Consider the following 116,485-nt stretch of genomic DNA (forward strand, 5'->3'; position numbering starts at 1 on the left):
TCGGTTAATTCTCCGTTGTTAATCCCTAAGCTTTCCGTATTAAAGAATTAATATCGTTGAAACGCATTTCCCTGTACGTAGGTAATCATCAGCCAGCAGCGTTGATTTATCGTCGGCGTTTCATCGATACTTCGTCGACATATCAAAATTATCCAGGTCGCGCGCTGTTAGCTCGGACGTAGACACGCGGAACCTGTTTCACGCGTGTTAATTCCGTTTTATCGGAGCCATCACGTTGACGTTTCGAAATTTCGTTTTAACAGGCAAACAAATTGGGTCGTCTGTACCTCGCTGTCCATTCACGCATTCTTATACGTTCGCAAACTCGAAAATTCCATTAATAAAAAAAGAAAAAAAACGTAAAAACGAACAAAAAGAAAAAACGTGTCTCGTTGGAAGCTCATAAATGAAAAGAAACTCAGTTCCATTCACTGAGAATTTAAAAGATAGAAGATGCGATGAAAGAACAGGACCGATAAAAAATTCCAAGACAAGGTAATTTAATCATAATGATACCAGCGGAGAGTTAGAAATTTTTCTTTTTATTTATTTATTAAAATTACGATCAATTCTCGCGTTGAGAATTTTCAGTAATTTTTCTGGCGTGGCGCAGTGACATGGCTGATTATTTATAATAAGTTAATACTTATTATAGATAAGTATAATTTATAAGTAAGTATTATGAATAAGTAAATATCACTTAATTTAGATAACTAACTGAATCTAGCGTGAGTTAGAAATTGAGAAAATAAAATCGACGAAATGATCGCGTGTTGGAAATCAGCGTGTCGAGGGTAGAGATTTTACAGTAGTTTAAAGGTGCTCGAAACGCCGGTAATTGGAAGGGCGCGTAAACGAGGTGCGAAGTGACCATAAATCTGTCCATTAGCCTCGTTACAATGGACACATCGGCCGTGTTTTATCGCGTTCGACGAAAGCCCCTTGTCGCAAAATAGATTTTTCGTCGATACGTGACGAATCGTGGCTACGCGTATCGCGATAAACCTGGATTTCCTCGTGACGCGCTGCTCTATCGCTGTTCCTCCGGTAATTTTATCGTATTTCCTCCCACATGTGGCATCTATCGATACGTCCTGCAACGCCACCGGCCGAATCATGGAACCATGGAACTCGTGCAACATCGATACTGCCTCTAATTCAATCATTTATATACACAGACTCGCTGTTCATTATCGTGATTAATATTATTTCCTTTGTACCGTTGTATGTCTGCTGAATCGGCTGCGCAGCTTTAATTCATTTAATATTCCGCCAGTAGTATCACAATAGTCTGTTAATATTATTTCAATACTGCAAATACGAATAGGTTCAACGGATTTGATGCTAAATCCACGTTGTGTTTAAGTTCTACATCTGATTAAATATAACGTATTTGCTAGTTAAATGGTATTTTTCATCGATTTAGTAAAACAGAGTTTAATAAAATTGGAAAAACAATTTCTTAGACGTTTATAACAAAATTTGACAGATTGAAAGACTTTCCTTTCTTTTTTTTCTTCTTGCTGCTTATATTCCTTTTCTTCGTAGTTTTATCGAACGAGAATTTACGCGAAAATTGCAATTCTGTGTCAGAAAGGTACAGTGTCATTGGTCCATCTAACGTCTTTACGTCGACTAACTCAAAATTGTAATATCGCAAGAAACCAAGATAATTCGATGTCCGTTTTACTTTTACCGTTATTCGTCCGTTGCCCTTACGCCTTTTAATGTCCTGTACTTTTGCACATCGATGAACGTAGAAGCTCATAGTTTCGTAAATCGATAATTTTATCCGAAACGTCTTGTGCAGATCTTCTGGTACAAGTTTCGTTCGCGACGTGAAATGGCACGTGTCTCAGGTGCGCGACGCGCAGCCCACGTTTCGCGTAATGAAATACGACCGCGTGCATATGCATTCGCAGGCAGACTACTGTTTACAGAAATAATTTATGCTCGCACTCACGTCCAAGAGATAGATATTTGACAGATATTTCACGGGGCCGTGGTTGTATCTCAGCGAACGTTCCGATTTTTCGATCCGCCGCGTTTGTCAAATCAGCCGTGATAATAAATTGAATTATCGCTCCTATTCATCGGCAACACGCGTCCAAATAAACCATTCTTTAGACAATCAGAATTAATAGTTAAACGCGTACAAGAGTTTCTCTTACAATTGTTAACGAGCCACAATTGTTTACAATTTATAATCTTCGACTGTCAAGAAATCACAAGACAAATAAAATTACCCGTCTGTCTGACGTAAAAACGTATTTTGCAAATACTTTTACCGTGTAAAGCGACAGACGTGTCTTTTCATGGCCGAAAGCCACTCAAACTTTCGATACTCATCAACGACAACCTAAACTCACCTCCTCGTCTACAGTGGTACGAATATTTAAAATACAATATTCCTTCTGTAAATTTCAATTTTATAGATCGCTCGCCTGTCGCCATAGAATACTATATCGTAAATAAGAATATCTGAGAAAAGAAAAAGGACATAAAAAGAAAACGTGAAGAATCCCGATATTTACAAACTAGCCGGCCCCTGCATGCAAAAACGTTCCGTTGCATTTTTCAATCGCGCCATAAAATCAGCAATCCGTCGAATCGAGCGTGGCATCGAATCGGCAAACAAAAGGTTAAAGGGATTGCGGTTACGTGTTCTGGGAAGGTGCGCGCTGCAAAATGCAGCCGCGGTGTCGATGGATATTGGATATGGACGATGGGGTGGCTACGCATCGTGCACGAGCTACGGGGTAGCAAAGCTAAGCCAGTAATGCAATAACTTGAATAGATGGCTATGCAGGCGGAAAGAACATAACCTATCCCTCCCTATCCCATACTCCTCCTGATTCACCCTGCCCCCTCCTCCTCCACCTACCCCCAAACATCCATTTTGGTTCTTCCTCTATCCTTCATCCCCCTACGTGGTGCTTCTCTATTCCCTAAACACGTAGGTACATACGAATCGGCGCACGTAGAGCTTGGACTGTGCCAGGAGGGTGAATCCGACTGGGGTGGTTTCAACCCTGCCTCCAAAGTACCTTGAATACAGTCGGTTACGTTAAAAGGCTTTTAATATGCGCGCTCGTTCACCTATTCGATATCGAGCTGAATCGAAATGGTCCTTTTCTCTTCTTTCTTTTAATTACCAGTCACTTTTGTCACGAGCTTGATGATCGATGAAATTGGATTTGAAGGCTTTTTACAGCGATTACGATCAGGATCTTCCTTTCGGTTTTATACGAACCGTTCGTTTGCCATTGATCGATTGACTCTGCGAAACAGCAAGCAGACGTTAAGTAAAATTTGCAAAAGTCGAATTAATCGTTTTGGTCTGTGAATGGATTATACGGTTTGTTAGGTGGATGGATTTTCGGTGTTGTCTTTCCTGTTTCTTAATTTCGTGATTTTCTAGACTCGTGATCGATGAAATCGAATATCAATTTGTTTTTCCCTTCGGTGGTCACGGCTACGATTTTTCTTCCCGTTTCACAACGTTTGCGTAAACGAGTAGATTTGCTCGCGTGTATTTATTTCTTGGACAGATCAGAAACTCCCCTATTGCGTGTAATAGTAGAACGAAGATCGTAGAATTATAGGAGCGGAGATTGAATTACTGTGGCGATTGTAATTTCTAATTACCTTAACTTCTAAGATCGTAGAATCGTACGATAAGTGAAATTCTTGCGGTGGCTGGCGACTGCATACTTCCTTTTCTCACGTGCCGCGACAGACAGAACGGAAATTGTAGAACGAGCCGATAAGTTGAAGTTAAATTCTTGCGACGGTTGCAATCTAACTTGACCGTTTCGATGTCTCGTATATTTTTCCATCCCACCTACGTTCTGCGCAATTTCCCGTACTTTCAAATTCCCCGGAAACGCGAAATATAGAAACCCGAAGTATAGTCTGCGAATTAAGTGGACCGCGATCCACGATCAAAATACCACCGAGCGAACGAAAGAAACCTCATCGACGAGGGATTAAAACAGAAGAGAAGAAGGAAACCACGAAGGATAAAATCCGATAATCAATGATCACGGTACAGGCAAAAGTCATATTCCGACACACATTCGACCGTTTACGGTCACGTGAAATCGAAGGCGAGTCGAATGAACGAAGGAAAAAGGGGGATGGTTGGCGACGTGACTGGGGGGTTACATGGCCCAACGAGAGGGTGAAACTCGCATACAATTGCATACACGTGTATACGTATATACAGGAGACAGGCAGACAAACTGGGCATGCTCAGACGCACATATTACGGCGCACGTCAGTATTTAAACACGCTTGATGGGAAGGTGGTGCACGAGGGTGAAATCGGGATCCCATTGTGCTCAGGTGTGAGGCGTGTGCTCGCAAGAGGGGCAGGGTGGACAGAGAAGACTATGCACGAGCAAGAGAAAAGGAATGTCTGTGTGAGAAAGAGAAGGAGAGAAAATGGGGAGAAGGGTAGATTTGCACACGCGGCACGAGCCGCTTCAACAAAGGGATGGAACAGATTGGAAGCCATTCATTCATTCGGTTGCCCTGTATTTTTTCCCCGTGTTTGACTGAGAGAGCATCGTCGACCACCCTCCTGCCGCTTTTCCTCTCCCCCTTTGCCTACCCTCTCTGTCGCGTTCTCTTCGCCTACAGGTACGCTCAATTACTATTCCTTTCCCTTTCTTTCTTTCTTTCTTTCGCTTTGTCCCTTTTCTTTAACCCTTTAAGACTCGAATCACGTTACGATAGTTCTTTCTGCTCTAAGTTTTAGCAATATCGCTAGCAATCGTTGAATGCATATGTAATTTGGATCTATCGTAGAAGATATGAAATTTGAATAATTTACATTATTTCTGTTTCCGCTGTTTATTTCGCCTATTGATACGTTCAAATATGAAGTGTCGGACAGCTTGCGAGGTTGAAGAGGAAAAGTCGTCTAATTAAAAATTCGAGGTCGGCTTAAGGAGGATTCGGCTTAAGATTCTGTTAACCTGGAAAGTTCATTCGCCGAAAATGCTTCTGAAAGGAAGAAAACGCTCTTTATACTCGTAGCATTAATTTTCGACGAATAAGAAAACCGGCAGAACGTTAAAATCGTAGTAAAATCGCAGCGTAAAATCGACGTAGCTGGGATCTAAGCGTATTACGATTGGCGACGCTATTTTAATATAAATTTCAGAAAAACGATGGAGCTGGAATTACGAAGATGATGGATGCGATTTGCAAATAGATTTCTCAGATAAATCACGTGGTAGAATTTGTGGAGAGTGAAATTTTGAGTTGAAAGTCAATGAGGTGTTTGAGAACGAGGATCTGCAAGATGGACCTCTGGCAAGAGAAGATGGGATGCGATTTAGGAGGATCGTTGGTAAATGTTTGATATATGGCATGGTTATACATCTCATGGAGTTTTGCGAAAAAATATGGAATTTCCAAAGAAGAATTCTTTTATACTTATATAAATACTCTTTTCTCAATCAAAACTATTTTGTTTCGAATAAAATGAATGTTCTCCCTGAATAAAAATGATACAAGTAAATAAGATATTTAAAAGAGAGACATTCCATTCCAACAAACTTTTTTCTTACTTTCAGCAATGTTGTAAGAAATTTCATAATATATTATAAAAATCATCGAGTCTTTGAATTTACTTCGACGTACGAATTACTCTGCTACTCGAACCTCATTTACGAGTTACTCTAAATAAACTCTTCGTAGTTACAGTTTCGTAAAACTGGAACGAGAATAGTCGAGCGAAGTTATTCACTCTGATTCGCGAAATAATGGATTTCCGCAATGCCATTCGCGCACCACGATAAATACGCACGACAATGAGTCCTGTGCAAGTCGTCGGTCGCGGTGGATTCGGACTCACCATTGGCTCGTGTTTGACCTCACGAAAATCAATATCTGTCGGCAAACTTAAGTGCGTTCGAGGGGGCTGTACCTTTTGATATTTTGTATCCAAAGCGAATAAACCAACTCCTCGAACGTTCATATACGTTTCTCGATTACTAATGCACGCTTTTCATCGAAGAGTCATCGATCGATTTATCAGTCCACTTCATCTTCGTTTTGTCGAAGAATTTTTGAAGGAGAAGGCCGAGAAGAGTCACGGACAATATGGAAAAAATATCGGTAGAACTTTATCAGCAACGTACGAGCGTGTATTAAATAAGAAAATTTCGTACTTTCACGTTTCTTCGGAATGTTACGATGTTCGATTTTTTAACTTTATTAAGTATCGGAGTCTTCTATTCTGCCTTCGAATATTTATTAAATATCGAGAGAGATCAAGGAATTTGTTGCTTTTACATTTATTAGCAACGTTAAAATATTCAAATTTCCTGCCTTATTGCGTATTGGTATTCCAAAACGTAAAATTTGTTATTATAGAAGGGAAGATTATATTGGAAGAATATAGGAAGAATTTTACAAAGAGCGTACAGACGATAAATCACTTAAAAATTCTTCGTATTTTCACGTTTCTTCCAAGTATTACACAGTTCAAGTTTTTTAATTTGACAATCCCTTTACCGATCGAGATTACAAAAACGTACAAAGATTGAGATAAAAACGCAATCGTTAATTACGTTCGGCAACGCGGATAAATTAGGATCTTGACGAGAGGAGATCTGAAAGCATCTTTATGCTCGTAAATGCGATAAAAACGGAACGTGGACGTAAGATCGAGTTGCCCGGTTAAAATAAGAGAACTGATGAAAGGATGTTGTGGCCGGCGAAGGAAATCAAGTAAAAAGCGATAGTGCTATCGGTAAACCGAAACTCCACTAAGGTGAGACCACTCGCATAAATAAAAATTATCAAATCGACTATCGAATGACGATATGTAACGTCCATTGATATATTAACAATTTTGTTTAAAAGTGCACGATCGATGTTCACGCAATTTCATACTTTTACAAACATGATTAAACAAATGGAATTTAATAGAAATTTCTTTGATCCGTAAAATATCCTGATAAATATCCCACTTTAAACGCTTCATATATTTCTGCATATTACATTTTGTAATATGACATTTTTTTTTTTAAATATACAAACATCCGCGCTCCATCGACGATATATAAAATTCGCATGGTAGCGGACGTGTCAACGAAAGAGAACGCTATTTATCGTGGCAGACGTGTAATCTTCCGGTTTCCTTTTCTGAAGGATCGTTCGAGGTACGAGGAATGGTTGGTTGGCCGCTGATTGAACGCGTCAGTTCACGTTGAAAGTAGAGAATGGCCTTAGAAGAATTAACCGGCGGCAGTCTCTGATAGAATCCTTCTTTATCGCGGATCTAAATTCGGCCTCTTGTCGTGACTCACAATTCCCTGGATTGAAATATGTGGGTCCACGTGGTACCTGATCAAAGGTTGCACGCGCTGCTTACTTCTCACAGAGCCACCTTCAGCGGTAGGTAGAACACACGTATCGTTCTTTAACGAGCATGCGGGTTCAACGTTGGAAATTCCGCTCGATTTAACCGTAATTGTTTAATTAAAGATCCTCCTCGCCGGAGACGCTTGCAACGGTTAATTGCTGACGCGAACCGCGCGCCGCTACTTCCACCGCGTTTGAGCCACAAAAATTCATCAGATACCAGTTCTCGTTTGAACCTAACAGATCTGAAACGTTTGTTCAACGTTTGTTGAAACGAGAAACTTGAAACGAGATTTTTGTTGCGGATCTAGAAAGTTTTCGAATTTTTATTTACATTGTAGATCACGAGGTGTTTGATGCGTTTCAAGCTATATTCTTCGATTTTTCTAAGGAAAACACTTCTTTTAATTTGACCCCATGTTGGTGGAAATCGTTTGGAATTAAATATGTATTTTGTTACTGAACAATTCGCGTAAATATGCTGTTCGTGCTGTTTGTTAGTGACTGCGTTGATTCGCAATTTTTGACGGTGGATGATGTCACTGGCGAGAACACCGAACAGGGATAATAACTTTATTCCAGCAGAAGCTCGAAACGCGTGTAAATTACAGCGAAACGCGTAGCAGAGGAGGATCGTAACGATGTTCTCAATTAATGAAACTTGCTATGGCACACGAACACACGGTACCTACGTAGTGTGAAAATACCGAGAATCTGTCGCTAGTAGATTCGAATGATTTTTCCAAAGCATAAGGGTACAAACTTATTCTACTCCCGGTATAGTTCACGATTTTTTCAAAGAATCTTTATAAATATACAAAGATACGTTCGAATCGACTTTTTTCCAAAATACAGGAAGATTTTCTTCCCGATACTGTTTATACTTTTTCATTACAAACTATAGATATAGAACGATATATCTGGGGAAGTTTTAATGACTTTTTCTAGAATCTATGGATAAAAGCTTGTCCTGCCATTCGTATTATATCTTCTACTTTTGTCACCGATAGTTCTAGCGTTAAAAGTGAACGAACACGGTCATTATACGGTTTTATCGAAGGAAATTCGTACCCTGCCGTGCGAAATCGTCTCGAACGAGCGATCCGAATCCGCTCGGACTGGCAATCGGTCGTACGGGGGTGAAAATCGTGGCACGTGACCCGCGGGTACTCGCTCACAGGGGGAAGCTGGCCCTGCACCACCGGCCCTCTTCTTTTCGAGTTACCTTTACTGCGTTTACTATTCTCCATTGTACATGACTACCATACGGGACCGTGCAAAGGAGGCTGCGAGAGAAATCGCGTGAGTCATCCGTGCCGAGCTGTTTCCATTGGCGTAGAACAATCCCGCAATACTTTCGTTGAAGTATCAACGAGATGGTCCTACATACAGTGAGATACACCGGCTCGCGAAAGTATTTTTCGCGCACTTGTCGTACGAAGCTTTTACGCGCACATCGTACGTGTCAAACGAAACGTTTTGAAATTTTCATTAGCGCCGCAACGAGACACGGTTATTGCGATTACATTGGTAAAATTTCGGATCAATCTAGTAACGCATGTAGAAGTTACAAAATATTAGTTACAAGCATATAAAGAATTAGTATGCGGTATAAATAGAGATGATTTCTTCAAATATCGCGAGTCATTCGTACACATAATGAATAATTAACTGTTTGGTGATGTGTATAAAGTGCACGCTTGCAATAAATATCTTTATCTCGTTTGCAATAAATAACTTCTATACATGCTTTCAGATTCATTTCCAATTCTATCGGTATAATCACCATAGACGATCATGATGAGTCTCATAATGGTGTTAATTTGTAGGACACACGATATACGGTTGCTTATAAATTTATCATTACATTGTTCATAATTTAATTATCAATTAAAATAAAAAGCTTACACCGAAAATACTTTGAAACGGTGGTATTTCTCGCTTCCAATACATCGATTCGATATTCCAGCAATTCCCAAATCTGTCCAAAAATAAAAGGTGTAAGAAGAACCTTATCGATAAAGTTCAGAGACAAACTATCCTCCTATCAAACTCTCAAAACGATATCGTTACTTTCGTACGCTTTCTCACATCCCATCCAAAACATGCACAGAAGAGATTCCTTGCTCCAGCGACGCTATCTGCGAAAGTAGTCTGCGACAAAAAAAAAAAGAAAGAAAAAAAGAAATGAAAAACGAAAAAGAAAGAAGTCTTTTATGAGATCCATTTTCTAGAAGGTCGATGGAATGTCGTGTCGCCGTTGGTACGCCGCTTCACGACGGTAAGAATTGTATTTCATTTTAAATGGCCGTTTCATCGCGCAGCTTCCTCGATATTACGACTCGCGGAGAATACCCGACGTTCTAGTAACGATTTCCTTTGTTCCATCGCGAGATAAAACGACCCTTGGTCACCGTTCACCATTCTTCGTGCGATCGTAACGCGATCGTTAAGGAACCAGCTTCGTTCGCTTGGTTTACACGTTAAATCAAATTATGTAATTCGTCGCTACTGGTACCGATCATAGCAGATATGCGGGCGCTCTATACGAATTTTAATAGTCCCATCATCGAGCGTGACTTTTAAATACAGTGGGGAAATTCTTTTTATACACGTATCTTTTTACGTATAGAAATTTCCTTGCGTAACGATCATTGTGGGAAAGCATAGGTGAAAACGATCTTTTCTCCTCCTTTCAATGGAATAATCGTTGCGTGTGATTTTTCTAGACAATGGTAGGATCTCTTCTTTTACACGCGTCCTTCTATTCCAATATACAAATTTTCTTTATACAACGATTATTGCGTAGATGAAGGATTTTTCCTCTTAATGAAATAATCGCAAAAGATGAAACTTTTGTTCATTCGTTACTAAAGCATATAAAAATTGCACTATTTTCATCTGAAAAAAGGAAATACATTACGTCTCGCGACTATAAAATCTATCAAATAATTGTCAATCTGAGTAAAATGGTAAAGACACTAATTTTTTTCTTACTTCGTAACTACAGAACCAACCTGACAGAATATTTTACAGAATATTTTGTTTCATATATTGTTTTCTGACCATGTCCTGCCTATAAGAAACTACAATTTTAGGATGGTGTTATATTCGCGGGACGCGGCGTATAATATGTATACATATCCATGTGGAAGGGAAAAGTTTGATGAAAATCCTCGGTTACCTACGTCACTGTACCCCGAGACTCGATGCATCAGTCCAGCTTGCATCTGTATGTATTTAAGCTGGGGGGAGCCCCTATGTGACATCATCCCCCTCCATACGTGCGGCCGATTCGTTTCGCTGGCTGACTTCTGTCGCCTAACTCGAAAACACCCCTGGACCCTGCCACCTCCCTTTACCTTTAATCTTTATCAATCCATCCAGCCGAGCCAGAATCGAACCAAGGAACGGACGGCGCCGCGCATTATTCACGCCCGATAGCTCCTCAACCCTCCGCTCTTCCGTCGAGCCTTACCTTCCACCACCGACGCCACCCCTTTTTCTCACCCCCTCTCTCAACCTAAATACTTTTCGCAGAGTTCACCAACGACTCACTCACTTTAACGACTCGATTCGCGATACTTGTCACGATCGGCTCCGCTAGGCGATTTTGTTTTTGAAGATTTCTTATTCGACAGAATCTGCGATAGGATCGACAGGGTTGATTAAAGGGAAGGACTTAGTGGAATTGAGAGTTGGGAAATCTCTTTTGCGCAGGGTAATTGTATCGCGTGTATCGATTGTACGGGTAATTATGAAAGTGATGTAACTGCACGATGTAACAATTTTTGTAAAGTAGTGGAAAATTGAATCTTTAGATAGATCTGGTAGTTGTGTCGTTAAACAGAATTTGGCTGAAGCGTAGAATGCAAAACTTGAAATATCTCGGAACGAAAAATATAAGTGTGATTTAATTGTCTTGCCACTTTCATAATCGTCAGCACAATTATCGATTATTAGATCTCGGAATTTTTATGGGGAATTTAAAAGCGCGGGGATATGCATAATATGAAAAAATATATGAGTAATAGCGCGTTACTCGAAAGTAATAGTATAAATATTCGCAATTTATTAATTGTTAAAAGTGTGTAAAAAGGTGGAAACAAATAAACTGTTTATTTGATACAGTTGTGTATCTTTCATAATACACATGTCACACAGTATAGTATAATAATAGAGAATTTGTAAAAAATATTTCTATACAATAAATAACAATATTTCTATAGTTTTCTCAATTATTTGTTATTGTACCCTTAAGAATTGTTTAATATAGCAATGCCACATTTTTCAAAAGTTCGCCAATTACTTTATAGTAGCAGTATTTCTTCAGTTTTATTAATTATTTACCATTGATATCTTAAGCATTTGGTATTTAAAAAAACAATTCGTAACTAATTTTTGTAGATATCCAAGTACGTTCTATCGTAAAAATTATATTAATATAATTATATAAAAAGAAAATAGTTAAATCAACAATATTGCTACCTTTAAATATTTTGCAATTCTCCTTTAAAAAATATATAATGTTCAATGAATACATATCATAAAATATACCATATGTTTTATTAAATATACTCCATTTTACGAATCGAATGACATATTTGTTTGATTTTTATACATTATCATAATGAAATACCTGTTCGTTTAGGGGAAATACTATCCCAGTTTACAACCGAAATAGGCGTACAGGTAGGTGGAGTCTTGTGTGCAGGGGCAACCAATAATCGCCACACCTCTCAGTCATCGTTCTCTTCTGTTACTTTTACCTGAAATAGAAACAGGTAGGTTACGAAAGGCAAAATAAAGATCTACGAGATATACATACACAGATCTAATAATACCATTACATATATCGTACACTAATCCTCAATGCCTTCTAACTTATTTGAAACTTATAATGTATCGAATAAAAAAACCGTGTTGACGATTGAAAACTAATTTATTATTCTGTTGAATTATTTATCTTTATATTATGAAATATTTGTAATAAATAAAAATTATAATAAATTGTACATTCTGTTTAAACAGGTTATCTGTATACTATATATATAATTTAAACTTACATCAAATTTTTATTATCTCTATCAATGTTGATGCTGTTTATAAATAAACGAAGCGTATAACACAATTTCTCTACATAATTCAAAATTCTTATTGTTCGAAGCAATAAGTGGAAAAAGAAGAAATAAGTGGACAGGTAGTGGAAATAGGTAAGTTTCGTTAAATACAGTTTATTTGCACAAAGATGTAAATATTAACTTCAACAATTTAGTAAATAATCTATATGTATTATAGGGATGTACAATAAATATAACTTAGATATATAACATTAGTGCTATTTCAACAATTAAACTTCATTGATGCTTACTTTCACTATCTGCCCACTTAATTTTATCTCTGATTACATATTATCATACTTGTTATTATAATATCATAGAATACTTTGTTATCTTCTTTATTCTTCTCGTCGTTCCCGCTAGAGACCTTCGTGAATTTCTATTTAAACTTATAAAAAATCCAATTTCCGGTTATTGCTTTGTTTTACGCAATCGTTCCGCGATTACGCGTTCCAGAAGACATCCACATCGCGTCTCATTTATGCCACCTTTTTCCTTTAACCAATAGAAGCCGAATCGGAGTTCGACCAATCAGAATCACGATCAGCGGTAAACATTTCTAGAACTTACTTGGAAACTACCAGTAGGAAAACTTTTGCAAATTTTATCATGGATCTTGTTCAATTTTGCATATTCACGAATTTTATTTCTCTTTAAAAAAAGCGACGGTATCTACAAAATTTATAAAAATCGTACATTCGAAAGATTTCGAGGACACTTTCAGCCGAGCCAAAATTAGCTCGCTAAAAATTGGAAAATAGTTAATAAATATGATTGTTCGAATGGACCTATCAGCGTTTCGCAAGCAAAACCCGTGATTCCTTGCGCGTTGGTGTTCAGATCAAGGATTTCTGATCGGTCGTCGTAGTTTGAGGAGGTGAAAAAAAGTGTGGAGGTGCTTTTATTCGATATTCTTTATGAAATCTTACATTTAACGGTTGGCTCCTGAATTTCTTTCGCAGCCGTAAGTAACGAGAACTTTATTATCCCACAAAAATTATTCGCGAGAGTGTGATACTGATTGCGACGTATCAGGAACGCAAGGAATCGAGGCGATTCCAGGCGAACGTCAGTCTTTCTGTTCCTTGTCGATGCCAAAATGTCTAATCTAGCGTGATCTGTTATAGAGGGTACAATACCTCGTAACTAAATACGTACATATTTAATACATCGTTCGAACCTACGATTTTTTATCGCGTATTCCTTTGGAAGTAATATTTTTCGAGGCTACACCCCACCCCCGAACATTGAATTAATACCTAACCCTCAATAGTCCATTGTCAAGCAGCTTCAAGGTATTCCCAAAGCCCACTGATAATTTCACTACTTCCTGCATAGCGAATGATTTTTACATGTTTTTTTCAGCTATGTTACATCTCGTTATTAAACAAGTATATTTTGGTCGGATTGGTCTGATCGCATTACTGTATCAGTATCATAATTGTTATTTTTATATAGCATATTTAATCTATCATAGTACATCTATCATACTGTGTACATATCTTATAGCACTATATACCGTAGTAACAATTGTTTTCTGTATCTAATATTACTGATATTGACAAGTAGGTCGAATATGTTTGCAACTGTAAATTATTATTTTTGTTCCAACAAGGGTAATTATATATGCGCGCGCGCGCGCGCACACACACACACACACAAACAAACAAACACACACACGTTAATTGCTTAATTTGGAAATTTGGTAAGGGAATTATTTTCAAATATATACGCTATTTTTGGAGTATATAGCAATTGATAAAAAGATTTAATAAAAAATTTCTATAATTTAATGTGTTAATTATACTTAATGGTTAGTCTTAATTTTATATATGTAAAATAATTAATTTTATTAATACATTTTATATTTCTTTCATATCTTTGATTATATAGGGAAACTGAAAGTGTTACATAATAAACATGAAACTTACACTAGATATATTAACTTTAATTGAGTTATAGTTTTAATATTGTGCTTATTGTGCTTAATATATTATGATTGAACTATAATATTAAGACAGTTTGCAAATATCTTTTTAGATGTCAGCCGCAACTACACATAAATATCGTTACAAAAATGTGGGCTTGGACTCCCAAGAACTAAGACGACGTAGAGAAGAGGAAGGCGTTCAATTAAGAAAACAGAAAAGAGAACAACAGTTATCGAAGAGGCGCAATGTTCCTAACATAGTTACTGTTGATGATGATAATGTTACAGCAAATGAATCTGCTTTTGCAGCACCACAATCAGTAAGTTCAAATTATGAATATAAAAATAACAAATTCTAAATACTCAAACATATTTTGTTTCTTTTACAGAAAACCGCCATTATGGTACTTGAAATGGTGCAAGAATTGTACAGTCCTAATCCGGAAGATCAATTGGCTGCTACACAAAAATTTAGAAAAATGTTGTCTAGGGAACCAAATCCACCGATAGATGAAGTTGTAAAAACTGGAATTGTACCTAAATTTGTTGAATTCTTGCAGAACAATGCAAACTGTACGCTACAGGTTAGTAGCTTGAAGGTCATTCTTGAAGCAATAAATATTTGGTATGACATTAGTTTGAAGTTACTTGACCTTCGAATTCTGTAGGAAGCAATAAATATTTGGTATCTCTTTAGTTTGAAGCTGCTTGGGCTCTAACAAATATAGCAAGTGGAACGTCTCAACAAACACGTGTAGTAGTGGATGCGGGAGCTGTACCTATCTTCATATCATTACTTGGTTCGGAATATGAAGATGTACAAGAACAAGCAGTTTGGGCATTGGGTAATATTGCAGGAGATAGTGCTGAGTGTAGAGATCACGTATTAGACAATGGAATCCTTACACCTCTTCTGCAGTAGGTTTCAAGCTTCAAGTTTCTTTGCTTTCGTTTATATATAAAATTATACATAAAATTAATTCGTTTTTCTTATTTCTCCATATTAGATTACTTTCTAAAGCAACGCGTTTATCGATGACACGTAATGCGGTGTGGGCATTATCGAATCTTTGTCGAGGCAAGAGTCCACCACCAGAATTCACGAAAGTCGCGCCGTGTTTACCAGTTTTAGCTCATTTTCTTAATCATACCGATGGTGATGTTCTAGCAGATGCTTGTTGGGCTCTTTCCTATTTAAGCGATGGACCGAATGAAAAAATTCAAGCAGTTATCGATGCAGGTGTTTGCAGACGTTTGGTAGAGTTACTCATGTAAGTATATGATTTGTATTTGATAATGTATCATTTTTTATTGAAATGTTAATAATGTAAGATATTGGTTTCAGGCATCAGCAGGAAAATGTAATCAGCGCGGCGCTTCGAGCAGTGGGTAATATAGTTACAGGGGACGATGTACAAACACAAATCGTTCTTAATTGTTCTGCGTTGCAATGTTTGTATCATCTATTGAATTTGTCACTAGAAAGTATTCGCAAAGAAGCTTGTTGGACTATCTCTAATATTACAGCAGGAAATCCTCAGCAAATTCAAGTTCGTATACACTTCTTAAGAATGTAACTTTTAACGGTAAAATTTTTTCTTATTAAAAAAACAGGCTGATTTCATTTGAACAGGCTGTCATCGATGCCGGTATATTTCCCGTCCTAATTGATATTTTAACGAAAGCTGAATTTAAGATTCGAAAAGAAGCAGCATGGGCAATCACCAACGCTACAAGCGGTGGTGCACCTGAACAAATACGTTATATCGTTGTTGAAGGATGTATTCCACCATTGTGCAATTTGTTAACAGTAATGGATCCTAAGATCGTTCAAGTTGCATTGAGTGGATTGGAAAATATCTTACGTGTAGGAGAACAAGATGCTGCCACGAATAATGGTATCAATCATTATGCGGTACAAGTTGAGGAATGTTTCGGTAAGCATGAAATTAAAAGACAACTAGCTTGATTGCAATTTCATAGAAAGATTCTACTATAAACGATTACGATGTTTCAGGCCTAAATAAAATAGAATTTTTGCAATCTCATCAAAATATAGACATCTATCAGAAGGCCTTCGACATAATTGAACGATATTTTGGATCTGAAGAAGAAGATACTCGAGTCGTACCGACTATTGACGCGCAAGGACAACAGTTCCAATTTAGAGCGCCCGATTCATCTCAGCTACCGGTCGAGGGTTTTGAATTTTAATCGACTAGTTTTAATGAGAGCTCCGATTGTACCAGCCGATTTAACCTTGTTTCGTTCGTTGTGTTTACAACTATTTTTCCTGAAAAGGACATTTCCAAAATGGAAGAAAAAAGTTCAGTCAGATACAAAACAGTGGTATAATTACTACGTATATTTTGAATTCGTTTGTATCGGTCAGAATATCAGTAAAAACAAATCTCGAAGTGATCAGTTTTTTGCTCGACGATAAAGATGAGTAAAATGTTTATACACAGTTATTTTAAGTGGTTTTCTCTTATTATTTTAGCTACACCATATGCATCGTTCTAAGTTTACTACAAAAATGCGATTGTGTTTATTACGAACCTATGTCGAATTGTGACAATTCTTTTAGCTGTTAAGCTTTGAAGCAATTCGGATAGATTCGTATGTTCGACCTCATAACATAAACCATATTTAGTATGAAACGTTTAGTTTATTGGAATTAACAAAGTAAACATCTTAGTGCTTAAGTAGAAACAAATAATTACGGAAACAATGATCAGGACAATTTACTACTGAAATAACATATTTCAAACGACGTACGACTGACTCAGAATTACGAAAAACTTGCACAACTAGCAAGACATTAATGACTGAAGTACGCGACTACGTAGCCAACACGGACAACTTTATGCAACGCGTTACTCACATCCTTACTATATTAGGTAGGAAACATGACCAATTAAACTTTTTTACTGTAAATACGTATCTTGTAATTTTAAGGCCATTTTATACAGAATGTCCTTAAGAAAAGAATTAACATTTATGTCAGATTAATGTGATTCTATTCTTTGAAAATATATTATATATAAATGCATATCTAATATTTTACTTAATCTTGACATAGACATATTATCAAAATACTTTGATTACTATAAATTATAGAATAATTTTAGTATATTTCTTCTAAATTTAGAAGCTTCGAAATTGTAAATGTACATAATTATGTTTAAACTTCTTATTATACTATTTAAGTTTTCCATATTTAAGAATTTAATTCTTTAATATTGAAATTATAGTGATAAATATTTTAAAAATATATTCATATTTTCTTATAACGAGAATAAATTTTCGTACATATCGTAAAAAAATCGTCCGTAGTCGCGATCTTGTTAAATTTTGGACATTCTGTACAAAAGGTCTGCGACTGTATAAAATGTATTTATTATTTAGGTTTGACGGTACCATGCTATATTATGCAAGATATATAAATATATATAAATATATATATATTAACTACTTTTAGTTACGGACTTATTACGACAGAGGAGGACTGTATTATAAGCAACTCGTAAATGATCATTTTGCTAACACGATGTTTTAGCAAGGTGCATTACGAGCATTTGTTGCCAATTTATAAAATGCATATTAAATAGGATATAAGCATATTGAGAAAAGAATTTTGCCATCTTACGTTACGCACGCTATTCTTAAATGAACAGTGATAAAAATGTTTTAAAATATTACTATTGAAGAAATTATATGCAAATGCTTGTTTCTACAGGTCATTCGATTTCTTTGATCTTCCTCGAATATATATATATATATAAACGTATCACTTATGTAAGCTATTAAATTTTGATACGAAGTAATTATTATAATTTTATAACTTATTTCAGCAATACATTCAATAAGGAAAAGTTCGTAGGGAAAAAATTTTTTGCATGAGTTTGCAAAGATATATTACATGTTTTTCCTATATAACTAAAAACAAAAAGAAAGATTGTTTTTCTACTGATGCGATTCCATTTGTGGTACAACATAGAAGAAACGCATTGTAAATTGGCAATTAAAGACGTTAACAATACGTGGACGAGGACCGACATGTTACACTATTAAGATACAATCACATGTACGAAGTAAATCTATTCATTGTACTTTACTTTAAAGCTGTATAAACATGTCATTCAAGAGCATAACTGAAATCATGCCAGAGGCATCGATTTTGTTGTTATATTTTTTGAAAATTTGTAGAAACCGCCAAATCCATTGGAAATCTTTATCTGAGAATGTTGATTTTCTGTACTGTCATTTGACGCAATAAAATAAAGTTGAATATTAATATACAAAACTTTTATTCACTCGCTTCAATACTATCCATAATACACTCTACAGTAGCAAAATTATATATTACATCTTTCTAATATTCTTATACTTTTTATTATCACAATTTTATATTAATTAATTATATCCCCTATGTTTATTAAAAGATTATAACTTGTTGTTTATAGAAAAAGAACAATCTGCATAATTGAAATTTGTATTTGTTTCTGGTAAAATGGGTACAATAATTCCATCTGTAAGTCTAGTTACTAGTGGATCTAGAATGTCTTTGTGCATATAATTTGATAATCTTTTAAATATTTGATTTTCAATAAATTCTAATTCTCTTTGAGACGATTTGTACCCATCAACAGTCACAGTTATTATATATATAACATTCTCAACTAAAGGCTTTTCTCTGTCACAAAAATTGTGAAAAGCTTTTAGTGCTTCAGTGTTTATGCTTAATAAATCTTGTATTATCTGAAAAAATATATTCTGATAGAAGTGCTTTTAAATGCAAATTTCACTTAAGAAATAAGAGTAAAGGACCATGTAGATACTCACTATTACTTTTTTTTGTGTAATTCGTTTTCTTAAATTATAAATGACTTGTCCAACATCATTTGGAAAGTCTTTCGGTGTCAATCTTAAATAATCATTATTACCTAAAATTTTGGCACTCAATTGTCCAAGTAATTGAGCTAAACAATTCAAGGTTTTAGTTTCATTTCCAAACAGAATAATAATTGAAGGTTTTGTAGGGGATAAGATTACATCGTATATTCCAGCTGATATATCATTCCAAATATTAGATCTTTGATTATGAAATCGTGTCTGAATTAGCTGTATTGATTTATGCAGTAAGTTATTTATATCAGTAAAATCTGTTTGTTTTGCTTCAGTAGCTCCCTTTAGATTTTCATGAGTTTTTGTTGAAGTATAAATAAGAAATAGAGTTAAACATAAAATAGTAACACAGAAAAAAAATGTGGTATATTTTGGAAAAGACCCATCTGCAGGTTGTTTTTGTGGTTTACATGAGAAAGAACTATTAATGTTAGAAGATTGATTTCCATGAGGGTTATGAGAGCTTCGTTTATGCATCTGCGATCCTATAGGAGAATTACATGGAGTATGAAAAGATTCTTGTAGTACGCTATCTCGTGAAGTATTTACGTTAAGACACCGTTTGGAAATGTTGTAATTACTATTATCTTCATCACTATCATCATCTTTTTCATCGTCATCTTCATCATCGGTATATTGGATATCAGAAATATTACAAATTTCTGAGCCTTGTTGGTTAGTTCTATATATGTTTTTCATTGCCAATGAATTTTTAGAGTCTTTGAAGGAATCGATTTCTTCAATTACTTGTACATCAGTGTTTCTTATGGAACGACGTGCTTTAGGAACAGGTGGTTTAGAAATTTCTATTTGATCATTTGGCTGAAAAGAACATTAACAATATTTCAAATACACATATAACCTTTTGTCATACACGCAAATGTTTATATTCGTTATTTAATCAATAATTATACAGATTATAATATTATAGATTTTTTCATATTTTATCGATCACAAAATATGTATATTATGAACGATAAAATTGAAGATCTTATATTTTCTTAAAAAATATTTGAGCTACCAAGTTTCACTTAATACCACTAATTTATAAATACACTTTATTTAAATATTATTTTTCAGAAGAGCCACTTGTTGAACTAATTTAGACTATACCATTGTGATTGTTTAAAGGTAAAAAATTTTATAATTCTAATTATTTATAATGCAGTTTTATACCACATAACCTATAAGAAAACATTTATATCATATAAAATCATAGAGGAAGTATTTTGATTTTGTTATAAATATACTGAATACTACATTAAACAGTTTTATAGGTTATATTGGTAACCCTGTTACTAGATACATTTATGAGAAAAAAAAATTACAGCACGTAATCTGTAATGGTGATGACTGTTATAGGAATAATTACTTAGATTTACAATGCATATATACTTCTACAGAAAATTATTATAATACTATTTAAACAGACTAATTATTACATATTTCTCTGTTATTACATTATCCTTAATTTCCTTACTAAAGAAATTGACTGTAAATTTTATTATCACAAAATAACTTAGTAGAATTACCTATGATACTAATTTTGTAAAATTATTTAAAATAATGGTAAATAAAACGACAAATACGTATTGAAACTTTGTATGTTCAAGCTCTGATTCAAGTTGGGGAAGATTAGTCGGTAACATTGTATTATACTATTATGTAAAATACTTTTTTACCCCGTTACTGGCACAAAATTTATTTACAACGATGAACACATACATATTCATTTAATGATTCATATTTTAATTATGTTCTATGTACCGGAATATATTGATTCATAATACATATATCAAAATTTATAACAGGTTTCTTGTATACCAAAAGACAAGAGTGCTACTTAAAAAGATTGAACATGTACGAATTTTCTATTAAGGTTTGATAAGTGTATCAATTACTTTATAAAATATATATATTTCTACCGATGAATTATTATACCGTACAAAAGTCATCAATCTTGAAAAATATTCGACATTGGTGCCACCACTGATATGCTGTGCCAACATATATGAATCGTTACGGGATGTGTCGCCGAGAAAAATCTATTCCTACTGATTTTATAAACGATCGCAAGCATTGTTCGTTCGCAGGCGTAACAAATACCTGGTTTTCAGGATTCGAGGAATATTTTAGGATAGTTTTATGGTGACGACATGTGTGTCGATCCGTTAAAGAGAATATGTCATTGGGGTCCACTCACTGCTCTTGGTAGGTCTTTTGTCGAATGCCAAACAATTGAACATTTTTGCTATTCTGAAGTATTAAAAGTGGTAACATACTGTTTCAAATATAATCAGTTTTAGACATGTTACCACTTATAAGAAGAAATTTATTGTAGAAATGTTGTGGGAATAAACTTGACAGATGATTGCTTCCATTTTGTTTTACGTACATCGCAATAAAGTACCGCGAAATTTGAATGCACTTTTGAGATTTTAATTACTTTTCATAATAATTTTTGTAATATACCGCTGTATATACTGTAATATACTACTGAATATATAAATATATTGTTTGAATTAGTTTATGATTTACATTTATTTATATTAATATCGTATTCTTTGACATATTTTTGTGTTTTAGGAATTATAAAGATAATTACTTTGATGACAATACATTGTAGTAGACAGTGGTGGCCACCGCAAGAAAGTTTCTTTGGAGCAGTTAATTTTATTCTTTTCTTTTGTCTTAGTGGCTCTACTCTCTTCCATTTTATTAGTGCTATTTACGAAGGACCTGGATTTCTTCCATTAAAATGGATGCCGGTACCATAATACATTTTTGGATACAGTACAATTTTTTCATACAGAATTTAAAGTGTTTCTTTTTTTAGGGGAAAGTAACAGATACCCAATATTTACAATATTGTTCTGTTTGCGAAGGGTACAAAGCACCAAGATCTCATCATTGCAGAAAGTGTAAGATTTTATATCATTAAATGAATCTGATAGTCTATGTAACATAATGAATTTATTTTTTATTTGTAGGTGGTCGTTGTGTTATGAAAATGGATCACCATTGCCCATGGATAAATAATTGTGTAGGACATTACAATCATTGTCATTTTACAGCATTTTTAGCAAGTGCGGTTGGTGGGTGTTGTGTTTCCACATTTACGCTAGTTTCTTGGGTGATGACTGTATTATCATTGAAACCATTATCATTTCCACCACCTTCTATATTTATTCTGATATTAGTTATCTTCAGTATCGGCTTGTCAATCGGTGTTATTCTTGCTGTTGGAACATTGCTTTATTTTCAAGTAAGATTATTATATTCTACGGTTAAATTGATATTTACATAAGATCATTTATGTCGTTATGATATTAATTATCTGTATTTTTTACAGCTACTATCTATAATAAAAAATAGAACGGAAATAGAAGCTTGGATTTCAGAGAAGGCTCATTATCGAAGATTTGGAACTAGAGACAAATTTGTTTATCCATACTCAAAAGGATGGCGTTTTAATTTACGGCAAGTTCTTACATGGGATTGTACACCAGTAGGTGATGGAATTCATTGGCCTGTTGTCGAAGGTTGTGACCAGTATACTTTAACGGTAATGTCATATACATTATTTTCTAAGTAAATATATTTTTTTATTGTATAGCTCATAAAAATCTAACACGCGATTGTTTCTATAATATTTCAGCGGGAACAATTAGCTCAGAAAAAAGATAAACGAAAGAGAGCTAAGACTTATAGAGTTATAGAAGAAGCATATGGATCGCGTTTACCATTAACACACGGTTGGGGTGTACTTTGTCATCCACCTTGCACCGATGAACCCCGTATTAAGCTCAAAGTTGGAGATATCGTAATCGTAACGCGGTGGAGAAAGTATGTTCACATAAAAAACTATTATTACTTATGAAAATGTTTAATCGATAAATCTTGTAGATACTGGTTATTTGGAGAGAAGAAGCAAAACGAGGAGAACGAGAAGCAAGTACGAACTCGTGGTTGGTTCCCACGGCCTTGTGCCATTGAAGTGATTGAGAACGAAGCATATTCCTCCGCCTTAACAAAATCAGATTAAAACATTCCTTCTCCGTGTAGAGATTTTATAGAGCATTTATGAATGTACCATTGAACAAACGGGAATATTTTTATCTAGTGTCTTGTATGTAAGTGTTTACGATGGATGAGTGTCTTTAAAAATTGTAATGATTTAATATGGAAGAAATTTTTTTTAGAACAACTAACATTTGAAGTACCAGTTACTATATTTATTACGTAAGCGAAGAGATTAAATTACGTTTAAAGTTAATTTGCACAAAGCAAGATTTTATTGTACTTTTTCATTTCTTTTTTTTCTTTTTATATGAATATATTTGTGATAATATGTATTTAAAATATATGCAGAATGTAAAATTTTACTACATTTTTGTATATGAACGTTTAGTAACGGGAACTGTGTTTAATATACAACTACGTGTAAATATTTTGCCACCGTTATTACTGTTGTAAATAACACTTTCGTTATTTGTGCAACAGTGACTTATCCATTTATCGAGTGGCATTTTTTAATTCATCTGGTACAAAAGATTTCAATAATATAGATTCGTAATTTGTCATTCGTAGTGATTAACTTATTCTTCGAATAATTATAAAATAATACATTTCATCGAATTACATTTTTATGAATTTTGTAATCAATGAATAAATGTTTCGCTGAAAACCGTGTTTGCGCGACTTTTATTTTAGCAAAACTAGTCGCGTATATTTTTATACTTTACATTGTGTCGACCTAAGGAGCTCGTGGAAAATCAATAACACTGTGAAAAGTAACACTGATCGACGGAGTACATCATAGCTTTGTACAAATACTACGTTAAGCTGCGTGATACATTTTTCCACGAATCAATTTAATAGGGTACAAAAATGACATGCGATGCAGGCACGTGCCCCTTGCACATTCTCCTATGTATTTTATTACTTTTAATCGATACAACTCGAAGCCCGTAATACGCAACGTTACAGTATGCAATATTTCTAAAGAGTTTAACTACGATTCAACGAAGTAGCCTTACTTCTACAAAATTAAAAATACTTCCAAACGAAAATATTTTCATTATTCACGAATAAAATTGGGTCACTGGAGATATTATCCAACGGGATAAAAACAGGACATTCTTACTTTGGCACAAAATTAAATATATATTCAAATAGAAATGTTTCTATCGCTAACGAACCGATTTTTATTCGATTAAAAAAATACATTTTCAAATATTTTTCATCTGCATCAAGAGATATTTTTCTAAAAGATATAGAGGCCAAGATATCGAATCGACGAACACGTGAATCTATAGGTTTTACATCTCCAGCATCATACTTTCGAAAATTTGTAACCCACTGAGCTGTTCCTTCGAAAGTGGGAAGGATTAAACGCGAAGGATATCGAAACACGATTCGCAGTCAGCTGCAGAGTCAACGAAGGGATCGAAGTGAAAGTGACAATTAGCAAAGGTGAATTGTGCCAGCCTTTTATGATTCCATGGTGGGATCTGGCCACGTTTGAGTTACTCGCAGGAGGTCGAGTGGTGCAGTTCCCTTCCAGTCATTCTACCTCCAACACGATCATTTTTAATTTTACGTTCTTTTCTTATTAATCTAATCGTAGTAAGTGTCTTTCAATTTCCTTACTATTTTCCTCAAATTATTAAGGACAAAAGGGATACTTAAATACCTAATGCTCCTTTTTTCTTCTTTTTTTTTTCTAAATTATATTGTCTAAATATTTTGTCAGACGTATCAAATCATACGTCTTAATATATCTGAAAATAATTTTAACTATTCCAAAATAATAATTTCAATTCACAAATTCTTTCCAAGCAGCCGAAAACTTCATTACTATCCTCGTTAATGCAAAAATCTAATACCGTCAGGAGCGCAAGAGGAGCGTCAAAAGACGAACATGAGCTTGATCAAGAGGAACGTGACGTTTGGTACATTGATCGCGCTTTCTTTGGTGTTCGTCGTGTACAGTTTCCCTGACGGTGCACCGGTGGATACTTGCGTGAAGCCATCGAAAGCCAACGAACCTAATCATGGCCAAGCGAAGTCGCAGTCCGTACAATCGAGTCCTTACGCTTTTACCGCCTCGTCGTCGCAATACGGTCCTGGATCTCAGATTACTGGTACGTTATCCGTCTCTTAACGAATCGTTCTTTACGTTTTTGCTCATTTAAAGTGCCCATAAGTGCGCACTCAACTAATTACCACGTAAATTGGAAAATAAGAAAAATAAGAAACAAGACTACAATCAAACAATTTTTCTCCCGTTTGTAAAAAGAATTCAGTCGCAGTACGCATTGTTCTTCACAAAAGCTGATAAACTACTTAGCGAAGAAGAAGAAAATCGTTTCTCCAAAAAGGAAACGAGAGAATCTTATTTCCTTCGAAAGGGGTGAAACGAGATAGTTGGACGTTTCGTCGCAAACAATTTCCCTTGTATTTTGTCGAAAAATTAGCGATACAGGGCGAGAACGATCGAATAGGAAAAGAATAACGGGACGAAGCCGATATAGGGAACAATCGATCCAATCAACGTGGATAACTCGAAACGCGTCTAAACGCTAACAATCGCGTATTTTGCGGTTCGGTCCGGTTCTGCATGTTCAATCATCGGAATAATAGCGTGAATCGTCTACGGGTGAAAAATACGTTTCTATGTAGACTTCGTCGAACACCAGCGAAATTACGTGCCTAAAATCCCTCTTATTCAGCCAACCTGTCGTGCGACGAAACGTTAGATCAAACTCACGTTCGAGTTTAACGTTTGCGTTAAACTTGCCTCACCTTCATAGTTTATCACGATTAAATGACAGTTTCCTGAGTCACAAAATCGGTCTTCGAATTTCCGATCTCCGATGGAAATTTTGTAGGAACGCGAGAGAAATTTTTAGCTACGGTACTGCATTTTTTACTGTTCAAAGTTTAATGTCTGCAAGATGAATATTGATAAAATTTTCGACGAACAACGGACGCAGGATTTGCAGTGAAAGTAAAGATTTTTGCGGCGCTTCATCGAAGATTTCCATCGACGATCAAAGGGAGACAAACAATTTGATAAGAATTTGTTATATCGATGAATATTAATCGTAAGAACTAAGATGTGGAGAAGCTTGGTGAAAGCTTATTGGAATATTTTAATGACAACGGCGTTTCTATAACGATATAGACGAATCGAATAAATTGAAAATCTAAAAAAGAATCGAAGAAACGGCTAGTGTCGTTTGATCGAACTAATCTTTAGGGTAGTCGGGTATGAAATTCGAATTTTTACTTTCTTATTATTCGTACTACTAGTAAAAAACGCGTGATAACAACGTACAATTTCATGAAATAGAAAGTAAAAATAAAAAGCACAATTTCTGAAAATGATTCATAACGAAGTTTACGAGTTGACAAGAATTTTTTACCCTCAGATCGAGAGTCTTGTTAGCAGGTTGATTAATTTGCCAAGTAATTTCGTGCACGTACATAGAAACCGGAAGTAACATATTTTGCAACCATGCAGCTCGATAAGTATGGAGCCAGGCTAAGGTTTGCGAGGTTCCCCAGCTGCAGTTTTCTCATTCGACTTAACACGCTTGCACGAAAAAAGAAATACGCGCTAGCCTGACCTGACTTTGCCTGGTTAAATCTAAAGCACGCATTCTAGAATGCAAGCAACTCGCCTACGTGTCCTTCTATTCGTAGAACCTATGTAGAATGCGAGACTGACTTGCCTCGCGTTTAAACAAAATACAATTATACGACGATTCTTCTCGTTTCTCATCTTCCATTTATGGTTGAACGATCGAACAGGAATTTTTACACAATTTACGATCATTTGTCGAGTAATTTCTGTTATTTTAATGCTCGTTGTTCACTTTGAATGTTCTAATTTACACGTTTTGAACGCACCTTATGTCACGTCGTTTTATTTGTTATACAACGACAGAGAAAAGATATCTCCTGTCTTCTGATAATCCAATTTGCTGTTAATTACTTTTTATAAAATTGAATATGGTATTTCAATTGTATAATTTTAAACTTTGTATAGCGTGTTGTAGTAAGTTGGTCCATCGTTGCTTCCACTTCTTTGAAAATAAAACACGCTTTTGAAATACATAGCTTCGATGATCTTTTTTTTTTCACTTTTTAATTCACTCTTGTTACACGCTGTCTATTGTAAATTGAAATTAAGTTCGAAACCTCGCTCAGTACCGAGCGACCAGCGTATCGTAGCAACTTCGTCTTTTTCTTTTTGGTCATCCTAATTGTGTTCTTTGTACAACGTCGCCTTTGTACACCGACTCTAATACCGTGTATCGATCAGAAGCGAAAGAAGAAAAAAGTTGTGTGTGGACAGAATAGAAGATTACCGTGTCGATGGAAAGGGAGTGGCACGAACACTACATTCTAATTTTGCCAATCAATAACGAAGTTATTTATCCGATTTAATATTACATAGTAGATACAGTTACTATAGGATATAGTTATTTATTATTCATCAAGCTTGATATACACGTGTGTTCGTAACTTTGTGATTTTACCTTCGGCGTGAAAATCACAAAATTTAACGAAAGATTAAACAATTATACAAAACGTACGAAAATTTCGTTCGTTCATTGCTCCAATAGAGTCCAAACGTTATTTCGTTTTCGTTCGAAAGACCGTAACTCACTTGACAGCAAAGATTTTGAATTTATTCTAAATTCCGTAAATAAATAGTATATTTCTGTAGAAAAAAGCACGATGTTGAAACGTTAAATAGAAAAATATCAAATGTAAATATTACTCTTTTATTTATCTCACTTTGCTGATATTAAATTTATATTTCAAAAATGAATATTGCATATTCTGTTGAGAAGGAGAGAAACGAGCTTTTCAGATTAAAATAAATATTAAATTTATTTAAATATTCAAGTTGTCGTTTAATCAACAATGTTTCATTTATATCAACATTTGTATGTTAGATTGAACGTCAGAGATCGTTCGATCGCAATTGATGAAACAGAGGGGAAAAGAACAAGGGAAGATAACGGGGTTCGACTATGAATATAATTGAGGTATTGACCTTTCTCTTTTATCACAAGCAGAGATATTAAGGCGAGATATTAAGGAACTGGTTCCTTTCGAATGTCTTAGAATATTCGAGGATGAGAAAGCCGGAATGAAATAGGGTGCCGTGAGGGAGGCGTAAACGAATAGTGGTCGAAACGAATCCCAAGGTCTACGTCCTGTTTACGTTCTCGGAGAAAATAAGCTTCCTGCTTCCTACTGCTGAAAGTTTCGTTCACGTTTTCCTGTTACTTCCTTAGCAATTTCCTCAAGTTGTTTTATAGTACATATTCTCTCTTTATTTTCTTCTTTTTTATCATTCAATCTTATCGATAAATGTAGAATAATATACGAATCACGGTTGCGATTGTGATTATTCTTCGTCATTCTAATATTCATACTATGCAGCTATTCTCTTATCTTCAAGAAATTTTTTCACACGGTGTAAAAATGTTAAAAGGTCTTGAATCGTAAATTGTCAACGAATTTCTTTTTTTTGGGGACTTTTATATTATATTTTTATATCGTTTCTATTTCCCTTACCTTCTATTCGCTATGAATGGCAAGCTAGCAACGAACGCAGTGTCTTAGAGGAAATAATCGATTTTTTCATTCTACAAGTAAAATTTATGAAACAGAATCTCCCCGATCTTGGCAAGAAGCATCTAAAAAATATCACCGCGTTAAACTACAATTTTTATTACATCGCATTTTCTTAGTATAATAATAACACAGCATGCCCCGTACATTCATTTTGTCCACTTCACATATACATACAGTTGGTATGCTAAGCTTCTAAAAATTCCGGAAAAATTTCTACCTACCTACCAACGTATCCGCTTTATCGTCCAACAAATTCCTACACAAGTTGTTAACAGATTTCCTTCATAACAACCAACCATTTACTCAAGCAGCAAAATTGAATGTTAAACTTCGTTGGTGTATCCAAATGGAACTATAAATGCTAAAAAAAAATCGTTTTACAAAAAATATGTGCGGATTAATTGGTCCACCTACGAGAAATCACATTCTCCAACATCCCTTCTTACATTCGTCGATCGTCCTTTCTATGTTTACTTCCCTCCTTTGTGTTCCTCGGCAACCCACACTCACGGACAATATCATCAAACTGTCCCTGGAGATTGAGTTCTCCAGTGAACCGAATGTTTTTCCAGTGACCATCAGCGGCTCGTCGTTCAAGGGATTCTTCCTGCAGGCACGTGACCCCGATACAGACAACTGGATCGGTTCCTGGGCGCAAACCGACAACACGAATACCCACCCCGAGTGCAGTGCCGTGACACACGCCGATCCTTACGTGAAACAGCACGCCACTCTTATCTGGAATGCGCCACCGAACGCCCGTGGACGCGTGTACTTCACGTGAGTGCCAATTTTCTTCGTACGGGCAAGATAAACCGCACTAACGCGGTTTGCCTTGCAAATCGATCACTCTGATAGAATTTTAGAGCCAGCCGCGGAGAGTCGCGTGGATGATGTTCGGAATTGCGGAGAATCGCATTGCGTACGTTTCGTATCGCTGTACTTGGAATTTCGGGAATATTCTCATACGTTGGATTAACAGTTGCAGGATGCTTTTACAGCAGAAGTTTTTGAAATCGAGTTCTGCGACATTTTGAACGAGGTGGAACCTTTTGAAACTAAGTTACTGTGTATTTTTACAGCGGAACTTTCTGTAGCCGTGCTTCGCGATATTTATTGCAGTGAAACTTTCTGATGGCCAGTTTCGGAAAGAAAAGAGTCATCGCTGTTTTACGAGTCGTTTTGTATTTAATTTGTAAAATTGATTTGCTCTGGTAGGAAATTTTGTTAGGGTTACGTAAAGGAATTTATTTATCCAGCATTGATTTGCAACCTGTAAAATTTCGTTAATCGTGGAGTTATTCGATTTTAGTATAATAGTATAATAATTTCTGATAGTCATTCTACGTTCGTTGATATACGAATAAGTCTCAATAATGCTTCATTCAAGCGTCACGTACTCTATCATAGATTAGCAGAAGAATCGACATAAATTTCCATTGCTGCCAAGCTTAATTTAGACACGTTTATTATAAACGACAAGCATGCGCCGAGTATAATTTATGGTAATTGGTTGCACTTTGGTGAAGGGAAATATTTGTAAATTCTTCCCCGTGGAATGCAATCTACTCGCAAGATTGCGTCACTCTTATCGTAAACGAAACGATATCATTTGTTGCGCTTAAAACGAGAACGGGTACAAGCTATTATAATGCAGTTACAAAATAACATGATCATTTATTCACCGTACTATGACTTCTGAATATTTCTTAATCCCCGTATCGTTCCTTTAAAAACTGTTTCTTTTATCAAAGAAATATAGTGAAATTATTATTAATATCTTTACTGTTTCTATTTCCTGCATTTATATTAAAAAGAAAATTAAATTGTTATTTAGAATTGATATAAAAAATTCTCACATACAGGGTGGTTGGTAACTGGTGGTACAAGCGGAAAGGGGTGATTCTACGCGAAAAAAGAAGTCGAAAATATAGAATAAAAATTTTTCGTTTGAGGCTTTGTTTTCGAGAAAATCGACTTTGGATTTTCTTGAGCGGATCTCACTGTAGATCGTTGTCTCGATGGAAAAATTAAAAAAAATTTTTATTCTATATTTTCGACTTCTTTTTTCGCGTAGAATCATCCCCTTTCCGCTTGTACCACCAGTTACCAACCACCCTGTATATAAAATCTTTGGATCCTTCTTCACTCACTGTGAACGAAAGATCGTCGAACGATAGAAATTAGTCGTAATCGAGTTTTGGAAAATACTGAAAAATAAATTGAGAAATAAATAATACGAACAACATGAAACAATCTTAACAACTTTACTGGTGCCAAAAAGTTCACGATATCGGATCACAAAATTAGGAGGATAATGAAAGAGAAACTAAAATCGGAGTGGTGATTATCAGCCACACCCTCTAGGGATAATAATACCTTGTGTTGTACTTAGTTTTTGATGTTTGTCAAAGAGTTCATCGTTGCAGTCCTCAAATTAAATGTAATTGTTCGCAAAGTCTTTACCAAAGCATTAGCCAATGTCAGACTACTAATTGGGCTTAACAGTATCTTCGTTCTTAATGGATAGTATCCGTTTTAATAGATCACAGACTTTTTAATAAATTTATTTATCCAAGTTATTTATAAAGTTATTTATCCAATTCCCGAATAATAAAAATGTTCGTATAAAATAATTAAGAAACAGGGGGGGAGATAATTTTTATCGTTAGTTTCTAATTATCGTTTAATGTTTCAAATTTCAAAATTGAGCTTACGCGTGTCTGTAAAATAGCTCACAGAAAAATGTTAATAATCTTCATTGCTTATGCGAATTTTACAAAAATTCTACTTGACGTAATGAGAAAAATATAGAAATTTAATTTCGTCATGTCATTTTTTAATATTCCAAAGTTTCATTTAATTGAATTTGTGCGCATCATTCATAGATCACTGGCATTTTAACAATCTCCATATATTGAGCGTTTCTTTCGTTAAATATTTTTAATATAAAGATTTCATTAGACATAATCAGAAAGATGTAAAAAAAAATAATATGCCTTGTGAAAGTCATATTGCCTTAAAATTTCTAATTACTTTTTAGAATCGTTTATTTTGTATTATTTCAACTTTGACGTTCCTCTTTTTCAACTCATCTGCATTTCGGTGGTTGGTAGATCCCGATAGCAACTGTTGCAAATTAAGCCATTCTATGTGAATATTTAATACAGCAAGCACCACGGGATTCTTAGCTTCAAAAGAAATTTCTTTTGCCTCGCAAATAATTAATCTACTGTGACAATAATTTACGACCAATGTCCCCATTAGTTACCAGAGGAACACGTTGGTAGGAAGCGTTAAACTTCCAAGCCAGGCTAATTAATTAATTTTAGCCACGGGTTTTTACCCGTTGGGACTTGAACAATCTACTCGCGGTTTCCTGTGGTCCAAATAGAAAAACTTCCATTTTTCTTCAGTTTCCTACGTAAGTCGTGCACTCAAAGTCATAAAGAAACATTCATTTTCTCAACATGCAAAAGAATCGCGTTGGATAAAGTTAAAGGGAAAGAATTAGTTAATTCGATTTTAATTCATCCAGAGAATTATGTTCTGTTAAATTGCAATTATATTTCAGTGAAAAAGTACATTATCTAAATAGTAATAATTTATCTCTTGAAGTGAATTATATTTACTCGTTTCTTTTCATTTGATTCATCGGGAAAATTAAATTTGTCGAACTGAAATTAAAAAAAGAGACCCAACCCTAATCTCGATTCTTTAAAGCGTGATCGTATTAATTCGTAAAGCAAAGTTATATTCGTCAAATTGCGGTGTATTCCAATTTTCTAATTTTCCAATTCATCAGGAAAGTGAACATCTTAAATGTATGTTTATTATTATTTACTAAATTACAACCCTTTCGTTGTACACATTAGCCGAATTAAAAGGAAAATTTCCATAATTCCGTATTTCCAATTTTCTAAATTGCAATTACTCTTTGCAATGTCCAGCTTCTGTCGAAAATCTCTTCACCAAATTGCGACGCTCTTGTGCATCACATTCTGAAATTGAATTAATCCAATTAAAATGTAAAATAAAAAAAAATTTGTGTCATCGATTATCCTGGGAAATAAATTCCAATATTTCATAGGAGGATCTCCATTAATTTCGTATTTGCAATTTCCCAACTTGTAATTCCTTTCTATTCGATTTTGACAAATTTACGTTCACCGAACTGCAATGATCTCGTTATTCGCCTTCACGTTATATCGTATCGCGAAATTATATCACTGAAATCGAAATCGAAAATGTGGCCTTCATTAGGTACTAATTATCTTGGAAAATAGAGTTCACTAAGTTACGACGTGGATGAAGGATTTCCATTCGACAGGGGATAACGTAATAAGATTAATTGTATGCTGCTGGCCAGTGGAAATAATCGTTTCCGCCGCGCGATTGCTCGCGAATACGCGTGTACACGGCAGGCTTGCTAATAAACCATCGAATTTCCAGGGAATATTACAGGTCAGAAGGTTCGCATGCCGGGCTGAAAGGTAACGGATGAATCGTTCTAGCTCGTTGCGGTCCCTCGTTTGAAATACCACGTTGAATCGTTTTACAGCACAGAAACTTCTACTTTTTTTCTTTTTACCTTTCCTTTACCTTTTTCATACGAGCATGGGAAAGCCCGACTCGTAAGTGGTGTAGTTTTAAATTTGTTCTTCACCCTCGCGTATCCCAGCAGTATACGGATTTTGAAAAAAGAAAAAAAAAAAAAAGAGGGAAAGGACGCGTTCGTTCAGTGAAGTTTAAAACATCAACTTCGAGCGTTTTCTTTTGTTCGATCAATATTTTACTTGTTACGCTTGTAGCGTTAATGCGATGTTTTCGTCGCATCCTATTTATACGGTTAGTGTATTTAATGTTATCGATGTTAATAAGAAAATAATTCTGTATTTGTATTATTTTTGGTATATGGATGTTACAATTTCAATTATTATTTTATGTTGGTATATTATCTAAACGCAAAAGACAGCTTCTTTAATCGTTATTCCGCACATCGGTAAATACCACTTATGTTCTTAATTTTCTGCCGCAAAACGCTATTGATATTAATATTAACGATTTCGTTTTCATTCTTTGGATCTGTTTTCATTATTTCACAGGAACAGTTCTGTCGTTGGATTAGTACCGTTCTTAGGTTCCTGAACCGTAGGAGTAGCTGACGCGTGGCTGACCATTAAAGACCCAATCTCCTTAATAGTATCTCTGATACACGTATCTCGAAGACAATGAAAGAAAACGTATTTCCATTGATCTTCTTATTTTTATACAGCTCAGTGGTTAAAAAATCGTAAAGATATATATATATAGAATGTAAGGATACTTTAAGAGATATGATAAATTCATGAAGTTTTTTAGAAAGATCAATGGTATATAGCTAATCTTGTGGCAATCAATATTTCTAAAAATATAAAAGAGTATAATTAGATTGGTGTGAAATCAAGATGGATTTGATCATAAAAAGAAGTTTGTGATAATACAAAATTGATCGACAGCGTATCAAACGTACTAAAAAAAAAAAAAAAAATGCTTCTCTACTCTGTAAAGGACAAAATACGTGACTTATGGTATTTTTCCTCTAGCTTGCGTGTTTTAAGTATAGTATTAACAATAAAACACGATTTTTATTAGCTATCGTTATACTTACGATCCTCTGAATTATATCGCAAACGAAATGATACACGACACGATATTTTACATGTGAAATGTGGATGTTATAAACTCGCCAAAGAATGCCGAGATATCTCAATCTAAAAGCACCTAAGACCCTTAATCTTTGACCATTTACTTTAAATTACGGTATTTAATTTGATATTTCTGATTTTTCTGATTACAGAGGCACCATTTTGAAGGAGTACGCGACTTACTGGTCCAATCTGGTAGCCACAACGAAGAATTGAAGATCTCTACTAATTTCTAAGTTCAAAAGTACTATACTCTGGAACTAATAATCGTATTCGATTCTTCGAAAGATCTTGCTTTTGCGTCGAAAGCATAGTGATTCATAAATGAACGGAGAGAAGCGGTGACATCGGAACGCCCAAGAACATCGTAAAATACGAAGAAACATGTATTTTGTACTATCTTGTATATTGTATATTGATCTATTTTATTGTAAGAAAGAAAGAACGATTTTAAATATAAAATCACAAAAATTCACGATTTTGTATATCCTAGCTATATTAATCTATTTTTTTTATAAACAGAAACTAAGATATTAACTGTCAAATAATACAAACTTTTTATATTGCTTATATATATTGACCTATCTTGTAATAAGAAAAAACGTTAAATACAAAATCATCGAAATTTACACGATCTTGTATATTGATCTATATTTCTTCTAAGAAGAAAATAGTTTCTAATATAAAATCGCAAGAGTTTACACATTTATGTCTTTCTTCGCCTCGTAGAAGAAGTTGAACTTTCGTTGTTCATGAAATATTGATGATGTTGTTCCAGTCGGTTCTTTTTCTGTTAGTCTGTGGAAGCTACTTTCTATTTTCATTCGCAACCGGTCGCTAAGGTTCTCGATCTGTCAGACGCAGTTGCGTAATATTCGATTGACTGACTGTACATCGTTTACACGAGTGTACATATTTGTACAACGTACCGCGTTAAATTGTAAAGTCTTAAAAATATAAAATTGATCGACGAAAAATATGAAATATCGCGTTTTTCTCCTGGCGATCATCGTATCAACTATCGCGTATAGAGAGTTTAAGCTTTACCATGTCAAGGTACTATATATATTCAAATTACCTACTTTAATGGCCAGAATATTCGATTATGGCTCATAATGCGATAAATACACAAAATATAATAAATCCATCAACACGATGGAAAATTCTTTTTACATGCGTTAATATCATCTTTTACGTAGTCTTAAATTAAATTTATAGACAAAATAATCAAAAGTATAATAAATTTACCGATATAACGAGAAGAAGCTTAATTTCCATTTTATATAATTTCAGTAATTTCGCATTAAATTTATAATCGAATATGTCTGTTAACAGCCTTGTTCATTATGCGAACGAAGTCTTTGGACTCCTCATGGTAATAAAACGCCGATTCTACGTCACTTTAATAAATGACGGTGTAATAAAAACGTCACGCACTTCTGTACGATCTCTCATTGTTAAGAATGTGGCACAAGGTTCATCGAAACTACAATCTTCCTCCAACGATCGCGTAAAATTGATTACCAGTAACGAGAAGGAAGACCATTAGAATTCCACGAAACATTACCTCGGCAATAGCTCGCTCAGTCAGACAAAGAAATCTCCCAGCTTTTCACATGCGCCGAGTATCTTCAACCTACCCTAACAAATGATCGCATCGTGCGAAGAATTTCAGCCTTCGGGGACATGATTCGTAACAGATTCACTTTTTCAAGACTTCAAACCAAACTTACGCAACGTTCGCTCCCAATGGATTCGCCTAACATCAGTTTCGACATCCTATCTCTTTCAACATCCAGCAAACCAAGATTTACCTATTCACGAGGCTACGGTTAGAAGTCGAACTGAAACTTTAATTAACGTTAAACAAGGAAACGCTTTGTGTCTTCGAATAAGCAAGCAACTATATTCGTTTATAGTTCCAAAAATTGGCATACGTTTAAACAGATCTAGAGAAAAAACGCGTTAAGAATCGGATATAATATGTATTTTTTCTAGGTATAGAAGAGGAGAGATTTTGGAGAAGTTTGCGATTAATGATTGTTTTATCGTTGGCAAAGTTCTCAAACTCATGGACCTCGATTGTCGAGCACGGAACAGATTTTGCGATCCTTTCTCGCAAAACTACCGCATCTAAATTCACCGGTCGGCTCTTCTGACGTCGATTCCAATTCGAAGATACTTAGAATGGCGAAGTGTATCGGCGAGATCGGTTTGGAAGTTATCGAACCTCCCTTACGGGGACGACCCACTTTTACCGATCGACTAACTTACGTAACGTGTCTCGCGATACTTTTGCTCGCATTACGACGTGCTGAGTTCCATTAACGGCAATCCGGCGAAAGAAACGGCAAAACCCTCTTTGGGAACGTGTGGTAACCATCTCGTCGTCGTGTCGGTTCACGTGTCTCCGCGTGAAACCGGTAATCGCTGCTCCTTAAACAGCGGAACGAGAATTCCCTTCCGATAGATTGCACGAAAAAAGCAATCGCCTTCTACGTTCCTGATAGCTCGACGACTCGTGCGATTTTTATCTTCGAAGGAGTCTCGAAACTTTTCCAAAGGACGCTAGTTCATCGTATTAACTGCTTCGATCGATAATCCTTACGGGTTTCTAAGATTTTACATAATTTATTAATTAATTTGACAAAATGTTGCGTTGGAAATGATTTTAGATTTTCGTATCCAGAATCCTTGAAAATATTAGGTTGTTCTAAAAGATTCTCTCGGTTTATGAGGTAATAATAGAATTTATTACATTATATTATAAAATACACAGCATTTTTTGTTTTAATGCAGGCGAAACGTATGCTATAGCAGCTAGAGGATGTGACTGAGGATAAAGACGAAAACATTTGACAGACTAGGTTTCATATTTGTATAAACATTGTATAAACAGCCACCTTTAGGTCAACCTGATACTACGTCGAATAATTTTAGATTTTTGTAAAAGCGAAAATTGCATATAGTGCGAAATTTTTAATTTTTATGTCTAATAAATGTGTACGTACTGTGACCGAAAACTCTGCGAAGCTACATATCACAACGTCGACCACGGAACAGATTTTACGACCACTTTTCGCAAACCCGTCGCATCTAAATTCACCAACGTCGGTTCCAAGAAGCTATAGAATCTCGAAGAATAGTAAAATAGATCTTATCCGACCGGAAAATAAAATTAAACATTGATACAACGCAATTGCAACAAGTCAGCGAATTGTATTGTCAAATTTTAGATTCGACGTTCTTATACATTAAAAGGTCTATGAATTTTGTCGCTATTTCATACTATGCGTGTTACAAACTAATTTAAGGACTTACTTAATGGTCGTATATTAGATTAACATCAGAGTGTTAATTACCTCGACTATATAGTACCGGAGTTTTCTCAATTTCTGCTTCTGACAGAAGTAGACCAGTTTACGCGTTTGATTGCCATAAAAATCGGGACGACGTCGCTCGATGTAATATACCCAAGGGCTTTATGGGATAACTCTTCGTGAATATATCGATAGAAACGTTCATCGACAACGACAGCTGACAAGTTTTAATCGCTTTATTCTAGAATTTTTTTCTTTCAGATTGAACGGTGCTCGATATGATAATACAAATTGATAGTTGTCGGGAAAACAAGAGACTAGCAAAGATAGAACGTCAGGAAGAATCCAAATGTTCAAATGAATCTTTAAATGGAAGATCGGATAAACGAGCGTAAAAATATCGATTTTGTACGAATACGCGTATTGGAATAGTCCCTTAAAATACTGACGAAGAATCGAACAACGAAGAATACATGACACGAATGCGTGGGGTCTGCAGGTGTGAAGAATTGAAATCCGCAGACAATAGAGCGTGGATCTGTTTCGCACGGTATTTCAGCAGTTAAACTTTAAACGTGAAGCGTAAGGTTGAACTGGTATTTCGTTTCAGGTGGCCCAAAATATGGAATCTTAGATTTTTGCGGTATTATTGCACAAAGTTATTGATCTAATTGATCGCACGATCAAATATTTGATAAATATTTCCATAAAAAAGAAGGTTAAGCTATATGTTTAATATCCCTGCTATATTTTATTTCTATAAAAAAATCGAGGATTTGCGATTATCCTATTTCTCCTCAAGTGACGAATCCGATAAAAATAAAGAGTTCCAGAGGTCACCAGAGTTGGCTATTACGAAGAGATACGAGGGAAAATGTTTTATTTGTATAAACATATGGTAAAACATTTTGCATTAACATTCGTCATACTCGTATCCCGTACTTCCAATTATCGCGCTGCATCATCCAAGCGTTAACCTATTCGACGAATTTCACGAACTATCCAAAATTTGATGCTCTTCGCAACATTGAATAACAGCCGTGTTTCAGCGAATCCTACTAACCCTCCGAAACTCTATGCCTTTATCTTCCAATTCTCTATAACGCCGCTTTATATAGCCTAAACGAATTTCCCATTTTCCCTGTCCTAATTTTCTACAATCATCGATGTGAAACAACCTGACCCGTTCACGATCTATATTTACGGTGTACGCTGGCGTATCTCGGTCCGCTGCTAATCCGTAGCCAGGTCGTTAAGATGACGACGCGTTTCCGCAGCGTATGTAACGAAACGCAATTCCCTTTCACCCTCTGTTACGCCTGTTCGTGAAGCAGCACGTCGACGATGTGTACCTCGCTTAGAATCATACATATTTACGTCGTGCCACAGAGGAACACATCGACCCTCGAGTCTCTCTGGCTGTTTCACGAGGAATGACTCAGGGGCTCTGCGCCCCTGCGACGATTCCACGGCTGCGGTCGGGGCTGCGACGAGGCGGGGGTGCGAGTAACGTGCTGGTTCTCGCATGCATTGCGCAGGACGTCGGCGCCCTAGCGTCGCGATCACCCTCCGACTCGATTCGGTCGTTGTTTGCTGCCTCCATATCGCTCTTGGCCGCGTGGCGAAGACGATCGTGTATCCCTTATTTCGTTTAATTCAACGACTCGTGAATTCTCCTCCATTTTCATGAAAATCTTGGCGAAAACCGAGGGCATTACTCGAGCAATATAATCAAGAAAGTATCCGTTTTCGAATCGACGGATCGATCGTACAGTAAAATATATATCACGTACACATGAGAGAGGCAGAAAAGGAGGAAGAAGTCGGAGACTGAATAAAGAAGCAGTGTGCCATTCTGTTCCCATGAACCTGTCGTTCGAGCAGTGAGGGGAAGTTCTGGTGGTGGTGGTGGTGGTGGTTGCGGTAAAACGTGTCCACGAACCTTCCTCTCCTTCTTCGCTCCCTCCACGAGCCGGTACAACAAGACGTTGACGACCAGGGTGAATAAAAGAGCCGTCTATATACCGCCCTAAGTTCATTCTCGTCCAACATCTGGCAATTTTCGATTTTTCTAAATCTAGTTGCTTTCCTACTTTCCTCTGGCTGCCCGTGGAAAGGTGGAACGTGCGGAGGTATGCGCGTGCTATCGATCACACGGGCCGATCGCGCGGATATGTGATACCGGAAGTAGGTACGGCAGGCTTGACCTGCGTGCAGGTGCTCCACGGTGCGTACCACGTATGCGTACATACATAGGGGTGAGCAACGACAGAGAAGAGAAGGGTGAGCGAGAAGAGGCCGCGTGTCAGGGCCAGTCGTGAAGATGCACGCCACCGACGCCGTCGCCGCGACGGCGTCCCTGCCGTCATCCACGTCCTGCGTGACCGCCTCGAGGAAGCCTGGCTATGCGGTCAACCTCGTCCTCGTCCTGTTCGTCTCCTGCTGGATCGTGCAGGATCGAATGGTCTTCGGCATGTCCGAACCACCCGAACTTACCACGATCGAGGGTGAGTCTTTCTCTCAATTTTATAGTTTCCCTTTCTTTTTCGAGTTTTTCGAGTGGATCGTGAATTTTTGATGGACTTCGGAAAAGTATAACGCGCAGGAGCGTATGTAGAAAGCACGTAATAGAAAAATATATTAAGTCACGTAAAATATTAGATCGTGATCGAGAGTGAGCTTCTCTGAGTTTTATTTTCCTTTTCTCAATTCTTGCGAGTTCACCGTGAATATTTATTCATTTATGAGGATGTTAAACGTATGATAATTTATGGAAAACATAACGCAGTAGACCATGCTCTATTTTTAGATTTTTATCCGTAGATCTTGGATTGTTTTTCTATTTGCATAGAGCAGATGCGAGGCATCTTTTCCTTATTTTATAAGAGCGAATAAATTAATTATAAATTTGCGTGGATATCCGCGATCTATTTATAAAGATTCACGTTCAGGTGATGTTAAATCGTGCACGAACTTTATTTTGTGGTAGAGTTGAAAGGATGATAAGTTGCGAGGAATATTCGCGGAGAATATGTCAAACTTGGAGTCTGAGGCAGGTTTTGTTAAGTGTACGTATTTTAGTTGGCGCTTTTGAGATGGAGGCAGAAGATGAAGTACCGCAGTAAGGAATACTCTTGATGAATATTCGAGTGATCTTGGAAGGTTTTTCGAAACTTTCCTCAATTATAAGATCACAATGACGAATAGCTTTCTTATTGCACGAAACATTTAAAATAAAAGTATCTTTGACAAAAATTGATGTTTACTCGATTGTTTAACAAGAATTATGCAAATTGTGTGCACGTATTCCCAAATACACCCTAAACTCCACGATCTTAATTAATTATTTAATTCTTTTAAACTATAGTATGCGAACACACCGCGCAAATATACACGCTAATCTCTATAATCTTAATGAATTAAGTAATTACACAAATTGGTTCGAGTCTACTATAATAAAATTCTTATTCATACAATAAGTATTTTTACATCTATTCGTATTTTCTAATGGAATTTTATTTTGTCAGGTTTTACATCTCATTCTCGCACTACCGAATTTTTCTAGTCCTACGAAAATACCACTAAATAATAAAAAATTTAATATACTATATATGTATGTAGGGGCCTAATTAACTAAGTATGTCAATGGTATAATAAATATCAATATTTTTTGCAACCATTGTATTTTAATACCACGATATTATATTCTAATAAATATTTAACAACTCCTCCATTTAACAACTTCTCTTGCTCTGCTTGCTGCATAATAAAACAAAATAAAATGACAAAGGATTATTTGCATCCTTTTCTTCTCTGATAAGAATAAAGAGATATTCATCGAATGTTTCTATAAAAGACACTTGGCATTGATTATCTCGACTATGTCACTGATTGCATTCCACTTTCATCCCTTTCACGTTTTTATTTCCGCTCGATATACGAGCAAATATTATTGCAGCATCGACGGGAGACTACGTGTCGATCGATGTCAAGATCTCTCTGTATTTTAAGTCCCTTTGCCGGATCAATGAAATACGTATGCACAGCGGATATACAATAAGCCTTTTGCACGATCGAACACGACTATTTATTTACAACTGACCCATATACATTTTACGAGCTTCCAAACTGTACCAGCAACACGATAATCCCTAATACACCCATATGAAATCCAAATGACTGTACTCACAGCAATGCAAAAAACCGTAACGAATGTGTTGCAACGAAAAAAAAAGTGCGACAAATGGCTGAGACAGCAATTGATTCGGTTCCACTTTAAAATTATTAAAGTACTGCGACAACGTTCAAAAAAGATGGCGAGGGAGATAATGAATGATAAATTAGTGGAAAACGTAGGAATATTCTTTGTTAATTACGCAGTGAAGAATTTCGTAGTAAAATTGTCAAGTAGTGAAAAACAATCTTTCAAATAATTACTTTCGCCAACGATTTTTAGCAACGACACATCTTCTCTCCCTTCTGTGCTCCTGTTGTCATAGAATTACATTGACAAGTATCGTACAATATTCTACGATATCCTACATTCTGTTGGAAGTATGTAAAATACGACTTTCGCATCAAAACGATAGAATTCTTACAGAAATTGTAATTTTATGCTTCGTTTTTTTATTTCTTTTCGATTCGAGGTTTAAATCGACGTGTCGTGTTTCTTAGGTTCCTAACGTATCCCCCGACACAGGAAGCTTAATCCAGGTCGAATGAAACATACACGGATACAAATTATCCATTGAACATACAAAATTCTCACGAAGATCGAAACTTCGTGCTTTGTTCTCTCATTTGTCTTAAATTCAAGCTCCAACTTGAATTGCCTTGCTTCTCTTAGGTTTCTAACGCGTGCTCAGACTCAGAACGCTAAAGTCAAACACACACAAGTAGAATTGATCCATTGGAAATACTTTGTTGTCCTACTTGTTTTCAATGCGAGCTTCAAATTGACATTTCTCGCATTCCACGCTCCGCGAGTCTGATGCGTTCTCAGACTCGGAAAGTTCAATCACCTGTTCAAGAGGTTCAGTATATTTCTTCCCCATCTGCCTGGTGCCCTCATTTGCGTTCTTATTTCCTGGACCAACGAGCTCGAGCCGCCTCTTTCCGATCGTTAAATCCAAGCGAATTGCACCCGGTAATATCATTCGCGTTCTTTACATTCCTTCGGGATTCGTCGATCTCGCGTTAATCTTTTAATCTCCAACCAGTCCGAAGGATACTGTCGGCACAATTTTGGACGGAAATTTATCATGCTTATTTCCGGTCGTCATTATCACTCCGACTTAGTAACCTATCCTTTGTATTTCTTGTTCGCATGTAAAACCAGCTGGCGTTCCTCCGTTTCCATCGTTTTCTACTACCCAATTTTTCATCTTCTATTTTATTCTTCCTTTCAATGTTCCGATAATAATTGTACTGCTGAAAAAATGCTGTTCTTATTAGTAGTTGATGGATTGTGGATGTTTATGCATTCGTGGATCGGAAAATTGAAATAAAAGATATAATAGAGGAAAATATAGAAAATATTGAAAGTTTAATCTAAGTCTGTTTTCTTATTGTTAGTTGTACTCATAAAAATGTAAGTTTGCGTAGATATCCGCAATCTGTTAATAGCTGGCAACAGAACGAGATCTTTCCTAGAATCTATACATTCTTGGATACTGAAAAGCATGAAATTTGGTTTGTAAAGTGGAAACGTATCTCTTCCGACACGTTTGTAAAGAAGACATCTTCTGATATTTAGAATTACCATGATAGTTGGATTAATTATTAATTCATCTGTGAAAAAAGATCCTGCTTCCCCAAAAACGAACACATTTATCACTCGGTTATCATTTATTCAACAACTTGCCCAAACACAATGCTTCGTATATATAATGGTTTGAAACAGATGTCAGAAGTAACGAGTCGGTTAGATTTATTCCTCTCGGAAGAACAACTCCAAGAATTACGCGTTTCTCCAAGGAATTTATCACTGTAAACTTTTTTCGACTTGACTGAATTTTTAATAATCCCAATAGGAAGAGTGAGGAGAAGAGAACTTAATCCCAATAGGAAGAGCGAGGAGAAGAGAACTTAATCCCAATAGGAAGAGCGAGGAGAGGAGAACTTGTGAAGAAGCAAAGATTTGCATAAGGTTATCGCGAGAAGGGATCACGACAAGAAGGGGTAACGAGAAAGATATCATATTTTCACAGAATGTCGAAGTCTCGAGGAAACGTAATCTCCATCCTTATCGTTTGTCGCGTTTCTTGGATCTTTTTGATGCAGCAATTGCGATACTAAGAAGGTTAATATCGATCCTAGGACAATGGAACGCTTAAACAACGTTATACCTTGTCTTTCTTTCTTTCTTACTGTCGATGAACGATTTTCATCGATCGAGGAATCTTAGACGCTTCGAAGGAAAATCAAGACGTTGAACTAGATACGGTGACTCATTGGCTACTGGTTCAGAGTATTTGAACATTTACCATAGAAAATTTTTATGCGTCTATTATATCCGCAATGTAAAACATTTTGAAATTTCATTGTCACTGTGACGAGACTAAATTGTTACGATTATATCAGTGAAATTTGAAACTGTAAATCTGAGAACGTATGTAAAAGTTAAGAAACATATTTACTGCAGGTATACATGTGGCAAAAAGTACACCATGAATAGCTATTTTAAATATATATATCAAGTATTAAAAATGGCCTCACCGAATGCGAAGTCTTATTAAAATGTAACTGACCGTTCAAATAATTTTATGATTTTCGCGAAATATGCATTTGCACTTAATACCTTGTACCTCGTATATCCATTTTCAGAGCTGTTTCAAATTTTACCATTATAATCGCGATGGTCGAGTCTCGTAACAATGCCAATGAAATTTCCACGTGTTTCGTATAACACGCATGATATATTCGTAAAAGGACTCATGTAGAACGTAAACGTTTGAATATCATTTATGTGCAACGTGTATGTTCATTGGGGAACAAATTCGAGATTACCTTTCGTAAAATGTCTTTAAAACATGTTTGATGGGAAATTTTAATAAAATCACTTTTCATGGAAACGAGGAGAAATAGAATAAATCGCGCCTCGTTCGCTTTCCTCCGTATCGATTTCGAAGAAAAGCATTTCACGCAGGGAAACAGGCTTTCCTGGTCATTATTCTGCAATGCGCAACGGAGCACGATATAAATTCCCTTTCTCTGTTCTTTTTTTGCTACTTCTTCTTTATCCTTTTTTTTTCTTTTTTATTATTTTCGCGAATGGCAAAAGGTCAACAGATCAGGAGATCTCGATTTACGCGATAACGCCGTTTTTCTAAATGTATTTCCAATCGAAATATAGTTTCGTACATCCGAATCTATCGTGCCAGCGGCCACTATTACCGTACCACATGGTTTTGTGCAGTGTGGCCGTGGGCACATTTGCAAATTGCACAAGAATAAGCTCGCAGTCGGTCGTTGCAGTAAAACGTTCGGTTTTACTCATGTTGTCCGACGTTATCAAACCGTAACGAACAAGATACTTAATTAAATTCGTCTAATTTCGATGTATAATTTACCGAAGATGTCTCGTGTTGCTTTCATTTCGGAAAATTGCCAAGGCCGATTCTGAGTATCATCATGAGTATCGAGATACAATAGCAAATGAAAAGTGCTGAGTAACAATGAATTTCCATTTGGTATTTCCATCCTTCGAAGAGAGCTTTGAAATTTGATTTCGAAGAGGAAGGAAGGATATCGTATTTTAAGCCAACCTTAGACTTTATGTACGAATAGACAAAAAGCGTCTGAATTTAGATAGAATATTCAAGTTCGTCCCTTCTGTTCATCAGCTATACAATAGCGGATGTATAAAATCGATACGCTATGAATTTAAGTAATTTTTATACTGAAAATTTTTCGTCATATTGGTAACGCCTATTCTGTCGTTTATGTATATTAAGTTTATTTGCCGCTTTTAAAAGACCTATTTTGTAAAGCTATCGCGTCTTTTTATATCTCCAGTTTCGTAAACTTTCTTTCGTTACCGCTTCGTATATCTGTCGTTTATTCTGACCTTTACAAAATTTCTTCTCTTGTAACGAGAAATCTAATATTTTAAAAGCTTGCAGAAAGTATTAAAGATAGTACAAAAAAGGTAATCACGAAGCTACTCGAGAAATAAAAAAATGTTATCAGAAGTAGTAATACGTAATATTACCCAATTACCGCTTAATTTTCCAAACACTCTGATATTAATACACGTACATATGACTCATGATATCCTTCCTTATCCTCTCAGTCCTTATCTTTCATCTTTCTAACGTGCAGTTCGAGGATATTCGATTGGTTTGAACGTTAGCTCGAAGCACGACCTCGAGATAGAACTCGATTATCGTGCAGGTGATTTCGCCACTAAGGTCACACGGGGAATGCTCTCTCTGCCGTATCATTCGGTATCATATTCTTGATTTGAAGAGTGGCTTCGTGCCAAGCTAACGCTAAACAAACCCTAAGCAAGTTCGCATTGGTTGCTTTGGCTGAGGTATCGACGCGCGAGCATCAGGTTGTGAATAAATATTCGATATCAGCCTTTATGAAGCATTCCAAAGTGCGTGCAACGCGAACTATTTAAAAACTGGAATTTTATCAGCCGGAAAAATGTCTCATCAACTCTAAACACGTGGATCGATGTCCTACATACGCGTAATCGAATACACGTAATGAAATATCTCGCTCCCTCTGGGAATGATAAGAAGAATGAAAAATAAAACGAAGTATTCGTTCGTACGATGATTAGGATAATTTTGAGAAAAAATATATTCATTTGAGGTGGATGCTTTGGGATTGATGATATCGTGCTGTATTTCCGGGTTAATGAAGCTGGTTCATGAAACTGTATGAATATGGAGACCGAGATATCGTCGACGTACATTCGTTTCCAACGCTACTCGTTTTTTTTTATTATCTCTTTCCCTTCGTCGATTCTTTTAACGTTACCTTTTTAATTAATTCTGTTTCTGTGAAAACAGAGAAATCCTGCAATGTGTTTTTTTATAAAGCAATGGCATATTAAAATGCGCGGTAAAATTTCATGTTCCCAGACAGAATCTCGTTGTAAAAATAGGTCAAGAACATGGAATAAAAGTTCTTCGCGTAAAGTTTGAATGTTAAAGTAAAATTATTAAAAGTTACGTTATCCTTTTATTTCATCCCCTCTAATTAATATTCTTTCCGAAAAGAAAGAAGAGAGAAATATTTTTTGAAAGTCTCAGCGTCCCGGATAACGCTTCCTAACAGGAAAATTTACGACGAAAGCAAATACTAAACAATCACACGCAGGATTACCAGTTTCCATTAACAGACCTCAAATGATACGATTCTCTAGCATTTAATCCATCCTTTCCCGTACGATTCACGTTGACAAGAGTGCAATCGAATAATTAAACGAAACGGAGCGGTAATATGTGCCACGTAATTAAACATGGAGGCATTTAACGTAAGCCTCGCCCTCGCTAAATATATTCGGCCGCTACAGTACGCTGCGCAAGCCAATTAAATAGATTTTCGATTATAATCGCGCGGGACATTTAGGCAGTGGCAAATGTTCCGTGCTAAGCTCGTACAGAGTACGACGCGACGCCACGATATCGTGCACTGTCTAGCACAAACACGTTCAAACATTCGCAAACGAATATATACATGGTGACCTAATATTAGTCAAGCTTTGTTAATATATTCTATGAGTATAATCAAGTAAAAAACGATACGTAAACATAGGTGATTTAAAGCTTTATAAAAGAAATTAGAATCACAAACTCGTGAGTTATGCAATCAACGTAATTATTAACTAAAGATGTTAACCATTCGATAGTCTACCAACTCTGATAACAACCTCAACGTGTATTGTATCATCTGCTCCGTAAGTTTGAAAATATTAGTAGCCACTTTATTTAATACTAAAACGTTGTTCTTTAGTCATAAAGCGATATTAAAGTCAATTAATACGTTTTAATCCTGTGATCTTCGTGTATCGACAAAGTCAGGCTGTCAAATCCTGACACACCCTGTATACACAAACTTATGCAAATAGAAATACACACGCACAAACTTATACAAACATCTTCAAACATGCACAAATTGTTGTACGCGATTACAAGGCAGTTTCGTGACATTCGTGCGTGCAGGGATTACCTTGGTAAGAATTCTCGCTCCCCCCCGTCGACTAATCAATACTAAATGATATTATATCGCTAACTATCACGACGTTGGCACCCTTGAATTTCTGTGGCGTAGAGTTGGATAAGACTGCCGTTTGTCGTAGAGAGTGCGTTCAATGGACAATTAGATGACTCATCATCGCACCTTTGTGTCAACGTAATTGCACGAGCCAGCGACTCGTCGTCGATATCTCCTGTCGGAGGGAACGAGATCATGCAAGAAAATGATGATAAAACTACAATACCTCTGACGTTGACATGTCGGTGTCTGTCTCTGTGTGATACCTGTACTCGCGCGTTTTTCCCCTCTTTAATTAATGAGTCGCTTAGAGGTTGCTTGGAAGAAGGCTTCTTTTGTTGATTAACCTTTGCTCCTCTCGCCTCCTCGTTGCTCATCCTTTCTCGGCAGGCTACGAGCTTAAGTAATTGAAACACGGTTTGACTTGGTTTGATTTCGTTTGGCCTGGCTTGACTGGGTCTTAATGTCTGTGGTAATCGGGTCTTCCAAAAGGCAAATCGATCAACTTTACTTGTTGTATATTTCTTCATTCTGCTATCTAGATTGTCTTGCATTAATTGGGTTAACATTGTTAGTAAAATTGTATATGTCGATAGTGTAAAAAAATATCCTTACACTATAGTAACAACGTTGGAAAATATATGGAATTTTATAAGTAAACTTTAGAGTTTAGTTATATGATTGTTCTATTTAAGGAATAATTATTATAAAATAGCAAGAGAGATCTATAAATTATAATTCGTAATAAAATTCTATCTACGGATACATAGTTACTGTTTAACTTGTTTAAAAACAAATGTTTGACTTCCATAAGATTATAATAAACACAGCAAGAAAATAGTATAAAACTTTATAAATTCCAAGATAGATTTAAAAAACTAATGTGTGATGCTTGTAACATTATTTTTTTCTACCCTTCGTTAACGATAATTTCGTTGCCTCGATTTATCCATTTTCTCCTTCTGTTACTTTACATACTTTTAATGTTTCCACTTGAAAAAATTTCAGTCTTACTTATGTAAGAGTGATCTTTATAAGGAACAATAATATTTTAATTCGTATGTAAATCACGAATGAGTTTAAAACGCCAATCTGTGTGACCTAAGATGGACGAAACATTACGAAACTTGTCGAATTTACTTAAAGAAACGTACTTAAAAACTTTTAATTAATCCAAGTTTATTCGATCCTTGTTTCTTCTCTCACGTTTCATTTCGATTTTGGGAAAATTTACGCAACGAACTGAGTAAGTCGTTGATTTATACGAGACTTCGGTTTACAGACGTTCTAAGAGCTTGTTACGTCGACGTTCTATCGATCTTGGAATAGCAGCGTATTTCTGGTATCGGTGAACACGAGTTCTGTCTGTTTTTTCCTTTTTTTTTTGTTTTTTCTGTGATATTCACTGTACCGTAGATAAAAAAGATCGATACGCTCGCGTTCTTTTGAATCCTTTTTGTTACCTGTCAAGGAAAATGACGATATGCCTAGATTCTTGATTATTTTCCTGCTACTCTTCTCCTATCACACGTAGATAAAATACTGTGTTGTACATTGTACAAAGAAGCTTCTTTGTAGTTAGGTGTTTTCTGTTTTTATCTAGTTCGTCTTCTTGTTCTTTATTCTGCGGACGAATGCAATTCTTTTGTCTTTATGTTCTTTGTGCAATAAAGCCTCTTCCCATTTAGATTTTATTTTATTTACTCTATGTTCACTTTTATGCTTATAAACTGGACGTAGTAAAAGATCTTTGTCTCCAGTTTATATCACCTTGTTTTTAAGTTTTAATTAAGTAGCAAGTTAAGTAGTAAACAAAATACTTGTTTAAGATTATTGTAACCGGTTCACAAATTTGGCGCTACGACTCGGCTGTAAAATTGATCTCCCTGTAAAAGTCAAGGTATGTGGCAACGCGTGCGATTTTTACGAGTTTTGTTGGTCGTGAAACAACGTGGAAGTTGGTCTAGCCAGATGCGTTCTATATTTTCATCGCGCAGTTCATACTCCGCAGCTTCCTCGATTTACTTGACAGCTTTTCTACAGATTTAAAACATCTGTTTTCAGAATACTTTTAAAAAAGATTAACTATCCATTGTTCCGATGTAAAATAATGTACTCTCTATCAGCTTTTACGAAGTAAATATAATCTTGTTTCTGCGTGAGAAGGTAACGAGGTAAAAACAATCGCCGGAAACTAACTGTGCTCCTTAGGAAGATAGACGAATGTAGGTTAAATTACAAAACGAAGATAAAAGGTCCAAAAAGTTGGACGTTTTTCCAATAGAAAACAGATGCTGATTGAGAGAGTTTAAAAGAGCAATCTCACTATCTAAGAGAAAAAAAAGTTGACTTAATTTTGTTTTTTAAAATGTAATACGAATATTGATTCAATGTGAACAATCCTTTAAAAAAGCAAGTCTACTTTTCATTAGGTCTACAAACAGACGCTTGAAAAACTGTTTTTAGAAAGTCGAATATTATTCGCGTAAAAATTTCCACGAATTAAATTGGCTTAATTTTCGTTAAACTTAATTTGAACTAAATTATAAGTATGCAAATTAAACAGAAACGCGAGATAGTCTCTGTATTGACAAATACACACTTCCCCCTTAAGGATCAAACGTTGCTCGCAGCATCCATCGTCGAGATGCTCGAATATTTCGATTCATTCACGCCTGACGCAGGGCAGGATGACTCCTTTCGTTTCCACGAAATTTCGTTTCCAGCCCTCGATTACAAGTGACTTATTTTTGGGGGTAAGCAACCTGCCGACATAGATGCCGTGGCACTTAATTATCACGGGGTGCCTCTTCCCCGTAAATTACATGTGTTGCAGCCACTCTTTTTATACAGAGATACGGCGTAATTAGAACACGCCCTAAGGCTGCTCCGTTTTAAAATACAGCCGCTCGAGTTCTTATACAGCCGACCAAGAGCGGGTTATAGGCTCTGCTTGTCGCATGGAAAACGAGCGTCAACCACGTCGCTGCGCTGCAATTAAAAGTACTTTGTCCGGATGCGACTTCGGTTACCCATTGTTACATGGTTTATTCGTCTTCACGCATATTGCGCTTCCCTCGCGTGATGCTTCTTACGACTTTCATAAAGACGTTCGTTTTATTCTGCTCTTTTACTCGCTCGTGAAAGAAAGAATTCTCGCTACGTGGCATTTTGAAGAGGACAATTTTACGTACTTTCTAGGGTAGCATGTACTAATCACGTTACTAATATACCGAGGAATGTACGAAAATGTGAAAAGACAGTGTCTAAATCGTCGAACAGCTTTTTACTCTTAATAAGAGAACTGCGAATTTTTTTTCCAATATTCGTTGTTCTGTCCTTTCTGTTGTCGAATCATAACAATTAGCGTACTCTGTTCTATGGACAATATAGAAGAATGGAAAGAAGAAGGATGTTTTTAAAAATATTGTAGAATGTATCAATGTAGAAGAAGGTTGTTTTTAAAAATTGAATTGTTCAACATCTCTTTCCTTTTACAATTTACTTTTCACTATTACAACATCTATGGGGAACAACAAGTAATTCCAACATTGAAATACTTCAACGTTTCCAATCGAAAACGCTAAGATCCATTATAAATGCACCCTGGTATGTCACCAACGAACTAATACATCGCGACCTCAACATACCAACAGTCAAAGAGGAAATAGCAAAATATAGCGACAGATGTAGCAAAAGAGTCAACAAACATCGAAACCCCCCTAATTACCGGATTACTTGATAAGTCGGATCAGATCCGCAGGCTGAAGAGACACTACCCGCTAGATCTAAACACTAGATTTAATTAGTTATTTATATTAAATAATATTTACTTATTTACATTTACTTAAAAATTATACTTATCTATAATAAGTATTAACTTATTATAAATATTTAGCCATGTCACTTCGTCACGCCAGAAAAAATTACTGAAAATTCTCAATGCGAGAGTTGATTGCAAATATTAATAAATAAAAAAAAACTATTACAACATTTAGTCGTGGAAAATGTATGGAACGAGTTATCGCCTCTTTCAGAGACCTAAGAACATTTTTCTCTCTGTGTAAGAAATACGCGTCCTTTCGCAGAATTCGCTATTGTCTTCTCTCTTCTACCAAATTCATACATTTCTATAATACTTATCTTGGAACGCTGGCTTTGTTTCGATTTAGAACGATGATTTCCAACGAAGAAACCCAGATTTCATTATACTTGTCACTAGCCAGCAGACTATAATTCATTACAATCGTTGCCATAATCGTAGCCAAATCGTAGCATCTACAATAGCTCTCTTCATCTTTCACGCGCACTTCTAAATTTACAAAACGGTCCAACCGATCCACGCTCCATTTCGCTTCAGTCTTCTGGATGCGGTTTGTCGTCGCGACGATACGACGACGCGACGTGACCAAAGCTTTGATCCTTTATGCATGATGCGCTTTCTTGCCGCATTAACCTGTCCCAAAAAGTCCTACTATTTGAAAATTTCAACCCAATGCGTTTGGATACAATGCGCCATAGGATACTACAGGACCTATTTATCGATTTATCCGGAGTCTTCTTTCTGTAGAAGTTTTCTTTTAAATAACGACGACTATCATACCTTCTAACATTTGGATTACTTGTCAATTTGGAAATACCATTTTGGCAACGAAACTGCGATAGAAATTGCATTGGAAAATTTCGTATTTAAAAACACAGGGTTTTTTTAACAAAGAAACTGTTGTATTGATAGATCTATTTTGTGAGGATTATAGAATCTAATACTGCAGCGATTTAAAACAAACTTGTTTTAAATGATTGGTACTCAACTTTTCTAAAATACATTTGGAAATAATATTTTGACAACACAACTGTGATTGAAATTGCATTGGAAAATTTCGTATTTAAAAACACAGGGTTTTTTTAACAAAGAAACTGTTGTATTGATAGATCTATTTTGTGAGGATTATAGAATCTAATACTGCAGCGATTTAAAACAAACTTGTTTTAAACGATTGGTACTCAACTTTTCTAAAGTACATTTGGAAATAATATTTTGGCAACGAAACTGTGATTGAAATTGCATTGGAAAATTTTCCTATATTCAAAAACACAGGGTTTTTTTTAACAAAGGAACTGTTGTATTGATAGATCTTTTTTGTGAGGATTATAGAATCTAATACTGCAGCGATTTAAAACAAACTTGTTTTAAACGATTGGTATTCAATTTTTCTAAAGTACATATTGGTTTAGTAAATTGAAAAATGCAATAGTTTCGATGCATTCTAAATGAAGTATATTTACATGAATATATCTTTAGGCCTTTTCGATGTAACAGAAAGTCAAATGAAAACTGGCAGGATTTTTCTAACATTCTTTAAATTTAGTATCAAGGCGCACGCGATTAACGTGACAGTGTTTAAAAACGAAGCGATTGACCTCGATAATGATGATCAAGTTTCAACATAACCGAGCGAACAGTTTAAGTTATTTAACGATCCTGGCTCGTTGCTTCGTCCCTGTTATTCTATCCTCCATTTTATCCAGCTAGGGTAAAACGCAGCTTTTTGTTTGCTATTCGTTAGAAGGTGAACGCTCGGAAAGTAGAGACGTAAAGACACTGCAGTCTGCACTGCGGACTCACGCGCACCTAACTTTCAGCTCAAAGTCGCGAGCCATGGCTACATTCCGTACACCATCTGTTAGTCTTGGACTAGTTACGAATTCGATGTGATAACAAACAACGACGATTACAGAATAGCACGAAGTTTCGTTGTTATCAGCTATAACCATTCTTCAACGACGCTTTATAAAGAAACCTCGATCTCTTTTCTTTCTTGGTTGCTTTCAAACCGTGGTTTAATCTGTCGTCTTTTATCGTCGAATTTTCATATTTTAATCTTTAGTTTACGAGATATCGTGTTATATATGAAAGATTAATTTGTGTCCTATTGTATGTGAATTATAAGCATTTTATAAATTGTAGATTATATTATTGTATATAAGTATATGGTACAGAAGCAGAGTTAATCAATTAGTTAATTTGAGACAGGTAATGATTATTTTTCACTGTGAACAACTTGTAGATCGTACTATTAGTAATATTACTGATTTAATCGTTGCGTGAGTTCTTTCCTGTAAAATTATTTATGCCAAGTAATTTCATTTCTACTTTAATACTAATTACAGTATAACTATCGTTTTATTGCGGACACTTGTAAATTACACTAACAACGTCAACAACTCAATTTGCAATTTATGAGAAGCATTTGTGCAAGAAAAATGTGCAAGTTACAGCTCGCAATTTATAAGAATCAATTAATATCGTTAGTCGATATTTTATGGTTCAAGCGGACCTAAAATCAAATATTTTTCCTAGTCTGAGAAAAGATCTTGCTCTTATCGATCATTAATAAGATAAATCTATTTTTCTGACACGCGATACAAGAAGCAACGTAGAATGTAAGATATCGAACGCAGAGCAATTAAGTCAACATCATTTTCATCGAAACAAACAACTATTAAAATGCAAGCGGGTGTTCTCGATTCTCTCGAAGGACGTCACCGGCAGTGTAACCAATTTTCTCCTTAATTGTATCGGGTAGCACGATCCATTTTCATCTTCGATCGCGTTACATCGACGAAAGTCAAATTTAACACGTACACGAATACATTACGAGCGAACTGCTGATTCTACCTGCGTCTTTTGTCGACACTGTGTAAAATCATTTGTAAAACGTACTTCCATATCGAAATTCTAGGACGTTCCAATATAAAACGACGCAAATAGATATTATATCTCAAATATTACGTTACACGTACCCCAAGGAAATTTACAACGATAAAATCGTATAAGGCGATACTTGACTTTCTAAGAAAAAGAATCATTGTTCATTAAAGTATGATGCACTTATTCCACGTTATGCAACTTTCTCTGTTGCGTAATGTATTACTTGATGTTACGTAAGAGACCACTTTGGGAGTACAAGTTCATTGATGAACACAAAAGTTGAGAACCACCACGCACGTACATTTTTGCTTGCTTTTAAAGTAATTTCCCTTCTGTTTTCTTACGTATACCAGTAATAAGCGAATCGTTCCCTTTCGTCCCTGAAATCTGAATCTTAATATCCTATAATCATAAAAATGACAAATAAATAGAAATCTTCGATTTAATTGCTTTTAACTTGGTTACTAAATTTAATTGGAACATATACGAATTTGAGCAAAAAGCATTCCATGTTAGAATCATTAAATGGTCGAAAGATTGAAAGATTTGTTTCTTGATGTTGACAAAATAGGGAAAGTGGATCTGTCTTTAACAAAATTCATTTTAACGTTGATCCAATTCTTTTGCCATGAACGACAAATATTTGGTTTTCAACTTCCTATCTCAAACAGTTAATTTTAGAGTTACGATCTGTAGAAACTCTTCAGGATATAGAATTAGAAGAATTTTTACGGAAAATTGGCGAAACGTGTCCTAGATTCACAGCTGCATGCAGTATGCTAAGGAAACGCGTTACACAGATTACTTCATGTTCGTTGTTTCATCATGCTTTCTCACGTCTAGCTCGAAAATATCAAACTTCTTTCGAAAGTGGCTCGCATACTTTGTTATAGCCTTTCCCTGACTGGTACCTGCGTGATTTTGCAATCGATTTCGTGTGCTCACAGTCTTCGTCACTTTTATATATTCATCGTACGTTATGCTAGATAACGTCATTATTTCTGAGAATTATTTATTATGCATCTTTCTATTTCAACGAACAAGATAAATCTCAATTTAAACGAGTAAGAAAAATTCTCCGAATGTTTCTGGTCATACAATTTTATGCTTACATATTTTTTATTCGTAGCAGCCAACCTACAATAAATGCCGTAGAACTCTAAAGTTAAATTGAACGTTTTTCAAATTATATGAAATTCTTAATTCGGTAATTTTCTAGACTAAAATATAGATGGAATAAAATTTCACTCAAAGAGAAACAGAATTAACGGTATAGGAGTTGCATGTTGAAACAAAATTGATTTCTGCGCTAAAATTAGTTTCCTATTAACATTGTTAAGTTTTAACAGAGAGCCATTGGCTGTCTTCGATTAATAAAATTAATAAAAAAAGAATCTTCAGCTAAAGTCTTTAAAGGGCTTTTTTTACCACAAAGAGCATTCATAAAACCTTGTTGCTATTAATAATATTAGCGACCTGACAACATACTCGAACAATTTCCTTCAATTTTATAATTCACGAATTAAGTGATCAACGTTTTGAACATTAAGTAAATTCGAGTAAATTTTGAACATTAAGCGAACAAGGGAAAATGTAGGACTTCGTCACTTAACAGGACAATAGAAATACATTATTTAATCAAGCTTGCCCATATTTCTGGTTTCGGTAATAGAATAAAGCTTTTAAAAAAGACTGAAATTAAATCGACAAAACTGGGAAAAGTCAATGTACTATGCAATTGTCGAAATATTTTATTCCACGATTGAAGGAACTAGAATGGCCGAGCTTGCGCGTAGAATATTTCGAAAGTACGTGCAGGAAGCTCGGTGGAAGGAACTGACATCGAGTGTACAGCTTACAATTAAGCACTGAAAGCATCGTCTACTTTGCTTTCCGATGTGATGCCTCGAAAAATATTCACAGCGGAGAGGCCATTTCGAAAATGTAAAACAATGTGAGAGAAAGAGAAAAGCGCGAAACATTTATGCGACAGAGGTCGAAATGTTCGAGCACGCGGAAATTATTCACGAGACATCCTCACCGCTAGTCGTCCCCGAAATAATGATATTCATATTTTATAGAGTCGTCAATTCTGCCGGATGAGCTGCATGAAATATTCAAAATGGAGCCAACTAAGGATACGGTGCGTTTCGATGCGGAACACGCGATTGATGATTTGAAAGCAAAAATATTTTCATATCGATGTTTCCGGATATTATTCGTTTGTTATACAAAATATGAACACATTATATATTTTATATAACGTACGTTATCAAGTCATTAATCGCACGAATATTTGACGCATTTTCGTGCCACTTTTCTTAAAAACAAGTCAATATTTAATAAAATTCTACTTATGGTTTTTAATTCCTTTTCTCTGAAGGATCACATCCCGATTGATAATAATACGCTTCTAATATTTTGCATAATCTTAAAAAATATAATACAAATATCTGAATTCATCGGGAAATTCAAATTTAATAATTGCGTTACGTCAAACCATAAAATTCACGAATTTCTAATTGTTAAAATAGGTCTCAAATAACTTTTAATAGTTTTCATATCGCGTACACGATTCTTACAACCGTAAAATATCAAGCTTTCAAGAGGAACGAGTAGGATCGTCGATATTTGCAAAGAAGAATTTCTAATTGCACGTTTACCGAAAGTACTTGCGTTAAAGCCAACATCTAGATTTCTTATTTAATGTCAAATTAGCATCTCTTCCTTTGGACATGTTTTGAAAGACAGAAATTTATTTTAGAAATATTTCGTTCGTCCAGAACTGTCTCTGGCTCTGATGGCTGTTTTCATTGCAAACAGACATGACATACATAATTGCGGATTCTTAGCCCACAAATGTGGGTCAAGCGAGGCGATATATCAAAAAATTTGCTAGGAACAATTCTCTGTGCAATCTGCTGAAGACAACGGGCTCGATTTAAATCACTCGACCATCCTTTTTCCAAGAAAAATGAGAAAGATGCCACAGAAATTTGTTAGAACGTTAGGAAGAAATTTTTGACAATTAATAAATAATGCAATCGATTGTCCAATAATTATTCCTAGATTAAAGAATATAACGTTTTAGCTCGATCTCATAAAACAGTTTGATAAAATAACAAGGCATTCAAGAATGAAAATAATTACCTTTTTATCGTCTAGATTTCTTGCATTTCTATTAGTGGAAGTTTACAAGTCGTAAGTTATCAAAATTAATAAATATCAAGTTTCGTAATAATACATACCAAATTCTACGGATAAACATTTTTTTATTGCGAAAGTCTTCAGGCAAATATAAAATACTACTTTTCCAATTCTTTACAGAAAATAAATATTAATAATTGCGGTACGTATGATGAAATTTATAATGTGGAGTAACTTACAGTCGTGATATTAATAACACTTAATTATTACGATACAGCAACAAATAACAATGACTGAGATATGCGAGACGTTGTAAATGAAATAGGTTTATTGCCAATAGAGTCCTATGCTTTTGGCCAGCTCTCCTTTTTCGATTATTATTAGAATCTGAATTAGTACTTCTACGAAAAAGGCCATCATGCTAATCTAAGTTGAAACGAACGAGGGTTGCAATGGTCGAGCAATGACCTGTTCAAACCCCTGTGAGATGAAACGTTCAAGTTTTTTACCGACTTCGTCTAACTTATTCAAACTCGTTTGCTTAAACTACTAAAAAAAAAAACGTAACGATTTAATTACTGTAATTAATCGCATTGCTCATTGCGATTAACTTTCAACTTGATTAAACAAAGTTTCGGAAAAATTAAAGTTTGTCAGCAATAGTCATTATTAGCATAAGTTTCTAATATAAATTTACTTCCAACTCTTTCAATACATACCTGAACCAATCAAAGTTTCAATATTACTTGAGTAGAATTGAATAATTGTAATAGATGGAGAATTCAAAATTAATGGATACATTTTATGGCAAAATTCAATAATTCTCTTCGTTAAAACTTTTCACTTATTTACGTGGTATGTAAGAGTTTAATTTGCTTAAAAAGAAAGATTCGTCGAGAACGTTGAAAGTTTGTTAAAGTTCGAATTACGGAAATCTAATCAGTCAACTTCCCCTGTATCAAACAAAGGACAACTTTTGCCTACAGAGACGATAATAACGTAACTGCTTGAAATTTATGTGCGGTGCCAGTTGTGCGTAATTCCCATATATTGTGTCACATTTTCACAAGTTCATTGTTCAACACCAGCTGCGTCTGCCAATCTCAAATTTCTGGAAAATACTCTTTAGCATCTTAGATATCCTACAAATTCGAAGGTAGTTTACGTCCGAGACTATGAAATCTATTCGTCGTATTTTCACCTGACAAGATTCTACATACCTTTCGTCGCGTCGTAATATCATTTCGCTGGAGATTTCTAGATTCTATCTTGCCGACGATGAAATTGTTAGAAATTTGAAGAGACATTAGCTCACGAAATATGTTCTACCCATGAATACTATAAAATACAGTGGCTAGTTTAGTTCTAGTTTTTTAATACTACGTTTCCATTAACAATTAAAATGGGAGAATTTTTAAAAGACAGGCTCCAAAGTAATTCGGCTATTTGACTGAAGAATATTTCTATAGGCTCTTCGTTCGGAAAGCTCAATTACTTCTTTGAAAATTTGTTCTTATAAAATCCTCCATACAACGCTGATCGATGCTTTAATTTTAACACCTCGATATGTTACGGAAGCTGCTATACCAGGAAAAATGACGCTATTGGCTATTATCGAGCTATTAATCAATGTTTCAAGTTTGAAACAAAGTTAAGCTCTCGTTAGCTTTTAAAGAGAGAATGTCTCGAATCGCAGCGTGCACGTAGGTACGACCGTGAGTTATGAGTTCAATATCGAATTTCAATTTTTGGTAGAAAAGCGAATTGTGCCTTGATAGAACCACAGGACATCCACAGGGATGAGTGTACACTTGCCACAACGCTTAAACCGTAGCTATCTGTTGCACAAAATTTGCCACTAGCTACGATACCTAGTAGAATATTTAAGCAGCCAATAAATCTAGAAACTGATATCTTCGGTAATAGTGGGAATTTATCACAGCGGGAAAGAAGTTCCGCCACGTACAGCAGACGGACGTGCGGTATCACCGATGAAATATCACGTATTTCTCATGTTTTCAACATAATTTGTCGCTTGGTGTGAAATTGATATATGTAATGATTAAAAGCCGATGTAATAAGAAAATAAATGGTTCAATAATTTTCCTATTTTTCCACTGAAGAAGCGATATTTGTTGAAAATAAAACAATTTGATTATCGTAGAAAGAAAAGAATGAAATCTCTGGAAAACAGAATTCGTGTTTAGTAGAAGTGAAAAAACGAAAACCAATAGTTTCATTCGTCTTCTTTGATTTAAAAAAAGAATATTCTTCAAAAGGTGTTATAAATATTCAGTTCATTGAAACTGACCGTAATACAGATGTAAATTCGCGTGGAATAAAGATTTATGTTACGAAGTTTGCTCTTTAAAGGAAAAGATTTAGATTTATAAAGAGTGTTTTATGAGAATGTAAAGTAGCCTAAGTACTACAAAGTTCGATCAAATTAATTTGTAACGGCGAAAGCTTGAAATTTACTACTATAGGAATCCATTAGGAATAATCGAATACTGTAGGCGTTGTAAAATTATCTTCAAGCTCGTTAAAGAGAATCTCTTGGCAAACTCTGTAAGCTCAACCCCATTACCACCTCGTGTTTCTCGCATCGTTTAAATGAAGTCATCTTCAGCTTGATAACCTGATCGCTATCGGATGTAAGCTTGTAAATGTCCACGAAATCGAAATAATAATAGTCAATCAATTTATTAAATGACAGCTAGGAAAATATGACTCGGAGGATTATTGTCAGTGAAAATTAAACATAGGAGATATATTATTATAAATGGAAAAGATAGAGGTGAATTGTTTAACCCACTGGTATGCAAATCTTTTCACTCTAAGCGCTCATGTTATGGAAGATGTTAAGCAATAGCTGCTGGTGAATTCACAAATTTTATACATTTTTATGGCAAAACTCGGTTCTTTGGATTCAATTGTATATAACATAAGGTTTCTCTAAATTTTAGAAGCCGCGATATCTCAAATCTCCTAGCAGACAACTGTGCATGACAATGGAATACGAAATCTACAAAAATATCAAAGAAATGATCGAAAGATAATTCAACTAAATGCAAAAAATCTCTCTATACGTGCACATTCGACGATTCGCGAATAAAAATTATTGTAAAATTAATAGGATATCCAAAAAGAAGTAGATTGTTTAATAATCGATATAGGAAAAATTTGCAGACACAGTTCCCTACGTTTCTAAAATTTCTCATTCACGCACATCGCAACAATATAACGCGCGACCAACGCAAAGTATCACTAATAAGAGACGGAAGGAATCAGAGAAAAAGCGAAAGAAATTCTCGTTTTCCTCTAAGAGGCTACTCTGTATCCTCGCAACTACGTTTTTCACTTGCATTTTAGCAAATAGCCGCTCTTGAAACTTCTCTCCAAGCTATGAATTGCGACAGTTCCACATGCTTTCTTCTGTTCTCGAGTGTAAAAGCAAAGAAAGAAAGCTGAAAGAAAGAAGAAGAAATTGAAGAAGAAAAAAGAAAGCTACGTAGTGGTCGCGAGAGTGTGGAAGGGTTGGAAATTTTCTAGGTGAGAGAGCGCGTCGCCAGAGGCAAAAGGGGGTTGGCTGCCTCCGGTGATGGCGTGACGGGCACACGTCGATGACTATCATTCCTCACGCAACGTTGTAAATGCTGGCTGTACTTTTTGCCATTACTGTTATTATGCGACTTTTCACACAGTCAGTCGCCCCAGCAACTGGCCGTGTGCACCAGTTTCGCGTTGATCGGGGCTAGACCGACGGGGAGATCGATTTTTATGGAAGCCTGGTGCCTCTTACACGATTATTTACCAACTAGTAACATTAGTAAACTGACAAGTTGCAAGTACTTCTTTATGATTTCTCCTTCAGATATAAATTCAGATACCTCGAGATCTTCTAAATTAATTTATTAAATGTTGCATACTTTATTGTCAAACTTGTTACCGTTATGTCAGGATATTTTTTAATCCTGACAGCTTGTAACTTGTGATTCTGTAAATTCTGCAGAAAGGCACTCGCTCGTCGACGTCATGCGCTAGAAAAAGCCAAAAAAGACGTTGCAGTTCGATGAATTTAACGAGCCAAGGGATTAACGAGAGATCTTTATTTATACCCTCGGATAATTAACGCTCATAGTAGGCAGGATAGGCAGGTAGGGAGGATTAGATTTTTCAATCTGTTTTCATGCGCTGGAGAGGTCACGCGAATTTGGTATTTGTGATTTGCGGTACGCGAAGGCTTGATCGAAGAGACGTTGCAGTTGTCTGTAGTCTAAATATCCGCAGTCTAATTGTAGCCGCTTCGATCATACTCTTGCAAATTTAATCAAATTCCATCCATCTGAACAAAGGAATAGAAAAAGAAGAGAATGATCGAAGAAGAATAAAACACACCATATACGAAAAGTGATAAAATAAAGAAGAAGTAATTTCGAAACACGCAATGTTTCCTCAAGGGATGTTTCATTTTTATATCTCAATATGATTCCAAACAGATAGTGCCGTAATAGGTGCGAACAGTTAGATACTAAGTGCTCGATGATCGTTTGTTCTTGGAATTTCCTTCTCCCTGGAGAAACATAAATTATGCCTTTATTGGCAAGTATTTCAAAGGGAAACGAGGACGCATAGGATTCGCTGGCCGCTCTTCGTTGCCTCTTGGGGAATTGTACTCGTTCTCAATTCTCGCGTTATAAAAAATCCAAATTATATCCATAAAAAAAGGCATCTATTTTATTCTCTCATTCGCTCATTTCAGCAGCTATAAACGAGGAGAAAAGTCCAAATGTTTACTATAAAAAAATATTTATTTTATTTAACTCGTTTAAACAGCTATAGACGTTGCGATATAAACTGTTATAAGCTAAAGAAAATCCATAATATTTCTGTAAAAGAATTCCATTCTATTTTTTTATTCGTTTATGTCAAAGGGTATAAATAATGAAGTATAGACGGTTACCACTCAAAAGGGATAAGAGCAAAAAGAAAAAAAGAAGAAACGAACGTGTTGGTTGACAAAAGGATTGACCGTATATTAAATAAAATGAAAGGCAGCAACATTGGAAAATAATATCTCTGACATTTTCATACATGACATAACTATAAATGGCAAAGATGGTAACACACATGGTAACATACGTAATGCCAGTTCGAGCATCGGATAATCGTTAAAATAGAATCAGCGTCTTAAAATGGTAAACGTAGTTGCGTGCATAAAACCAATAAAAGCACGTGTTCGAGCTTCGGATACCGACCGGCACATATTACTCGTGTGAAATAATCTATGCACAAGCATTTTTATATATTAGAAGTCTTGAACAATATCGTTCTCTATCCGATGTTCGACTGGTACCCATTTAAGTATATAGCGGTTCAGGAAAGTATTTGAGCGTTTATCATTTAAAAAATGTTCATCTCACTTTGGGATTGTCATTACCACTGCAACGAGATACGACTGTCATTAGGTGAAGTAGGCAATTTTTAATGTACTCGATAAAAAATTAGCATTCGGTATGAATAAATAACAATCCATCTTAGGTATATTATACTAAGTGTATATAATACGGTGCCATAAAATATTGAAATTTATTAATATGATGACAATCTTTGCGTAATATTTACTATTTGTACTTAATATCTTCTAATTTCTGTATATGTTTTCCGCTCTGTTTAGAACTTTCGATCAACAATATGATCATTATAACCGAGTTTCGTAGCAGCGTCAATGAAATTTCAAAATATTTCGTATAACGCGCGTATATTATGAATATTATGAATAATATTATAATTTATTCATAAAATGTATCTACGAATGCTCGAATATTTCCGCGAGTCTGCGTGTATTCTCACCCCGTGGATGACCCGATTTCGCATAATATTTTACGGTTCTCGAAACGGTGCCTGCGTTGAATTATCGAGCAATTCTTTTTCGAAATGATAGATAACCCGCTTTGACGTTCCCAATTCGAACGAACAAGCTGGAATTATTCGCTGGTGTAACTTTTGCGATGCGATCGTTCAAATTATTCGAAAGACGTAAAAGGTGACTGCTGCGAGTTGCAAACGTTGATACGAGGCGCGAGCTTCTTCCTTTCACGGCTCTTCGTTGTTGATTTGAAAGGAGCGACGAGATAAAAGGTAAAGATGATAAAAACACGGGAAACCGGCCGAAGTTTCCCTCCGAATGGTTTTCACCGCGAGAAATGTTTTCTGCCAACCGTGTTATCTCTTGGATGGCGATGTCGTGTCGTGTTTCTTCCTGTTTATAATTTCTCATTCTACCCGCGAATCTAACGAACCTTCTTCTTCTTGCGCAAAGATTGAAAAATGTGTTAAGATATTTTTACACGTGTAATTTAAGATTTTTGTTAATTTTCGTACAGATTCTAATTTCGCGTAGGTATATAAATTTCATTATGTATCTATTTCTTTTCATTTCCTTAATCTTTTTTCTAAATATGAAATATGTAAGAAATTATATCTTTCATGATTTTGAAATATATTCATGATAATGAAACACGTTTTAGGAATTTTTCTTATTTTTGTATCTTCATTGTAGTATCTAAAGCTTGACCATGAGTGCAATATCATTTCGCACAAAACTTTTATTAAACCGTGATATTAATTTCACCAAAAATTCAATTCCATCAAAATTTCAATGATCAAAAATAATTACATTCTTGCATCTACTAATTTTCTTTATCTCTTTCTTAATGTAACTTTATTTTTAAATATTCCAAGAAGTTCGCAAAAAATTGTATTGAAGAGAATGAAATACAATAGTGATGGAACGACAGTGAAAAATAAAGTAGCTATATCTCTCGTGCCTTTTACTCCTTCCTATCGCATTCAATGCAGTTAGACCTTTACCCTTACCGCTTATATCCTTGCATGATTATTAAAGCCGTTTAAAGGAGCGAAAGAAATTTAACCCTGACTAAAAATAACGCTATGCCTATATGTATTAAAGAAAAAACGAGAATTCCAAGTATAAAAATTATATCCAAACCTTCCACTTAAACAGTCAAGGTACAAACAACCAACCAATAATTTTCTACCGAAGGTTGTCATTTGCTACATTCTAATTATACATTTCCAAACTTGACATAGATAAATTTTAAGATTATTTATTGTTAAGATTACGCTTTCCTAAGATAATGACCACAAAGTATCAATAATTTTCTAGCAATGAATTTTCTAAAAAGACGTTGAGAAATCAATTAAGGTCAACAAATGCTTCATTAAAAAATAATAGCATGTGCGAGTATACTTTATAGCCATTTGTTACCAGATTGCTGTTATACTAAGTACCTACACTATTATAATGTAACACATCCAAATTCTGTCCTGCATATACCACGCACGTAAGCTATAAAATATATATTTTTTGTTGAATTTAGAATAAAAATATCGAACTTAAAAGTGTAATACGTACTCTCATTATTCGCCACAGATCTATTAACCAACGCACATAATTTTTATCTTGTAAGAATTTGATTCTAAATCGTAACATTCATTGATTCTTTTAAACAACAACACTATAGAAAATTAACAAAAAAAAAAAAACGTTGTAAAGCCAATTAGTATCAACGAGACTTTATTGTTCAAACAATTACCTGACTAACAACCCTGTTGGGCCGCCCCTGGCGAAAGGTGGTTGCCAGTTTCAGACTGCAGCAGGCATGGGACGGCTCGCACGTGAGAGCGTTGGCAGTGTGCCACTGCAAAGTGACCCACTTTCAACGCGTAGATTGACCCAAGAGTCGCCATTTTTACTGACTGAGAGTCACCGAGTAGTTCTTGCAGCGCGGTCGCTGCTACCTTTTCCCCTCTCGCTTGCTCTCTCGCTCCCTTTCTCTCTTTTTTTCAGGTCGTAGCAAGCAGGACAGATCGTTAACTGACCACGCAATTATACGCGAACAGCTAGTTCCTTTGAAGTTTGAACCTTCGAGTTTCACATAGTTGTTTCAAAGCGGAAATTGCAAGTCGCGGCTACGTCGAGTTCCTCCTCGATGGAGAATCATTTCGTCAAAGTGTACTTCCACGTTTGTTTTTTTTTTTCATTTAGCCTTGACAGTTCATGACGATTGTTCGACCCGATATTCTACGATTCGAGTACGGGACGCGAATAAAAGAATCAGAGAAATTTAAGTAAAAATTGTCCATGATTGTTGAAGATCCTTCCGATTGCATTAGTTTGCAAGTTATTAGAATTTGAAATTTGCTAAATTATTTACGAGTTTACGCTATAATCGTGTATGGTATATGTAATTAAACTTTGATTAGCAGTGAATGTTTAATATAAATGTTACGAGTTGCAAATCGAAGGATATTCGATTGAAGGTTTAACGATCGATGAAAGTTTCCTTCGTGAAAGGTGCAATTTGTATGCTATTGTTAAAACTTCAGAAACTGTAATTTCGAAGGTTGGAAGTTTCCCAATCATGAAAGTAATAATTCCTGTTAACTTTTGCTTGGATAAAAGACAATTTTTTACAGAATTCGAATTTCATATTTCGTCCCAGTTGAAAAGAGAAATTCTATATGATCGTTAAATAGTCTTGTGGAATATTAGAGTACTCGTTGTAATTACAATCTAAGAATTAAAATTTAATTCTTTTTATCGAGGTATTTCAAAATCTTACCAAAGGCTCAGTATATTTCTATTTCACTTTAGTAATTGAAGATTAAGGGATTGAGGAAGAAAAAGTTCTGATTTTTATTCTTTTAATTGAGGAAATTGAAAATCGAAAAATTGAAAAAGAAAAGAATCAGAAAGTAATTAAACAAAAAATATCTACGAAACGCTAAAGAAATAGAAGAGAGAATTAATAAATTTTTTATTTTCTTTGGTTAGAGGTTAGGGTATGAGATTACATTGCCAAATAATACACAGCTTAATGACAAAGTGTCGAAAGACGATAGTCAGGAATAAAAGAAAGAGGAAAACTTTGTGGTTGATCATCATCTTAAGCTTTAAACAGAATTTTAAATAGACTAGGCGAGCGAAATAGCGGTCTGCCCTGAACCTGCTTCATTCTACTTCGCTCAGTGGAATGAATGAAAAGTACAGAATCTCAGAGCCAAGGAAATCTCGAATCGTTACGGGTCACGTCTTCCTGTATTGATAACGAAGACGGTGGGCTACATGAAAAGTCGACATAACCCGAAGAATTATGCGGAAAATTTCCTGCTTTTATTTCCAAAGCGTCGGAATTCTATTCTAGACGTAATCCTTGTTGGAGCAAGTATTAGCTTAACGAACGTGAGGTCTAATGGAAGTTGAAAACAAAAACGAATTGACATTAATTTCAATATTTACTTTTAATTTTCTAATTCAACGTAATTTGTATTTTTCATTTTAATGCATTTTTCATGTATTAAATGCATACCACAGACGAAGTAAAGTTCCATACGCAGTTAATGTGCATATATGCAAATATATTTATCGGTCTATGCTCGTAATAAACACACTATAAATATCATAAAATGTACCCTGAGTACCGTCATAACGCTTTATTCGTAAAATATTATTCTACGTTCAAATGTAACGGTCGCCTTCGAACTACAATCTCTTTCAACAACTGTACGCTATTATCAACGCCTTCTCCACTTTTATTGGCACTTTTACGAATCGAGGTTAGGTCACCCTCGGTATTTTCTTTTATTTCCCCAATCGCTTGGAAACGAGATGCCTTTAAATGCTTTTAACTACATTTAATTTCGAAAATCAGTGTGATGAATAAAGAAGGTGGTTCTATTTCTCACAAATAAAGATACCCCTCTCAAGAGAAATATGTAAATGTCTTTTAAATGTAAAATCAATAGTAATTAGCCGTAAAAGATGGCGTGACAATATGTTTTAAAACGTTTTTGTCTAAATATTTTGTTATCGAATTTCATAAGTCGTTAAATTGCTCTCTAACTCTGTTAATATTACCTTAAAACCTCGTAATTTTACTAATATGATGTACAATCTCTACCTTACTATCTTATAACCCTATTTCTTTTAACCTTAAATTATTCTATTTACTTTGTTACTTCTATATTTATTTTATGATTTTAAGACCTACTTTTACTCATATAACATTGTAACCTTTAACTTATTACCGTATAATAATTAGTTTATTATAATAATTTTTTTAATTATATTCCCATCAATATAAATTTGTACGAAGATCCAAAGTCTTAATCTCAATACTTCCCTCTCAACATAGATACCAATATAGCGATCATCGCAAACATTTCGATTTAACAAACCTATAGACTTCATTGGATAAACGTTGCTGACTGCTGCAAATGTATCTATGAACCTCTATATTTCTCTGTTTGTATGCCAACTACTCTGGCAACCAGTATTCATTCCTGTTACAGTCATTTATTGCCAGATGAAAATATATTGCACATAGTCGACGATTCTATGGGATCTCGATAATGAAGACAGATTTAAATAGCAAAACTACAACGTGGACGACGGACATTACGAACGCTAACGAGTATTAACCTCTTTGGTTTGTTACGTAATGTCACTTGACATTGCAGTCATAATATTTATTTAAAATGAGTGAAATCTAATAATAATTATGTAAAACCTTGCATAAAAGGTGACAAATTACTTACCTATAACGAAGTGCATAGAACGCCTAAACAGGAGGACGTAAACAGTCAAGAGATGACAATAGGCTGTATGCTGTATGTTTTTTGCGATTATCAAATTTAATCGATCATTGGGATGCGTTCGGCGGCTATCGACTATAGTCGATCCTCGTACCCAAGAGGTTAATTACGAGACATAGTGGCATAGTATCACAGCAAGGGGGTTATCGTTTACCATTGAGGCCGGCGCCGTCGCGGCGTCCCGATGATATCACGAAAGCACTTTGCACGCACCTTTCTCGTTGTTTGAGATATCTACGGGATACTGATAGTGTCGTGATCGCTACGTTCGCTCGTTTCGTATGCAAGCTTTACGTGTTCCTGTTTCTACATGATCCCACAGGTCTATTTGTACACGTACTCGCACTGTTTCCTATCTTTTACTCTATCGCGTGAATACACTTTCAAAAAAGACGCTCCCTGATCGATTGTTTCATGCGAGTCTTTGTTAATCAGTTCAGAAAAATCGATTATGTTACTTCGAACGATCGTGGCGCAGGAAATGCCTCGTTTGAACAGAAATGGAAGTAAGTGTGAATAGTAAAATAGTGAAATAGAAGATAAACAATTCTTTATTGCAATAGTGAATCGTTAGCTTTTATTTCATTTTGTGAATAGTTTATATTATTTGTACCTAAATAGTTAATCTTGGAGAAATGGAGAGAAATGGAAATAGAGGATTGGAGAAAAATAGTCAATTTGACTGAAATGTTGAGGTTAGTAAAAATTTTAACAATTTTGCTATGGAAACGCAAGTTAAAAGGAAGAAAGAAATTGTTGTTAGTATCATCAAATTTAAGATTAATTTGAACAAAATTTGAAAGTTTCTATATTATAAATACAGAGGAAAAAAGTTAAAATGATAGATGAAAATGTAAGAAAAATAACTCAAATCTATAAAGAAAAGAAATCTTAATATTACTAAGAGTTTTAGCAAAATTTGATTTAGTTGAAAGTTTACTAATTTGTTATAGAAATGCAACTTAAATTAAAAAAGAAAAGGTGCTTTGCTAATATAACCTCAAAAATGAATGAAAAAAAACATTGAGTTGAAACAAATTTCTCAGTGAGTTTAAACGATATATACTCTTTAGAGTAGTAAGGATGTTCTTTCTAAACGCACGTATCATAAATTTAGACAATTTTTCTTCAAGCTTATTAGATTTTCTGTCAGGTACGCTTGCACGCTTTTGCGTCTTTCTATGTAGCAACTTTCTAAAGAAAGGGAACTCTATTGTTCCGTATCCTAAATCCCAAATGAAATCCTCTTTTCACGAGTTGATGTGTTCTGGTCATATGGTATAAAAATCGTCTTTGAGTTTGCTCTTTCTCGATAAAAAAAACGTAACTCGGAAAAATATTCATGCATTTTATTTATATCGCAAAAGCTATCCTTCTCTTGAAATATCTCTCTGAAGAAATGTTTGAATTGATGATTTGGCAAACTCGTCGAATCCTCGAAATCTTTCGCTACGAAAATATTATATGTACACTACAATAGAAGCAGCAAATATATACGAAATACACTCGAAATATTTATTACTTAATGGAACAAACATCAAATATATATAGTAATAATTTGGGTTACAAAATTTAGTGATTTGAGATATCGTTGAGGTTATGTATATCAAACATAATTCCACAGTTAATCCCTTTTATACTTATCGAATATTAAGAAATATGATTTATAAATACATAGAAGAATGATTATAAAATAATCGTTTATTTATTTCTACTATTTTCTACAATGACTGCATTTAGAATTAACGTTAAGGATTAGAAAAATAAACTCTACTTTCTTATTCACTTCCTTAATAAGAAATGCATTTTGTCCTCCTTTTTTCTTTTCATCCTTTCCTTTCTATCATTACAGAACCAAAGCATAATTCGTCTGTAGTATAAAAATTGTGCGATGATACACATCTGTGACACGGCATACAACTATTAGACTCTACCATATTTTAAGGAAGATGAAACCAAGCGAACCATCCATCTAAGTATTTCGCAAACAAACTTCAGAACACGAAATTGAACTCGCAAGACGCCCGCATATTTCCCTGACGATCTTAATTTTCTCCTCGGCGAATAAACTCATAAACTCTTCTCATCAAACTAATTCGCTGGTTGCGAAGAAACGAGCAAGCAGTCCTGTTACTTTTACGATTCATTTAAGCGTCGGGGATGGCAAAGCCGAGGTTGCATCTTTCTAAATCGTCACCATGATATATTCCAAGCTGCTCAACCAGGCGAGTTGAATACGATCGTATTCGAGAGAAGTGTCATTATGCGAGTACAATGCAGTAATCAAGCGTGGTCTCTTTGCCTTGGAAAAAAGGATAGTTTCCTTAACTTTGCCCACGGGCGTCACCGCCTTCGCGGCGTCAGGCGGCAGTCCTCGAATTCTTTAACGTCTCGACACGACGCTCCGTTGAACCTGGAAGAGCATACTTGGAAAAAGAGTTAATTGCACGGGCAGGAGACCGAGTAAGTCAATCGCCGCATTTTCCACATTTTTTTACGTTTTTCGAATCTCAATTGAATGAATTTTAGAACACGAGCAAAGATCGTTAATGAAACGGAATATTTTATTTTGATATATTGATAGAAGTAACTTGATAGCTTTGATATGGGAAGCGAAAATTACAATTTCGTATTAGTTAAAAATGTATATTTATTTAGCCAGTTATTCAAATTTAGTTTAAAATTTAGTTTAAATTTAGTTTAATTTTATGGCTGTTATATCGTAGTTTTTTATTTTGTTAATTTTTAATACCAAGAATCACAGAATTTCTATTCTATCTAACGAAAATAATACATAAAGGACGAACATTGTTCAAAATACACGAATGAACCGCTTGTGCGTATTTGTTCGTAATTAATACATCGTCACGCAGGTAGTTTCGGCGGAATTAACTTCACAGCCGTCTGCAAATATTAACGAATGGAATCGTAAAATGTAAATATACATGGCACCTGCGGCACAATCACGAAAACCAGAGCGAAACGCTTCGTCATGCGAATGGCCGATAGGGGGTTGGAAACACTACGAATGATATATTTGCTTAGAACGTAGGGGCTGAATTATGGTTCGGTTGCGGGATCTATATCCGTCGTTGGGTTTGAAAGCGATTTATCGGTGGAAATTCAATATCTGATTGCATCGTCTTAGTTAAATTATTCATACGTAGGAATTTCTGTTTGAGCATAGCTTCATACTCTTTCGACTTCGACTTTTAAATTCCCTGCCTTATGAATTTCGATCATTCGACTACGAAAGTCCATACATTTCATAAATCGTGTATTTTATCAATTTTCCATTAATAAATTTAGAAATTTTCTCCAGTTCATTTTGAAATATGTACATACTCGTATATTATAATCATTGTACGATAAATTGTATTTTATGGCAGAATAAAACGAAGTTTTCGGTACAGTTGAGAATAAATGGGCTACGTTGAATGCATATTTCAATACATTTCTGCTTGTCAAATTTTATGCCGTATCATTAAAACATTCAACAAATTTCCGATAAAGAAGATCAATGGACCGGAATTAATAGAATAAATGAAAAATCCCGTAAGGTGCAAATTAATTTTTATTAGAAAATAAATTCAAGAAGCAATTAGTTAATTAGAAATCTGAGCGTTTTTAACATTAACCAATCATATATTTATTCTTTTTTTGTAGATTTAACCGGCAGAGGGACGAAAAAATTCGGCGACCATTGCATGGAGGATCTCGAATGTGGTTTTGCCGGCTCTTACTGCGAACCAAAGAAGAACAAATGCACGTGCAGGGAAGAATTCGAGGCAACGAATCATATCGACAAATGTGGACACCGTAAGTTAGTATATTTTCAAGCGTGCCGGCATCCAGACATTTTGTAAGTGTCTATCTTCATTCAACAATAATGCAACAATTGAAATTATTGGATCGTATGTGATATATCATGTACGACGATTTAGAGTTGCTTTCTTCATTTTAGGATGTTTCATTTTAGCTCTGCTACGTTCTTTTAGCCACCTACGACACAATCGTATTTTTCTAATGTCAAAAAAGCATTCAGTGAAAATATAACAAATTTCATATTATATGTATAATATTATATTGTAATATAATCGAACATCTTCTTAAAATATTACAAATCCTTCGTACTTGCTAAAATAAGAGCATTATCGGAATATAAGAATTCAAGGAACCCAGCAGGGTAAATGAACATATGTATATCTCATCTTATACGTAAAGAGATTATCAGTGATATTTATCATATAAAATATAAAGCACACACACTATAAATTCAAAATAAACATCCTAGAATAAAGTAATCTAGCTTGAATCGAATATAAATGACGTAGCGATCACATATGAGCTAACGACGTCAGTAGAGGATTAAAAACAACAAAAATGGACAATAATGGCAATGGTAAGAATATTGATGATGAAGATGGCTTGCGAGATGTATGAACAGGAAAAGAAGTCGTTCTAGTCGAGTCACGTTTCAGAGAACGGACCTTTCCCTTTTAGCAATGCCAAGTTTTGCGATTGAAATGATATGAATGTCTTAGGGTGGTTGCTTATGGCTTTCTCTCCTGGAATCCAAACGAGGCACCGCGCATTTATTGGTCTGGGGCGTTAGAAGCATGACAGGAAATTGAAGCAGCAATAGTGAATTCAGTGGCCCAGATTACGCTGCTTTGGCTGGTCGTTTTTAATTGAATTCCTTTACAAACGCTATGCTGGCAACTATCGTTTTAATTGTAGCTCATTGTTGAAATAAAATATCAACGATATATCATGATTACGTATGAATATTAACGTACGAATTTTAATTAATTGGTAGATATTAATGAACGAATTCTAAATTGCAATGCACTATTAACTCTGTGGTTTCAAAAATTTCATCAATTCCATTCATATGTGAAATCTGAAACATACGAACACTTTAGATAAAATTTACAATTATTGAACAAAATATAATTTGCCAAATTTAAAAGCAGGTCGAATTTATGTTATACTATATAACAATTAGAAAATATTTATTAAAAAATTTCACATGTACTTCTCAAATCAATCACGACCTCCGCAAGATTATAGAATCTCTATTATCGGAAATATTATCAGATTACTCCATTCAATTTCACCAATTGGTTTTCTCCCAACGAATGCTCGTGACACTTACAAGATTAATTTATCGTCAGTCTTAACCCTTAACTGAAGTCCGACTGGAACGAAACAGGAGTTCGCCAGTGGCCCGAAAAAGGAGGCACTCGAGAACAGATTTTGACCAGGATTAAAGCACGATGGCTGTTAGGCCATTCTCCTAATTGCGAGTCTGTGGCCAATATATTGAGGACAATGCGGTGTATGATCAGTCGATCAAACTCACCACATTAACCCCTGGATGTACACTATCGTCCACAAATACGCAAAGGCAAATAATTCCTTCTTACATCCACGTGCGTTCGGTATTGATTTCTGAATGCGTTTCAATCTAATCAAACTTGAGTATTCAAATTGGATAATGGTAGTTTTATAAAATGAAACCAAAGTGACCTGTACGATGATGGACAGCGGCTTAGAAATAACAGTAGGGCATCAGGTCATCGCACGATTGACTGACACATTGATAGTATCTTACAGATAATAGTTGTCTATTAGTTACGTAGATACGATAGTCGAGGTCGAAGTACATAATATAGAAAGTTTATAGTGTATCTCTGAGCTAGAGTCGAAGAAGGCAACGTCCATAAAATGGATCAACTTTATTCTCGTTAATTTACAAGCTTTTATATCGTTCAGTTTGTATCTATAGACGGAAGGAATGGAAGGAAACTAGGATAAAGCGATTTGGTTTCAAGTTTCAAGGGGGTGGATTGACGTCTGACTGAGAATTTAATGCTACGTTCGAATCAAACGTAAGGCAGTCGAAGAACGATTATTTCAACAAATTTCCTTCTCCTATTGTAAAATTGGAATAATGATAAAAAAAAAGCGGCATTCTTTGGAATATTCTTGGAAATATATAGTCTGAAAAGTTATACATATTTTCTTTCCATATACAGTCACGAAAGTATTTGAACATTTATGTCTATGTGTATTGTATGTGTTATATAAAACATTGAAAAATCTTATCAACACTGTAATGAGACGCGACTGTCATTATTATGCTGGTAAAATATGAAACTAATCTGAAAAAACGTACATAAAAATTACAAAATACAAACGTTAGCGTTCCCTAAATTCTTTACCAGACTGTAGCAATGAATTAACATAATTTTATTAACTAATTAATACATAATAATTAATTTTATTAGCTAATTATGATCATTTCATTCTAATAAATAGCTCAGCCCTGCAATCAATCTTCACAAATATCCCAAAACCAACAATTTTTTGAGATATGTCATTCTTCTAATAATTGAACGACATGCATAATAAGCTGAAATTGAAAGAGTACCATTCCGCAGAAAAACGTTATGTACTTTAGGAGCAATATTTCGTAAAATGTTCGTATTTGCTTTGTCTCCTCGACGAGAGACAAGGAACGAGCCTGTCGTTAATGGTTTCTGTTTTCAGCGGTGAACGTGAACGAGTCGTGCTTCTTCCACGAGCAATGCGAAGCGAGAGTGATACAAACGGAGTGCAGAGACGGACGTTGCATTTGCATCTTCGAGAAGATCCCGGTTACCCAATCTGATGGCTCGATTGTGTGCGTCGGTAAGAGCAGAAACACAGGGAGAAACAGCAAGGAGGAGGGACGCGAGTTTCCGCGTACTTTTTAATGAGATTCCGCACGCGCCCGCTTGCGATGACAACCATTCGTCTCGAGTTAATGGAATAGCGACCTAAAATCCTGTAAAGTTCATTAATTCGTCAGCTGGTCTCGCGCGAACAATTAACAGAGCGTGAATAGCGCGAGAAGTGGCGAAGTCGTAGCTTCCGTACCTTTAACGTTTTTATTTTCCCCTTTGACGCGTTGTAAATTAAATTGGACACGTCAGAGCTTAATTGAAAAGTAGCGCAGAAGTGAGTCGCGATCGTTGTATGCATACAAAGCCATAATATTATTCGTTGCTCAAACATGGTGAAGCACATCTGAGTTCTCTTGCACAATAATTTACTAATTAATGATATTAGTAAATTGACAAACTATAGATCGATATTCATAACTAGCGGAATTTCATTAATAATATTAGCTTGTTCACTTCTAATAGTTGTTTCTTTTAAAGAAATCATTATTTCAATTTTTAATGTTTTTCCCCGATGTGCTTTTCACTGTTTCGTTTCTCGTCCTAAGTTATTCTGTCAAAATGTATATTACATAAAGGACAAAAATTGCGGCATGAGTATTACTTAAATAATAGAATCAACTTATCATGTGCGCTATTAGCAATGAATGTGTTAAAATCTTCGTTCCGACCAATTCACATTTCTTAGTAATCTGAGATTAGAAGGCGAGAACATGAGACTACATTTTATAGCGAGATGAACATCTAAGAGAAAATAGATTATAGTAAATTGCGGTTAACTAAATGCGGTAAAAGTTTTTATCAGTTACTGTCGGGGAAAAAGATGTACAATCGTGTAAAGAATATCTAACTTTAACTAGTGAAAAGATATATACGTCCCAATCAATTATACCAACTTTTATATGAACCGTGAAAGAAAGAGCTCAGAAATTGTTCGACCTCATCGTATCTCTTTATTTTTCTCTTTCATCAAGGCTGCTCAAGTCTCATTGAAATAAACGATGAATTACGTTTTTTGAAAATGAAAGATATGAAATAGAACTTAACTGCGGATGAAAAGATATGAAAAGGAAGGATTGTTAGGGAAAGGTTATTAAGCGAGTGAAATATGTTTTTTACAGCCGAGCAGGTAGAGGAACCCAATCTCCAATATATCGATCCGACGATGATCGGTGTTCTCGTTGGTATGGCCCTCATGTTCATCATCATCTGCGTCGTCCTTAGGCTTTTCAGCAAGTAAGCCATCTATTTGCATATCTTGCACGGTGACTCTCGTCTTTACTAATTCACGTAACGAGATTTTATGACCTACTTCAACCTAGCACTCATGCTTAAAAATGTACCATCCGTATTTAATGCAAATTTGAATGCCTTTTTCATGTCATATCCTTTACACCATGCGCAAAATTTACACCTTGATATGTATATTTATATTAATACATACGTCTACAATTAACACATACACTATACATAGATCTGCAATTAATATACAGCAAAAATTTAATTAACTAGTTAGCTGTTGCGACTTCTTTAAATAGTGTGTACCTAAAATATGTGGCAAAAAGTAAGCGATGACCAGTACACTCGTCAAACACAGAACATATGTGACTATTACAATATAGAATCAAGTTGTAATGAAATGACTGTTTTATTTTTTAATTTTATTACTGACAGGGCTAAAAACAGCAAACTGGTTAAATTACGATGGTTTAGTTTATACTTTCTTTCAATATCTTTACAATTCGATTCTGTAGATAAGACATTATTAATCTGTCATTCTCATATTTAATTTAATATAGTCAACGATTTTAAATGCTGTCAAAAATGGATTATTAAATGAAGAAATATTTTTGTATCGAAGGATCGCCATCTGAGAAATAAGTAGAAGTAATGTTTCCTGAAAATTTCAATATTCCAGATAACACTTGCTAGTACAGCAAATTGTAACGAATCTATCAATCTTCGTTTCTGCCAGTTACATCTTGTGCCATTTCAATTTTTCAATTTTTGTGTTACATCTGTTCCAGGGCTCGCTGGCGTGAGAACCGTACCATCTTCAATACACCGAACGCCCGTCTGATGAACGTGTCGTTACTGAGGGAGAACAAGCTCCTGCACGCGCAGGAGAGACGCGGTTCAAGGGCGAGCGTACGGGCACCATCGAGGCAACCCTCGCTGGCCTCCTTACACGCCCACTCGCCGAACGCCTCGCAAGGTGCGAAACACTCTCAGCACTCACAGCACAGAGTGAGCCGTACGGGTTTTTATTCATTCACTTACTAAGCAAGCAACTTGTTATACAGTGTCCCGTTGAAACGAAGCAAGCGACTCTTTTACGCGCCAGTTTATATCGGGTGTTCGATGGAAATCGAGACGCCTCGACGTTTCTGTGGCCTGATCGCAAATTTTAGAAAAGATAAGAGATAAAGGAATACCTACACAATGGAAAACGAGTCGTCTTTACAATTTTCTTCTTCTTGCTCTATATTATTACATTTTATTTTTAGTTTTATTTCTTCCCATTCAGTTCCACGACGATAGTTTTAGAGATTTATGGGTTATTGCAGGTTAAAAGACTCGGGTAAACGTTCTCCACGTTCGCAATTGTCGAACGATCGTGTCTTACAATTAGACACAGTCTAGCCTGCGACTATATAGTTGGCGGTGCTTCATGCTTTCGCAGAGGTACCGCGTGTGTTGCGTGAAATATTCAAGGTAAACATCTGTTCGAGAAATACACGTGTAGAACCAGTTGTTTAGCGAGCATCTCGTACGTAATTCATGAACGGACTTTCTGTTTTTAAAAAATGCAATGACCACGTCAGATGTGTGTAGAGTATAGAAACGATCATTGTTTTCCTGTTTCAATATTCACGATTGTGTAAAGAATATTTTCGCGACTTTTCTTTTCTTTCCCTTTTCTCTCTTTATTATATTTCTTCTTAATCGAATGGTACGCGTTGCACGGTCTGTTCTTTTTTGCTTTTTTTTCCAATGCGTTCAACCAGGTATAGAAAGAACGGTAATCGTTTTCTTGGTCCCGATAGTCCTTGCAGGTTGTTGTTTCGAAGTTAAATTAACTTTTGTAATTCTACGAACTAATGAGAGGGTTGGAATGTTCCTCGAGCTAATCAGCTAGCACCAAAAATAGCCATCTTCCAGTATATCGATTTCCGTAGAACATCCCATATATGTATAATATAGATACGAATATTATAAAGTAGGTGACTACCTATTCTTGCCTACTTCTATTCTTTACTTTAGAATCCTTCTACTAAGCTCAGAATCCTTCAGAAATTTTCGCATGTACAATTGCCTGCCAAGAGGGTAGATATTTGTTGGTTACTTTGAAATTCAAGGATGCATCGAGATCGATACGTTACAATTCTGGATGCATCGTTTTCAACAATCACATGGAACTCTTCCTGAAATCTTCCATCGTCTATGTGACACGATAAAAACACAAAAATCATAATCTTTCTTATATTCGCTGTTTTTATATTAGCTTGTTTCAATATGCTATTCGATTTCGTGAAATCATGGGACAATTGTTAAGTGAATTGCATCAAAACTCGTAAGTGAAACTCGAAGGTGAACGATAATGAATAAAACGAAAGAATAGATTTAAATAAAAACCTATTGATAACCCTTTGGCCGGTTACTAAACGATTATTCGAAACAACCCTCGATTGATTAACCCTTAATTGCTATGTTTTTTATTCGTCGGTCTCGGCCTAATTGTATTTTTTTTTTTACGCCAAAGGATATCTCAAGAACATTGGAAATCCCTTTCGTTTGCTAAAATGAGAACAAGATTGTAATTGCGGGATCGCAACGCGATTAGAGAGATAATAAGAATTGATATTCGAAATACATTTTTGAATGAAAATGCGTAAGGTCAAGGGGTTAAACGGTTTGAGAAATCGTCGTAGATCATTAGAAACGATATAACGAGACTGATATTAAAAGCGCCGTGACAGAACGATGCATCTTAACTCGCCATAATCATGTTCCTCTTTTTTAATGGATTTGACTCTCTTTGCAGTCGACCATCTATAGCAGTAGTCTGTTTAATGATCCCGTCTGTGACCATTGTTCTTGATTATCATGTACCGTGGACCTATGAGGTGCTCTATTGTAAAAAAACTTTTCAAATTGACGCGTCCTTCAAAGAGGGTAAGTTTCGTATTCTTACGAATTCTTTTATTACACCTTTTCTTATAATTCTTACGATGTTATCACATGTTAGCATATGTATGTATATATATATATATATACACATTATATATGTGTGTGTGTATATTTTGTATATAGCCCTTATATTATGGTTACTTACCCTCTTTCGGATACGTCAGAACTTCGAGCCTAGAAGTGTGTGAGTTGTTCTACAAACACAAATAGATGCGAGTCTCCTCTATCTAGCGTTCTCGAGGATCACGACTATAGTTGCTTGCTACAGTAAAAGAACGTTGCTTGCGTATGATGATTCTGTCGTAGAGATCGCGATTTCAAAGCCACGATTACGTTTATAGTCTAACTAGTTATTTCCATTATTGGCATACAATAAAGTTCGATAAATTTGTAGATGAAATTGGGAGGGAATAAGAAAACATTCGGACCATTTTATTTCTATTTCTTCGAATAAATTTATACTCGATTATATTATAAGTAATTATTTTTACAATTAAAACGTGGTATTTAGCACGTATAATCGATAGATGATTTTTCTGCGAGGAAAGAAATTTTTTATTTCCTCTGTGTAGTACAAACGGACTAGTTAATAGTGTGATACACGAGTTACGACAACGAGAATCGATAAAATAGTATACGCGTGCGTTTCCATTATCGCAAGGAGTTCTGAAGTAGTTTTACAAGAGACCGGATCGCATTTGAGAAATGCATCTCGGTTACACGGTAAGATAGATTATCCATTGATTTCACCGTTAATGGTCAATGAAAGCCTCGACGTAATCGGCCGTTTTGTTTTACGAGCAAACGAAGATTTGCCCATGCTGCTATTTTCCTCTCTGAAGATTCATTCACGGTGAAATCGATCGAGTCGAGTTTCACTTCAAACACCTTTACAATTCGAGTTCTCGAGCACTTGTAGAGTTAGACAATTTGCATGCAAACTCGCACAGTGGCGGTTGCAAGCGCAAATATTCATTGGAAGAAAACAATAAACGTTAGAAACGAAGTTACAGTTATTCGTAAAAAGCTTTAAGTTTGATATTTTAACATTTTATGCAGCATTTAACACCGATTATTTAACTCTATTAATGAACATTGAAAAAAAGGATGTGCTGCGATCAACTTTCACCCGAAATAGCATTTGAGGGTGAATGAACTACGATGTGATAATAATAAATGAATAAAATAAGATTTAAAAAAACAGATACACAGATATGTAACATTATAGAATTAGTCTATGAAATATAAATAATTTATAAAGTCAAACAAAATTGTAAATGAAATTCTTCTTCTAAAATGGCAAAATAGTATTATACAAGTTCGATTTTCGTTTTAGTTTTTCACATTCAGGAAGGAACCTGTCGAATAGAATTTCTCTGCGAAATATTCCACGTGAAATTTACGACCGCCACTGTAACTCTTTCACGATCGCAACGAAACGAACGCGGTTCTTCATGCTTTCAATTTTATTCCAGCTTTTCGTGTCATGTCAGAGGCATGCGGTCGCGACAAAGCACGCGATACTTTAGCAAGAAAATCTCTGTCACCAGGTTCACGAACAGGATCACGACGTGGAAGTCGCAGCAGTAGTGGAAACGCGTCGGCCGTCTCGACGAAATCGAACAAGTCCCCACCGAATCAACCGAACAACATGACGGAAACCGTATTGGAAAACGTCACCGTAGAAATTCTCGATGCCAAGACGTAGATCCGCTGGAGAACGGAAACACAGCCCTCACGATCATCGTTGCCACGCCATTTTCCTTCCAACGACGATCGCGAGGTCGCCCGCAATGAAAAGATCGTCTTCGAAGCGACTTAAGCAATCTCTTTTTCAGAACGTACAAAACTGTTATCCTATTCACATTTCTGAAATCTATTTTCTATTTCCTCCTTTTTATTCGACGCGAAAAGATTCGCTCGTTTGCGTCTTACGTCTGCTGCTTTGGTACAAAATTGTAGAATTATTTATTAACGTGCGTTTGCATACTAGACATTCGTTGTTATTATCGATCATGAAACAAAGTTCAAAGGTAATATCAAAGTTATGTATAATTTGAGAAATTCAGAGAATGTGGGAAACAATATTGCGATTTTTACTAATTGCGAGATAATCATTGTTTAATTTCGGTTTGAGAATGATCGAGTTTGTATTTGCGATTTTGATAAAGCTAGACGAACGTAACACTTATGGTACCGTTAAAAAGGGTTCAACGTTCGAAACATTTTGCATAAGGAAACGCGGATAATCGCGTCGAATTCGCCGTAGAATCTTATCGAGAATCTTATCGAGACGCGTTTGAAATACCGCGAGCAAATTCTCGCAAATAAATTCTCATAGGTCGTTGAGATTTTGTTGCATTTAAGAAAGAAGGCAGGAAATTTAGGGAAGAAGCATAATTCTTTTCTACGAGTAAAGAGGGAAGCTTAGCCTCGCGATTCGTGATTCTATTCGTGAGACGAAGCTTCCTCGTTTTCGGTCTATTCGTTTGCTATTGGTTCGAGTTACAGACGGGTCAACGAAATCTGAAGACGGAACATAGCAAAGACGATGGAAATGTCGTGTTTCCACGTTCCACGTACGGGAAATACGGAGCTTTGCGTCGATTTGCGATGTTTTTCGATGTTTGGACCAAACGAAAACGTACGTTTCGCCATTAATATGGTCACTTATGCTAAAAGGATTCATCGCTTTCAAGCTAAACACTCTCTAGCCGATAGAAACGAATTCGTATTTTATAAACGATACTGTCGAATCTAGTAACACTCGACGCGTTGATCGATCTTTCTAACAAAGTTGTAAACGCCAACTATCGTTTTAGACGAACGCTTAAAAAAAAACGGCGATCCATCGACGATCGCGGAACAACAATCAGCCAAAGTCGATACAGGTCGGCTCGTCCGTGAGAGATAATTTTCGTATCCATCGCGTTCTGTCTTTTATCTCTACTATCTTATTGTATTGTGTATTTTTAATATTACACCAGCGTACAAAGTACTCGATTTTTTCAACGTGAAATGTAACCTTACGGCATATGCACACTCACAAACACACACACACACACACACACATTGACTCTACGTTTTACGATCCACAACGGATAGTTTCTCCAGTAATCGAAATCTTAATTAGAGCTAAAAGATGGAACTCCGGTGTGGTAGTAGCTGCGCTTTATCGTGTGTAGGTATTTCAAATCGTCAGCTGGTCTGATACAAAATCGATACGTGTTATTATCGTACGAAGGAATCGAGGAAGTGTCTGCTGCGGGAAACGCGAGATTATTATCGATGACAAGAGGATCGCCTGTGGATGACTTCCTGGCAGATCCTTTCTGTGAATTACGTATTCCCAACACAAGATATCGACTGACGAAGTACCGATCGTTCATGCCAGAAGAAAGATAGCAATCTCTTCTGGTTTTTCTTTTCGAGAAGCCAACACGAATGGGACCAGACGAAAAGTGTTTGAACCGACATCGTGGGGGTAACGCTACGCATACTTTCTTATATACATAGCGTAGCGAACCAATTAAGCCGCGTGATATTTAAGCATACCATCGAGCAGAAATGTATCTGTTCCTTGATAAACGTGTTTAAAGTAAGGATTAACAAGAAATCGTGCGCGATCATGTTCGTTACACGTAACAGGAAACGAAGATAACGGTACTTACATGTACGTATTATATACATGGGGGTTACACGTAAGCTCGGCACGGTCGTTTCTCATCACCGTGAGATTCGTAGGCGTTACACCCGTTCACCCACGATCGATTGTTCGTCCGACTTATCCTTATCCCTTATCGCTTCTTATCGAGTGCTCCATAAGATTTACTTTCACATGCTTCTGAACTTTGCGAACGTGTCTTGCTCGATCCATTCTATAGCCGCCTGCCTCGTAAGACAAGCTCTATTCGTTGCTCGAGAAAGAATATTCGTCAAAAATGATAGTAAAAGAACGGTTCGCGTGTTAAAAAAATTTGAAAGGATTAATTTTTTCGCGTCGACTGTTAGTAAGTTTACTATAAGAACAAAGAGATTGAAAAAGAATAGAACGGACGAAATCACCTCGAGAGGCTTCACCTTAGATAGAACACGACCAAACACAAATTGTATGCGTTTACACGACTGTATTAGTTTATTATTAATTGCACCAAACCTCATTATCGAAAGCTAACGTCGATTCACGATGATACTTTATACACGTACAGACACGCTATATCGATATATCTGCACACAAACACACATTGAAATCATCTTTTTTTCTTCCCGAGTAAGTAATGAGAATCATCGATAGTCCGGTACGATTGTATCTCAACAATTTAGTGCCTGCGCTCTCGCGTACATAGTACATATTTACATATAAAAAACAGATGAGATTAATTAAATAAATGAATAAATATATATAAATCTATATATATATATATATATACCAATATAAAAGAAGAAGAAAATTATATATACATATATAATACTAGGCTTGGCACTATTTGCACTATTTGTAGATTAATTTTTTGAATGCCTAGCGACTGTATCCACTCTGTGATCTATGTGCAACGTATAGCTAACAGATTCTTCTTGCTATCGTCATTGTTATATTATTGTTAATTATTATGATTATCATTATTCTTAACATTTACAGAAGATAATTCATAGATATTATATAATATCGTGTAAGCTCGACTCGCTTAGTTATTATCGATCCCGCACCTAAAATGTACTCTTGTCTTCTGCACACATAACGTTCAATTTGTATAGCATCCTCGCCGTAAAAGTATCAACTAAATTTAGGGATGTCTTTTTAACGATTAACGCTATCTTAAATCGATCATTTAACGATCATCGATAATGATAACCGAGATTGCGCGATTTAAGCGATAATTGAATTAATGAGCGTATGTGATATTCGTGGGGGATTTAGAATGGAATATAAAAGTTTAAAAACAAAATTAAAAAAAAAATGACAAAAATATGAGAAAAAAATGTGTAAAAAAAGCAGACAAAATAAGAAAGAATGCAGCTGCGTTTTGTGAACAAGAGAGACGAGCAAATGTTTATTAGATAAGGATTTAAGAGGATAACGAGGAGGGATCGATCTGATCCGCAAACGAAATTCGGGGAAGGTTTCAGTTTTCGGATAGAACGTACCCTCCACTGTTCCATATCTAATTAAGTAACCGAGACTCGATATATCGCGTTCTTTGTATCTCGACGAAATGTCCATTGAAACAATCTTCGATTTATAATACAGCTCTGTGGAAAGTAATCGTTCGCTTGTAAGAATATCTCTAGTATAATAATTAACGCGATTTAGAGCAGTATCGATTAAGATGCTTTTCTCGAGTCGTTAGTTTCCCTCCGCTTTTATGGTAACGAAAACAAAACAAAGGAAAATTAACGAAGAGACAAGCAGTGTGCCTCGTCTTTATCACACAAAGACACTCGCTCACTTTTGTAAAATCTCTTGTATCGTAAAACCATGGAATATCCCGCTCTTCATCGCGCCCTCCGATCCAGAGAAACGTTTCCTACATAGGAAGAGTAAACAATTTTGCTCTGTTTCTCATATAATCGTCGATAACGATCCAAGATATGGAAACTTACGACTAATTAACGTCTTATCCTTCTTTTCTCGTTAAATTCTCTTCTTCCTTCGTATTCTCCTTCCAAATACCTAGCGATCAATCAAATCGTTGATTCGTCTCGATTCATTTATCACAGCCGATCGTTTCGATCTATTCCAACAAGAAATCTTCGTTCCTTTGAGAAACATACATTCGTGATTCGACTATATTCGCGAAACGACTATATAAGGAACTTCGAATCAGGGACGTCAAACTTAAGGATACAGAGGAAGAGAAACCGGAATCGTTCGGTAAATTGTCCAGTACCATCGATCACATAGGACAGCAAGTCCGTACTTCTTGTGATCCTGGATCGATTTTTAATAATAGAATCGTCTGAGAGATCAAGGCAAGCTGTTGTTCCCTGAACTGTCACAGTTTATAGATACACGATACTGTAGAAGAACGTGAAGATAGAAGAACGATACTGTAATCCAAATATGGGGAAGTGTTTGGATTACTTCTCGTTCTCGTGGGACTACGTTGTTCCGAAAATATCGGTTTTTCATGCCCAAACGAACTCTCTGTGACGATACCAACTACATAAGTACTTGTATATGTACTCATCACTATTCAAGTAAATCATCTTATAAAGTTCAACCAGTGACCACTTTTGATATCTTTGTGGATAACTCGATCGACGACGCTATTTTCTTTCGCGTTCGTCGTGTTCAATAGAAACTAACAGAACACTTCGATAAACCGGAAGACGCAACAAGAAACACAAGAAACCGACAATTCTTACTGACAACGATGGAACATCCCTAAATCAAAAAATTAGACAATACCTTTGTCGATACTGAATCCGAATCAAATTGATCAGAGATGAAAAGGTCGAAATGAAAGATCGTCGGTCCGCGAGGAACTATCTTCGTCAGTGCTTTGTCGAAATACAATATACATGCATATATAATAAATATATAAAACGTCCTTAGGAAACGATCTTTCAGCCGAGACTTTCGTGATTTTGTAAAAATTTCTTGTTACACAGCCTTGCCTGCGTAACCCTTTCGTATCCAACACAATTTATCCGATTGTATTATAAACGATCGTTCAATGAATATCGTTAAGGTCCAGTATTCATTTCTTCTGAACATTAGTAATATTATTGTAACGAATTAATGTAATCACCGGCACCGCCTGCTTTTAAGGGACTACGTAGCGTGTACGCACGTTTGAGCTTCTGTAGAATTACATATATTAAGGATAAGCTTAGAAGTTTCGTCTGATCGCATTTTGTGCTTAAATTCAATGATCCGTCTCTTAATGTTCGATTACTATGATCGTTGGACGGTTCGCGATGAAGAAATGTTGTGATTCGACTTAGAGTAAATAACGTAAAAAAAAAAAAAGAAAAAGAAAGAATTATTATATACTCGTCTCGAGATATTTATATACATATGGTATACAGGTACACAAACACGATATAGTCGTAAAATGTAGGTCTCGCTTCTCGATTACAAAAAGAAAAAAAAGAAGTAAAATCATGTAAAAATAAAAATTAAGCTCTACACGATTACATGCTACGTTGTAAAACACTAAGAGTATTTAAAATGCAGGATTTCTAGATAGCAAAGTGGAATCTTACAGAGACGTAACTTTTCAGAGATTATAACGTAATATCGTTCGACGCAGATGTTAGATGAAACTCACGCGAGAAACTTTTAATTAGCGATTAGGTACATATTGTAGAATTTCCTAGTTACTGCGCGTGGATGGGTGCGGGTAAAAAACGAGTATGCGAGTCTCTCATTTTTCGATTTTCAATATTTTATAATGTCTGGTATGTAACGAAAGTGGATATTGTTAAATTTTTGGCAATATACTACTCACACTATTTTACTAGCGGCTTAGCCTACCTTGTAACCTTTATATTATACATTTCATATTATAGCTTGTAATGGATAAATTAATAATCTATAACAATTGTATTTGAAACTTAATTATATTCTGACTCTTTGAATTCGTTTTAATAAAATCTTAATACACTGTACAAATCGTAGACTCGTTTTCTTCCTCAAACAGGAGTGACAAACATTTTTCTATTCTTTCTATTCTTTTCTATTTTTTTTTTTTTTTTGTACAAACAATGTCCAGAATTTTATATGAAAATTTAATTAATACAACTTTCTGGATATTACTCTCCATACTTCTAAAAGTACTTTTGAAATTACCCATATAAATATTTACAAAGTCATAAATACTGTACATTAATTAGAAATTTCATTTATAAGAATTTTTGGCCCTCCAATCGAGGAATTCATCGAAATCGACTTCGTCTTCGCTGGATACATCTTCATCTGTATTTTTTTGTTTTCTGTCAGTAGCTTGCACCTGTTCCTTACGTTTTACAAGATCCATTACCCTAGCAAAATAATACTTCGTTTATTCAGTATGGTCTGTATTGAGTCAATTAAATTCACTATGATTTAAATTACCTAGACCAATGTCTTATTTGTTCCTCTATTTCATCTAATTGTCTTTCTGTTGTTGCTTCTTCTTGGTCATCTGCAATAATTTGTGCAGACTGTGCCGCTTCCTCTTTAATTTCTTTCTGGAACTTCTCCCATTCCTCTTCTATAGGATTTTTATATTCTACGTTACGCACCTAAAAATCCCCACATAAATTACTGGACTTAACATTATATTACTACAGAAAATTCTTATACAATGATCTTACTTTAGCATCTAGAACTGGATCATCAAAAAATCCTTCTGGAAGTGGTGGTTGATTTGTATCTTTGCTTCTCTCTTTTTCTTTTTCCTCCTCTACTTCTACATTTTTCAAATCTTTTTCATGTACAGGTTCTTTATCATTCTCAGATTGTTGTGTTATTATAGGAGTACTTGATGGTATAGTACAATTGACTTGTTTAGGATTATCAAAGAAATCTGATGGTAAACTTGACAGAACTTGTGCTGACTGTGCAGAATTTTTTAATATACCCTTTATTTTCTTATTTGTTGATGATTCTTGTAAAGGAGATGTAGGCCTTTTACACGTTTGAGCTTTTGTAGGATTTGTTTCTAGTTTTGTTTTCTTTGCTAATATGATATTTTCCTTATGAGTCTTTGAGTTTAAATGTACTGGCCAAACTGCCTCGCTGCGTACAATGGTTTTGCATAAAATACACATAAGTTGTCCTGCATCTGTATATGTGTTTACCATGGTTAAGGATTCTTCAAAAATATTTTAGTCTCTAAAATGTTATTTTTTGAAATGATAATTTTATGCAAAATATACTTAAATTTTATTACTCTTAAATATATAGAATATTAACGAAATTTTGTTATTATAAAACAAAAATTAAAACAATCTAATGCAAAACGAAATATATAGAAAAAACTTTATATTAAAATATGTAAAACCGCAATAAAAAGGATATTTTGCCAGCGGCGATTCAATTTTTTTAACCACTCCTATTTTCCTTTTGTGTTCACTCATAGCTTTACGTAAGTCATCTTGTGTTAATTTTCTTTTGAGTGACATTTTCAGAAATAAATTACGCTCTTAAGTAACAAACACAACTCACAATGTTTAGGTTATGTTTTGTACGCTTCTTGTTAGGTATCTGTAGCTCCTCTATTGTCAAGTTTCAAAATTAACTAACATTAATTGATGCAATCAAAATAATTTCTAAAGTACGTCTAGTAGAGAGAATTATTTTTATATATTTATAACCTTTTCTCGTTGTAGAGTAGTATTATTAAATAAAAGAGTATATTTTATAACTGTTGTGTTTTATAATTTTTATAATTCTTAAAAAATTATTTATTCAGAAAAATTTATTCATAGCATTAAGCTTTCTCTTTGTCGCTATAATATCCAATATTATCAATAATTCTTTTAAATTTAATTATAAGATACGAGGTGGAAAATTGTGGCATAACGCAACAGATTAAACATGGAGAATGATATTTCTGTACCATGTGTCAATCACGATCCATTGACTGTAGTCGGATCTTGCAAATTATGTTCCAGAGAATTGACTAATGCAGAATTGTTATCAATAGTAATCAAATGTGCCAATTTTGTAGCAATAAAACACAAGGATCAGAGGAGAAAGGATGAAAACGAAACACCATATATAAATCACCCAATAGGTTTGTAAATTTTTAAAAACAAGTTCGTTTTATAAAACAAATATCAAACAAAACAAGTATATAATCATAATTTTAAATTATAACATGCTGTGAAAATATTTTTAGGAGTAGCAAATATTTTGGTACAAGAAGGCAATATTCATGATCCTGTTGTAATTATAGCAGCTCTTTTACATGATACTGTAGAAGATACTGATACTACATTTGAAGAGATAGAAACTCAATTTGGTACAGAGGTTCGTAACATTGTTAAGGAACTAACCGATGATAAAAGCTTACCAAAAGTGGAACGTAAAAGATTACAAATAGAGAATGCCCCTAAATGCAGTCACAAAGCTAAATTGGTAAAGCTAGCAGATAAATTGTATAATTTAAGGGATCTTCAAAAAGCTATACCAGTTGGTTGGTCAGAAGATAGAGTAAAAGAATACTTTAAGGTAATGAAAGACTCATTTAAGGTAAATATTAATCAATTCTGTAAAAAATATTAATTACAGTGGGCCAAAGCTGTGGTTGATGGATGTCGCAGAACTAATTTTAATCTAGAAAGAGAGCTAGATCTAATATTTGCAAAGAAGGTATCCCAAGATAGAGAAAGTTGTACATGTAAAAGGCCATTGATATCATAATGTTAATGTTTTATTAAAACAATAATTTTGAAATTGAACATTGCAAAAAACATGTAAAAAAAGGTAAAAATATATTTGAAGCATTAAATATTACATAATATTACGTGATATTTAGAAAGATAATGAAAGTTTTTATATTAGATATATTTTTTACTAACATTCAAATTTTATAAGATATATGAAAGATCTTGTAATGATATTCTATATATCTTATACATACATACAAGTCATTCTTAACCAAATAATGTTTCCAGTAAATATATTTTAATTTCCTAATTTTTATTATATTTTTCATAGAACCACATCATATATTTTGCTAATGCTTCTACTTCCTCCACAGTAACAGCGTTATACACAGATGCTCGAATTCCACCTACTAATCTGTAATTAAATATTATTAGACTTAATTTAAAAGATAATAAAACAACAATGTGTGTGTGTGTGTGTGTAAAACATAGTTCGTATAATTTTTAACGTATATATATTATATATACAAGGTTTATTTTCTACTTGTACTGACCTGTGACCTTTCAATTGAAGCATTCCACGTGCGCTCGCACCAGATAGAAACTCTTTTTCTAATTGTTCATCGTTTTTGCCTATCCTAAATGGCACATTCATTCTACTCCTTACGTCGGATTTAACTGGACATGAATAGAAACCATTTGATTTGTTGATCACGTCGTATATCTTTTGACTCTTTGCAATTGCCAGTTTCTCCATCCCCTCAACACCACCGTGTTCTTTGATCCATTTGAAAACTAGCCCAACTACGTATATTCTAAAAATCAATATAAATTGGCAATAAAAATTTAATATATTTTCTTATTTATATACAAAATTCATTATTATAGATATACTTACTGAAATACCGGTGGTGTATTGTGTATAGAGTTATCAGCTGCTATAACATTAAAATCGAACATTATTGGACAGAACTTCGAAGCATGACCGAGAACATCATCTCTCACTATCACAAGAGTCACACCAGCCGGACCGATGTTTTTCTGTGCGCCAGCAAATATTACAGCAAACTGAAAGATATATTATAATAATTAATTAATCGGTATTATGATAATTGATCTACTCGTTGTTATAATCAATATTTATCAGGATAAATATTATGTACTTTCGAAACGTCGAAAGGTCTTGTAAGTATATTCGACGACATATCAACGACCAGTGGTACTCCATTCGTTTCAGGGATGTAATTAAACTCGATTCCTTAAATAATGAAATACTTTCTGATTATTCACGTTGAGGCTATTGTCTTGAGTTTTTGTATTATTATTTAGTTACCGTGAATTGTTTCGTTTGCACAATAGTAAACATAAGACGCATTGGGATCCAGGTTCCAAGTAGATGGGTCAGGAACTTCCGTGTATTTCGTTGTTGGTGGCAAGACCAAATTCACTTTGCCATACTTGGCCGCTTCTTTCGCCGCTTTGGCCGACCACGTGCCTCGAAAATTGAATTTACATTAAAATACAAGAAACTATCTACCTTTATTTTTAGATAGTGATTATTATATCTATTATTGGTATTGGTAGGTTGTATATTTTATAGCACAGAACAATGCTTAAAAATTTACCAGTTACTAAGTAGTCTGCGGTATCAGTTGCCATCATATTTAAAGGAACAGCGGCAAATATACCTGTTCCACCCCCTTGCATAAACAGGATTTTATAATTATCGGGTACATGTCTGTAAAATTTAAACCATTCATTATTTCGTTTAGAAACATGTATCAACACTAGAAGTTACTCATAGATGCTTTCTAATATTACTCGGGACTGATTAACGAGAGCCATTGTTCAGAAGAAAATTATATTTCTTATATTTTCATAACAACTTACAGTATTTCTCGCAACGTTGCTTGTGCATTTTCAATAACGCTTTTGAACTCAGCTGATCTATGACTCAATTCCAAAATACTGATTTGAGTATTACCATAGGCGAGCAATTCTTGTTGTACTTGTTTTAATACCTGCAAAAGAAACATACCGTTACAAAGTGTAATTTATTCGTGATGAAGAGAGACAAGAATATAAACGAAACAATTAATCTTGAAAGGAAAAAATACCTCATGTTGACATGTATAAATTAATTTAATATTTATTATCATTGATATTGACGATATTAAACGTGCGTGATAACAGAAGAAATAAATTTGATTAATTCTAATCCAACGAATTAATAAGTCGTATAATATATATAATAAAAGTATTACCAAATTGCTTCTAATATCTTACACGAATGAGTACATGCAACTAAAAATAATCCTAATTGTAAAAAGCATTTCAAAAACAGTTTGACAAGAAATATTAAGTGAATGATATTGAAGATTATAATATTTATGTAAACGTTAATTAATACACACAAGCCTATAGAAATAAAAAAAAAAGAGAAATATCTTCATCTTTCGTAAATCATATTTCTATTTCTATAACTCATCTCTTCCTATTGTCTATGAACTAATATTTACATAATGTCTTTATTTTAAAAAATGAACAAAAAGTAAAATTACAAGATTAAAAATAATAGGCTCGATTAAAATATGTAATAATTTCAGCGTTACCTGTTCCGGAAGTTTGCCTGGCCCGGCACCAAAATTAATAACTTTGTTCTCTGAAATATTGGTCTGATTACTCATTGCGAGATGTACTGCTTTACTCGAAGGCTGATATGGAAATACTGAACTGGATTTGACACAGAAAGTGGTTTGAACTCTCCGTGCCTCGTTATCTAAGAACTTTGGTAGATTTATCGCACTAAATTATCGCTATTTACGTTGTGTAGTCACTTTTTACAGCACTTTAAGATGTTATACACCAAAAATTATTGATTTCTAAACACTCTGGACAATCATAGATCGTTATAAATCGAAGCCTTTTCTTTTTCGTTGCATCACTTCCTTGTACTTTCTCTTTACACTTTTCTGTTTTCTTTGAAACTACTTTATGAGACTGACTGCTGTGAATTCTTAAAATTTATTCAGGTAAAGATAAGATCAATAAACCGTGTCAATACTGACCATTGTATGCACACATTGATATGTTGCTTTATTTTGCTTTGTGCGTTGCGTGAAGATCTGTTCAACAGGTCTTTATGAGCAAAGAATGTGGATTTAGACCTTAATGATTTGTTGTTTTATAATGATATGATTACTAAAGTTCGCTTTGTCAAACGAAGCTGCGGAAATGTATTAAAACTAATGTTAAAGGTTTGATCACTATTTTTCAATAATTGTATCCTGAAGAGATAGTAATGATTTAAACAATTTTTGTCCTTCCTTGAATCTGTATATGTATCTTTTTTATCACGTAAAAATATTATATTAGTATCTGTTACAAAATAGAGTAGAACTAATATAACAATTACACTTCCATAAATGAAACAATATTATAATATATTTTGTGTTCTTTAAAGATTATATTCCTCTGATAAATCTACTAATGCCCCCAGCAATGTTTTATCTACCGATTACGAAACTGACTTATATGACTAACACGTGATTAGATTCAGATTTTGTGGTTATTAACACGTTCATCGCCACGTCGTACATATTTATGTGACGGGTATACTTCTGTGGGGGCCCCGTCACCAACGTATGGTGACGCTTTCTTGTTCGAATTAACACGTTCGTCGCCTAGCGTGTTTCACAAATATGTGCGACGTGGCGACAAACGTGTTAAATATAGGATACTATATATGGAATATACAACATAAAAATACCAAAAACATATTATACCATACTTTTTATTAATTTATATTCTGGATAATATATTACATTATGCTATATCGCGTGGTATTTGTTAAAACTTTCCAAACACATTTGCGGTGATTTTGGGCACTTCGAACAATAGTTGTGAACTCCGTCATCACTACTCTCCTCACTTTCAAATATGTTTTCACATTGTTTACTGAACATTTTGAGGATGAAAGAATCACTGATGTACGTCTCACAAGTATGCTTCTCGACTAAATGAAAGATCTGAGATATCTGCCATGAGATCCCTCGGAATACTCTAGCTGGAAAGCTTATCGCTTTCTCCACTTCAGAACTAAATAATCTTTTCTTTACAATGAATCAAAGGCGATAAACAATGAATTCCCGCTTGTCGCTCTATTTACGTTCTGCATACCGGCGGTTGGATTTTTGAGCCCCTCAGAAAACTTAACCGAATCACGTTGGGTGACGAACGTGTTAATACAAAATATTAATACGATCACTTAACGGAATTTCTTTTATTTCACTTTTATTACAAATATCTCTCACAATATATAATTCATAACATACATAAAAATGAAATAGATAATCCCAAAAGTTTAGATTTTGATCATACATCATAAATGATAAAGTTCCTGGGATAAACATATATATATATATATATACATATATGTATACATATATATACATATATATACATATATGTATACATATATATACATATATGTATACATATATGTATACATATATATACATATATGTATACATATATATACATATATATATATATATATATGTTTATCCCAGGAACTTTATCATTTATGATGTATGATCAAAATATATATATATACATACATACACGGTGGTTGGTAACAGGTGGTACAAGCGGAAAGGGGATGATTCTACGCGAAAAAGGAAGTCGAAAATATATATATATATATATTTTTTTTTAATTTTTCCATCGAGACAACGCTCTACAGTGAGAGCGAAAATTCAAAGTCGATTTTCTCGAAAACAAAGCCTCAAACGAAAAATTATTATTCTATATTTTCGACTTCTTTTTTCGCGTAGAACCACCCCCTTTCCGCCTGTGCCGCCAGTTACCAACCACCTTGTATATGGAACATAAATCTTGTAAAAATATTAATATATACCGCGCCTGACATCAGGTATAAGCAAAAATAAATTTCTTCAAACAAATTTCAAGTTAAATCTTTAGCTTGTGTAATTATATCAAACTTGTTCAATTAACAATGAGCAATTTCCATCGTGTTTTGACAACTGACTCATCAATGATGTATTTCCTTGGAATTGGAAAAGGAATGTGCATAATTTTGTCCTTCGTCAACACTCAAAATATTATCTACATGCTATACTTAGGGATTCAATTTTATAATACGTTGCCTCATTTTCCATCACTGCTTTCCTATTATCAGTCACTTGAACTGTAATATAAACCAGTCTTTTATTTTCATTACTATTCTGCGTACCATTTATCAGGAACAATACATTTTATTTGTTAATCTAATAACATGCGAAGTTCCTCATTTGTCCCGACATCAATCAATGGATAAGTGAATTGAAATCTGTGAAAATAAGTATCTAGTAATACGACTTCCGAACCGACGTAATTATTGCAATGATTGTTAAATTTCAAAACAATTTCCTATCCATATTAAACATATTACGTATATGTGCATGTCTATTAGTTCGATTAGTTGCTTTACTTACGGTAGTTCGCCATTCTGGATCATTTAGACTCAACAAAGATGCATTCAATTTACTCCATACCTCAAAAAGCTCTTATTATCTTAATTCGAATGGAAAGATAGAGACCTGTGACAGTATTCAGCTTGGTCAACTTTGAACAAGGCATATTAATAAGCCGGAGTAACTCGCATACAACCTTTTTTTTTTTTTTTTTTTTTTTACGTGGAGAAATCCTCATGGACACTCTGCTGTTGCAGTAATTGCGTAACAGCAGAGTAGTGTCGGACTCTTACCGACTAAAACTCCACGATGACCACCCTACGCGTATGACAGGGGTGCTCCAGGATCCTCTTATAAATTAACTTCAGTTGCACCCCCTTCACGCGTTCTCTTGTTCTAGCCAGTCCTAATATTTCCTGACTATTGAATTGGCGTTAGGGGGGGCCATTACCCCTAGCGCTGTCTCTCCTTATTGATATTCACCGGAGGCTTGCCTTGTGTGCTTCGACAACTCGCATACAACCTGGTGGTGGTACAAGCTATGAAAAAACTTTTCCGGACATGAGAAAACACATTTGCACAGATAACGAACAAAAGGGATTAGAGCTCACCAAATAAGATTTGCTACAATTTGCTGTAGTTCGTCACAATAAGCCTATGAGTATCGCGCGTCAGACGATTTTCGAATTAGTTGATGCTTGGATGTTCAAGATACGGAAGCGCGGAGTGATGAGACGTTTATGTACAACTTGATCATGGTGCAACCCATTCATCAGCCAGAAAACTTCATGCACGATTTTCTAAAAAGAAAGACATTTCCCCCCTTCTTTATGCCGTATCAGTCCTCTCTCGTCGCTCCTTATCTCATGCAGAGACAGGCCAAATAATGTTGCCGGTGAAGGCCAACAGCCTGGGTACATGTACGGGTCTCTTGCCTGCAACATAATTTCGTTATGTGTAGTATGCGCGGCAGAAAAGCATTTTTGAAATTAATATGAACTAGAAGATTGCAGAAAAACTGTACACGTTTTCCAAATTTTATTAATTTCATTTCATTTCTTAAAGTCTACAAAACTGTTAATCAACATTAAGCAAATATACAAAATCTTGACGTACAGAATAATGGAGCGAATATTAGAAACGATACTACTAAATCTACAAGCTAAAATGTACTATACAAATTTTCTTCAAACTATAAAACATACAAAGTATATATTTCTGAAAATAAAAAATATCGGATCAAACACTCTTCGAACATACCTCGAACGCTCATTATTACGTATATTACCAAACCAATACATATAATATAATATATAAACCAAACCAATGAAAGGCGCAGAGACTGGAGAACATGGGGTCCTCGAGCGTGCAGTACGCTTCAGCATCGCTGCAAACACCAACTCCCTCCGCTTGTCCCAATGCCATCTCGTACGGTGAGACTGCAAACAAAAAATATCCATATATACATCAAGATAGTAATGCGATTTCTATTCTTGCAGCACCGACGTAATACACGGTGCTCCGTAATCGCTCGAGATTCCATTTAGTTGTTGAAATCTCTACGCATTTGGTAGATAAAACGATGCGAGAAATCCTCTTGTCACAGTTAGGTCTTCCAAACCTGATCGCTTGCATTTTTCCCGCTACTTCAGCGTCGTAACGTTACTTTTATTTCTGCCAACTTAGACACGACATCGTCTAAACTGCCCACTTCAGGACACGATGGCTCCTCCCGGGGATTCTGTTGAGACGATCCCGGATTTTCCGTGTCCTCACCATTGTAGAGTTCATAATTTGTATAATTTACCTTCTTCTTCAAGCATTGTTTTTTAAATTTCTGCCATTTTGAAGCTGCTGATAATCGCCGGATGCGTAAATCATTTTTAGCTTTGGAAAGAGCGCACGTCAGCATTGCTTCAATCCGTAAATCGCGTCTGCGCATTCGGCGACACTTTGATCTTTTGCGGCGAACTTCGTCAATCCATGTTAGTAACCGTTCTGTTTCTGGCTTGTTGGCGTTTGTTTTTGAAAGTCCCTTCTTTGTCCTCGCCATGCTTTCTCAACTATTTCACCCAATTATTGAGTAAGTAAAATGTATACCAACCTGTATCCGGCTCGTGTTTGTTGTAGAACAAAACAGAAGAGATTCACACAACTGCACACAAAGGATTTGAAACCACCGAGCAAAACACCCTCCTCACAGCACAGTCGTAAGATGACTAAGGGAAGTCTACGCTGCGCGTCTGAAGTCCGCTTTCTATACCCCCTCCCCTGTCTTTATGACGTAGTCTTACGCGCGAAAATGGAAACTAGTTCCGTGTAAAATCTTACGTTGGCCTTACATTCTAAGAATTTTTGAAAAATACTTCACTCCAATTAATTTTTAAATATATGTGCGACAATTTTAGTGCTAAATTTTATATATTTTGTACATTATATTAAAATTCTTGATTTACAGGAAATAATCAATAGCGTATGAAGGTGTACTGCACGTATTATTTGGCACGTACATTAATGTTGATGCAAAAATAATTATTCCAATGATTTTAAGTTACACACATAATAGATAAAGTAGGCTGTAGACTATGAAATTCGTATGAAATAAGCAGAGAATAGTAACTAAATAAATGTATATGTATATGGAACATAAATCTTGTAAAAATAATATATTAAATTACATTCAAATCAAATATATGAACAAGATCTATTGACTTTTAATTATTTTTTTGAAGCACTAGTATCAAATAAAATTGCGTCATTACGAATACAAAAACAATAACGTTGATATAAAAATGTCATCCCGAAACACAGTTTGACGTGATACAAGTGTATTATTTTAATTTAAGCAGAAAATATCTAATCATATTTAACAATTTTGAAAAACATACCTCTACTAAACTATCATTATCTTTTCCTATACCATCGGCAAGGCCCTGAACAGCAAGCAGTTCAGCAGTTGTTAAAAAACTAGATAATTGTTCCCGAACCACATTTACTTCACCGTGATACATAAAATCAACCAATGGAACCAAATCATCGAATTTTACATCACGAGATATTATAACAGGATGCTGACATGGATTTTCCTAAAATAGAATAAGTATCATTTATAAAATATATGTTAACAGTAATAAATTATTAAATTCTTAATTTCACTCTACCTTAAATAAATCTCTAAAATATGTACTACATGCAGATAATAGCATTTTGTCTGCTCTTATTCCTTTTTCCTTCGCAGCTTAAAGTTACATCAACGAGATCTTCTTCTGTTCTCAGCGTATCAAAAGCACAAGTAATATGTTTTAAGTAATTATTCCACCTAAGAGAAAACTGTTGAATCCGTAAAACAATTATATTAAATTTGCAATTTTGAATTTGAAAAACATTTGACTTCAATGAGTATATTTTGATTCTTACCTGCCGGAAAACTGATGGAACAAAAATTTGTTACAACTATCATGTACTTATGTAATTAAAACAAGACAAAACTTTTATAAATATAAAAATTGTCATAAAAATTTTGACGCAACGCATTTGAACATTTTATGACTCATTGTATTAACATCACATTATTTCTTTTTTGATGAGTATAATAAAAGCAATAATATTTAAACAATACATACATGTTTAGATGGCTTTCACAATATGGCTTTCCCATAGAGCAGGAGGCTTATTACAAAATTCACGTCATAAATGTAATTTTCTTCAACTTCCTAAAGCAAAAATTATAAGTGTCCACTCAGGAATACCCAACATATTGAAACACTTAAATAATACAAATTTCATATTTGGGTATTACATATTTCTAAGAATTTAACACTACCATGCTTACCATGCTTTCATTAGCATGCTTCAAATGACTTTATATTGAAATTATTTGTATGGTATGGTATGCATTTCCTTATCACCCTTTATTTTTCTTTCTCCTTCTGCAGAAGAGTTAAGACTATTTGTATCCTCCCTATATTTGTCTATTATACATCCTACATACTTTCACAAATAACAAAAAGTAGCAAGGACAAATATAACTTGAATGTATACAGTCATCACAATGAAATGTCAATCACCTTTTGCAGATCTAAAATATTAAACGTGAAACGATGATCTTAATTTAGAATAGATTATAGATACACAATCTGTTGGTTTCTTCCTTTCTTAGCAATGATCTGTTCCATTGTCAAACAAGTATTTCCTTCAGTAGCCGGATGAAATGCAAATTTATATTGTATTATGCTTATTGTTACGCCGCCTAAAACATCTGCACGCCAGCCCGCGCGACCGGACAACAACCGACCTGCGTAACGTCACTTCGACCCTCAATAAACCTAAGGACCCACCATAACTTTCACTTCCCTGTATTGTTTCGCCATGTGTCTTCAATCCGTTTGTCTTGAAGAATTTCTAAAGCTTAAAAATATTCTCGAAACACAGTCGGTTTTTAGAGAGGTCCTTGGGTTTATTAGTCGCACTTAAAACACGGAGAAAGCGGGTATGCACCCATTAGGAAAATCCGAATAGCCCTGTAATAAAACAAGCTAGGTTTTTCTCACGCACACAGTCATCTATCCACCACGATGGTAGGAGACTCCCTACTCATCCCTTCGAGCAGTAATGCAGGTCATGACCAATCGACACCTCGGTTCGTTACCCTCACTTTTCCTAACGAAAGTGGGAACAACGAATCCGCGTTCTTTAGGCACAGGGGCACACCCACACCGAACTTTTCTTCCGTATTAAAAAAAGAGCGACAGTCAGTCTAAAAACTAACGCCTAACGCGGCAGTCTACACATAGCGCGAGAGTCGCATACTTCCCGCAAATCTTTGTCGGTTCTCGGTGTGGTCGAACATACATCTTCTCTCCTAAATACATCATAGTGCTAAGTCCATTAATACACTAATTTCCAGTATAAGAGCCCTGCTCTAGCGCACATATCTATCGCATCGTCGTGCGACAAGTTGTTAACTATTTATTTCTCTGCGTCAGTGTACTCTAAGTGTTGGAAATATATAATTTATAACTCTGTGAATCACAGTGTTATACAAACTCAATCACCCCTTATTATCTCAACGGAAATCAGGGGATCGATCAATTCGTGGTGTCGATTGCTACAATCGTAACGGGGATTTACGACCCCCGTTGACGTCTCTCCTCGCGATTACGTCTCCCCGCAATTGGTCGAATTTACACTTATCATTATACTGCAAGTACTTTGAATTACTGAAATTGCAGAACCATTTCCTGTTATTGAATGCAAAACATACAGCACGAACACGTTTTCCATTATCAAAAAAGGCCATACAAATGTCTCATCCATTGTATTAAAGTGATAAGAGATAGACACAGCACCAGGCCTGTAGCTCATAATACAACAAGTTACACCAGTTTCTCAATTTTCCCCAATTATATTCAATGTTTACAATAATCATCCTTCATATAAAATTGTTACCTTTATCCACAGCATACCACCTCTCTCCCCCTCTTTAAAAATATGACCTTTTTCATCTTAATGTCTCCCAAAAACGGATTTAGCAGAAAGTATACGACATCTATAACGATCCAATTAGAAACTACCAGAGCATGTGTATTTTAAGCGGATCTTTAAACGTCGATTAAACGCGTTCTCTATCCAATCCTGGCTGAAACATAATTACTCACACTCCCAGTATCCCACCTCTAAGTCATTCCAATCAACGTACCATGTAAACACGAATCCAACGCGTTCCAGGAATAGAATCAACTGTCTGTAGTTGTTTAGCTGTACACGACGAGTATAATTTTTTCGGGTACTCCTCCAGTACAAAACAGACACCCAAACGACAATATTTCAACACAAAAATATTTAAAACAATAGTTATAAAAGCATAATACTTAATACCGCGCCTGACATCAGGTATAAGCAAAAATAAATTTCTTCAAACAAATTTCAAGTTAAATCTTTAGCTTGTGTAATTATATCAAACTTGTTCAATTAACAACGAGCAATTTCCATCGTGTTTTGACAACTGACTCATCGATGATGTTTTTCCTTGGAATTGGAAAAGGAATGTGCATAATTTTGTCCTTCGTCAACACTCAAAATATTATCTACATGCTATACTTAGGGATTCAATTTTATAATACGTCGCCTCATTTTCCATCACTGCTTTCCTATTATCAGTCACTTGAACTGTAATATAAACCAGTCTTTTATTTCCATTACTATTCTGCGTACCATTTATCAGGAACAATACATTTTATTTGTTAATCTAATAACATGCGAAGTTCCTCATTTGTCCCGACATCAATCAATGGATAAGTGAATTGAAATCTGTGAAAATAAGTATCTAGTAATACGACTTCCGAACCGACGTAATTATTGCAATGATTGTTAAATTTCAAAACAATTTCCTATCCATATTAAACATATTACGTATATGTGCATGTCTATTATTTCGATTAGTTGCTTTACTTACGGTAGTTCGCCATTCTGGATCATCTAGACTCAACAAAGATGCATTCAATTTACTCCATACCTCAAAAAGCTCTTATTATCTTAATTCGATCAAATTAGCGAGATGTGGTTGAAGTTCCTATCTTAGTTCGTCTCGGTGGCTAGTTGTTCGGGTTTCTCGAGATCGGGTTGAATTGGCAGTGGGACAAGCCTTTTGACGGCCCGATCCAAAACGCTCTTTGCCGTCTGAACTGTAGCTGTCCGGATGACACCATCGGCGCCTGGATGAACCTTGATAACTCGGCCCAGAGGCCAATGCATGGAGGGAACGTTGTCCTCTCTGTAGTCTAGATCGCCGTCTTCCTCGTCGATGCCGAGCGATTTCCAGGTGAACTTCACGACCCAGGAAGTGTCGTGAATCTTGCTTCTGGAAGTGTCGTTAAACACCTCGGCCCAGGAAGTATCGTTGAAGGGAACGTCGGTGGTGCTTGGTGAAGATTCATCAAGCGCGGTGCGGAGGTTTGAGGTTCATTGGGAGGCTGGACTCCCCCCGATGACCCGCTCGAATCGCATTCTCTTAGTGATGATCCTCGGTGGAGAATGACCGTTGGACGTCGTGACTGTGACTTGCCTTTGTGTTGGAGAGTATACTGGCGTTTTTAGAGCCACGGGTGACTCCATTGAGATGTTTATGATACGCGACTAGTTCGGTACGGCGCTCTGTGAACTCAGTAGAGAATCGTTGGGATCAGATAGAATGTTCTGTAAATTACCGACACCATTTGAGTGATTAGTCATGGTATTAATAATGCTGAAATTATTCTGAGTAGGACCAATTGCAGGCGTAGCACATGTCTGAGGTGGCGAAGGAGGAGTCTTCACGTTACGTCTCGGAGTGTGACTGTCCGATGCAATGTTTCTAGTCTCGGGTGGTGCAGATGACGTGATGTAAGAGAGATGATTGGACGTCGATACGTTGTGTTGGACGTCCATCGTGGAAGTATTGCCCGAAGAAAAGCTGCCCCTGGACGGTGTGATCACAGTGGATTTCGAAGCCTTTCCAGTAGGTTTCGACTCGACGTTGACCTTGCTGTCCTGGATGGGATTCAACCCGTTACTATCTAGGTTGTGAACTGCGGTTAAAGAGTCATGAACGTTCTGTAACAGATTATGGGAGATTAGTTTCTGAAATGATTTGTCGCCTGGTGAGACCCTCTCTTTCTTCAGGCCCAAAGGCTCGTTGAAGCTTGTCAAATTCAAGGTGATTAGTAGCGTTGATTCCGATTGTTCAGTTCCTGACGATGCTAATGTGGTTGTCGTCAGGCCGCGTTTAAGTGACACGTTGCGAGTGTGATACGATGAGTTGCGAATGGGACGAGTTTTCTGATTTAAGGCGTTTGGCAGCGTTAAATCCGATTGTTGAGATAATGAGGACGCGAACTTGGTTGTCGTCAAGTCGCGTGTAGGTGACACGCTGCTAGTATTGTGCAATGAATTGCGCGTGACTCGCGGCGAGGTCGGCGTTCGAGTCGATGCGATCTTCTCCGTCGGCGGAGTTTGAATAGCGTTGCGTGTTTTATTTAAGTCATTGTTACTTCCCTTATCCGTGGGCCCTTGTGGCAATGGCGAAGGTGGCGTCTTCGCATTATGTCCAGGAAAATGATTCTCCGGTAATTTAAGCGAAGCAGACTCGCGACCGGCGGCTGATTCGTCGTTTGTCGATTGTGAAGAAAGGGTATCATAAAACGTGTTCCATTTTTCTAAGCTTCCGCCAAAAGTAGGGAGCCGAAGATCTGGTAATTTAATGACTATCGGATTTAAACTTGCGGATGATGCACAGGTTGGAGGGTTTATGGATGTCGACGGCGAAGCTGTTTGCGCGTTCCTCAGAAGATTTTGTAGCCTTGTATCTACCGCGACGTACTGATCCCTTATTTCGAAGCCGCGCACTTGTTCCTTCTCGTCCAATACTTCTAATTCGAGTTGGATCGCTTCGAATTGACTCGCAACTTCGGTCAGTTGTTTCTCGTAGTTCGTTAATAAGGAGTTTTGCTGACTCCCGGATTGCTCGTACTCATCCAGTCGGGTCGATAAGTATGTGAATCGGCCGCCACAATAGCCTCGTCTCCGACGCAGGGAGATGAGTTGGTCTTCGCTCGTCATCGTTGCCGAGGATAGGAGATGGTCGAAATAAGGAACGAGCTTACCTTACTGTCGTGCGGCGTGAGGTCGCGTGTATGTTTGGTGAGGAACGCCTTGTTCCTTCCCGACGGCCACTCGTTCGGTTGTATTGTTAAGTTGTGAAATTCGTTGCGTTGATGACTGTCCAGCTGCGGCGGAAGGCTGCGTGGTTGCGTTCCCTTGCCAATGGGATGTGCTTCTTCGAAGGTGACGCGCCTGACGTCACTGGTTTCGCTGTAGTGGTTGCTCCCGCTCCCGCTGCTGGTTTTGATAAAGTCACGTGGCACTGTGTGGTCACTGGTAAGTGCACTCTTCACTGGCACGTGATCCGGCTCGAAGGACCAAAATGTTACGACCGTTCGCGGAGAGACGTGATCGCGAGATAGCACGTCAACGAGAGTTGTAAATTCTCGCTACGATTATGTTAATCGACGCCGCGAAATAGTCGTTCCCCTGTTTCGTTTAGGATAACAGAGGTGGTTTAATGAATATAGCACTGTGTTAACACTAATAAATTAACGTTTATTTCAACAACTTATTAATTAGAAGGATATAAATGGAACAACAAAAGAAATGTAACTACGTAATGCGCGATATAAGATATGTATTGACTGTTTGGCTTCTCGAAACGTTCTGTCCACCCTTCGATTTGTTGGTTTTTTCTGGAAGGCGACCCCCACTACGTTCGGATCACGCCACCTTTGTTTACGCCAGATAAAATAACGGCCACGAATCGACGCCTCTGGAGGTCGCTCCGCTTAATGAGTCATGCGCTTGCCACTACAATGTTTATTTGTCGGGCAGCCGCGACGATCCGCCCGCGACATTGTAGTGCCGCGACCGACGGTTAAGAATATGATCTATGGCAAGCCGCATGGCGTAACAACGAATGTCCAAAAGTCCCGGCATCTACGCTCATCTATAACTGGACGGGCCGCACAGAGTATCCAGTCATTAGAACTCACAGAGACCAACTATTCCATCGCGCTTGACACACTGAAGGACAAGTTCAATTGCCCCCTCCAAATCTGCATGCGCCATTGGAATTTGATGCGCAACTATCCGGAAATCAAAAAGGAAACTCCAGAAGCCCTAGAGGATTTGTTGGAAACCATCAGCGTAAATCTAAAGGCGCTCGAACACCTAAAAGAGCCCGTCACATCAAATATAGCGATGATCGAATTGATCGCGTCGAAATTGCCCTCGTCCAGCCTGCGTAAATGGCAACGCACACTGCCCCGCCAACAGGTGCCATCCTATCAGCATCTGATAGACTTTCTCAAAACACGGGCGAACGGGACTCAATTCCTCTCTAAAGAGAAGGAATCAAAAGGGTCAGCCCACAAACACCACGGTCAGCGAACAATCATATCGCATGGGCGAACCCTTGCTACAACCAGCAGAACGGTGGTGTGTCCGACCTGCAACGGACCTCACGAGATCAGACACTGCAACATCTTCAAGGCCAAATCAGCGACCAAACGTTTTCAGATCGTGAAGAAGGCATCGTTGTGTATAAAGGCCTAGGCAGAGGACATTCGCCGACACAGTGCACATCGGGTTCGTGTCGTATCTGCGGTCACCTACATCATACTTATCTACACCGCGAACAAACCCAGGTAGACTCACGGTCGTCGAGCGGTCGGTCGTCGAGCGGTCGATCGTCGAGCGGGCGATCGGCAAGCGGTTGGTCGCCGAGCAGTCGGTCGTCGGACAGTCGCTCATCGAGCGGTCGGTCGTCGGGCAGTCGCGCACCGAGCGGTCGGTCGTCGGGCAGTCGTTCATCACACAAGCGAGCCTCCACCGGACAATCACCATCTGGATCTTCGAAGTCGCGGTCGTCCCACAAGTCGAGGCGAACATCCGACACTTCACGGAAACATACATCTTCGGCTCCAAGAGGTACGAAAGAGCATGCCTCGTACGAGTCACACTCAGCCCGGATCTAGAACACCACCCCAACCTCCTCGTCCAAGTCCCAACCGGGGCAAAACTGACTGTCTGAGACTACGACAGCAAGGGGGATCGGACTAGCAAACACATCTACCCATACCCCTCTGCATCATGATCTGTTGGCCACAGCACAGATCAAGGTTTTGAACAAATAGGGACAACCAATCCGAGCCCGAGCCTTACTCGACACTGGGTCGAGCATGAACTTCATGACCGACAAGCTCGTGAATTCCCTCGGTATAAAACAAAGGAGATGTGCGATCCAGATCGGAGCCCTCGACAATTTGAGCACCACGGCAAAACGATACACCACGGCCACAATCACGTCGACGGACGGCAAGTATAAGAAAACATTGAGATTTCTTATTATCCCTGCCATATCGACCTTCATACCAAGCGAGCCCATCGACCCCTCGAGTCTGGGATTACCCAGAAATATTCAACTAGCCGATCCACAATTCCATTGCCCAGCCCCGATCGATGTCTTACTTAGCACCGGATCAACATTTGCGTCGCTGTGCATCGGGCAGGTCAATCTGGCGCAACCAGGCGAACCTGAACTACGTCTACAAAAAAACACGGTTCGGCTGGGTAATCGGGGGGAGTCCAGCGTCCCAAACCGCGATAAATACGTTCCACGCAACCACAACGGCTCTGCAAGAGGACCTCGCACGGTTTTGGGAGATCGATGAGGGACCGGCCACTACGCATCTTTCGGAATCTGAACGACTATGTGAAGAACATTTCCGAAACCATGTCCGACGAACCAAGGAAGGCAGATACATCGTTGCATTACCATTCAACGAAAAGCTTTCCTCATTAGGGTCATCGAAGGCCGCTGCAATGAGCAGGCTCGCCTCTCTTCATCGCCGATTCCAACGCGACAAACAATATGAAACCGCGTACAGTGCTGTGATCCAAGAATATTTAGACTTGGGTCATATGACGAAGATCAACACGGATCACGCCACCGACCACGGATATTATTTACCACATCACGGCGTGATCAAGGAATCGAGCGACACCACCAAGCTCCGGGTTGTGTTCGACGGCTCAGCTTCAAGTACTACGGGAGTGTCTCTAAACGACGCCCTTCATACGGGCCCGAAATTACAAGAAGACCTGAGACACATCCTATTGAGATTCCGGTCATTTCAATATGTCCTTACCAGTGACATCGAGAAAATGTACCGTCAATTCATCCTACGTCCAGAAGATCGTCCTTATCAAAAGATTCTGTGGCGTGCCGACAACGGAGAGATCGAAACTTACCGACTCAACACCGTAACGTTCGGTCTATCCGCAGCCCCGTATCTGGCCATCCGGTGTCTCAAACAGCTGGCAGAAGACGAGGGACCTCGATTTCCGAGAGCAGCGCAGATCCTACGGCGAGACTTCTATGTCGACGATGCGTTGACCGGAGCCGATACGAAGGACGAAGCCTTATCAGTCAGGAATGATCTCACGAAATTACTTAAGCTAGCCGGTCTAAATATCCGCAAATGGGCATCAAACGATCGGGATCTGCTACGAGGGCTACCTGAGGAAGACACCAACCAGAAATTACATCTCGGTGAGTCATCTACGTTAAAAACACTCGGCGTCTTTTGGGATTCAGCCGACGATGCCATACTATATTCGGTCAAGACGAACAGTGACACTTCCCGAGTCACAAAGCGATCAATCAGCTCAGTCATCGCACAAATCTATGATCCACTAGGATTGCTCGCGCCGGTAATCGTTCGAGCAAAAATGATTGTGCAACAGGTCTGGACATTGAAGGTAGATTGGGACGAATCCCTTCCGACAGACGTACACACAGAATGGATCAAATACCACACCCAATTGCCGTTGTTAAATGCGGCAAGGTTCCCTCGGAAGACCATCATAGAATCCGCAACGAAAATTGAGCTACACGGATTCTGTGACGCTAGCGAAAGGGCATATGGGGCGTGCGTCTACGTGCGGACGACGGACCGAAAGAACAATATTTGGAATCGACTCCTCACGGCGCGGTCGAAGGTAGCGCCGCTCAAATCGCTCTCCATACCACGTCTCGAATTAAGCGGGGCACTTCTTTTGACGTCCTTGATTTTGAGGTCGTATGGTGATAGGTGCGTAAGGAACTAATCTTGGTGTTTTTAACGAATAACAGTTTATTGGAACTAATCAACAATCAGAGTTAACAATTAACGATCAACAATAACATTTAACGGACAACAGGTAACAACTAACAAATAACGATAGACACCGAGATGTCGTTCGTCGCGTTGCTATCGAAAAGGGCCGAGGAGTTACACTTCTAATGACGCAAGCCAGACTGACTCTGCTTTTTGTTTTTCTTCGCGCAGATCCTGCCCTTCGTAGCCCATCGATATCCCCACTCGCGTGCATTCATAAGATGTGCCGCCTGTGCTGGCACGAGTATGCTCTTCCGAGAATTCGGCGGAAAGAGTGTGAGGATATCGATGACAGATTGGGCACATCGGTGTTGCGCTTTGGTGGCGTCGCGCTTTGTATCTGGAGCCGTTGAAAAGTTGCGTGGCCCGTGCCGCCACAATTTCGTCAATACGACAGGCCCTGACGACCAAGATATCGCGGATAGTATACTGGACTGACTCCACCATCGTGCTCCATTGGATCAGGTCTTCGCCGCACACCTTGAAAACATTTGTGGCGAATCGAGTCGCTGAGATACAGGCCAAGACCAATATCTCCGACTGGCGTCATGTGCCTACCCACGATAATCCAGCGGATCTCATCTCCCGAGGCCAGACGCCCAAGGAATTCCTATGTCCGTCCATTTGGAAAAACGGGCCAAGGTGGCTCCTGCAAAGCGAAAACTATTGGCCGGTCTGGAATCCGACACCGGTAGTCGACCTCCCGGAGCAAAAGAAGACGATCTGTCTGAAGACGAATATTAACGATAACACACTCCTCCATCGTTACTCGTCTTGGCCAAGACTAATAAGAATCGTCGCCCGGTGTCTTAGATGGAGACATAAGCAACACCGATCTGCCCATCTCACCACAGACGAACTGACTGCAGCGCACAACAGACTAATAAAAATAGTCCAATCCAGTCATTTCGCGCCTGAAATTCGGATCCTCCAGAAAAATCGAAGCGAGGACGTTGGAGGGAAACTACAGCCATTAAACCCCTTCCTCGACGAAGATGGGCTACTCCGGGTAGGAGGACGACTAACCAACTCCGCCATACCCTTCAGCCAAAAACACCCGATCATCCTACCGAAATCCCCGGTGACAGAGCTAATTATAGAGCAAGAGCACCGGAACAATCATCACACAGGGACACAAGCTACACTATACGCGGTGAGACTGCGCTATTGGCCGATCGACGGCCGTAGCCAGGTATGGCGCACTCTCAGAAGGTGCGTCCGCTGCTGCAGAGCCAACCCTCCACCAGTGGAATACTTGATGGGTGATTTGCCAGAGGCGCGTATTACCGAATCGCGGCCGTTCACGAACGTCGGAATCGACTACTGCGGCCCATTCTACATCAAGGAGAGGAGGGACCGCAACCGACGTAAAATCAAGACGTACGCCGCCATATTCGTTTGTCTGGCGACAAAGGCGGTCCACATAGAGTTAGTCAGCGACCTAACCACCGACGCCTTCTTGGCCGCGCTACGCCGTTTCATCTCGCGGCGAGGATACTGCGCAACGATCCTCACCGACAACGGCACCAATTTCGTTGGGGCTAACCGGGAGCTGCAAGAACTCCGGACCCTATTGCAGTCCGACGACCACCAGGATAGGGTACAGAATTTTCTCGCCGACCGACAAATACAATGGCGTTTTAATCCTCCGAACTCACCACATTTTAGCGGCTTATGGGAAGCCGCGGTTAAAGCGTTCAAACGCCATCTCATCCGCGTGGTCGGTACGGAGCTCCTGACCTTTGAGCACTTCAACACCCTTGTGATAGAAATTGAGGCCATTCTCAATTCACGCCCACTGACTCCCATCTCATCCGATCCGAAAGATCCTCCTGTCCTCAGTCCCGGACATTTTCTGATCGGTGACACACTAACCAGTTTACGGGAGCGTGATTTCAGGACAGTTCCATCAGGCCGGCTATCCAGTTGGCAGCGCATTCACCAGATTAAGCAGCACTTCTGGAGCAGATGGTATCGAGAATACCTAAATGAGCTAACCCGCCGCAACAGATGGGCAAGGGCAAACATAACATTCGTGAAGGCACCGTAGTAATCCTCAGGGAGGATAACGTGCCCTCTATGCAGTGGCCTTTGGGCCGCGTAATCAAGGTCCATCCAGGAGCCGACGGAATCATCCGGACCGCTACCGTGCAGACGGCAACAAGCATCCTGGACCGCGGTGTCAAAAGACTGGTCCCCTTACCCATCCACCCAGATCCAGACGAGGCCGAACGTCCACACGGAACGAAGGAGGTCACCAACGACACACCTGACTCCACAGCCAGAATTTGATCGGTGCCCTCTCAACGGGGGGAGGATGTTACGCCGCCTAAAACATCTGCACGCCAGCCCGCGCGACCGGACAACAACCGACCTGCGTGTCGTGTAAAATTAAGGTAAAAATAAGGAACTTGTTAATTTCCGAAAAGGAGATTAAGTTCTTTTTATTTTTTACTCAATTTATACAATTTTTCGGTTCGCGATGATACACTTTCGATACTTGGATTAGTTAAGAATTTTTTTATTAGACTGACTGGATGATTTTGAAGGGAGCATTTATATTCTTCCATTCGTTGGAGTGGGAGAAGGTTTTGTTTATACTTAGTGTAAAATTCGGAGAACGGCTGGAGTGATCGAATGCCACTCAGGCGGCTGAGAACGGGTGCTGACCGGACGGTCACACGCGATAAGGCGTTCGGAATTTCGGTTTGTTATATACAGTTGCTCGAATTTCGTCTGTGACATTCCCCCCTTCTTAGATTGAACTTGATCCCTCAAGTTTTCTTCAGAAGACTTTTGTGGAATCGGACTTGACGTGGCTTGAAAATTACAGCTGATTCCTCCTCTCCATCTGAGTGGTATGTGTTGGTTGGAATATAGATGTTGGGTGTTGAGCCCAGGGTGAGTGGTACTGGTGGGGCTGTCGCATTGTGGCTGTTGATTACAGTTTCATTTCGGCAGCAAAATAAATTGATACATAATTTGTTCGGTATACATTTCCTGATGCATTTGAATACCCCTATTTTGTTTAATCCATATATACCTAGTATGCCTAATGCTATGTACCCTAATATCTGGAGCGTGGTTAATCCCCAATACTGTATATTTTTAATTCTGTGTTCGAAATTAAGAGTTTCTATCTCGTCGCCTATTTTATCGATCGTTGTTTTATAGCCTTGTAAATTATCTATTATTTTCGGTGCTCGCTCGAGTTTATCTAATAGATGAGCGAAACTATCGTTTGTTTTGAGCGCTAGGGTTTTTGTTTTGATTTCGTATATGACTTCGTTTTTTGTTTCGCCTATACGCATGTGTTCGTCTTTGTACAATATATCGCAAGAAGTGTTAGCTCTTATGATGGAAGGCTTGTCAAGTTTTTGTAAGGTATGTTTCGTTTGGCAAATTGTGTCTATTTCTATCGGATTTGCTGGTATCGCAATGTAACAGTTGCTAGTTTTGAGCGGTATAAAGCTAATGTCTTCAATCTTAAGTACAGTTATTTGACAATGTTCAATGTGTGGTTTGAAATTTATTATTTCGCTGCGACAATCGGTTTTTGAATTTCTGTCATGGATTGGTAGTGTTTGTTTGCATATAGTGGTTCCGGCTCGATTCTTACAAAGTTTGTTGAAATACTCGATATCAGCGTTTATAAATGAAAGACCTGAAGTTAAATATATCTGATGTTCGACTACTGGAGCCAAAAATACTCCATTTCTTTTACTCGGGATAGGATATACTTGTAATATGTTCCATTCTGTGTTAGAGACTAAAGGTACTATGATTTTGAAAAATATTTTGTCATCTATTGTGAAGATTTTAAGATCACTGATGTCGAGTATGAATTGAAAATGTTCGGTTTTGGCAGAAATCGCGGTGTTGTACATCTGGCTACCTATTGCCTTGGCGTAATTTTCTATGAATTCATTGGGGTCAAGTATTTGTGGACTAATTATTCCTTGTTTGCCTAATATCATGACGTTAAGTATTTCATCTAATTGGAAGTGTAAAGTTTGCATCGCAGTGTCGACTTTCATGATCATCTTAAGCATAGATCTATCGATATTTGCCTGCTGTTGTAATTTTAATATATCACTATATGATCTCTCTAAGTGGTTTAGGTTTTCTGAGTTTACAATTTTTCTAATAAGTGCTGTTTGATTAGCTATTATGGTCTTGATTTTATTATTATCATCGAATAGTTTGTCCATATTTTTGTTTATGAGCGTAAGATCATCATCGTCGAGAGTCCCGAACAGACTTTTCGATACGGAACCTATGATGTTAAGCAAACCTCGTGTGCTCCGGGTATGTGTTAACGCTTTCAAGTGTTTTGCGAGTTGTTTTAGGTTATTGATGCGATTTTGTAATCCGCCTAACTCTTCGACGTATTGTTTGCTGATTGCACGTGAGTCTATTGTTAATTTATATGATTCTATTGCGCTTATCTGTTCGTATATGTCGCTAGTGTCTAATCCTACTATTACATTGGCAGTGTCGCTGTATAAATATCCTTTTCCTATGTTTTCTACGAATACAGAGTTTCCTTCTAATGGTGTAATATTTATTTGCGCGGATACTATTCCGGCAAAGAGGAGCGTCGACCTGGAAAGTAAGGTTTTAAACGATTACCGTGTATCTTTTTGTCTTGAATCAGATAGTATGGAGTACATACTTTATCAATCGTGTACGGTCCTAACCATTCCACATCAAGTTTATGCCTTTTATGATCGTTATGTATTAAAACAGAGTCTCCTTCTTTGAAAACTGATTGAGGTTTTATAATTTTACGTTTTTGATCGCGCTGATATCGCTGTTTACTTTTGATCAATGTTTCGCGAGCGTGTCGGAGTCTAGAGTCCCATTCCTTTTTGCGGAACGTGACTTCGTCTGCGTATGTGCGTTGGGGATTCTTGGATATTGTGGAGGGAAGATTGGCTTGGTGTCCGAATGTGAGTTCGAATGGCGTGTAACCAGTAGAGTCGTGTATCATTGTGTTATATGCAAGGCATACAAAGTTAAGTTGATCGTCCCATTCTTCATCCGAATTTCGCTGTATCGATTTTAACATGTCTGTTATTACTGCGTGTGTCCGTTCTAACGATCCGTTACTTTGTGGGTGGAAGGATGTCGTTTTGATATGTTTGATTTTGAACGCGTCTTCGTACTGTTGCATTAAACTAGATATAAAATTCTGTCCGCGGTCAGTTAATATCTTTTTTGGAGCGGAAAAGATGTAAATGTAATGATTCAAGAGTGCGTTCCAAATTGTTTCCGTTTGCTGAGTTTTTAGTGGTACGAGTATTAAGTATTTTGTCAATTCGTCATGTATGGATAGAATGTACTGATTGCCTTTTTTCGTCTTTTTCAGTGGGCCTAATAAGTCCATAGCAATTTTATCGTTTGGTTCGAGGGGTGTGTCGGTGATACAAGGTTCTTCGCGCGGTCTGATACGTGTAGTTTTAGATGTTTGACAGGTGTCGCATGATTCTATATGTTGTTGTATACGTTTCATCAAATCTGGTACTCTGTGCCGTTCACGAATGCGATCGTATGTCTTTTGTATACCGGGGTGTCCTACTAAATCGTGATTTTCTTTCAATAATTCGTCTATTTCTTCGTCGCTATATGTTTGAATTGGTTCCCATGCAAAATTTAATTCTTTTACGGTGTCGTTCAGGAATAGTAAAATTTGTTTGATCGCGTTCTTTTCGGTCTCTGTGAAACTGTCGTCGCCTATACCTATCTTTTCGTTTATATGAATAATTTCGTTTAATTTAGTTAACCATTCGATTCTGTCGTAATTTCCTAGCTCTGTTTTGGATAATTGATAGAAAGATTTACGGTTCGGAGTCATTTTGAGAATTTTGGGTAACGCGTCGGTAGATTTTTCCCAATCGTGATATTTTTTATCGAGTTCTATGTTCAAATTTTCGCGTCGTCTGGTCAGAACATGTATTCTAGATAGTGCGTCGGCTGCAGTATTATCTTTTCCTTTCGTGTATTCTATGTCGTATTCGTATTCTTCTAGTTTTAATCGCCATCTCATCAAGCGTGATGAGGGGTCTTTGCAATTCTGTAACCATTTTAGTGCTTGGTGATCGGTTCGGATGAGGAATTTCCGTCCTAACAGATATTGTCGGAGGCGTTTCACGGCCCATACTATTGCTAAAAGTTCTTTTTCTGTAGTGGAATAATTTCGTTCCGGTGGATTTAGAGTTCGCGAGATATAACAACATGGATGTCCGTCCTGTGATAAGATTGCACCTATACCTTCGTTACTGGCGTCAGTCGTTAATGTGAATGGTTTCGCAAAGTCTGGGAATTTTAGTACGGGTGATGAACAGAGTTTGTCTTTTAATGTCTGGAATGCTTCCTGGGTTTTATCTGTCCAATGAAATGGTGTCTCCCTTTTTGTAAGTTCGGTCAATGGTTTCGCGATCTTAGAAAAGTTTCTGATGAACTTACGGTAATAACCTGCTAGTCCTAAGAACGATTTGATGTCTGTGGGATTACGTGGCTGTTTGAAATTGCTAACGGCTTCTAATTTTTTGGGATTTGGCTTTACACCTTCGGCGGTTACTATATGTCCAAGATATTCTAATTCTGGTTTGAGAAATTCGCACTTGTCCGGCTGTATTTTGAGTCCGAGTTCGCGTAGGCGTTGCAATACTATCGCGAGGTTGCTATTGTGCTCTTCAATCGACTGTCCGAATATTATAATGTCGTCTAAATATACGAAGCAATGTTTATTTATGAGTCCTCTTAGCGCGGTATCCATCATGCGTTGAAATGTTGCAGGTGCATTCTTTAAACCGAATGGCATCCTATTGTAATGATAGTGTCCTTGTGGTGTGGAGAATGCTGTGTACTTTTTAGAGTCTATGTCCATTGGGATTTGGTGGAATCCGGAGGATAAATCGAGGGCTGAGAAGAATTTTGCGTTGCCTAGTTGGGATAGTATGTCGTCTATGTCAGGTAATGGATATGCGTCCTGGTCAGTTAGTTCGTTTATTTTTCTGAAGTCTATTACAATTCGCCATTTCTGTTTCCCTGAGGCGTCTGCCTTTTTTGGTACTACCCAGACTGGTGAATTGTAAGGAGAATCAGATGGTTCTATAATGTTCTTTTGTAGCATTTCGTCCATTTGTCGTTTGATTTCTTCTTTATGGCATTCAGGCGGTCGGTAAGATTTTGTGTTAATGATTTTATTTTCTTTTAACGTTATTGTGTGTTTAGCAAGATTAGTGCATGGTAATAAGTCGGTCTCTAGATTGAATACGTCAAGGTAGAACAGCAATATCTTTTCGATTGGTTCACGGAGGGTTTTCTCTATATGCGAAAGTCTAACTAAATCTTTAAACGTGGAGACTTGATCATACGTATTTGAATTTTCGATAAAATTAGTCATTTTGGCTGGGCACTCACCACCATTGATAAAGCATATCGTTGTCGGTTTTCCTTCCAGGTAGACTGTTTTTGACACTGCTTGTTTTGGAGGTACGTCGTTTTCCTGTTGCAATAAAAGTATATTATTGTCAAGTTTTAATTGTTGATTCGAGAGTTCAAATTTGAATTTAGATAGGGCTGGCAAACCGAGTATGCCGTCTTCTATAATTGGAAAGTTGTCTTCTACCACAAAAAATTCTAGAGTTTTGCCAAATAGTTTTATCAAAGCGTGTTCGTTGGTTTTAAATTTAGAGTGTCCCATCGAGAATTTCCGTTCTTTTGTTATTCTTGGTCGTAATACGCATCTTCGCTTGAGTATATTAATTCCTGCTCCGCTGTCAATGAGGAATTTATGTCGCTGTCCGTCGGATCGTAAAAGTACTGTGGGTAGTCTTCCTGTTGTGGCGTTAATTCGTAGGTCTGGTCTATTGGTTCCTCTATTTCTTCCTTGTGTGTCTCGAGATTGTGGACTGCTGGTGGTCTCGGAAATTGGCTGGGTGTTCGAAAATTTTTACATTGACTGGAGACATGTCCGATTTGGTTGCATTTGAAGCATTTTAATTGTGTCCTTTGGGCAAGTGGTATTTGTTCGGTTTGTCGGAAGCTTCTTGGCATTGGATTGGGTGTTGGAGTTGGTTTTTTAGTGATCGGATTAGGATTATTGGTTGTTAGTCGTTGCTGCTCAGGAAGTCGTAATCGTTCTATTGGTTTTAGTCGTCGATTTCGATCTTCCCTGAAGAATCGCTCGATGTCGGTGGCTTTCTTTTCGGCTTCAAGGATATTGTATGGTGGATTGGCGAGTA

At 36.5% G+C, this 116,485-nt stretch overlaps 9 protein-coding genes and 1 pseudogene across 17 annotated transcripts; 6 read left to right on the top strand and 4 right to left on the bottom strand.

Annotated features, from left to right (window-relative positions):
• The first annotated feature begins 13,295 nt into the window (after nucleotides 1–13,295).
• On the top strand, nucleotides 13,296–17,482 carry LOC117208688 (importin subunit alpha-7-like). Its single transcript, XM_033449974.1, has 8 exons — nucleotides 13,296–13,464; nucleotides 14,541–14,750; nucleotides 14,820–15,014; nucleotides 15,128–15,348; nucleotides 15,438–15,701; nucleotides 15,776–15,980; nucleotides 16,064–16,367; nucleotides 16,448–17,482. Exons 2-8 carry the CDS (start codon nucleotides 14,541–14,543, stop codon nucleotides 16,642–16,644), a joined length of 1,596 nt encoding a protein of 531 aa, XP_033305865.1. The 5' UTR covers nucleotides 13,296–13,464; the 3' UTR covers nucleotides 16,645–17,482.
• An 856-nt stretch (nucleotides 17,483–18,338) lies between these two features.
• Nucleotides 18,339–21,735, bottom strand: LOC117208689. 4 transcript variants are annotated; one of them, XM_033449976.1, is made up of 3 exons: nucleotides 20,871–21,024; nucleotides 19,276–20,160; nucleotides 18,339–19,191 (listed from the first exon to the last, which is right to left on the bottom strand). In XM_033449976.1, the coding sequence occupies exons 2-3, from the start codon at nucleotides 20,035–20,037 to the stop codon at nucleotides 18,877–18,879; spliced, it is 1,077 nt and encodes a 358-aa protein (XP_033305867.1). In that variant the 5' UTR covers nucleotides 20,038–20,160; nucleotides 20,871–21,024; the 3' UTR covers nucleotides 18,339–18,876. The 4 variants fall into 4 exon arrangements, with proteins under 4 accessions (XP_033305867.1, XP_033305866.1, XP_033305869.1 ...); XM_033449975.1 differs by lacking the exon at nucleotides 20,871–21,024 and adding an exon at nucleotides 20,452–20,616; XM_033449978.1 differs by lacking the exon at nucleotides 20,871–21,024 and adding an exon at nucleotides 20,394–20,412.
• On the top strand, nucleotides 21,295–23,551 carry LOC117208691 (palmitoyltransferase ZDHHC6). The gene is made up of 7 exons (XM_033449979.1): nucleotides 21,295–21,549; nucleotides 21,925–22,106; nucleotides 22,175–22,259; nucleotides 22,329–22,603; nucleotides 22,691–22,903; nucleotides 22,997–23,184; nucleotides 23,245–23,551. The coding sequence occupies exons 1-7, from the start codon at nucleotides 21,495–21,497 to the stop codon at nucleotides 23,381–23,383; spliced, it is 1,137 nt and encodes a 378-aa protein (XP_033305870.1). The 5' UTR covers nucleotides 21,295–21,494; the 3' UTR covers nucleotides 23,384–23,551.
• Nucleotides 23,552–24,611: 1,060 nt separating this feature from the next.
• Nucleotides 24,612–35,242, top strand: LOC117208696 (putative defense protein 3). The gene is made up of 4 exons (XM_033449987.1): nucleotides 24,612–24,966; nucleotides 25,233–25,484; nucleotides 29,571–29,778; nucleotides 34,838–35,242. The coding sequence occupies exons 2-4, from the start codon at nucleotides 25,262–25,264 to the stop codon at nucleotides 34,899–34,901; spliced, it is 495 nt and encodes a 164-aa protein (XP_033305878.1). The 5' UTR covers nucleotides 24,612–24,966; nucleotides 25,233–25,261; the 3' UTR covers nucleotides 34,902–35,242.
• A 4,323-nt stretch (nucleotides 35,243–39,565) lies between these two features.
• Nucleotides 39,566–85,618, top strand: LOC117208693. 6 transcript variants are annotated; one of them, XR_004487756.1, is made up of 8 exons: nucleotides 39,569–40,005; nucleotides 40,087–40,512; nucleotides 72,441–72,593; nucleotides 75,330–75,470; nucleotides 76,624–76,738; nucleotides 77,530–77,756; nucleotides 78,070–78,217; nucleotides 81,244–81,329. XR_004487756.1 is itself a non-coding variant. In XM_033449981.1 (7 exons), exons 2-7 carry the CDS (start codon nucleotides 40,329–40,331, stop codon nucleotides 81,399–81,401), a joined length of 978 nt encoding a protein of 325 aa, XP_033305872.1. In that variant the 5' UTR covers nucleotides 39,566–40,005; nucleotides 40,087–40,328. The 6 variants fall into 6 exon arrangements, 3 of the variants coding, with proteins under 3 accessions (XP_033305872.1, XP_033305875.1, XP_033305874.1); XR_004487757.1 differs by lacking the exon at nucleotides 78,070–78,217 and adding an exon at nucleotides 79,548–79,678 and having other exon boundaries at nucleotides 39,572–40,005; nucleotides 77,530–77,717; XM_033449981.1 differs by lacking the exon at nucleotides 78,070–78,217 and having other exon boundaries at nucleotides 39,566–40,005; nucleotides 81,244–81,401.
• Nucleotides 85,619–87,081: 1,463 nt separating this feature from the next.
• Nucleotides 87,082–88,866, bottom strand: LOC117208694 (zinc finger protein 830). Its single transcript, XM_033449985.1, has 4 exons — nucleotides 88,701–88,866; nucleotides 87,995–88,472; nucleotides 87,753–87,922; nucleotides 87,082–87,679 (listed from the first exon to the last, which is right to left on the bottom strand). The coding sequence occupies exons 1-4, from the start codon at nucleotides 88,802–88,804 to the stop codon at nucleotides 87,538–87,540; spliced, it is 894 nt and encodes a 297-aa protein (XP_033305876.1). The 5' UTR covers nucleotides 88,805–88,866; the 3' UTR covers nucleotides 87,082–87,537.
• A 78-nt stretch (nucleotides 88,867–88,944) lies between these two features.
• LOC117208695 (guanosine-3',5'-bis(diphosphate) 3'-pyrophosphohydrolase MESH1) lies at nucleotides 88,945–90,324 on the top strand. The gene is made up of 3 exons (XM_033449986.1): nucleotides 88,945–89,418; nucleotides 89,524–89,855; nucleotides 89,916–90,324. Exons 1-3 carry the CDS (start codon nucleotides 89,220–89,222, stop codon nucleotides 90,045–90,047), a joined length of 663 nt encoding a protein of 220 aa, XP_033305877.1. The 5' UTR covers nucleotides 88,945–89,219; the 3' UTR covers nucleotides 90,048–90,324.
• Nucleotides 90,290–92,700, bottom strand: LOC117208692 (probable phosphoserine aminotransferase). The gene is made up of 8 exons (XM_033449980.1): nucleotides 92,626–92,700; nucleotides 91,904–92,034; nucleotides 91,639–91,751; nucleotides 91,347–91,508; nucleotides 91,177–91,271; nucleotides 90,912–91,081; nucleotides 90,568–90,828; nucleotides 90,290–90,428 (listed from the first exon to the last, which is right to left on the bottom strand). Exons 1-8 carry the CDS (start codon nucleotides 92,698–92,700, stop codon nucleotides 90,320–90,322), a joined length of 1,116 nt encoding a protein of 371 aa, XP_033305871.1. The 3' UTR covers nucleotides 90,290–90,319.
• Nucleotides 92,701–98,420: 5,720 nt separating this feature from the next.
• LOC117208676 lies at nucleotides 98,421–98,931 on the bottom strand (annotated as a pseudogene).
• A 7,322-nt stretch (nucleotides 98,932–106,253) lies between these two features.
• Nucleotides 106,254–110,283, top strand: LOC117208697. Its single transcript, XM_033449988.1, has 3 exons — nucleotides 106,254–106,644; nucleotides 106,877–108,167; nucleotides 108,699–110,283. The coding sequence occupies exons 1-3, from the start codon at nucleotides 106,254–106,256 to the stop codon at nucleotides 110,281–110,283; spliced, it is 3,267 nt and encodes a 1,088-aa protein (XP_033305879.1).
• The last annotated feature ends 6,202 nt before the right edge of the window (nucleotides 110,284–116,485 follow it).

Source organism: Bombus bifarius, unplaced genomic scaffold (assembly GCF_011952205.1).
Source record: "Bombus bifarius isolate JDL3187 unplaced genomic scaffold, Bbif_JDL3187 scf7180000008155, whole genome shotgun sequence".
NCBI lineage: Eukaryota > Metazoa > Arthropoda > Insecta > Hymenoptera > Apidae > Bombus > Bombus bifarius.

What these genes read in the sequence shown, in the direction of transcription:
- LOC117208688 (XM_033449974.1), top strand. Translation starts at nt 14,541, where the DNA reads ATGTCAGCCGCAACTACACATAAATATCGTTACAAAAATGTGGGCTTG. An exon ending in CTTTTGCAGCACCACAATCA is followed by an intron (nt 14,751 to 14,819) that starts GTAAGTTCAAAT and finishes TTTCTTTTACAG; the next exon opens with AAAACCGCCATTATGGTACT. An exon ending in ATCCTTACACCTCTTCTGCA is followed by an intron (nt 15,349 to 15,437) that starts GTAGGTTTCAAG and finishes TCTCCATATTAG; the next exon opens with ATTACTTTCTAAAGCAACGC.
- LOC117208689 (XM_033449975.1), bottom strand. An exon ending in TTACACAAAAAAAAGTAATA is followed by an intron (nt 19,192 to 19,275) that starts GTGAGTATCTAC and finishes ATATTTTTTCAG; the next exon opens with ATAATACAAGATTTATTAAG.
- LOC117208691 (XM_033449979.1), top strand. Translation starts at nt 21,495, where the DNA reads ATGTGTGTCGATCCGTTAAAGAGAATATGTCATTGGGGTCCACTCACT. An exon ending in GGGTCCACTCACTGCTCTTG is followed by an intron (nt 21,550 to 21,924) that starts GTAGGTCTTTTG and finishes TTTGTGTTTTAG; the next exon opens with GAATTATAAAGATAATTACT. An exon ending in TTCCATTAAAATGGATGCCG is followed by an intron (nt 22,107 to 22,174) that starts GTACCATAATAC and finishes TTCTTTTTTTAG; the next exon opens with GGGAAAGTAACAGATACCCA.
- LOC117208696 (XM_033449987.1), top strand. Translation starts at nt 25,262, where the DNA reads ATGAGCTTGATCAAGAGGAACGTGACGTTTGGTACATTGATCGCGCTT. An exon ending in TCCTGGATCTCAGATTACTG is followed by an intron (nt 25,485 to 29,570) that starts GTACGTTATCCG and finishes ATGTTTTTCCAG; the next exon opens with TGACCATCAGCGGCTCGTCG. An exon ending in CGTGGACGCGTGTACTTCAC is followed by an intron (nt 29,779 to 34,837) that starts GTGAGTGCCAAT and finishes TTCTGATTACAG; the next exon opens with AGGCACCATTTTGAAGGAGT.
- LOC117208693 (XM_033449981.1), top strand. Translation starts at nt 40,329, where the DNA reads ATGCACGCCACCGACGCCGTCGCCGCGACGGCGTCCCTGCCGTCATCC. An exon ending in CGAACTTACCACGATCGAGG is followed by an intron (nt 40,513 to 72,440) that starts GTGAGTCTTTCT and finishes CTTTTTTTGTAG; the next exon opens with ATTTAACCGGCAGAGGGACG. An exon ending in GTCCTTAGGCTTTTCAGCAA is followed by an intron (nt 76,739 to 77,529) that starts GTAAGCCATCTA and finishes CATCTGTTCCAG; the next exon opens with GGCTCGCTGGCGTGAGAACC.
- LOC117208694 (XM_033449985.1), bottom strand. Translation starts at nt 88,804, where the DNA reads ATGTCACTCAAAAGAAAATTAACACAAGATGACTTACGTAAAGCTATG. An exon ending in ATCCAGTTCTAGATGCTAAA is followed by an intron (nt 87,923 to 87,994) that starts GTAAGATCATTG and finishes GGGGATTTTTAG; the next exon opens with GTGCGTAACGTAGAATATAA. An exon ending in CAAATAAGACATTGGTCTAG is followed by an intron (nt 87,680 to 87,752) that starts GTAATTTAAATC and finishes TTATTTTGCTAG; the next exon opens with GGTAATGGATCTTGTAAAAC.
- LOC117208695 (XM_033449986.1), top strand. Translation starts at nt 89,220, where the DNA reads ATGGAGAATGATATTTCTGTACCATGTGTCAATCACGATCCATTGACT. An exon ending in ATATATAAATCACCCAATAG is followed by an intron (nt 89,419 to 89,523) that starts GTTTGTAAATTT and finishes AAATATTTTTAG; the next exon opens with GAGTAGCAAATATTTTGGTA. An exon ending in GAGTAAAAGAATACTTTAAG is followed by an intron (nt 89,856 to 89,915) that starts GTAATGAAAGAC and finishes TATTAATTACAG; the next exon opens with TGGGCCAAAGCTGTGGTTGA.
- LOC117208692 (XM_033449980.1), bottom strand. Translation starts at nt 92,700, where the DNA reads ATGAGTAATCAGACCAATATTTCAGAGAACAAAGTTATTAATTTTGGT. An exon ending in CAGGCAAACTTCCGGAACAG is followed by an intron (nt 92,035 to 92,625) that starts GTAACGCTGAAA and finishes TTTCTTTTGCAG; the next exon opens with GTATTAAAACAAGTACAACA. An exon ending in TGCAAACGAAACAATTCACG is followed by an intron (nt 91,272 to 91,346) that starts GTAACTAAATAA and finishes TCATTATTTAAG; the next exon opens with GAATCGAGTTTAATTACATC.
- LOC117208697 (XM_033449988.1), top strand. Translation starts at nt 106,254, where the DNA reads ATGAACTTCATGACCGACAAGCTCGTGAATTCCCTCGGTATAAAACAA. An exon ending in AAAAAACACGGTTCGGCTGG is followed by an intron (nt 106,645 to 106,876) that starts GTAATCGGGGGG and finishes TTTCCTCATTAG; the next exon opens with GGTCATCGAAGGCCGCTGCA. An exon ending in TTGAGGTCGTATGGTGATAG is followed by an intron (nt 108,168 to 108,698) that starts GTGCGTAAGGAA and finishes CCATTGGATCAG; the next exon opens with GTCTTCGCCGCACACCTTGA.